Source organism: Marmota flaviventris, chromosome 16, assembly GCF_047511675.1.
Source record: "Marmota flaviventris isolate mMarFla1 chromosome 16, mMarFla1.hap1, whole genome shotgun sequence".
In the NCBI taxonomy this organism is placed as follows: domain Eukaryota; kingdom Metazoa; phylum Chordata; class Mammalia; order Rodentia; family Sciuridae; genus Marmota; species Marmota flaviventris.
Window position 1 is genome coordinate 68306398 of NC_092513.1, and position 102480 is coordinate 68408877.

Sequence of the window (102480 nt, forward strand, 5' to 3'; positions counted from 1 at the left end):
TGATCCTCAGCACCACATATAAATAAACAAACAAAATATTGTGTCCATCTACAACTAAAAAACATTTCAAAAATTTACAAAAAGATAAAATATAATAAAAACTCTCACAGAGCAGGGCAGGGCTCCTCTCTCCAGCCTGCCAGCAGTGGGAAGGTCGGCTTGCTGCGCTGCTTGGTGGGTAACACACTTCTCATGTGGTCCTTTTTTTAAAGTTGTAGATGGACACAATACCTTTATTTATCTTTATGTGGAGCTGAGAATGGACCCAGTGCCTCACGCGTGCCAGGCAAGTGTTCTGCCCCTGAGCGACAGCCTTTAGGAAAGGTTGAGCAGGGGTGAAGGGGCCCTACTCCTCAATAGTTTACCTACTCCTAAAATAGACACAGGAAATCTGGCATCTGAGGCAAAAAGGAACATAAGGTGAAGTCATTTAAATTTTTTAAAGATGAAATAGATCTAATAATATGAGAATATCACAGTTGGCAAAAAAAAAAAAAAAAAAAAAATCAGAGCTGCACTCTCCAGGAGTTCCCTGCCTCCAGCAGGGAAGTGCACACCAGGGAGCCCCGTAGACCCCAGGGATGGTCCTTGCCCCTGCTCTGCCTCCCAGACTGGGGGCCCCGTTGCCATTCCTAAGAACATTCAGTGCCCAAGTGCTCCTGAGCAACTGCGTCTGGGTTGTGAGTTCTGTGAACTCAGGTCCCCACAGCTGAGCAGTTATCTGTTCATCTTTGTCACAGCATTTGCTCACTGACCTGCCCATTGCTGAGGTCACACGTCATGTTTCCTCTCTGGGCACTGGATGTGGAGGACCTCGTAAGTGCCTAGCATTTACATGTTCAATAAATCTTCATTTGACAAGTGAATGAATAAGGACTATTCCACTAATTCAAAATGGATGGCACAGCTCCAACAGGTGCCTGTGAGGTCAGGTGGGTGACAGCTAGAGGCACACGGCTCCCTGAGGCCTCGGGATTTAAAATGAAGGTAGAACTGTCTAAGGCACTGTCTAAGTTTGAGGATGTTAATGATCGGGTCTGTAAAGATCATGTGGACATAGAGTGGACTGGTACAAACGGGTGGGCCACACTAGGAAGGAAAAGCCACCGCTCTCCCCACACACATAACGCAGCTTCCACCAAAGCGGGCCATGGAGTATGCAGGACCTCATGACTCAACTGGACGTGGAGCCCACGGGGAGGGGAGCTTCAGCTCTCTGGGCATGTTGTCATATAAAATGAAATATCTGGAGACAAGCTGAAGGAGATGGCATTCAATTTTAAAGACTGAAGAATCTATACACACCATGACACCAGTCTGGGAACCGGAGACATGGTTCCTCTGTGAAGTGAGATCTGGCCTGGGCTAAAGACGTTGCACAGAACCAGCTTAGAGAGGTATCAGAGACTTGCAGAGTTGAGACGACCAAGGTCACTGTGTTAAAATTAAAACCAAAGGCTCAGAGATGGAGTGTTGGAAACTCTCAGGTTTGAGAGTCAGGAAGAAGAAATGAAATAAGGAAAATCTGAGGTCTTAGGAAGTCTGTGGAAAAAGCTTCAAAGAAGTCCTTGATCTGCTGCCAAGAAGTCATATAAAGAGTGATGGCCTTGTTTGGTCACAGTAGAAACTAAAATGACCTTGTGGGCCATCTTGGGAGTGGTATAAGACAGACAAAGCCACAGTAAGGCAGAACACGGGAAGTGAGGAAGTGGAGGCAGGTAAAGGTGGTAACTCCAGGAGCTTCCTCTAACGGGGAGGAGCAGCTGGCTGCTGTGCCTGGCGAGAACAACTCCTCCTGCAGCTTTCAGGAGAGACCCGGCAGGGGCTCACTCCACCTGCCTCTATATAACAGACCCAGGAAATCTGGCGTAGGGCAAAGAGGAACACAGGATAAAGTCATTTGAATTTTTAAAAGCTGAAACAGCTGTATTTATAAAAATATTGTAAGAATTTCACAGCTGGCAAAATAAACAAATAAATAAATAAATGACAGGTTTTTATACCCTTAAGGCGCCGCTCACGTGACTGCAGGGGCTTAAGTGTCGCTGGACACCAAAACCATCACCAATAGACAAGTGACCACATACGTTGCCCCAATCCACCCCTTGGGCAGGAACTGAGATGGAAAAAGGGATCCCTGGCCTCCTGCTGAGGGAAACGTGGGGCAGAGTGCACCAGCCTGCAGGAGGACACTGGGTACGAACTGCAAGGGACTGCCGCACCTTTCTGAAACTACTTTTTGACCACTAGGCAATATTAGCTCACATCTCAAGTGACCTCAGGGATGTAACTTTCCTGTTTTTGCTTTTACCTAACCAATACTATCAGGACAGAAGACTATTGAGGGATAACTAAAAAAATCTGGAAAAGTAACCAATGTTTTGAATCAATTTTCATTTAAATATCAACTGCTAGTTATGGAAATCTGAGAAAAAACCCATAATATTCATATTTGAAGCAGAGCTGTCCTAAGACAATGCACACAAAGCAACATAGTCTATTTAATAAAAATATTTAATGCTGCCAAAAAGTATAAAAATACAGTAGGAATGGCAGTACAATACAAAGTAGTCTCTCCTAATTTATTTCTTTTACATCTTTCTACATTTCATACACGCATTAAAAACATGTAGTAATACATCAGATTAAAGGGTCTGCCAAGTCTTCTGCTGGTGGGTGCTCTTCATTCCCTGGGTGTAAAGTTTACTTTGTAAACAGACAACCGTGAGGCCGTCTACAGGCTTAGCAAGCCTCACTTAGTTTCCGGAGTGGGCTTCAGGTCTTGCTTTGCACATCAATGGTTCAAAATTTATAGCTGCAGAATATTCTCAAGTCATGAATATTTAGGTGTCTGTCAATCTTGGCCTAAAACATAAAATAAGAAGTCATCTATTCAATTCATATTTACCAAACACACAGACGTACATAGATACACACAAACACAACAGGACTAACGATGAACTAAAAGTAGGGCACCGAAAACCATTCCAACGTGTCACAGTCAACCACACCAAATGCTTCGCTATCATCTTGGTAAAACTGCAGTGCTTGATTTTCATGTACAATCAGTGGTGTAAGACAGACGCAGGTAAAGCACCATGACTCATCTTCTTCTTCAAGAATTACTAACTTCAAATTTTTCAGGTCATCCAGTTTTACACAAGAAATGACCTCTATGTAAGATACTGACAGACAGACAGATTTTTTTAAAAAAGTAGCCACAGGAATTTAGCAAGACTACATGGTATGTGCTGACTTACCAACACTTTGGAATTCAATGCCAAAGTCTAATCCAATTTGGACCTCCACTGTGTAAGACTGCTAAAAATACTATTGATACAATGTTTGGACACAAAGTTGCCATGTGTCTTTAAATCACCCATGTTAGCAGCTGCATTTTGTCCTGAGGGACAACACTAAGGATCTACACTACATGACTGAAGTGAGAGGAAACTGAGGTTACCATCAACATGAAAGAAAACAGACATAAAATAATTGTTAGGCTTACTGTACCTTAATGCCAAGGGGTGAAAATGAGTTTAAACAAGCAATGGAAGGAACGGCTATGGACAAGGGCAGCAGGATTTTTGAAGTTCCTGCACAATTATTTGCAAACAGACAAACTGACAGGTTTTTATACCCTTAAGGCGCCGCTCATGTGACTGCAGGGGCAGGGTCTCTGGACACCAAAACCATCACCAATAGACAAGTGACCACATACGTTGCACCAATCCATTGCCATTCTCCCCAGCTCCTCTTTACCACAGAGCCCCAAACCTAAATATGTCAGTCCTGTGGCTCCGCATGGGCAGGCAGGAAACACAAGCCAGGTCCACACCAGTTAGCCAGAACGTCTACTCAAAAGCCCCGAGTTCTGGGGACCAGACTTCTTCCAGCTCCCAGCCCCCCCTGCAGAACAGCACCCTGCACCGGGCACCAATGGAGCCGTCTTTTCATCGGAACTTCCCACCAACATGAACATCAAGTCATCAAGAAATCATTCTTAGTAGAATCTGAGTCACAAAAACTATGGGTGCTCGTTACAGGGGTCTCCAGCACCTGAACCAAGGGGGCTGACGGAAGGCAGAGAACCGTTTACAATTCTGATGCAAAATGTGCACCTTCCATGCACTCAGAAGACTGCTCGGAAAGGAACTTAATTCAATAACAGTGAATGAAAGAAGGGTTTGATTTAGAGAATATTCCAATGTTCCAAGAATACTTCTGATTTTCAGTGGTAGTACAAATTATTTCACAACTTTCTCCCTCCACTTAAAAAAAAAAAAAATCAGAGGAATATTTTGGCTTTTAACAGCTAAGAGTCTTTCATTTTCTCACTTAAATATTTGGTCCAAATACTCCACATAAACACAGTCGTGACTTAAGAGGAAAGGCCTGAGGCGTGGAGTCATCGGGCCTCCACGGTTGGAGACTGCACCTCAGTTCTATCAGGTACTGGCTGTGCAGTCTGGGGCAAGTTACTTACACTTTGATTCAATTTTCTTACCCAAAACCAGAGGTAATGCCATCTAGTTAGATGAAGGGTCATGGAGGTTAAATCCAGATTGTACATTTAAACTGGTTGGCAAAACTGTAGATGGTGAATGGCTACAATTTCAGATTAAAGACATATTTACCAAGGATAATTTTTTTTTTTTTTTTTTTGGTACTGGGGACTGAACTCAGGGGTACTCGATCACTGAGCCACATCCCCAGTGATTTTGTATTTTATTTAGAGACAGGGTCTCACTGAGTTGTTAGCACCCATCATTGCTGAGGCTGGCTTTGAACTCACGATCCTCCTGTCTCAGCCTCCCGAGCTGCTGGGATTACAGGTGTGTGCCACAGTGCCCAGCTGAATGATTTCTTATAACAACCTAAAAGATGGGATTTTTAAAAATTTAATTATTATTTCTAAATATTTTTCAAACAAGATGAAACCACTGACGAGGGTAACTGTTTTAAAGGACTATTTATACGTAAGACTGAAAAGACAAATAGGCTTCATTTTCAGAAATTCTGGTATGTTTGCTTGGACCAATTTTTGCTATTTTGTTTAATGAGGCGAAAGGTAAAACAGGTTCTGGCAAGCTGAGTGGTGTGGGTTGCGCTGGGTCTTCTCTGCAGAAGTAGCCTTGGCTGGCGTGGGCAACTCGGGGTGTGGGGCAGGACCTTCTGTCCTGACATGCTGAGGTATCAGGAGCCAAACTGCTCCAGGAGTCATTTCTGCCATTAGATATTCACACCAAGAGTCTACTGCCTTGAGTTAGTAGACTCAGTTGCTGATCACAACCTCTCAGGTGAGCCAGGGCTGCCTTAAAGGCCACTTACCCAAATTCCTCTCCTGAATGTGCCAGACATAGTGTTTATTAGTTATTTAAAGCATCAACGGCATCATGGTCTGAAAAGTCTATGTCAAGTCAGAGCAGCAACGAAAAATAACTTGATGCCTCTTAAAGAGTCTATACAGGAAAAACCACCACCACCATCACCACCACCTCCAACACCTCATGCAATTCTCCTCGCCGAAGGCCAAAACAAGCTAAGCAGCACACCAGCCAGGGTCAGAGCCGACTCTGCAGGCAACATCCTCACTCAACACTGTAATCCCCATATTCCATTTTTAACCAGAAAAACAGAAAGGGCTCAAAGACAGAACTTCTCATTTTCCCAATGGACTGCCCAGAGTCAGGGTTCTCTGAGTGTTTTCACTGCCAGCTCCCAAACTCTCAGACCACGCAGAAGCTTCCACATCAGCCCCTGCTGACACTGGCAAGGGCTCCGGGCCAGGAGCACAGCACGGGAGGAAAGGATCGGCACTGACAGTGGGTCTTTCCAGAGCGCAGGAGCCAAAGGAGACGGCCGCTTGTTTCTGTGGAGAGTGCAGACAGGAAAGCACCGTGCAGAGCAGCCTGCTGCTCTCCTGGGGCAACGTGAAGGTGCCAGACAGTCAGAAAACTCCTGCTGCAGGGGAGAGAGAACCACACTCATACCACTTTCTTGGATCTGGATGAACAATGAAATGGCAATGTTAGGACAGGCAGCAGAATAGAGCCCACATGAGCGCGCTGTTCGTGCACTTCCTGGGCAGAGCAGGAAGGAAGAGCCCCCCCCCAGCCCCCCCCCCCACCTCCACAGCAGGGACGGCTGGGACTGCGAGTGCCAACGCTGCTGGGAGGCTCGGGCACCACCGTCCCATGAACACCACTTGGAGAATAGGTACAAGGACAAACAGAATCCAAGCCAAATAACAGAACTGGAGGGAAGGATGAATGAACAGGTCAGCTACAGAGTAACCATCCAGACAGTGAGAAGGCCTTTATTTCACTTCATGAGATGATAACATTTGCCTCTATCACCTACATAAGTCACAGCCAAATAAGAGCTTCTTAAAAGTGAGAGAGCCTTTATTAGCTGCTGTGTATGAATGAGAGTGCAGAGTAGACATTTCTATTGACACCTGGTTCCAGAGTGTGGAAAGAGGCACCCAGTCCAGTCAATGAAGGATGACCTCAGCCGTCCTTCCTTCCCTACCAAGATGCCACAGACTGGGGGGGGCTACACCCAGTTACATAGTCCTCACTCACTCAGAACCCCCGTGGGGACCTGCTAGAAGAAAATATAAACCAGTGTTTAGCAAGGGCTTGAAATCTTGCCTGAACACAGACAGAATGAATTACATACTGAATGGTATTCAGATTAAAACATTTAAAATTATTTTTAAAGATATGTATCTGAAAGAAAAAATCAAAGCAGATTAGATTTTTTGAATCTGTACAATAATAAGGCAGGCAAATTTGGAAATGCAGGCACTCATTAAAAGGTCAGTAAAAGTATTTTTAATACCATCAGGTTCTGATCTCTATATCAAATCCAGTTAGTAACAGTTTTCTGAGCATTTTATTGTTCAGCTTGGAGACAGCATCTCTCTTAAGTCATTCCAACTTCAGATCCTCCTGTCCCTGCCTCCCAAGCTGCCGGGGTCACGGGCACCACATGATGAACATGTCCAGCTGGGCAGACACGTTAAGAAATGAGTTGCAGTCTAAGAATGATCTGATTCTAAAATATACCAGAGAGAGACTTTTCAATGATAGCACCGCAAAAGAAATGAAGAGATGTCAAGTCTCAGGCTTCTTGGGACCTAACACCACCACGACTGACTCCCAGCACTGTGTGAGCACCATCCCTGAAAGGCACAGTGCCAGGTGGGCACACAGAGGGACCGTGCATGCCATCAACTGAGCCCTACGTGTTTCCGAGTCACCATCAATTCCAGCTCATGCAAGTTGAAGGGACAGGCACATGTGCACCCAAGGCAACTCACTTGCCACCTTTCCTCTGGCAGCTGCTAGGCAGAGCTCTTTAACAGAAAATGACTAATAGTTTCTCGACATCCTTTCACTTTTATTGTTTATCTCTTGGCAGAAATATTAAAACACTGAGAAATGGACCCAAAAGATAAAGGACTTGGCAAATACATATCATCTCTGTTAAACATGAGAAATGGCTTCACTTTGTGCTGAAGCTCTGTATGCACTTTTGTTACTTTAAACTGCAAAAAGCGGGCATTATGTTTATCTTATATATAAATTAAACATGGAGAATGTTTAAGGAACAATGTAACACAACACGTGGCTACACCTGGAAAGGAGTGTGTAACCAGCTAGCACCGCCATGAAGCAAAGTCTGTACCAGCTCAGAGTAGACGTGGAGGTGAACTAAGTGCTCTTTCCTGAGAATAAGAGACCTTCTTTTTTTGTGTTTGTTTTTGATACTGGGGATTGAACTCAGGGGCACTTAAGCACTGAGCCACATCCTTATCCCTTTATTGTATTTTATTTAGAGACAGGGTCTCACTGAGTTGCTTAGGACCTCACTAAGTTGCTGAGGCTGGCTTTGAACTTGCAATCCTCCTGCCTCAGCATCCCGAGCTGCTGGGATTACAGGCATGTATCACTGTGCTCGGCTATAAGTGACTTAAAATCTGTTGAAGTCACAAATATTCTGGAGACCTATGCATACACAAAATCCTTTTCAAGATACAGAACCCATCAGGAACTGCTTTCTTCTGGTGCTAATGGAGAGGGCAGGAGCCACATCTTTGTCCATGTTTGACTTGCACAGCTCATTTAACAAAGGGCTGGGGTAATGACCATGGCACTGCCACCTACTGCCATATATTTTAGTAATTAGCATTTGGCACACACAAAATGTATCAGCACTGGTAAAACCACACCCCTGTTTAAAGACTCCACCATCCACCTCACCCTCAGGGATCTGCTGGGAGGGAAGAGCCTGGCCCTGAAGTTCACAAAGTGTTCACTACACTGAATTTGATTTTAAAACACACTGTACCATGTACCATTCAGAAGGACAAAAAGCAGACATAACGCTAGGCTGAAATGCTGAATCCACGAAGCACGTTCATCCTGAGTAAGGCTGGGTACAGCCTTATCAGTATTTCTTTCCTATAAGGAGTCTTTACCTTGTTGTTAAAATCAAGGAAACAAACTAACTGGAAATGGAATGATGCCTGCCCATGCTGGCTTGCAGACCAATGGACTGTACTTTAGCAAAGATAAAACAATGCAAATTAGAAAGAAGGATTTTAAACCAAAACCACCTAAAGCATTAGCGTCTTGATGCCTAAACACAGGTTTAGTTCAGACAGACAGACAGAGATGTCCCTCTTACTCCTCTCCGCTTCAGGGTCAAGGACACAGTGATACTGAGTCAGGACATGGGCACACGTTACATCAATCTTACTTAATATGTAGTACCACCTATGTCCTGCACAGTCAGCACACTCAGTAAGGCTACGCAAGTCAATCCCAAACATTACCTACACCCATGGTTTTCAAACTGCCTTTACATGACAACTGTCCCCCTTGAAATGATTAAGCCTTGTGCCAAAACCTTACATGGTATATAAAAGATAAAGCAGAGATGCTGAGGCTGACAGTCAACCTCTTGGTGACCCTCTTGAAAATCCAATGAGCAGAGTTTGGAAACCACTCAAATAATATGTACTATCTATGCTGCCTGGCAATTAATTTATATCAACTATTTAGAGTTTAAGTTAAACAAGTCAAACACTGATTGGTGTATTGGAACCTGAAGAAAACTAGCACTAGGGTGAGTACTGAAGTCTAAAAATATTCACTAAGAAGTTAAAGGACAAGGGAAGGTTTGTACATCACCTCACTATTTGCTGCAGTGGAAAGAACGTGAAAAAATTTTGCTTCAAAACTTCAGTCTGTGAACTGAAATCACAGATCACCAGTGTTGCTGCTTTTAGTTTCTAAATCATGATTTACCCCAATTATAAATTAGGATAATTACACTGAGTTTTTGTGGAAAATGTACAATGTTAGTCATGGGCTTTACAGAGACCGATTTCTGTACACAGTCTTGGCAGCTATTACCTAAGTGTCCCAGCAAGGATTTCAAAGATATTTTGCAGAAAAATTTTGTTTTTGTTTTTCTTTTTAAAATAGAGAAAACTGTAAAATATAAATGAAATGCAAATATGTAGTAAAAACTGCTTATCCTGATTTGTAACTACTCATATCAAACTTCTCTTTAGGAAAAGGGAAAATGTATCCAGTACAATTGAAGCAACATACAATTTATTATTATTATTTTTAATGGTAACAGATTTTCAAATTGAGTTTTTAAAAAGTACATTTAACTACAAAAGTAAGATTAAATAGGTACTTATAAAATATATTTACCCTGAAATGGTTAAGAATATAAAGTGTTGATGCCCATGTCAATAATACATTATACATTACACACATTAAAGGTCATTTTCTTTCCATTAATAATGTAATAAAACCACAATATTTATTGCTTGTATCAAGTGCAGGTTAAAATCCAGATAGCCTTCAAATTCAAATCCTTGTGATAAAGGATTTCTCAATGTTGGTCGGGTGAAATTACGTGTCACACTTGTGAATACAGGTGCAGAATGTATCGATTTTTAACACGCACGAACGTCTTTATTTTAGACAGCCGCTTACAGTTTAGGTTTCAGAGGCACCTGCAGTGAAGAGTCCTGAGATGCTGGGCTGGGGTTAAGTCTCACTGATCTGGCTGATGTCTATTCTACTGCACCGTTTTTGGGGTAGGAGGCGTTTGCTGCTAAAAGACAGACCCTTGTGATTAATGCAGCAACGTCAGTACTAGTGCAGAAGCTTGCTGGGCAAAACTGTTTATTTATAGGACATTTTGCTGAAAAAACAGAGTCCAGCCAACCAAAGCGCCAACCAAAATGACTGACACAAACCCCATCTTAGTGAGCACAGGCTGCCAACATAACCACCTTTTTCTTTTTCGTTCAGTCTCATTCAGCCTCTGTTTCATCTGCTGCACCTTCTGAGCAGTGGTGGCTTTTCTGTCCTCTCGAATACGTCTCCGTAGAATACTGTGGATTAGAAATAATAATGATAAAAAGAAGGTACACATGGCAGAACAAGATCACTCTGGTATAAAGGACCCGGACACTGACAAGACCACACACATCCACATGTTCTTCAAGTCCTTCAATCACTGCAATAAACAAGGGGAAGCCCCAGTACTCCAAATGGTCCAGAGATGTGCTCTGATAACTCAGCAATCGCTTCTGGTACAGTTTTATATTAATGTATACTTTTAACAGGACCTGAAAATAAGCAAGGCTCTTTTTCAAACTGTGAACTGGTGCCCATCAGTTTTCGTTCCCTCCTTTTTTTTTTTTGGCAGGGAGCGGGGGGAGGTTCTAGGGCGTTGAACTCAGGGGCACTCGACCACTGAGCCACATCCCCAGTCTTATTTTGTATCTGATTTAAAGACAGGGTCTCACTGAGTTGTTAGAGCCTCCCCGTTGCTAAGGCTGGCTTTGAACTTGTGATCTTCCTGTCTCAGCCTCCCGGCAGCTAGGATTACAGGTGTAGCCTCTACGTACAACTCCTTCTTTCTCTGCCAGCCAGTCTGCAGATGCAGGAATGGGAAAACAAGGAGGTGCTCCGGCACCTGGTCCTCTGTACTAGCATTTGATGTTTCAAGGCCCTTGATCAGTGCCATCTGTTAAAAATTTCCATGGATACTCTACTGTGACAGGGCCTACTTTTCTTTTCTTTTTATTTATTTTTGGTACTGGGGGTTAAGCTCAGGGGCACTGAGCCACAACCCCAGCCCTATTCTGTATTTTATTTAGAGACAGGGTCTCACTGAGTTGTTAGTGCCTTGCCATTGCTAAGGGTGGCTTTGAACTTGCTATCCTCCTGCCTCAGCCTCCCCAGTCACTGGGATTACAGGCGTGTGCCACCACGCCCAACAAGTGGGCCTACTTTTAAATTTATCCTTACACTTTTCTAGCTCCTGTTTTCCTATTCAGTACTGGTCAGCATAAGCTTCCTGACTCCCAAGATACTCAGACTCAGCACTACATAAAGAATGGCCAATGGCAAAACATCAATTACTACTTCTTCCCTTTAAAAATCTCTCACAAAACTCATCTGCTCTTTTTGCTTATTGTCTGTGATATGGCAAAAGCCTAACCAGTTTCCCAGTAATTTTTCTAAAGTAGTTCTGAGCATGCAGTTTAATTTTTAAAAAGTGACTTCCTCTTCAATGTCTACTACATGAAGACACAACTTTTCTTCCTGGCCAAAATGTTTAATCTGAATCAAATCATGAGCAACAATGAGAAACATAGACTGTGGAACATTTTAAAAGACAATTGGTCAAGAGAGGGGAAAAAGAAATGGAGAACAGTTCCAAATTAAAGGAGAAACTTTAAAAACCACATCAATCAAATATAATCAAATGCATGACCCTTGATTAGATCCTGAATTACTTTTTAGAATAGTTCTAGAAATTGGGATAATCATAAAAATGTTCTAAAATTATGTTATGGTCTTAGCCACAAAACTCTGTAAATATATTAACATCCACTGAATTCTATACTTTAAATAACAGGAATAGAGGGAAGGGAGGAAGATGGGAATGGGAAAGACAATGGAATGAATGGGACATCACTCTCCTATACATGACCAGTGTAACTCCACATCATGTACAATCACAAGAATGGAAGTTACACTCCATGCATATATGATATGTCAAAATACAATCTACTGTCATGTATATCTCTAAAAAAGAATAAATAAAGAGAAAAGGAAACCCAAAACACAAAAAAGAATCTTATTTTATCATGATACATTCTCTGATATGCTGGAACCTGCAGATGTTGCTGACCGACGTGTCCAGGCAAAATCAGCACAAACAGCCTTCAGCTCTGCACTACTTTTCATGCCCAAACACCGCCCCCCACCATCTTGTTCTTCAGATTTGTTTCCCACAAAGACAGAATCTTCCCTTTTATTTTGGTCCTCTCGTTTCTATTCTATTCTTCAACCCTTCCTCTTCTCATCCCCTGAAACCCTTGTGTATTTATGGTATTTAATTTATAGTAAATAATTGACAATTTGCTAATAATTTGCTAATTTGGGTACTTGCTTCTCATATTAGTAACTGAGGACTATATTTTGCTTACCTTTAATTCCTATAGTTCTTCTGCACATCTTTTTCATTTTCACTTATTAAGTAAACAGGCCCCCCTGGCTGTCTGAATTCCATCTGAATATTTACTTGCAAAAATTATTACTGAGAATACTCTCTGAATTGAAAACTCGTAGACAAATGCACATACTGCTAGTAAAAATATTCAAGTTGCGTTCAAATGCAGGAAATACATTTATAAAAGATGTAATGAACCCATTAAGTGATATGATTATATAATTAGTGCTTTACATCTGATATGAGTTTAAAAGGGCTGCCCAGAGGAGACCATGTGGAAAGCCTTGCAGTTGCACACAGTGGGCTTCTGCCAACACATGCCCTGGCAGGCACATTCCACACTACGCACACTCTCAGGAGAGGGTCCAAATGACTGAACTTTTCAAATACCCCAATTATTTATTCTCATTTGCAGAACACTGACTTTCAAATTTAAGACTGCGAGACATAGTAAGAAGCATCTTACTATCACAATGGAGTAACCACACATTTGTGTCTATATGTTATTATCATTACACATTATATTATTATAATATATATTATTACTATATCATTAGTATATTAATTATATAATTAAATATATAATATTAACATATAATTAAATTATAATATTATAATTATAGGTGTTTATATTTATATTCAATACATACATATATAAAAGTAGGTTAAAATAAACTATTTGTGATACTCAGATAATTTTTTTTTGGGTAGTTGTAGATAGATAGTATGCCTTTATTTTATTTGTGTATTTTTCTATGTGGTGCCAAGGATTGAACCTAGTGCCTCCCACGTGAAAGGCAAGCACTCTGCTGCTGAGCTATAGCCCCAGCCTGGATAATGTCTTTTTTACTCTTATATTTTCTTCTTTAAGAAATACTTTTTAGGGCTGTGGTTGTGGCTCAGTGGCACAGCGCTTGCCTAGCACATGTGAGGCACTAGACTCAATCCTCAGAACCACATAAAAATAAATAAATATAATAAAGGTATCATTTCCATCTAGAACTAAAAATATTTAAAACAAAAGAAAAAGAAATGCTTTTTAAACCAAGTAAACTAAACTTCCAATTTGAAAAGCACTGCTGTAGAGGATATTCAATAATGAAATGGAACAAAAATAGTATTATGGGCTGGGGATATGGCTCAAGCGGTAGCGCGCTCGTCTGGCATGCATGCGGCCCGGGTTCAATCCTCAGCACCACATACAAACAAAAGATGTTGTGTTCGCCGAGAACTAAAAAATAAATATTAAAAATAAATTCTCTCTCTCTCCCTCTCTCTTTCTCTCTCTCCTTAAAAAAAAATATTAAAATAGTATTATATTCTAGTCTTTCAGAAGCTCCAATTTATTTAATATGATTTTTACTTTTTTAAAAAAATATATATTTTTTAATTGTAGATGGATACAATATCTTTATTTCATTTTTATTTGGTCCTGAGGATTAAACCCAGTGCCTCATGTGTGCTAGGTGAGCGGTCTACCACTGAGCCACATCTCCAGCCCCTCATTTTTACTTTATTAGGATCTCTAATATAAAGCTATCAGTATTAATATCTATTGGGTCTGAGCAATAACTTACTAATCTCATCTACCTCAGAGGAAGGAAAAAATAAAGATGAAAACAACATGAACAAGTATACATATGCGCCCACAGCCCCCTTTAAAAGCACGTTTTGTAACAGCTCTGTAATTCCGGAGTGATTTTGCTAATCTCTGTGCCATGAGACTCAGACATGGGAAGGTTAACTCACTGGACAGGGACTATGGCTGGCCTGTGTCTTTAAAACCAAGACAACACTCCAAAATTACAAAGGATCCCAATCCAGTCACCAAGCTCATTTTTCCTAATTCTGCACATAATATTTAATCAAGGGGTGGGTGGCGGCAACAAGCATGCTTGTGACAATCTTATTATGAAAAAAATATTGAAAAAGATAACAGCAATTTAAAACAATATTACTTTGTGGTTTTGGGGATGCTGCTCAGTGGCAGAGTGTTTGCCTGACAAGTGAGGCACCCCAAGAACCTACACATGCACACACGCACACCGTACACTTCCTCATTAAAAGTTCTAAATTTAAGGTGAAAAAAATATACTTGTACAAATAACTTCATGCTTTCACTAGTCATCTTAAAACTACTAAAACCATTATAAGGAATAATATATCATAATTAACGATTCAAAAATAAACTATTCAAGTCCAAAAACCCATGACTATATAGTGAAATGTTAGTTTTTATAAATTTTAAGGCATGTAATCTTCTTTTCTGTTGCTGAGGATTGAGCCTAGGGCCATGCACACGCTAGGAAGAATGTTCTACCACTAAGCTATACCCCCAGGCCCATATCAGGAAAAGAGAAAAGTGAAGCTATAATGTGTAGTTGGCCTTGACTATTTTCATTGGTACATTCCAAAATCCTGATCTAACAAAATGACTGTAACATAAAAATTCTCAAAGTAAAAAGTGTATTTCACAAAAAAAAGAAAAGGAAAAAAATGTCATTTGGAGACAGAAGAAGAAAAAGAGTTCATTCACTTTGCTAGATGGCTCATAATCTTAGGATACCAGTTTCCTAATGTGGGTGCGAGCCTTGGACATGTAATTTGTTAATGTTAAACGTTCATATTAATTTAAAACCCAGAAAGTTTCAAATAATGTAATTTTTGGGAAAAAGACTTATCTTCCTCTAACAATGGAATTTTTAAAAAATATTTTAAGATCTTATTAAAGGCATATTGGGTATTTTTTCTTAAATATTATTTTGGTTGTAAGTAGACACAGTATCTTAATTTATTTATATGTGGTGCTGAGGATTGAACCCAGGGCCCCACATGTGTGAGACAGGCACTCACTCTGCCACTGAGCTACAGCCCCAGCCTGTTTTTTGTTTTTTTTCTTTTGGTACCAAGGATTGAATTCAGGAGCACTCCACTGAGCCATATCCCCAGCCCTATTCTATATTTATTTAGAGACAGAGTCTCACTGAGTTGCTTAATGCCTTGCTTTTTGCTGGGGCTGATTTTGAACTCATGATCCTCCTGTTTCAGTCTCCGGAGCTGTTGGGATCACAGGCATGCAACACCACGCCCGCCTTTTTGTATTTTTATTAGAGACAAGGTCTTGCTGAGTTGCTTAGGGTCTTGCTCAGCCTCCAGAGCTGCTGAGATTACAGGTATGCACCACCAAGTGTGGCTAAAGGCATATTGTTAATTGCATTATAACTAATACTAAAAGTGATTGCAAACAGCAGTTATTAATACCATTTATTTTCTGTACCATACTGTTCATTTTCCCACCTAATTATATTAACTTTTCTACTCAACTAGTGTTGTTTCTTCAACTGGTTTCTAAGTATAGACTTTTTGTAATGGGATTCCGAAAACCCCTTAGGTAACAAACAAATGAGCAACTACCCTCATTTAATAAATGAAGGCTTGCATGACTCTGAGCCCCCTGAGTTAACTGAAGCATACCTGCTGCTGTTTTCCTCTGCTGTGTCCTGCACTTTAGAGGAGAGCACTGTGCATCGGTCACTGGTTGGTTTCTCTTCTTCTGGACCTATTCTGCTCCCATTGTACTTTCCAGTCATTATTTTGTTTGGTGAATGGTCAAAAGCAGGAGATAAGTCTTCTTTAGAAAGTTCTTTCCACCGTTTCTATGTAGGGAAGAGAAATGAAAAACAAATGTGAACACTAAAAATGTAGTTTTCCTTAAATAAAAAGCATCTACAGATACACCGAGTGCAGTGGTGCACACCTGTGATCCCAGCAGCTGGGGAGGCTGAGGCAGGAGGATCCCAAGTTCTGAAACTCAGCAAGGCCCTAAGCAACTCAGTGAGACTCTGTCTCTAAATAAAATATAAAAAAAGCCGGGGAGATGGCTCAATGATTAAGCGCCTCTGGGTTCAATCATCAGTAGCAAAAATAAAAAAGAAAAATTTTACAAATTGAAATCAAGTTATGAAAACCCTGTGATGCTGACAGATGGCATTCTACCAAATCACAACTTTACGCTTGTGTTAAGTTTAAAAACTTCAGTCAATAAAAGCATTTAACACTTATTTTTATGTGCATTATATGAAGTTGAATACAATTATCTTCATAAAACCTAGTGAATTTTATCTACTGGAGACAAACTATACAAGGATCTCACTAAAGTATTAGTTATAGTAAGACAGTTTTAGCTAAAATTCAATATTGCTTGACTCTTCATCATTCCCAATCCGCAGATATTCAACAGTGGCATAGTGACCAAGATGACCTGTAAATGTGATCTGATTCCTTCTTGCTTCTTGCCACTGACCAGTCTAGGTGAGAAACAACAACGAGACTTCCAAACAGGTCCTCGTGATGCCAAAGGACTTTAATTTGGTTGTCCTTACCAGCTACACGGGCTGCTCCAAACAGCTAACCCATAACCCACCACTGGGCTAGCGAAACATCCTCTAGCACACCTGGACATCAGATTTGATGACAAAGAGCAGGATTCAGCCCAAGGCGAAGAGAGCTTTCAGTTTCTTCCTTTTTGAAAGACGATGTCCTCACCTACCTTAGGAGAATACTATGGTGATAAATGAGATGGTGGGCGAAGAGCCTAGTATCTCACCCCACAAAGGTTAAGTTTCCTGCACCCTCTCTGCCCCATTCCTAGGAACAAAGCTGGAGGTGGAAGCACAAGGCATATCTGGCTCCTGGAGTTGAAAGCAGTGGCAGATAGTACAGGCCAAAGAAGGAATGACCTCGGCACTGGGACCATGGTCTCTTGAGCCCTGCATGGGCTGCAAATATACCACCACCTGTCCACTGCCAACAGCAACAATGGCAGAAGCTAACACTAGTGGGAGCCAATGGTTCTCATTAAGACTGACTTTGACACTGGCCCCAAACAACTGATGTGGACAGGGAAAACCCCCTTTGAGACCTTTTCATAGAAGCACGGAGTCTTGAAACTAAACACTATTTACTGCCCAATGAATGTGATAATTTTAACACTGTAATGTACACTTGCCTGGAATTTGTGGAAAATTCATTCCCTGGAGTTACTTCTTTGTAAAACAGCACTATTTAAAGCAACCCTTCTATATTCAGATTTAAAAAAAAATTCCAGAAAATCTATTCATACACTGGATAAAGTAGTTTCTAATCTATCTTGCTTTTACCACACAACAGATAAATGAGGGAAAAAAAAAAAAAAAAAAGGCATTCAGCATCTCTACCTTTCCCAGAAACATCTATTCTACTTAGCTGTATGATTCACAGATCTCTTTTTGTCTTGTAATGGTAGATTTTCAGAAACCTTGGAGAATGTGACATTCTATAATCTCCTATGTCTGGAAGACACTGCAAAGCACACCTGTTACAACTGGGTGGAGATGGAGAGTCTGAGTGGACAGAACGACCCTGAGCCCCACTGGACTCAACCACATCCAGAAGAATACTGTGCCCACAGTTAAGGAACCACCAGGCAGTGGCATGGAAGAGTGAGATGCTTTCACTTTAGAGACTGCCGGGTTCCTTCTTCCCTGGTTCCAAAATTTTGTTACTTGCCCCAATAGCATTTTTTATAGTGCCAACGCAGGGGAAAGCTGAGGTGAACAAGATACTCATCAAGCACTTGCTGAACCCACACTGCTCCATGCTACAACCCCACAGCAACCTTAGGAGACAGGCACTGTCACCGCTTCCTTTTACAGAGGACATGGGGGTAACTGAGCTTGGGTAGCTTGCCCCAGGTGAGGCAGCCAATGAACAGCAGGCTAGAATTTAACTCAGACAGTGTGGGCTGATGATGCTGTCACTCTTCACAATGATGATCTGTGTTCATGAAAAGTTCAACAACTTCAGCCAAGGGATAGCTTTAAGAAATACCCAATAAAAGGTTATGCTGTCTTCAGAATTATGCTGGTCCATTTTTAAAGTTTCCATTCTTCACAGAGATCTAGTTACAGCAACTTGGACAGCACTCAATCATGTCAATAAATGAGACAATATCAAAAAAATCAAGTCTTACAATTTCCCAGAATATGCAACAAATCCAGACTGTCAATAAGAAAGACAAACAGCAGAGGCAGGGTGAGGGGCATTTAGTGCAGAAAAACACCAACTACGTCACTCTGCCATGTACCCAAGCAGCAAACCCACTTGTGGTTGCCTTCCTGTGACATCTGAGCCAGCAGGCACCCCCATGTCACCTGCCTCAGCTGGTCACTGCCAATGGGTGACATCAAGAAACAGCACTTCACACAGGCTCTCACGCTGAAGCCTGCCTCAGCTTCCCTTTCCAATATGGCACTTGAGCCACACTCCCAGCTCACATGCTGTTGGGGACAGTGCCCCACATGCTGCTCAAACCCCAATCCCAATGATTTCTCAATAAAGAAAGTACCTCCAAGAGCAAAGTGAAGCTATTAAACTTGAAACAACTATGATTTGTTAAAAAGTTCACGGGTTCATTTAAGCAGTGCCGAATTACTAGCTAGAGATCTTACAACATCTGGCCATCCTGGATGGCCAAACTACACTATTTACTCTGGAGGTTCACGGTCACCGTCACTACTGGGAAACTGCTAATGAGTATGTGGTAATACGAGCAACTACCTTACATGTTTATCTGACCATGTACCAGGAGGCAACCAGAAACTACATGCATCTAGGTAGGTCAAGGTCACTGGAAGGGTTTTATAAATGAATACATGCTATATAATTATACATGGATTTGATTTAAGGTACAATCACTCTAGATGGGTAAAAGTAACACCTCTCCTTTGTGCCCACACGTCCTAAATCACTGCACATATATTCACATATGCAGACACCATCACAAAAAAACTATCATGAAACTATATCCATTAATGAAAGTACCACTCACACCATATAAATCTAAAGTAAGGGAAAAAAACAAAAGACTGAAGGAGATGACAGATGCCAACTTTAGGAAAAAGGACCAGAGACAAAATTTCATGGGTCAAGTACTTTTGAACAAAAAGGTTCTCTAAAAAAGAAACTAAAATCATTTGACATGTTCAATTAAAAACAAAATGGGAAGAGACTGAAAGACAAAAATATAAAGAATAAAGACAACAAATAGAAAACAGTAACAAACACAACAGATACCAGATACTATTCCAACTTTATCAGTAATTATTGAATACTAAAGGTCTAAATATACCAGTTAAAAGACAAAGTTTCTCAGAGTTAATAAAAAACAAGACTCAACTATATACAATGTATCAGAAACCTACTTTAAAAATTAAGACATACATAGCTGGGCACAGAGATGCATGCCTGTAATCCCAGTGGCTCAGGAGGCTGAGGTAGGAGGATCTCAAGTTCAAAGCCAGCCTCAGCAACTTAGTGAGGCTTTAAGCTACTTACTGAGACTCTGTCTCAAAATGAAAAGGATGTGGCTCAGTGGTTAAGCATCCCTGGGTTCAACCCCTGGTACCAAAAAAAAAAAAAAAAAAAAAAAAAAAAAAGACACACATAGATTAAAAGTAAACGAATGGAGAAAAACGTAACATGCTAACACTCATCAAAGGAAAGGAGAAACCATATGATTTCAGACAAAAAGAGGGCCAGTGACAAAGGGGTCAATTCTCTAAGACATAAAAGTGTTTAACGTATGTGCACTTAACAGTAGAGCATCAAGTTCAAAATTCTATCAGAAATGGGCAGATTCAGCAGGAAGAAAATTAGTAAGCAGACAGCCCAACACAAAACCATCATCGATCATGTACCTGGCACCTAGGGAACACTTCATCCAACAAAAGTCACATGGAACATCCCCCAAGACATGCCACCGACTGGCCATAAATGCACCTTCACAAAGAGAAATCATACAATGTCTACTTTCAGACCACAGTGGAATTAAACTAAAAACCAGATAAATTTCCAAAAGTAGAGATAAAACAACATACTTCTAAAACAAAAATACAACATTGAAAATTGTAGGATGCGGGCTGGGGATGTGGCTCAAGCGGTAGCAAGCTCGCCTGGCATGTGTGCGGCCCGGGTTCGATCCTCAGCACCACATACAAACAAAGATGTTGTGTCTGCCGAAAACTAAATAAATAAATATTAAAAAAAAAAAAAAAAAAAAGAAAAAGAAAATTGTAGGATGCAGCAAAAGCAGGGCTCAGAAGAAGATTTTTAGAAAAGAAGAGCTAAAAGCATTATCTAAGTTTCTACCTTAGGAAATTAGGAAAAGAACAAATTAAAATCAAAGTAAGCAGAAGGAAAAAAAAAAAGAGAGTAGAAATCAATGAAATGGAAAACAGGAAACTCAAGGGGGTGGGGTGGGGATAAGACATAAAGAAAACCAAAAGCTGATTCTTTGAAAAGATCAATGAGGGGCTGGAGTTGTAGCTCAGTGGTAGAGCGCTTGCCTAGCACGTGCTAGGTCTTGGGTTTGATCCCCAGCACTGCATAAAAATAAATAAAATAAAGGCATTGTGTCCAACTACAACTAAAAATATAAATATTTAAAAAGAAAAGAAAAGATCAATGAAATAATGAACTTCTAACCTGGCTGAGAAAAAAGAGAGAAGACACAAATGACCAATATCAGAAATACAACACTGGACATCACTGCAGATCCCAGGGATGACAGAAGAATAATATAGGAATATTACAACTCTATGCTCCTGAACTTCATAACCTAGACAAAATGATCATTTTTTTTTTAGAAAGATACTATTTGCTAAAACTCACACAAGTAACAGACAATCTGAATAGGCCTGTATTTGTTTTTAAAAATTTAATCAATAGTTAATAACCTTCGAAACAGAAAGTACCAGTTCACTGAATTCTACCAAACATTTAAGAAAGACATGCCTGCCAATTCTCTACAATCTCTATCTATCAGATGCAGGGGGGGCCCAGCATCACCCTGATACCAAAACCAAAGACATCACTAGAAACATGGTTCCTATGTGATACATAGGCTCAAGGAGTGTCCCCCAGATGGCACCATATCTCAGCTAGACAGAAGCTAGTTTTTTCTTCCCAAATAATCAGACACAAAGAGGAGGAGATAGATGTAGAAAAGGTTTGTTTTTCTTTCTCCCTCCCATAAACTGGTATCACATCCTTCTGTGCCAAACAACATACTTTTGGGGGTTACAGCTAGTTGTATATGGTTTGGGTTCTCATTTTTAACAAAGTAACCTGAGATCTTTATAACGTGTATTAAAGTTTTATGATTCAGGATTTCAAAGAATTTTCCTTCTCTTAGATTTCTATTCTAAACTAACATTCAAGCACAACACTCTCCAATGAAATACAATATGTGCCATATACATATTTAAAATTTTAGCAGCCACATTGAAAAGACAAATTTAAGTAATGTTTTAACTCAAAATATTATCATTTGAACATGAAATCAATATTTCTAAAATTATTGAGATTATTTACACTTTTGTTGTTTATTTTACATTTTAAGCATATCTTGATTCAAACTAGCCACATTTCCAATATTTAATAGCACATGTGGTCTGTGGCTATCCTATCAAATGGTGGAGTCCTAAGAGGAGAAAGCCAAGAGAAAAGCATCTTCAGAGCGAGTGCATCATAGAACAGTGCATGGTATTATAAAAAAATATTACATTTAAGAAAAACACATTACATAAACACACATTCCAGGAAGGACATACACGCTATGATCTGAACTTTTGTGTCCTCCAAAACACACAACATCCAACCTCTCACTGTGGTGGTATTAAGCGATGGGACACTTAGGGGGGTCATTGGGTCATGAGAACTCCTCTCTCATTAATGGGATTAGTGCCCTTAAAAGACATCTGAGAAAACCTATGTGCCTGTTCCACCAGTGCGGACACAAAGCCCTCTCCAGACACCATCTATGGGGAACAAGCCCTCTCCAGACACCAAGTCTGCTGGTGCTTGCATCCTGGACTTCCTGGCCTCAAGAACAACGTGGAATAAGTTTCTTTTGTTTACTCAGGTATTTCGTCATTGCAGCAACTGACTGGGACACCGTATGTGCCCAGATGACTACAAACTTGGGGTGGGTGAGTTAATGAGGACTTAACTTTGTATGTAATTCAGTTTCACATTCTTTGAATTCTTTTACAGCCAATGTGTAGTATCCCTAGAGCCTGCTAAGACCACTTCTGAACAAATTTCTCCTTGAATAGGTAACAAGACTTTGCCAATTCTGAACTCCTAAAAGATACAGAGGCATTTTCAATGTCCTACCTGGAACAAGGGCAGAGAATACTTGAAAACTGAGTTTAATGACTACATACCAGATAAACTGATATAGAAAAAAACTCTTCATAGCTACAAACTGCACTGTCGAAGATGACACAAAAAATTATGTCCAAAACCCATATATATGTAGTGAAAAAGATCCTCAGGGTAAATATATATATTCCAAAACTAAACAAACAAAACTTCAAAGAAAAAAAAATTTTGAAAAGTGCAGAATGAAGGATACTACCCAAAGGACAGCTCACTTTCCCTGCAGTCACTTGTCCAATTACAACCAGGAAACCCACAAGGAAGGCATCAGCAAACCACAAAGGTGTGGGAAAAGCTTGATCTAACTTTCCTTTTCAAATTCCATATTTAAGCTGATTAAAGTTTACTAAGAAAGAATAGGAAACTTTCCTAACCTTCAACATTGAAGTTAATTTTACTCTATCTAAATTACCGTCTACAGCCAAAGCGATTCCAACAAACCCCATGTTCCCAAAGCCTGGTTTCTGAAGCAGGATCAATTATTTGGGTTAATTTCCTGCATATTGAGTATTCTTGCTCTAACCTAATGTTTCTCCATTAAATTTTTTCTTTAATGCCTTTTTTAAATTTTTTAAATATTTATTTCTTAATTTTAGGTGGACACAATATCTTCATTTTTTTTTTTTTAATGTGGTGCTGATGATCGAACCCAATGCCCCATGCATGCCAGGCAAGCGCGCTACCACTTGAGCCACATCCCCAGCCCTCTTTAATGCTTTTTAATGAACTAAAAAATAAAAAAGAAAATTCTAAATAAAATTTCAGAAATATTACTGATGCATGTGCCTTATCAAGAAGAATCCACTACTCTGTATAAGTATTGTGCACCAATAACAAATTACTAATATTTGACTTGAAATGTTAAAATAATATACATCACAACAAAAAAGTTAGTTACATAGGAAAGACAGTAGAATGAATCTGACATAACTTTCCCATGTTCTCATATGAATACATGACCAATGTAACTCCACATGTACAATCAGAAAAATTGGAAGTTATATTCCATATACGTATATCCAAGTATATCCTACTGTCATGCATAACTAAAAAAAATAAAAAGTTTTAAAACGCTACTAATAAATGAATAGTTTAAGAATATTTTACTGTCTTTGAAACCTACACAATACTCAATTCCTTTCATTTAGTCCTTTAGGACACAGATGGTTTAAGTTATAAAAGAAGCTTATTTCTGAATTGGCTATTAATTATAGAAACTAAAGACCTACAAGTATATTCACATATGAGAAATATTATGAAATGAAACTAGTCACTTTTGTATCTACTGACTTAAAGCACAGACTGTGTTTCCTTCATCCAGAATGCTAGGGACTAGAAATTCTGTTTCAGAATTCAGTTTTGGAACTAGGGAGCATTTTGATGAGCTTTCCTGGTTGAGCATCCCTCGTGTGCAAATATGAAATGCTCCAAATCCAAAACTTTTGAGAGGAAGGGAAATGCCCAAAAGTTTCAGATTTTAGATGTTTGGATGTCAATTGCCATCCTGTATCTACTTATGTTACTAGACAAGACAGGAAACAGGTGTCTTTTGTTACTGTTTCCTATTTTACATTGTGCCTCAATACATAACATAGATTTGATAGTCTTTGAATTTACCTTTTGTAAATGTGCAATAAAATATATTCATGGATAATAATGCCACTAACCAAAAAAATGTAATATTGTATTAGTACTTCACTGTGTCTGCAACAGGCACTCAAGCTGTTCACCGTCATAAATATGTTAAAGTATGCACAGGTGAAATATTCTACATTTCCACAACAAGTTTTTAATGGGGCAAACATACTTAAGGTTTCTGGTTTATTTCAATGACTAAATGCTTAAATCCTCCTTACATGAAAAAAGCTCAATTTCTTTAATGAAATCTTGTTTCCCACTAGGGTTTTTCAGTAACACAGAGGACTTAACCTAAAGCTGAATATCCATGAGGAAGTGAGCTTCAATTTTATAATTTTAAGGCAGCCAGCTGGATTTACCCCATTAACTGCAACATATTTTTTAGAAGGGACAAGGTAAGGGCTTAGTTGGAATGGTTACCGGATAGCAACTATATTTAACAAACGGGTATTATTCTTTCCCAAGAAAAGTTTACCTGTATATTTGAATCTCCCTTTATATACTTTGCTCCTTCTATTATGGCCATGTAAGAGAATCTGAGTTGATCTGGTGTCTGAATAAGTCCCATTCGATATTTTCTCATATTCAGTAACACTTGTTTAATGTTAATATCATCTCCTTTTTCCATCTGCAAGAAAGGTAAAAGTAAGTCAAGCCTTCTTTTGTTACCTTACAGGAAACAGAAGCAACACAAGGTCATTGTTCAGACTTATGCTATGCATTTGCTCGTAGTCATGGTTTGGAGGTGAGGTGTCCTCCCAAAGCTCCTAATGATTCAGGATTGTTCAGAGGTGAAATGAGCTGTAGCCTAATCAGTCCATTTTCATTTAAATGGAGTAACCTGGTGGTAACTGTAGGCAGGTGGGGCACGAAAGGTGGATCACTGGGGGAGTGTCTTGCAAGGGTACATCTTTTTCCCTATGGCCCCTTTCCCCTTGCCAGCCCCGCCCCCAGCTTTCCTGGCTACCATGAGCTGTGCAGCTTTCCTTTGCCTTGTCCTTCTCATAATGCTCTGCAGTCACTTGTCCAATTACAACAGGAAACCCACAAGGAAGGCTCCAAATATACTTTTCCTCTTCCAAGATGTCCTTGTTAAGTGTTTTGGTCACAGTGATGATCTTGTGTGCTGAGCACATTTTTCCTTTAGAACAAGGTTAATTTAACACTCTCCCAGTCCACCCCATCCCTCACAATTCACTTGTTCAAACAGTAGCTGCTGACTTTTGATTCTTCAGCTGATTGACAACTGATTTCAAAACAATCATTCTAATTTCATTTTGGTCAGTAATCAGTCAAAGGACTTAACATATACCACAGACTGGAAAGCTGTTAAGAGTCAGAATATTTTTTTTAATTATTATTTTTTTGTAGTTGTAGATGGACAGAATGCCTTTAATTTATTTGTTTATTTTTATGTGGTGCTGAGGATCAAACCCAGTGCCTCACACATGCTAGGCAAGTGCTCTGCCACTGAGTTACAGCCCCAACCTGAGTTAGAGTCAGAATATTTAAGCCAACAAGTAAATAAGAACTTGTGATGACACCTACCTTGGATAATAGTGACTGGCTATACAGTAAAGCCTAAATCAGTTTAGCATATGAAATTTAAAACATAGCAACTGATAACTGAAAAGGAGGTGTAACAATTTAGCACTTTAATTTTAAAGAATAATAATACTTTTGTGTGTGTGTGGTAGGGATTTAACCAGGGGCATTCTAACTCCAATTTACATCCTCAGCCCTGTTAAGTTTTGAGACAGGGTCTTGCTAAGTTGCCCAGGCTGGCCTTGAACTTGTAATCATCCTCCTGTCTCAGCCTCCCTGATATTACAGGGATGTGCCAAGGCACCTAGCTTAAGGAAGGACTTAGGATCAGTTGTGGTATTATTTATTTACAAAAGTCCCAGTGGCAGCAGGCCTCTGTGCCACTGCCCTTCTGCCTTCTTCATATCTAGACTACAGTGGCCACCTAAAAATGGTGGAAAGTTCAGAGAAAGCCTCAGTCCACAAACACACTGCAGAGCCACCATACCATCTGTAAACTACTGATTTAGTTTTAGAAAGACCTCCAAATTGAAAAAGAAAAAAAAAAAAATGGTTGCTGTCATTAACAGCAACCAAAATGTTTATATACGGCGAGGTTCACTGTAATGTAACAATCCAATTTTTGATGAATATAATAATCCGATAGGTTAAAACTGAACTGTAATTTCTAGCTTTCAGATGCAAGATTCAAAATGCTCCACCAAGAATGTTATCACATTGATCAAGATCCCCATTAAAGTACGTGTGTTTACCAGGAGTACATCTTGTGAATTCATGTGAGCACCTACTTGTGCTAGCAGTCATATTAGAAAGCCTGAGAATGCTAAGACCAGAGCAATGAAGCATAGCTACACTTTACAGGGAAAGCTAAGAGACTAATAAATAAAGTAAAGTGAGGCAACACAGGGCCGTAAACCCTAAGAATACCAGTCTACTAAATTGCTCACATTGTTGATAATACTAAAACAAGCTCAGGAAAGTATAAATTACACTAGGGGGAATATTGAAAGAGATGACACTGAAATCAAAGCAGAAGGTACTACTGATGGGTTTGATTGTATAATAAAAGGAGGGACAAATGACAGCAATAGGAAAGGGAATCAAGGGAAACCAGAGGCCCCCTACAACCAAAACAAAGAAAAAAACGAAGGTTCTACAAAGCCAGAAAAGGACCGGAATCCAGGTGGTGGCTGGGAATGGTGGGTGGAGACTTACAGCTCTGGGTGTGTACACAAGAATTCAGGGAAGGAAAGATAGCACCAGGTAACACTTGCACAGTCCTCACAGCGGCCCTGTAAGTACTGTCACTAGCCCCAGTGAAGGAAAAACAGACAAAGAGCTTGTCCGAGCAGGGAGAAATTCAATACCAAGGTGATTTTACTGGAGAGGGGGCCTCTTACTTCTGTAGTGTGAAACTACCAGAGAAAAGCTTCTTCTTGCGAGCTCAGTTGTCACCTTGACTCAAGTCCACAGGCATTAAGGAGGCAGTCCAAAGAGTGGAAATGACTGTTCTAGGTTTTGCCCAAAGAAAGATTAACCTTAAGAAACCTGGCTCTGGGATATGACATCAGAGCCTATTCCTGCCAGTAGGCAGAAAAAAAGAGGACTGAAATGAGACCATAAATGGCACTTACCAAAACAAGACAGGTGTCCACTAGAGAGAAGGTGCCAGAGCGCCCAATACCTGCACTACAGTGGATCACTGCAGGCCCATGGTCAGGATTCAAGGAGCCAGATTCTCTCACTTTAAATAAGAAATTGAGAAACGAAGCTGGTGACTCAGGGACTCCAAAGTCTGGCCAGGTAGTATAATGAAAGTGAGAGATTGTCCTGGTCTCCCCACTCTAGAAAGTAAGATTAAACAAGAGAAAGTTAGTGACCATTCTTGGCTTTTTTTTTTTTTTTAAGAAATATTTATTTTTTGATGCAGTTGGACACAACACAATGCCTTTATTTATTTTCTTTATGTGGTGCTGAGGATCGAACCCGGGTCCTGCCCGTGCTAGGCGAGCGCTTTACCGCTGAGCCACAATCCCAGCCCCATTCTTGGCTTTTTTAAAAAAGCAAAAAACGATGTCAGAAAGATCATGTGTTTTACTCAACGCTGTTAATCTTTTGGGCTGTTTATACTTCCATTTTCCCATTTGGGTTTTGATAAGCATGTATGCAAATCAGGGAAGTTTTTTTTCTTTTCTTTAGAGAGGTTTAGAATATATTAATAGCTAACACATATAACACATCACTTTGGAGGCTTGTTTTAAGCTCATTGTTTATTATCTCAATTCATACAAAATCATATCAGAAACCATTTTCCAGGTGAGGAAACTGAGGCAAAAATTAATTTGTCTAAGATCAAGGGCAATAAATAGGGCCTGGACTTGAAGCAGCAGTCTAGAATTTCAGTTCTTAACAATTAGCTTGTACCATACATGCTACCAATATTGTCTCTAATTCATGTATCACAATAAACACATTTTTTTTCTCTATTTAAAAAAATTACTATCATAATTTTCACTTTCTTTTTTTTAAGTTTAATTTTGTAAATATAATCTCCCTCTTAATATGATTTGTCTTGAAAAGCAGCTCCACATATAAAGAGGAGCAATACAAGAATTAATTTAGAGGAATAATCTTTACATTTTTAATTGAAATAGCTCCTCTAATTGCTGTCTTTCCCCAATGTAATAAACCCCAGTCCTGAAGCTGGGTATGTGCCCTGCTGATGTAAGATGGTGCACCAACATGCCCAATGCCTCTGTCTCTGAGGTCTGCCTGGCATCACTATCACTTCCTGGATGTTCCTGATGAGCCTTATTCTGACTAATTCATTATGAAAATGTTCCTTAGCATTCTGCCAACTGCCTTTTGCCCTAGGAAGCACTGCTCTAGTTTATAGTCTTCGTTTCTGTAAATGAAGCAGTGATTTTCTAATGTCTGCACAATTTTCTAGTTTTATTGCAGGACATTTCTAAAAGGAGGAGGCACAGAAAAAATTAACAGCTAAACATCACCATAATGTCCTGTTCCCAGTGAAAATTTTCAAAATTAGAAGGCAGCTTTCACATTTTGATAACTTTGCCTTTTTCAGTACGAATTAAGACTCCTAAGTCATAAAAGATACTGAAAAAATACAATGTAGAAATTAAAAAAAAAATTAACTACATATGTTTAGTCACTTTTTTTTTTGGAGGATGGCCTTAGGCCTGAGCCTAAGCAACTCCATTTTTTATTTTGTTTTACCTTTATTTTATTTATTTATTTTTATGTGGTGCTGAGGATTGAAGTCAGGGCCTCGCACGTGCTAGGCGAGTGCTCTACCGCTGAGCCACAACCCCAGCCCCTAGTCACTTTATTTTTAGTATCTGTTTTCATAATTCCAAATACACTGTGATCCATAGGGTGTCAATATACTGAAGGTACTAAAACATTTCTCTGTTACTATTTAAATGATTTCTAGATTTCAAAACATTTCCTTGTTGTTGTGTGTATGTGTGTGTAAGAGAGATTGAATCCAGGGCTTGCTTGCTGTATGGTAAGTGGGTATTCTACCACTTAGCATCTGAGTCGCTGGGATTAAAGGTGACTACTACTGCACCTACTCAGCCTTCCTTTTAAATTCTAAAATACGTAGTTGGCTTTGGTGGTGCACACCTATAATCCCAGTCACTGGAAAGGTGGAGGCAGGAGGATCCAAGTTCAAGACCAGCCTGGGTGGTCTTTCTCAAAATAAAAAAAATTAAAAGGGCTGGGGATGTAGCTCAGTGGTGGAGTACCCTGGGTTCAATTCCCAGCACCAAAAATGAATGAATAAATTAATAAAAACGACCTAAATTCAGTATGCTAAGTGAAAGAAGCCAGATTCTAAAGTCTCCATTTATATGACATTCTGGAAAATGCCATACACAGGAACAAAAACTAGATCTGTGGTTGGTGGGGGCTGGAGGTGAGGGATAGGAATGACTATATGCAGGTAGCACAAGAAAGTCTGAGAGGTAACAGAATTGACCCATGTTTTCTTTATGGATTCATTTAGACAATTGAACACACTCTGAAAAGTCATACGACTACACACCAGGAAGAGTCAATCCTACTGTAGGTAAACAGAAAAAAAAAATCTATACATTCTAAATCATGAAGGCTAACTATAGCTTCCTTTTACAAAATCATAAGTTCACAGTAAACATGGCAATATCCACACAGGAATGGGCCAAAGAGACTGACTCCTGATTAGCCAAGGGATATAGTTAACTGTCATGTTTTCCTTTAAATGAGGTGTAAAATGCCAGTGGGTGTTTTTGACCCCGCTTTTCCCCCTGTTAGCTGCTCTATTATGGTCATCAGCCACTATGCAGAACTAACAGGCACTGCAAGACTGGCCTTGGTTCACAAGAGCCTAAACCAGGTCTGGTGTGGACCACCCCAAGTTCCCAGGACTGTGCTCATGTGTGAGTGTATGGCTGTGCTCCCCAAGGAAGGGCCCGATGCTCCCATCCTGCTTATGCTCAACTACTGCATCACTTCCTGGCTCTAAATGCATCACAGTTACCCATGATCTTGAGCAACTGATTTTTTTTTTTTTTTAAACATCATTTTGGCTCAAGGCTTGTGATCTCTCTCTTTTTTCAAATTCTGGTCATGTTGTCTGGGATACTCAAAGTCAGTTCCCAGAAACACTCAACTATTCGTACAATACGGTCTCCCCCTCGCCAAGAGATTTTTAAAAACCAGCGCTTTTCACGCCTTGCAAAACCAGACTGAAGGACATTTTTAAGAGGTTAATTTTGATTAATTTATTCTTACTGAAACAAGATTCAAAGATGCAGTTCAAAAAAAGATATAATTCAGAGTCAATATAAGAGGAGAAAAAAGTTGCCCAAGAATAGAGAACTAAAACTAAATCCATCTTTACTCTAAATAAGCTCTATAACTTGGACTTCACGAATCTGACAAAGTCCTTATGTCAAACTCTGGTCCCCTTCTGGTCACCAAGGCACACCAGCTCTACCACTCTGACCTGTCGTTTCCCACCTTTCCCTGTGGCTCCAGCTCACACACCCCACCATACCCATATTACATCCATAGTTACATTTATGTGGCGGTCCTGGTGCAGCCATTCCTTGCAAACTACATCATGTATACTATACCCTTGAACCAAAAAAGTTGCCAGCTTATTGCTCTTTTAAATAAAAAACATTTACATTGTTTGAGGGAGAATTCTTGATGTAAGGTCTTTGAATGTGGATGTCAAACTTGCTACATTTGGAGACCAAAAAGTTAGGTAGGCATAAGACAATGGGGAGCTGTTGGCTTAGGACAATTTAAGTATATGTCCTTCCTAAAGCCATTCAAATAATAGCTAATATTTACAATAAATATGGAAGACTATAAAATTTTTAATTATTATAAATAATCTACACAGCTCCATGGCCCCAGCCCAATTATTTTCATATTTTATGTATATATTGAAGGTACCAAGATTATGTTTCTAAAAGATTTTCTTTAAGCCCTAGTTCTGTAATCTATAATGGAGTTCATGATATAGTACTTACCTTACAAGGCTGTTGTGAAGAATAAATGAAATGATGAATGTAAAGTTTACCTGCATGTGGTAAACTGGCTATTTCTAAAACAATTATACTAACTGCCTTTGTTGAAATCCATAAACAGCTCCAATAAATTATCAAATCTGCTAATCTTTAACCTCCTCACTGAACTGTTCTTCTAAAACTAAAGACTGACAAAGTGTGCCAGCCCTCTTCCCTAACCAGAGGTCAAATTTGTATTCTCCCTGTCACTGCCTTACCTACTTTTGCCAGAATCTCATCACCAGTGATCAGTACTGACTATAATTCACTGAGAAAGATGGACAGAACTCATCAGATCAAGAGTGGCAGTATAAGAAGGCACAGGGAAAAGCAATGTGCAGAAGCAGAGGCCCCTGGGAACTGACCTCTTTGTAATGTCTAAGTTTGTTAGAAGGAGCAACAGGTACTTGCAGGAAAAAGGCACAGAAGGAGTTGAGGACCAAGTTGGTCGGGTCATGGACTTCTGTACTAGACATGAACTTTCCTTGATAACTAATGGGAACCAGGGAAGGATCTCTAGAGCACAGAGGGGTCACACCTGTGTTCTAGGACAATCACTCAGGTGTAGTATGCTTAACAATACACTTGGTATGCTGACAGAGGAGAGTATAAAGGAAGCAAATATGGACTCTACCCCTGGGTGGGGGTGGCAGAAACCTTGTTACAGAGTCAGAATACACACACACACACACACACACACACACACACACGTATTGAAGAAGCCAGTAAAATTTAAAAATCAGGAAGAAGTGTAAGACTCATAGCTGCTAGGAATGAATGTGTCACAGTTACCTTAGGACAGACCTAAGTAAGAAATGGGCCACATGGAGATGCTGATGTGCAGAATACAAATAAACAGGCACAGAAAAAAGGAGGACATTCTAGGTGGGATCAACGGCTTAAACTATTTTGAATCAGATCCCAGTTGAGCATCATAATAATTAGACACTCATCCTGTTCTGGGTAAATCTACAGGGACAGGGAAATAGAAGAGTCAGCATTATAATAGTATTCCTGGAACCTGAGAAACATAAAAGCTGGCCAACAATCTTACGGAAAACAGTGCAGGGCAACTAAAAACAAAGATCTGAATGACCAATAAGTATTCCACATGACCTGATATTTTTAAAGCCCCTCAAAAATATCTCCAAAGCTTAAGTCCAGGAATCCTCTGAGAACACAGATGGAACCCCTTCTTTCAGGGGCACAAGTTGGGATTCGCTCAGCTGTAAGAAAGACACTGTAAAGGGCTTCTGATAAATGGTCTGGCTGCTCATTAGACTGGAGGTCTACAGCTTTTAAACAGTCCTACTCTTATGGAAGTGGGCCATGTCTCCATGGTTCAGGGAGCTAGAGAGAGGTGTGCAGGCAGCAGTGGGCTACCAAATGGGTGCCTCAAACTCCAAATCTAATAATAAAGAAATTATATACATATATATATTTTTTTTGTACTGGGGATTTATCCCAAGGGTGCTTGACCACTGAGCCATATCCCCAGACCTTTTTTGTTTGAACTCACAATCCTCCTACCTCAGCCTCCTGAGCCACTGGGATTACAGATGTGCCACTGTGCCTGGATAGAATAATTCTTAAAACCACTATAAAAAAGTCCAAACTTTTGAGTAAGAAAAGTCTTACATTGATATTTTCTAATTGTAGCAGATGTACTGTATAATAAGACTTCACATCTTCGGACAAAAGCTTCACACTAAATCCTGTTTCTTTAAACAGCATCTCTCGGTCATCTGTTGGCCAGTACTGTGCACATTTAACCTAAAATTGAAAACAGCAGTATATAAGCATTATAAAACCATAAAAAGTTGAAAAGTGAAAACAAACTGCACACATATACTATATGTTTTCAAGTATCAAATCCTAAGAAGAGTCATCACTATATTTTAATAAGATTGATATTTTATAAAGTAGCTTTGTAAAATGTTCCTATAACTTTTAAACTAAAAAAGCCACAAATAAATATCATGTACAAAAATAAAATTCTAAAATCTGATTTTAGAATTAAAAAACATTTAGTTATAAATGGACACAATATCTTCATTTTATCTTTTAATATGGTGCTGAGGATTGACCCCAGTGCCTCACACGTGAGGAAAGCACTCTACCACTGAGACACAACCACAGCCCTGAAATCTGTTATTTTTAAAGCACAATAATCTATACTACAACACCACATAGCATTCACTTTCTAGAAGTTATCAAACTATCCCCAAAATACCTTCAAATTGTATTGAAAAGGCTTTATTTTTGCAAGTATTTTCATAATTACCTATAAATTTGCAATTAATACTACACATCTAGAAATATTACATACATATTTCTACTTACTAAAGTTAATAATTTACTAAAATTAAACCAGGGGAAAGAATCAGAAGATAAGCCTCTTTTACCTAGAGTGGTTAATATAGGTTGAGCATCCTTTATTGTAAATGCTGGGATGTTAAGTCTTGTTTCAGATTTTAGAGTATTTGCACATACATAATGAGGTATCCTGGGAATGAAATAGAGTCTAAAGGCAAAATTCATTAATGTTTCACATACACCTTACATCTATAGCCTAAAGACAATTTTATGCACTATTTTTAGCTTGCGTGCATTGAAGCTGTGACCCATCACAATAAGTCAGTGTGAAATTAATGTTATTTCAAAAAAAGAAAAAAATATTTAAGTAATATAGGCAAAGAGAATAACAGACTTATTAAGGAACAAAATAAGATGTCTATTTGACAGCAATTTGTAATGTCAAAAGGAAATGAAACAATGAAGCTGAGAAATGAAGTAACATAATTTAAGTTGTTCAAAAGAAAAGCAAATGTGAGCCAAGAATTTGATACCTGGCCTAACTGACTTCTAAGGGTTTTTGTTTGTTTTGTTTTGTTTTATAAAGTAGATAAACTGTGACAGGTTAAAAAAAAAACAAAAAAACCCCAGAACCTATATAATATCCAGGAATCCTTCCTTAGCAACCCACTAGAGAAAAAGCATTAGTCAGAATTGGAGAGGCATCAACAAAACTGGTGATAAATGTTAAATACATACAGTTGGTCTTCCCTATTCATGGGTTGCCCACCTAAATTCCACTGACCTTGGATCAAAGATATTCAAGAAAAAAACAACTGTACTAAATATGTAAAGATTTTTTTTTTTTTTTGGGGGGGGGTATCTTTATTCCCTAAATAAAAAACAGTGTTAACTATTTACACAGCATTGTATTATATTGTTAACGAGTAATCTAGAGATTATTTAAAGTATAAGGAAGGGGCTAGGAAAATAGCTCAGTTGGTTGAGTCTTGCCTAGCATGCACAAAGCCCTGGGTTCAATCCCCAGAACCACGAGGAAAAAAAAAAAAAAAAAGTAAAGTATAAGGAAGAATGTGCACAATTTATAAGCAAATGCCACACAATTTTATGTAAGGGATTTAAGCATTGTAGATTTTGGTATCAGTGGAGGATTCTGATACTGATCTCCCCACAGAATGAGGGGAGAACTAAGATTTAAAAAGAGATGTAAGGGAGAGACTATAGTATATTACAGTCTCTGACAATGTAGGTTTGTACAATTAAAAAAAAAAAAATAACCTGGAAGAGAATGGGAAAACATTTTAAAAATGTTTAATTAAGCAGGTGTAATGGGGGATGGCTGTAATCCCAGTTATTCAGGTTGTTGAAGCAGAAATTACAGGCCAGTCTCAGCAATTTACCAAGACACTATCTCAAAACAAAAAATTTTAAAAAGGCACAGGCATGTAGCTCAGTGGGTGAGAACCTGTCTAGCAGGCAAGAGGCTCTGGATTCAATCCATAGTACTGCAATACCTACATGCGCGCACACATACACACAGCAAGCTCAACTATTTTCAGTAATTATTTTGGTGGTAGGGCTGATGTCATTATTGGGACTCTTATTTTCTGTGTAATATGGTATGAAGTAAATGAGTCTAAAATATTTGGCATCCCTGATATCTTTGAATACCAGGATTCTTGCTGTAAAAAAAAGTAGCAGGTTATGATAGAAGGGGTTAAGACAATCTCTGCAGTTCCAAATCTGAACTAGAAATCTGTGTGAATTCGTCAGACGTATTGTATCTTAACAAACATATCTGTACCTAGCTCTGTCCACTAAAAAGCCTTAAAAACAACCAGCAAGCCAGTAACAATAAACATCCTTATTTCTGTGGTGCTCTTGAAATAGCATTGCCTTTTAAGAGTAACACAGCTCCTTGGGGAAACGGCTAGCTCCAGATTCAGGATAGTAAAAGTTTAAAATGAGCCTGAAACTGGTAATCATTCCAGAGAGCAAGAAAGCTATAAAAGACCCTTAGTTTTGTGTTAAAATGACTCAGGGTTCAACCTAAAGAGATTTCTGCTAGTCGATGAAGGAATGATCTGATTACCAGTAAGTACAAAGGAGTGAGATGGATCAAATATGTTAAATACATAACAATTCATCCTCTCCTCACAACTGGTCCTCTTTTGAGGATCCTAGAGAATGAACTGTTCTGAAAACTGCTTTTTCTATACTGTAAAAAAGTGGTACTGGAATAGAAAGTGTTTTTTGTAGAATTCCAACAAAAACAGAACAGGAGAGAAAGAAAAATTACCATTTGTAAGCCATATGAATTAAGGAGGTAAGCACTGGTCAACAATGATTGCTAAGGTCATAAAAAGACAATCAGACACTACAAGTCTCTTGACAAGCAACACATTATATGAAGGAATCTACCCCCAAACAACTGCACCTGAATCATGAGCACTTGATTCGCCCACCATAAAAATGATGTCTAACTTCTGATGGTATTCTTATCCTATTAATATAGCAACTGTACTCCAAAATGAAAGGAATGGAACTTATAAATCATCTAGTTTGCAATGCTGTTCAAACTAACAATGTCACCATCACTTAATTTCTAAATGAGTTTGGAGACATGAAAGACCATTATAAAGGGTGATGCTGACACTACTGGAAATCCTGGTTTGTCAGTGCCACTTCAGAGTAGAAACAAATGAAAATCATACTATTACTGAAAACCAGTACCTATGAATTTAAGAAAAAGTAGGCATCAGGTATCTGAAGAAGTAGAACATTACAAAATCTTAAAACTGGGAGAGTCTTTAGTTGATAATAAGTCCCAATTTGCTTGTCTGATGGGAATGTAATCTAAAGCTACAGAAGTCAGAAGCCTTAAAGTCTACCACTCACTGGCACTATGCTTAAACCGTAATCTGAAATTTCAATAAGTTTATATTTGCCCACTTTCATTATGACCTAAGTCAATTATAAATTATAAAGATCAAAAGACCATCATTTTAATCTTTTTGAAAACTTCCAAGATTTTAATAATATCATGAAAATTCTAACAAAGCCTAGGGATTCCAAAGAGCTCCATTATCACCACCAGTTCAGTATTTGTTCCATTACATTTATATCTCAGAGATCAAAGGTCACCAATTGTTTTATAAATATTTAAGGTAAGAAAGGAAAAGGAAGGGCTGGGGCTGTGGCTCAATGGTAGAGTGCTCGCCTAGCAAGTGTGAGGCCCTGGGTTTGATCCTCAGCACTGTATAAACATAAATAAAATAAAGATATTGTGTTCAACTAAAACAAAACAAAACAAGACAAAGGTATTGTGTCCAACTACAACTAAAAAATAAATATTGGAAGGAAGGAAGGAAGGAAGGAAGGAAGGAAGGAAGGAAGGAAGGAAGGAAGGGGATACATTACTTCTGGTCAGAAACATCCTGACCACCAGCCTTTAGCAACTAAAGCCCAAACTAATGAATACCCTCCATGAAAACCTTTATAAGCTAAAGATCATATGCAGTATACTCAATTGTAAGACTCACTCACCGATTCTTTCTCCACAATTCGGTTCAGCATGACAACTGCTTTGGACTTCTGCTGCCAAACCATGAGCCAGAAGTGGCAACATGTGTTGGGAAGTGGACCCTGTAAGGACAGAGAGAGAGCAGATCAGGAAAGGGGACCAGAAAAGAACAAGGCTCCATCCAGGCCAAGCTCCCTCAAGGGTACTTCTGGTGTGCCATGAGTATAGCCAATGGGGTTGAGTCCTAGTAAATACATTTAAACTTTAAATGCACTTGAATTAAAAAACCAGTCTGTGCTAGTTACGATTTGGGGCACAAATGATCAAAATCTTTCATTTACCTAAGTAAAGCAGGAAAAAACTTTGTTTAGGATACCAAGTGGTTTTCAGAGTTGAGGGCTGGAGACTATGAGTTAAAGCACAATCATCTGTCCCAAGAGACCAAAGTTGAGATACTGCTCCTGATATAGGATTATCACCTGGCTTTTGCTGCCAAAGCTAAAAGAAGGTGGCTGTAGTATTCAAGCATAATCTATATGCGAACCAGAGACAAAATCATGACTGAGACCATCTGACTGCTCAGGTTCTAGCTGCAAAGGCTGGAGTCAAAGGAAATATCTGTCACCTTCAGCCTCTGAGAGCAAGAGGCTAGCCAATCAGCCCAAGTCAATTACAAAAGAATCCCCCCCCCCTACAAAGTGGAAATCATGTACATATGCAAATCACTCTGAAACTATCAATCTACAAAAGCACAATATGTTCAGCCTCAATGGCAAAGTATTTGGGAGAATTAAAAGGAGCAATAGTCCATACTGTAATAATGACACTGGGGGAGAAAAATCATATGTATTTCTAATTACCTTTCCCTTTTACTTAACGATGGTATAGGGCAAAAGGAAAGATAAGTAACAGATGAAAAGGCAATGCCCAAATCATAAATTGTTGATTTTTTTGTCAAGGCAGAGATGGATCCCAGGGCCAAGTTAACACTCCACCACTGTGCTGCAACACAGCCTAATTAATTTCAAATGGGTGAACATTCAAATAAGTGGATTTTATTGTACTCCACATAACTCAACGTGTAATCGATTCACAGGGTAGTGTAGTACAGTGGTGAGAGTTAGGGGTAGGAACAGAGGTAGAAGTAGGACACTGGGGGCCAAGGCTGCCCAGAGCTGCAGTCCCACATGTAGTAAAGGGATTCAAATGGCTCTACGCTGAAAGCATCATTAGAGTAGGAATATTCCTAGGCATGTAGCAGATGCTCAATAATTATTGCCTAAGTAAGGAAACTCTATTGTTAACTGTAAAAATGCTAAAAAAATCTATTAAGAATTATGAGAAACTATAATTAAAAAAAATTTTTTTAGTTGTAGATGGTCACAATACCTTTATTTTATTTATTTATTTTTATGTGGTGCTGAGGATTGAACTCAGTGCCTCACACATGTGAGGTGAGTGCTCTACCATTGAGCCACAACCCAGCCCAAGAAACTGTGATCTTATATTTAAGGGTACTCTTCTCACTCAAGTTATGTATCTGATGCTTTACTTCTAAAGCAAAACAAAACATACAGCCTAAAGGTAACAAAAAGCAATAAGAAAACCCCCAGTTTGAAGAAAAACACAAAGCAATTCACTAGTGAGGTCACCCCTTAGTGTGCACATACACCCCAACTCCATTAGTGCCTCTGAAGATTAAATAATAAACAGGGAAACAGTTGTGACTGAATTAAGACCAAGCTTTTTAAATTGCAGAGACAAATTTATCTCTCAGCTCTCCCATGTACTCAGAACGCTACCACTTTTTTAAATCTGAAAAGTAGACTTAACATACCAAGGGGCTGATTTCTAAAAAACTACTGCTAATAAAACTGAGAGAGAAATGATTCAATTAACAATCACAAAGAACAATCAGAACAGTGGAAGTAGTGAACATTTGATGTTCTCTACCCTGTCAATTGTTTTCTAAGTAGTACTTTGTTTCATATAATGTGCAGGGTACCAGGGCAAAAGCATAAGGAGGTGCAATCTCAGCCTTCCAGGAAGGAGTGTGCAGAGAGGACTAGCGTCAAGGGCCACAAGGGGAAAGGTAGACCATCAGGTCTGAGGGAAGAAGACGACTAGAAAGGAAACCACAGCGGGGCTGCAGGAAGAAGAGATACAGAATGTGCAGAATCTGCGGATTTAGCCAATCTCATCCAGCATAGCCTGGACAACGCCGGGAGGAATCCAAGAAAGAAGAAAAAGCTGGAGACAGGCTTCTAAGTTATCACACTCTAGATGAGTGGGCTCTATCTGGGGGGTCACAAAATCTATAACTAACCAATGGGGTAGTGGAATGGGCTTCCAAATGCTTACAGAAGGGTCACTATTACTACAGTTACTAAAACTGACAAGAAGCAACAACTTGACAAGTAACACCTGGAGCATCTACCAGTGCCAGGCACTGCAGAGTCTCACCACATCCTGTACAGACCACAGACTGCACAGACGAAGAGGCCTGGGGAGGGAAGGCACTTGTCCATGGTAACACTGCATTTTTTTTTTTTTTTAGAGTCAGGGCCTCAATAAACTGTTGAAGCTGGCTTTGAACTCGTGATCCTCCTACCTCAGCCTCTGGAGCCACTGGGATTACAGGCATGCGCTATCGCACCTGGCCTCGCACAGCAATCTTTTTTTATTTTTATTTTTTAATATTTTGTTGTCAATGGACCTTTATTTTATTTATTGCTAGGCAAGTGCTCTACCACTGAGCCACAACCCCAGCCCCTCACACAGCAATCTTAAGGCAGCAGGGTAGAATGACTAAGAGCAGGACCTACTGTGCTGTACAACCTTGGTAAACTTAATGTTCTTGAGTCTCTTTGGATTTCTGCTCTATAAGTATAAGGACTGGGCTGGGGGCTGTGGTTCAGTGATAGAGCACTTGCCTAGCATATGTGACGAACTGGGTTCGATCCTCAGCACTACATATAAATAAATAAATAAATAAAAGATCCATTAACAACTAAAAAAAAAAAAAAGACAACAGTATTTACCATAGAAAGTTGTCCTGTAAAATAAGGCATGTAAAATAAGGAACAATGTTACAAAATTATTTTAACTGGTATTATTTTCACTTTACTAGAATATAAAGTTCATAATGACAGAGTTTTCATTAAAGTCTCTTTTACTCAAACAAGGTCTGCCACAGAGTAGGTCTCACTAAATCTGCTGGATGAATGAACAATGAGGTGTTGGCACCAGGATCTCAGCAGATACTGGGGGACAGAGTACCCTGTCTTGGGTTTCAGAGGATGAAAACCATGGTCCCAAGAGCTGAAGTGAACTTGGAGGAGAAAAAGCTAAGTTAGAAACTGAAGAAAAGATCCATTTTTAAGGACTGAGAAAGAACCAATAAATGGTAGAGAGGAAGAAAGGGTTGTGATTAGGGTCATGGGTAACCATTCTTTTCTCTTTTTTCATGTTACTCTTGTCTTAAGTAGAAAGTACCTGGGATTGAACCCAGGGGTGGCACTGAGCCACATTCCCAACCCCTTTTATGTTTTATTTTGAGAAAGGGCCTCTCTAAGTTGCTGAGGCTGGCTTTGAAATTGTGATCATCCTGTCTAAGCCTCCTAAATCACTGGGATTACAGGTGTGTGCCACCACATCCAGCTAAAGTAAATATTTTAGCTAAAATACTGCTTTATTAAAGAATTTCATGGGGCTGGGATTGTGGCTCAGTGGTAGAGCACTCGCCTAGCATGTGTGAGACCCTGGGTTTGATTCTCAGCACCACATAAAAATAAGTAAATAAAATAAAGATATTGTGTCCAACTAAAAAAAAATTAAAAAAAAAAAAAAAACACTTCATGAAAGTACATAAGAAAAACTTCAACTATTACACAAAGGCTGAATGTGGCAAATGAATGTCTTATTCCCAGTACCCAGAAATATCCACCTCTATTGATGTGTATGTGATGAATCTATTTAACCCATTTAGCCCTATGCTCTGAAAATAAGTTTGCAATCAACACATGCAGCTGTATCTTCATGTCTTGTTGGTACTACTCAGGAGTCCTTCTCAATCAGGGTGTGCAGCCACTGAGTATTTTACACTGTGTAAATCTCTACTGTCCCAACAGGTAAAAAGTGGTAGCTGATTACTGGTTTAGATTTACATTCCATAAATACTTTCCAAATGAAGTATCTTCTCATAGATATGCTACCCTATTTTGTTTTTAGAACTGTGACTTCATGTTCTTTGACAGTTTTTTTCTCACAGATTATTTCTTTTTGATTTATAGGAGCTCCTTCATCTCAAGTAAACTGATTTTAGTTTCCTGTGAATTAGAAATAGTCTAATAGTTCACAGTTATATTAATCTGAAATACTTTTTTTTTTTTAACTACATCAAATGTTTTTCAAATGACAGGTCATTCTGATCCAGGTTAGGATTTTAAAATTCTGAAATATTATGGCTTATCTTCTGAATACTTAAAAATCTGTAACTGGGAGAATGATACGGTGGTTAATTTAGTCTCCATTATTTGATAAAGAGCAGCTGGTGTGGACAAACAAATCATGGGTGCATGGGTGTGGCCCAGGCCTCAAGCTGTGGGGCGGAATGCCATGGGGAGCCTGCAGGCACCCTGGCCTGGACTCTGGGGCACCTGGCCTCTCCACTGGAGAGCGCCAACACCACCCAAGGCACGAGTACATTCTGAAGGTGAGACCGAAAGAGAAGAGCTTGCAGGGGCCTCTGGCTACGCTTTCCAGGTCAGGTGAAGAGAACTGGAAACCCACAGTAAGCAGCAGCAGAAGCCTGGGTCAGAGAGAAGGCAGGGAAGACAGTGTGCCTGCAGAGGACTGGTCAGTCTAAGCCACTGCGTAGAAATTTTTTTTCATAGACATATTAACATTAAACACAACTTCACAAAAGAAGTCAAGCTACACTTTTGGCCAAGCTGAAGTAGAGCCACAAGCTCCAACTCTGCTTTTCCGCGAGCCACACGACTTGCCTGTGTCAGGACGTAACTCCTCCGTGCCTCTCCCATGTCAACCAAGCTGGCATTGATGTAATCATTTTCTGCATTCTGCAGTTTAACACGACTGTGATCATCTGAAAACAAAGTGATAAACCATAACTGTCATTTCAAATTCATCGATTCTTTTTTGGTCTTAATATTTATGCTCTAAGGTATTCATAAAGAATAAAACAAAGAAAAAATAAATTAGCTCCTAAATTATTCCCTATTTTTGTAAGGAAGTACAAAACATCTTGTTTGCTACTACAGCATTAGAAGAAAAGTGTGTGTTTGTAGTATGTGAACCTTTGTAACTTGACAAATTAACTGAAGTGTGAAACACAGTAGAACAAACAAAGAACTTACCTTCCTAGAAGTAAAGGTTTGTTTAGATTCTGGGGGCCTAAGGAGGGACTGGTCTACCTACAAAAAGGTAACTGGTCTCAAACAGATGATACCAGGTTTCATTTTCTTCATTTCTTAACAGATACATACTCAATTGTATTTAAGATTTTTAACACTTAACTATGTTTAAAGGAGTGCTAAAAACTGGAATACTTTAACTGTATTTTTAAAAGACCACTGAAAATGCTTTATTATTTAAGACTGTTAACCATTTGTATACATTTCAAGTTTTTTTTTTTTTTTTTTAAATTTTTAGTTGTCAATGGACCTTTATTTATTTATATGTGGTACTGAGAATCAAACCCGGTGCCTCACACATGCTAGGCAAGTGCTCTGCCACTGAGCCACAACCCCAGCCCATGTTTATAGTTTTTAAAAGTAAAAATCTCATAGATTTAAAATTCAAATATTTGAAATATAAAACTTGACCTTGTATCATTTAGAGAAAGGAAGAAAAGCATGAAATGAGAAGAAGCATGTCACACCAAGGTGAATGTGAGCTGAGAGCCCTAAATACAAATGTCAGAAGCACAGAACCAAGGTATGGACTAAAGGCACATTGCACATTTGACCCTGGAGCATAGTCTACAGTCTACATTTCCCCTCAAGGAAGTGTGCACTGAACATTGACTCTCTCTCCACATTTAAACTAAAACCTGTCTCTATCATCTCCATACGAAAGAAAATGTTAGATGGCTTCAGATTCACACATCAATTTATCTGAGATGTTTCTGCTGGAATGAACCCAAGACCTCTGTAAATATTACATGTCATTTGCCAACAGGAAAAACTAAGATCTTGTTATAGTAAATCACATATACTAGTGTTCTCGGAAAGATGATGTCAGCAAGCACTTCTTTTTTTTTTTTTTTTTTTTTAACGGTACAGTCTCTCTCTTTTTTTAACAGTTTCATCACCCTTTAACTGTTATGTTGTACAAGATAGTAAAAAGATCAGCTAATCAAAGAACAAAAAAAAGACCATAGATCTCCTAGATAACAGACATATCAACAAAATAATGCATTCTTTTAGAAAGCTACACAGTCCTAAAAATTCAAGTGTCCTAAGATACTATGCCAAAGGAATGTATTTCCTCATGTTGCAATCACAGAAAGAACACAAACCCCAAGGCTACTACTCATCCATTTCACAATGAAAAACGACCTTCTAGCCAACCTGCAACCGGGAAGGTCAGCTTCCCAGGGCACGAGGAATCTGGTTATCCAACATGGTACCCTTCTACACCTCACACAGCTGGGTAGAAGGCATGCTGTGTGGGCAGTAGAACACCCCTCCCTTGGGTCTATGTATTCAAATTCACTGTGATTTCCCCCCAATCTTTAACATCTATATAATATTTGTTACTCCCAAACTTTACCAACATAGTAATCACAAACCCGGCTAAAAGCACAGGTCCACTCTTTGGAGCCAGGAGGCACAGGGTGCTACCGGAAAGCCACTAGAGTTCTGCAGAGCCTAGGCACAGGCAAGGCCTGGCTTCCTGTCTAACATTAAAGCAAAGGACACGAACTTCTCTCAGGGGGAAATAAAATTAAATAATTTTTTTAAAATTTTGCTGGCAGGTGACAATAAAAAACGAAAGTAATACTTGGGAAAACTCTATAGCTATTTAGAATTGCCTACAAATTGTGGCTGAAACTATATTTTCTTCTCAGGATTGATTAAAACTAAACTCTCAAACACACACCCACACCATTAAGTATTTATTTTAGTTCTCCTATTAAAAAAGATTAATAAAAATAAAACATATAACTTTTGATTCAGAAGAGACTCCAAAAGGAAAAAGTATGAGTGTTTCTGGTGTTAATTAAAATACATCACCTTAAAATAGCTATATAAAAAGATACTAAATATACACATTTCAAGAAATGAAATTGTTAAAGCTATTTTATGAGAAACTGTGACTTTATATTCTTCAGCAAAGATAAAGAAGGAAACTGCTTCTTTGCCAACCAAGACTTGCTTAATATACTGGTTCAGTGCGAAGCATCTTGAGGGCAGACACAGGTCCTCCAGCCACCTGGATTTCAATGCCTCCTTTCCCTGTCCCATTACTATCCGTGAACTGTTCTTTCCAAACTAAACTTCTGACTTCTGAATTAGGAATAAAATCAGAAATTACATGTTTTCTCCTCTTCCATAATTTATTCTGCCCAGGAACCTCTGAAAATGAGATGATAAAAATGGGAGTCCTATAATCTTTGGGCTATATATAAGTCCCAAAGTCAATAGTACTTTAAATGGTTCCATTTCTTGCACCAGACCCAGGCAGGCCTATGCTCAGTTACAAATGTTAAGTACAACACATGAAGCATGTGAAATGCCCCAAATACCAAAAAACACTAACTTATCTCTGGCATACCATACTTTTTAAGGCAAAAGTACTTTCTATTATTGTTCTTCCCTATCTTTTAACGGATCCAAAAAAGGGAGATAAATGAAAACACACCAACTGTACTGCATGAAAAAAGCAACAAAACCACTCTTCCACAGGAACTTTTACTTCTCAACACCTAACGACACCACCATAGACAGTTTTCTCCAAGGCATTACCTGCTCTGAATCAGGTTTGTCACTGAGTTAATGAAGAAGCTCAAAACCCAACAGGGCTTTAGTTTATATGATGGTCAGATTTGAATGAAGCCCACTTCTGAGGAAGAGTGCTTTTGACTCCCCCCCTCCAACTATACATTTTCTGAGAAATGGTTTCATCTCTCAAGAAATGACTTGCTCTAGCTGTGGCCTGAACTGTCAGTACAGAGTAGCTTCCTCTTTCAACACTGTTATAACAAGCTTTTAAGAAACCCCCACAGGTTTCACCTAATTTATCATTATGGTAAAGGATCTCCTTTTGGAAAGTTTTCCAGGTCAAACAGGAAGGAGGATTCACATTCATCACAGCACAGATCAAAAGACCAAGAATAATGAACTTAAAAATAAAGCAAGGAGAAGACCAATTCTCAGTGCAGAATTAACAGCTGACTTTTCCCTTAGGTTTTAGAGGTAAAAAGTAAGTGTTTAGGTAATGATATCCACATTTATGTGGTACTTCCCTGCCAAGAACTCAAGGCATTTCAGAGACTCATCAATCCTATTCAGCTCCCAAAGTAAACAACTGAACAAATACTGTAAGTTTTCTTTCATAAATTAAGCAATGAGCCCAACGCACAGACACTACTAGATTAATGGAGAAGAACCACAAATCTTAGCACACAGAGTTCTAACATTTCAACTATTCATTCTGCAAAGAAAATTCTATTTGATAAATGGCTCCTCACTGACCATATAACCAACTAGAACTTCTGGTAGCAATAACGAGCCTGTGACATGCCAGATACTACAGGGCACAGCTTAGTGGTCCCCACCTTCCACTCTCACAACCTTCTGAAGTGGACAGTATGACGCCATGGTGCTGGCACCCAGGAAGCAGCATCTTCAGCTGAGGCACATGAGAGCAGCACAAACAGGGATACAAACCCAGGCCTGTGAGGGGGAAGGGAGTGACCTTTCCCATCTCACACGGCCTCTCTGTGCAGCCAGGCCGGTGCCTTCACCACCCTTTCCACACCTCCTAAATTTCTTCCTGCGTCAGTTTTCATAGTGTTTTTCCCCTCAGGTGTGACTTCCACCTCATTTCTCACACAAACCCCACTTCCTTGAAGACCAGCCTTGACTGAGCCCTCCATTATGGTCTGGCTCTGCTCTTTGTATCTGATACTGGTACTTCAGCAGTCATGTACAATTTTGAATTAGCAAGTGTATTTTAAGAGCCAGGCTACAGGGACATAAAGACATTATCTGTTTCAAGCTTTCTAAAAGTGTGTGTGGGGGAGTAGTAACTCCTAGTGCTGTACTACTCTGTACCTTGGGAAGAAGCCTCAGCTAATGCTGAGTGGCCTCAGCTGATCAGGCTTTGCTACACAGGGGAAGGAGGGGGTGGGGAAATTACAGCAGGTGGCGGAATTAAGGAGAAAGGCACACCAGGCAGGAGTGGCAAATTCAAGAAGATCGAAGGGCTAGGCAGGTGAGAGAGAGGTCCCGAAACACACAGAGGACAGACAGAAAGGCCTGGGTCACACCACAGGCCTGAGCAATGACCAGGACCCTGAGGAAGTTCTCTGAAGGCATGGAAGGAGCACATCTGATTTAAGATAGGAGCGACCAGAACAAGGAGGAAGGCAATCTCATAGAGAGACACACTAAGATTAGTCAAGGGTGACAAGCACTGAACCAAGCAGGGGCAGTGGGAATGGAAAGAATTACTGATCAGGTCACACAGAAAGGAGTAACCTATGACTTGAGAACATTATTGGTGTCCAAGTTCCTGAGATACAGAGCCCTGTGGTAACAGCCCAGTCACTTCAGGTCTATTTTCTTGTCTGTGAGATAGAATGGGTTGGGAGCCAAGAGAATCACACAGAGTAACTCTCTGTTACAGACTACAGGCCTTCAAGAGATTCCAACATTCCTTGTCCTGGCTAGATTATGTCTGTAAAGGGCTGGGGAAGGCTCCAGAAAAGAGACTCATTGTGATCACGTTCAACCACTGGCACCCTGATTCCACCTAATGATTATGGGGTAAGGAGATGGCTTTATTGTGGCAAGATAGCTCTGCTCCTCTAACCTTGAGTCCAGATGCTTGCAGATCCTGAGCTATATGAAGTATTTATTTTAAACAAAGGAATCACAACTCCCACTTGTACTCAAGGACTAGCTTCTCTTTGGCATGACATTTGCCACTGCCTTCTCTGTTGGGCAGTCGCTGCAAAACAACAAAACAGGGCACAAGGGGGAAAAGGATGGAATGGCTAGACGGGATCAGTCCTCCTTGATTATGTTCACTGACAGAACCTCCGTGATCATTCCTGTTTTAACTGAAGATTATATGGGAATTTCAAAATTCTACTTCATCAGATATCTGTATTTTAATACATAAACAACCACATCCTCCCCCTAACTCAGAGCACACTGATGGTCCTGGAAGAGGTGCCCTATTCTGCAGGTGTGACTTCAGCTCCACCCTCCAGGACACCTGCTCCACAGCCAGCACCCACACAATGAGCTGTGGCTGCCTGCTGGGGTTTAACTCTTAGCCAGTAGGGAGGGAGCAGCACCAGGCACCACCACTTGTTCACCATGGAGTTCTGCTCCCAGCCCAGTGTGCTGCCCAGGACCCAGTTCAAAAGGCCATCAAGTAAAGAAACATGGAGACATAGTACAACGCAGATCTTATTCCAATTTTCTGTTTTACAGGCACTCATTTTGTGAGTACACTTCTGAGTGGTTTAACACACGTGTAATTCATGTAACCACCACCACAAAAATCAAGATACAAAACTACTCCATCACCACAAAAGTCTTGTGTCCCATCCTTCATAGGCATCTCTTTCCTTATCGTTACTAACCCATTCATCTATTCTCATCACTATAATTTTATTTCAAGAATGCTATATAAATAAACTCAGTAAGGAATCTTTCAAGACCGGATTTTTTCCCACAGCATAAATGCTTGAGATCCACCCAAACTGTTGTGTGCATCAATGGTTCGTTCCTTTTTAATGCTGAATAGTACTCTGTGACATGAGTACACCACAGTTTGTTAATCACTTACCAACTGAAGGACATTTGTGTTGATTCCAATTTGGGGTTATAAAGCCGCTATGAACATTCATGTGCACATTTTTTTTTAATAGACCAAGTTTTCATTTTTCTGGGATTAATGTTCCAGAGTGCAACTGCTGGACCATAGAGTATCATTTAATTTTTAAAGGAACAGTCAAACTATTTTCCAGAGTGGCTAGATCATTTTCAATTCCCACCAGCCATGTATGAGATCCAGTTTCTGTTTTTTTTACTTTGGAACTGGTGATTGAACCCAGGAGTGTTTTACCTCTGAGTTACATCCCCAGTTCTTTAGAAATTTTTATTTTGAGACAGTGTCTTGTTAAATTGCCAAGGCTGGACTTGAAGTTGCAATCCTCTAGCCTCAGTCTCCCAAACTGCTGGGACTGCAGGCATGCACCACCATACCTAGTTAGGGTCTCCACATTCTTGGGGTATTGTGTAGCTTCTTTATTTTAGTTGTAATGATATCTGACCACCATGGTTTTTAACTTGTATTTCTAACAGCTAATGATGTTTTTCATATGCTCAGGTGCTTATCTGCCATTTGTGCATCTCTCTTTTTTTTTTTTTTCTGGCATATCAAGGATTGAACCCAGGCCTGGCATGTGCTAGGCAAGCACTCCACTACTATGTTACATTCCAAGGCCCTTTTATTCTGAGACAGGGTCTCACTAAGCAACCCACATTGGCTTAACATCCTCCTGCCTCCGCTTCCTACACATCTGGTATTTCAAGTGTGCACCACTGCACCTGGCTATTGTCTGTTTTCTGGCTGGGTCATTTCTATTTACTATTGAATTTTAAGAGTTCTATAAATAATTTCAGGTAAGAGTTTTTTTTTTTTTTCAGATATGTGATTTACAAATATTTTCTCCTAGTCTATATTCATCTTTTCATTCTCTTAATAATGTCTTTCACAAAGTAAAAGCTTTTAATTTTGATTTAGTTCATTTCATTCATTTAAAAGAATTTTATGGATCATTTCTGAGAACTCTTCATCTAGTCTAGATTCTGACTTTTCTCCTGTTCATTTCTCTTGTACCATTACTATCCTCTCCTTGTATTTAAATATTTTGTAGAGAAATACTTTAAGACTTTATAAATATTGTTTCTCATCAAATTTTCATCCACCAAGTTTACCATCCATTTCTACATTAGTTTTCATTCTATATATAAAGTTAGAACTTTCCCTATTTTCCACTTATTCATGTTTCTTAATCTCAGTATAGACTTGTAAACTCCTATTTTATTCAATAAGTTATAATCGTTATTTATTTTAATGCTAAAATCAGCCCAGACTTAGCCAATGAGCTTCAGGTTGGTTTCTGTGTCCTTCTGACAAACTCTCATCAGTTTTTGAGCATGTTCTTACTTTATGGCACTACAAGACATTCCAGGTTCTTCTTTATCCTTTAGCTACTAGGATCAGCCACTTCACTAAGGAGTCCTATTTCTTCTTAGAAGGGAATGAAATTTGGGTATCAAAAGCTAAGCATGTCCAATACTAAAGGGTGTTACTGCTACCCAGACTTCTCAGTGGCAGGGTAGGAAATGCATGCATATTTACATCTCCATGTGCACCTGTTGGTCTGTATTTACTGGAAACCATGCATTTACAGCATGCTGACCCAACATCACAGGGCTCATGCTAGTTCTTCCCTGCTCATCACTTAGGGGACCCCCTTCAAGGACACCACCACCCTTATTTATGTGCCTTTCACAAGTTGACCCAACCCCAAGGGCTTTTAGATTCAATTATTCTTGGAGAGAAAAAGGGAAGCTTATTAATATCCTCCTTACTACCCTACTGTTCAGGGACAGAAATCACACACAAATATTAAGTTCGGTAATCCCCTAACTGTAATATGAAAGAAAAATAAATGGAAAGTAATTTATAAAAATACTTTTTAAAATTTTTATGTAAATATTTGAGCTAAAATACACAAGAAAAAACCTCCCATAAGCTTCCAAAATGTCCCCTAGGGATAGATAAACAACCTTATTAAGATCCACCACTCTAGAAAGTAAATAAAATCAGAAGCAGAATCAAACTTGTACCTTCTAGAGGGCACACAGGGAAGTCTTCTCAGAAGACTGATACCTAACTCAGTCTTAAAGATGGAAAAAAAGATTTGAGACCCTGAGGGACAGGTACTAATAGGGGAAGAAATGAAGCACAGAGTGATGTTCAAAGTCACCTGATGACCTTCTGTGACTCATTCACAAGAGAGCTCTCTAGAGGACTCTGAAAGGAAACCCATACTCTGCACGAAGACCTGCAATGAGTACACGGGTTCAGAGTCTGCACTTTCATGCTTCAACAGTTCCCCCCCCCACCCCGTACCAGGGACCCAACCCAGAGACTCATACATGCATGTTCTACCACTGAGCCATTATGCCCTAGCCTTTAAATAGCTTAGTTTGGAGAGATCCTGCCTATGCTGATGTGAAATTGGACAACAGTGTTATTCATTTGTGAACCCTGGTTTTACATTTTGGACTTAACACAGGATAAATAATTTTTTTCCATATGAGAATTCAAGTATCTGTGAGCTATCACGCAAGCTGTTTAGGTTTTCTCCTTCCATAGCAAATCAATTCTACCTTCTTCACTGTGAGCTCTAGTTCTCATTCCTTAGACCCAACCCAGTGCATCAATGGTCTATAAAAATAAATTATTAAAAGCAGAAATAGCTTGATTAAAACTGAAGATTAAAAATAAAGGAAAAAAAAAAAAAACTGAGGACAGAACCAAAACCCAATAAGTCAAGCCCTACAAGTTAGGAGAAAACCTAAATAAAGAAGTTGTCAACATGATTTGGAGTCAGACATAGTGGTGCATGTCTGTAATCCCAGGGACTCAGGAGGCTCAGGCAGGAAGATCACAAGTTCTAGGCCAGCCTCAGCAATTTAGCAGTCCCTGTCTCAAAATAAAAAATAAGAAGTGTGGTGCCACTTCCCCACCCTGCTTCATCCTGGTATTCAATGAATTAAATACCTGGCTTCATCCTGGTATTTAATGAATTAAAGCCATTTTTTAAACCCTAAAAAAAATTTTTAAATAAATTAAAAAATAAAAAGGAATAGGGAGTTGGTTAAGCTGGGTTCAATCCCCAGCACCAAAATTAAGTAAATAAATAAACAAACCAATGATTTTTTGAGAATGTGAAGCATAAATTGATACCTGGTCTTATTTTTAAACTTTAGATGGGATAAGAAAAATGTTAGCAAATAGTTACCATAAAATTTACATTAAATCCATACTTATTTTGATTATTATTAAATAACTTGAGTTTAAGGAAGTCCTAGAGGAACAACACATTCTCTAAATTGTTGGATATAGGGTTCTATATATTTTTCTTATTATATTAAGCTTAATAATGTTGTCCAAATCTTCTATTTCTTTACAAATATTTTGTCTTATTAATAAGGCCATGAACCAGGTTCAGGGGCATACACTTATAGTCCCAGCAACTCAGGAGGTTCAGGCAAGAGGACTGAATTTGAGATCAACCTGGGCAACTCAGCAAGATCTGTCTCAAGTTAAATCCCAAGTACCCCCCTGCCATACCCAACCCCCCCCCAAGTTCATAACCACAGATTGTCAATTTCTCCCTGTAATCCTATTCAGTATGCTTAATGTATCTCGAGACTACTTTATTAGTTATGCACAAACCTCTGAGCTGATACAGCTATCTGCACTCAAAGTGCACTCACTGAGATCTCTGGGAGAAAAGAGGAAGATAGATAGGAAGCCTGTAAGTTTTTCTTCCCCACTCAGCAACTCATTAAGAAAGTATGTTTACTGAGAATCCTCTTTGGGGCAGCAATAAACTATGGATCATTATATGATCTGCCAGACTAACTGGAATCCTAAATCTGTCAATCTCCTTTAAACTTCAACTGCTCACGTGGATAAATGTGGAGGACGTTATGCCAAGTAAAATAAGCCAATCACTTGAAGATATTTAAAGATAAATATTGCATGACCCCACTTATGTATTTGGTATCTAAAATAACTGAGTTCACAGTAACAGCAAGGAGCTGAAGAAAATGGGGAGTAACTGCTCAATAGGTATAGTTTCAGTTATGCAAGATGGAAAGTTCTAGATACCTGTTGTACAACAGTGTGATACAGTTAACAATATTGTAATGCATAGAAAAAAATATTCGAGACCCTGAATTTTAATGAAAAATTATTAATTATTTCCCCACCCCCCTTTTTTCCCAAATATTTATTTTTAGTTGTAGTTGAACACAACATCTTTATCTTATTTATCTATGTCCATGCGGTACTGAGGATCAAACCCAGAGCTTTGCACGTTTGAGGTGAGTGCTCTATGATGAGCCACAACCTCAGCCCTCCCCTTTCTTTCTAAACTAGCTACCATCTATTCTCTTAAAAATCATTCCAGGGTGCGAGGGTGGGGGGGTGGGGGGTGAAGCAAGCCATTCCCAACTCCTGAGGCAGATCTGAGCACCTCCTCTCAGCTCCACCACATGGTGGTCTCTCTGCTATCTATACACACCTGTTCAACTTTCAGTTACTGGAAACAAAATACATATACTCATCACCATACTCCCAAGACACAACAGAGTCAGACATGTAGCTGGTTTCCAACAAATGTCAAATATCTGTCATGTATAAAAAGACCACAGCCACCTCTATGACCAACTCTTTTGGATGAGAGGACCACCCATGGGAAAGTGGTTGCTGAACTGATATTTGAAGGAAGAGGAATCTGATTGAAGTGAGTCAGAGAGAGGAGGGATAGGAAATTTTGAAAAGGGAAAGACATATTCAAAGGCACTGAGGTGTTTAAAAATAGTCACACTAAAAGAATGCCATACGATTCAGTTTTACTAAAATGAATAATTTATAGGAAAGTAGCTAGAAAAAAATGTGGCAAAAGTATAAAAAGTGTCAATCCCCAAAAGGTTTAGAGTGATAGTGCTACAGAACTTTAACTTTTTCCTAAAAGCTGTAGAACACTAATAGGAGAGGGGAGTAGAAAAACCAAACTGCATTACGTAAAGGTTACACTAGATCGATTGAGCATGGATTGAAGTAGAAAAAGGATGGAGATAAGGAATAATTTAGAGGCTACTATATAACCCAGGAAGAGGGCAGGAAGGACTGAACCAAGCCAGAATGCACAAAAACAGGACGGCTTTGGAATACAACACAGAAATGGCAATATAATTGCTTAGTTACTAACCAGATGTGGAAGTTGTAAGAGGAGTCTGTTTCTGGCTTCAGCAAAAGTGTAAATGGTGGTACCACTTGAAACACGGGAACAAGGCAGAACAAACAGGTATAGGGTGCACTGATGGGCTGTTGGGGAGGAAGGCTGACTCACTGTCCAAGCATCTTCACACTGAGTTTGAGGTGGAGGAAGGACGCTCAGCAGAGAGGGATGACTTGCACAAAGGTGTCTGCAGCTGGGAGAAGCAGACTATAGATGAGACTGGGAATCCTAGGTGCAGAGCCGGAAGCTGAAGCCATGGAAGATGAGATCATTGATAAAAGTGCTAGAGGGAGGAGACAGGAGAGAGAGAGCCTGAAGAAATCAAGGCAATCTGAGAAAGAGAAGCCCTAAAAAATGGGTGAACAGCCAGAGAAGAAGACAATACAAGAAAATATGGTATGAGGGAAGAAAGGCATGGTCAATAACGTCACAGGTCAAAGTAGAGTAAGAAGCCCCTCACTGCCTCTGTAAACTAGAAAGCTAACAGCACTCGAGAGCAGAAGTTTCAGTGGGGAGGCTAAGATAGAAGTATGGGCAAAAGGCAGCACATGTGGTAAGGAGAGAGAAACAAACAGCAGGGAGTGTTCTCTGAAGACCCTATGTGTACCTGTGCACACATGCAAGCATCCACATAGGGAATGAAGGGGATGCAGTGAGATGAAGGTTGACAAAACATGGACGGGAGCATGTCTAGATAATAAAGGAGAAAAATAACTAGAGGGGAGAATGAAGTACACAAAGAAGAGTGGTAATGACAGAGTAAGGTCCACAAGGAGGACCGAGGAATTGAGGCAGAGAACTAGCCTGGGGCGAGAGGAGGGAAGGCTCTTCACCAGGGATTTCTGCAATGGATGAGCACAGAGGGAAGGAAGTTTCCTGGTGGTAGAATATAAGTTGAAGAGTTGTTTCTTGACTTTTAAAATTGAAAACTTAAGGAAAGATGATAGTCTGCACACATGGGCCCAAAGGCTGGAAAAACCAAAGACTGATTATAGAATTAAAGGTCTGAAGAGATTTAAAAAAAAATAAAAACAGCAAGGCAGTTAAGTAATATGCTACAATAAATGAACTAAAACTCCTAGTGAAGTCAAAGAACTAGAATGAAAGAGCCAGAATGACAGAAAGTAGCACTCAAGGTAGCACAGTATAAGATTTCAGGGGTAGGCTGGGCACAGTGGTATACCCCTGTTTTTCCAGATACTCAGGAGACTGAAGCAGAGGATTACAAGTTTAAGGTCAGCGTGAGCAACTCAGGGAAACCATCTCATTAAAATGAAAAGGAATAGGGTACAACTCAGTTATACAGCACTTCACTAGCACTTCCCTAGTGTAAGATCTTGAGTTCAATCCCCCAATACGGGGGGAAAAAATTCAGGGGTGAAGATGACTGAAGGTCAAAGTCATGAAAGCTGCAGAGATGTAGGAACTCTAAGGCTGGGGAGTCTATGGTGCTTATACAGAGACATGAAGTCACCAGGATGAAGGTGGTACTGGTGAGGAGAAGAGGGTGACTGGCAAGACAGTAAGACACCAGAAGTAAGGAAAGCTGAATACCACAGCAGTACTGAGAGATGTTCAGATGGCACGAGTCTTTGAGGATATCCTTTTCATTTGCAGACCAAAGGGCAGTGGACTGGAGCTGGAGATCCTGGTGTGACAGGGGAAGCAAGAGTAAGCAGCCCTTACCTAAGAGAAATCATGAGATGTTTGCTCAGGGCACCAGGCTTCAACCATGGCAAAAAAGGAAAAAGCACTCACTGAGGGTTTGCTTCCAGAAGACTAGAAGTGTTGGCAGGAAGGGCAGCAAGGGATAGAGGGACAGAGATAGAGGGACAGAGGAGCACCTCCTCTGAGCAAGAAATGCCTTTTCCTAATACTAGGCCCTCACAAGGCTCCCTCCTCTTCATTGAAACAGCCTACAGGCATCAGAACCTGGTACAATGACCAGCGGATGGAAAGCTGATGTGCACTTCTTTTTTTCTTGCAGTGCTGGGTTGAACCTAGAGCCTTGCACAGGCCGTGCAAGCTCTCTACCACCAAGCTACACCTCAGCCCTTGACAAGCAATGTTTTTGGATTTAACCCAGGTGTTAACCACTAAGTCACACCCCCAGCCCTTTTTTATTTTTTGAGACAGTGTCTTCCTAAAATGCTTAGGATTTCACTAAGTTACTGAAGCTGAGTTCAAACTTGTAATCCTAATGATTCAGTCTCTCGAGTCCTGGGGTTACAGGCGCACACCACCAAATCTAGCACTGACTAGCATATTTTAAACAGAGGTCTCCTTGCAGCCTTCAATTGCAAGTATCCAACAGCCAGTTAGGAATATATGTGTAAAAGTTAGGTGATAAGTGAAGGAGTTTTACTTACTTGTATATTTGATAGTTAAATTACAATATCTTCCTTTTAAAAAGTGTCTCAATTCCAATTTTATAAATTTCTCCATTTAGATTAATTTGCAAAAGCTAATGAAAGGACTCAAATGTAGTTTAGCATACACAATGACTGCAATTATAACAAATACATAAAATTAAAGGCAATTCCAGGGTTCAGGGAGGAGAAGGAGAGCACAGTGGCTATGGACACAGGAGGGCGACACAAGTGATCTTATGATACAACTATTGCCCTGGACGGTGGCAACCACATGAATTTTCACATGATGAAACTGCACACTTACATACAAGTGCCTATAAAACTGGTTGAGAATCTGGATTGATGGTATTAAGGTCTCTTTCCTAGTTGTTATACTGTACTGTAGTTATACAAGACGTTACCATGGGGAAAACTGGGGAAGGGGAATACCAGATTTCTCTGTATTATTTCTTAAAATGGCATGCAAATTTACAATCATCAAAATAAAAAGGGTTTTAAAAATTAAAGGCAACAAGCAAAATGTACAACTGGAAAGTATCACCTTCAAAACTTCTCTCTCTGAAACTCTAACTAAAGAACTATTCTCTCTAGCTCAGATGATTCTTAACCAGAGACTCAGAGGGGTGAGGGAACACCTAGGGTGTTAGAATTACTGCCCAGATCCCCATTCCCTGAACATACACACACACCCACACCAGAACTGTCACCATGGTGAACCACAGATTTCAGAGGAAGTCTATCTATCATCAAGTGCACTACAACTAAGAAAGTGGAAAACCACATTTCTAGCTACTTATCTTCACAAACACTTCTAACTGGCAAGGAAAATGCATCTAAGAGTAACATGGCATTTTACAAGTAATTTATAATAAATTTCTCATTGATTTGCCCAAAATTAATCATTCCTCATGGAAATGTACTTAGTCGACATAAAGAAAAATATTCTGTTCATGTAAGAACTAAAGTATAAGTTTTTTCCATCCAATAACTGATGAATTTTCAGAGGTATATCTAGACGTTAAATATCTATCCTATAAATCAGGGAACACAATGTTTATGAAGCTGTACAGTGTGTGGCCCTGAATACAGTTTGGTTCAGCCTATACAAGAAGGCTTGGCACATCAGCAGCATATCCCAATCAACTAGGGGGAAGAACCAGAAACAAGCAGAAGCCAGAATGAGACCAATTCCAGATGTTTTTTAAAGTATTTGTTAACAATGAGCCCTAAGAAAAAAATCTATGGTTATACCATTAAAGTTAAACAAAAGTGAACCAGTTGAGTAGGAAGGCAACCTAATTTAGTATCTGAAATAGTTGTATCAATAGAACAAAAAAATAAAGTCATCTCATTACTGAAAAACTCCAGAATTGTAGTCGTTGACAAAATGGCGTGTGTGCGCCCCTGCATCACAATCTAAGGGTATGACAATGGAAAACAACTATGAAACAGAATGGTACAGCCAGACCACTGAACAACTGCTTGTAATGGGGATTGTCTACCACGTACTGCTAAGTAGGAAGAGGGATAAATCAGTATGCACAAGATTCTAATTTTTAATTTAAAATGATACACATAAGCTTATTCAGAAAAAAATACTAAAAAACTATAAACCCGCAAATTATTGTTTTTAAATTAGTTTTTTTCCTTTATACTTTTCTGTTTTGTAAGTTTTATTTGGTGAGTACACACTACTTTTGTAATTAGGAAAAAGGGGGAACAAAAATTATACCAATAAATATTTTAAGCAATATTTACAAAGGTGATAGAACAATATAAAAATGAAGCATATATATGAATACATCATACAGACATATGTATAATGATTATGACTATTTTAAAGAAAAAACAGTTGTAGAAATTACACCAAAATAATGGCAATTGTGTTTGAAGGATAAAATAATTATGGGTAATTATTTTTTCTTCCACTATACTATGCCTTCAAATATATATATTATGTAAATTAGTGGCTGGGCATGTGGCTCAGTGGTAGAGCACTTGCCTAGCATATGCAAAGGCCTGGGTTCTATCCTTAGTAGAGGGAGGAAGGAAGGAAGGAAGGAAAGAAGGCAAGCAAAGGAAGGAAGGAGGGAGAGGGGAAGGAAGGAGGGAGAGGGGAAGCAAGGGAGGGAAAATAAAAGAAAAATGTATTATTGTAAATTTTTAAAATTAATGAACTTATCATCCCTGACCCCAAATCCTCCTCTTCACTGTATCCTGCCTCCTAAAACAATCCAAAAAACATATACATGCACACAAACCCACGAGTACTTACATGGGCTTACATCTCTGTATCTGTTTCGATTTCTGTTTTCTGGAAACTTGGCCACTCTATGAGGATAGTCATGGGACTCATTTCGAATTTCCTTAAAATAACAAAAATATATTTTAATATCCCTCTTAAATTTTATACAGAAAAACATATTTTCCCAATCAGTGTGAGAATAACACTTATTAAGGACTATGTATGCCAAGCATTGTGCAAAGCACATGGTCTGTCATCTCTCTTAATCTTCACAACACTAAGAAATAATCCTCTTCCCCATTTCATAGGTGAGATCTAAACAATTTGCCAAAGGTCAAACAGCTAGCAAGTGGCAGCCCCCAGAACCAACCAAGATCCTCCAGAGGCCGCAGCCTGTGCTCTCTGTCTACTAACTGCTTAGTACAGGCTCTATTCAACGCAAAACACTTTATGTACAGAATTAATGCAATAGAGGTATCTGATATCTCACACTCGAATTCTTACTAAAACTATCTTATTACATCTAGCTAAATTCTTTGAGTGTTCATCTTTAAAATTCTTATATATTTCTTTATTTTAATGCTACATAATTAATTTGAGAGAAGAAACAGCTCCCAAATTTACTTCTAGAGCCATTAAGGTTAAGTGATGAGCAATAACCACTAGGCCTGAGGCCTAGATCTTTAAGGTTCTCTATATTCCATTGGGGAAGACAATCTATGAGGTGTGTCTGCACTAACCACTAAGCCACCTGGCAAAGCCAGCACTGCCAGCTTTTACCTTCCAGAAGGAAGGTTATTCCAGGAATCATCAGGTGAAAACAAACACAGCCCCCCACCCACACACACAAAAAAGTATGCTTCAACTATAAAAATTAAATTGGGGTTTTGCTCATACTAGTACATAGAAGAACAGGCATTTAAAAGTTAGGTTAGCTGACAGTTTCATACATTAAGCATAAATAAATAAATTATTCATTTTATGATGGACACTGTTATGGAGGGTTCCTTTCTCTCTCGTCTGCAACATCTACCCCATGAGCCCCAGGGCAGGTAAATTTCTAATTCATAGCTTTACCCTTTTGGCCTAGTACAGAAATTCGATGGTAAGAGTCAAAATATTCTCTGCATACATTTTGTTAAACTTCAACGTAACTTCAAGGAGCACTTAAACTCAATTTTGAGTTCCTGGTAACTCAAAATTTTTTTTACTGAGGAGAAAGAAGAGAAAAAATTTTATTTTTTTTCTTGAATATTTATTTATTTATTTTTTAAATTTTTATTGTTAGTTGTTCAAAACATAACATAGTTCTTGACATATCATATTTCACACAAAAAATTTTATGATTTATAATAATTCATGGGATTCATGGTGTAAACAGGATGCCTATAAACTGTAATCACACCATAAATCCAAGACAAACACAAATTGAGTAAAGTTTTATTTTTATTGCAAAAATTTTTCATTAGTTTTCCCATAAAATAGTTGCTGAACCTATTTTACCATTATTTTCTTTTCATTGTTTCTGTTCTTGACTTTGTTTCCCTCTACTTTCTTGGGGTTAATCTCATTGACATTTTATAACTCCTCTTCCAAGTTTTTATTGATGGAACACGACACACAAATTTTTAACCTGAACTTAATTTTTCTGTAAGTTAACAAATAATAAGAATACTCTTGTAAGATATACAACACTCTATTAGCCTGAAGTGTAACAATTGGAATTTAATTTTACTCTTTCAAAATGGAAAGTCAATTGTCTTAATATCACTCGATTTTGGTTTTATCAGTAATATTTGCTATCATAAACCAATTTCCACACATGCATGGGGTCTGTTTCTAGATTCTCATTCTATTTCACAGAATCATGTTTATCCTTGAGACAGAGTCAAACTTTAGTTACTACAAATTTGTAATTCGTGGAAAGGCAAGTTGCCCCTATTTATTCTTTCCATTGTGTTATAACTCATGATGTTTTAATTCATTTTATACTTTTCTTAGTAAAGATACGCTAAAGGTTTATTCTGACAAAACTTATAGCCTTTGTTGCTATTGCAAATGGAATTTTTAAAAAATCCACCGGTCATTGCTAGTGTATAGGGAAGATATTTTTTTTGCGGGGGCGGGGGTACCAGAGATTGAACTCAGCAGCACTCAACCACTGAGCCACATCCCCAGCCCTATTTTGTGTTTTATTTAGAGATAGGGTCTCACTGAGTTGCTTAGAGCCTTGCTTTTGCTAAGGCTGGCTTTGAACTCATGATCCTCCTGTCTCAGCCTCCCAAGTTCCAGTGTGCGCCACTGCATTCAGTCTAGGGAAGATAGTTTTTGAGGGGCTACAAAGCAATGGACAAGCAGGACAGGACACCAGCCCTTCTTCAATACTTCTTTTACACAAATACACCCATTTTCCACAGTGAATCCCAAATGTCAAGTTTCTGATTACTATACTTCGCCTAGAAAAGCACACTTAGCTGTGTTCCCTCTAACAAAAAGTTACCAATGTTGAAAAATAAATAAATAAAAGAGGAAGGGCTCCAAATATAGCAGTGGGGAAAAGATTTAAAATTTACAAAACAATGGAACAGCCAAATCCTGTTCTAAGTCCTTGGACTGAAGAAATAATCATAATATAAATATGTTTTATTTTCCCAGGTTAATAATTAAAAGAACTCGTACAGTGAGTCCACTGTTTAAACCTCCAGTGTTCCCACTTGTTCTCCATACCTTTCTTTAATTTCTGTGAACTTGGAAAGATAAGGAACCTCAATCAAAGCTTTAGAAGGCACACTAGCTGCCTATTCCACTATCCCTTCTTTCTCACTAAAGAAAGACTTCTGATTTTATTTTCTGATGAACAATGGACCCAACTAAAAACCTGTATTTCCCAGCCTTCCTTACAGGATAGTCTGTGACAAAGTCTGGCTAATGTGAATAAGCAAGATCACCAGGTTGGGCTGCAGAAGATGCTATTCTGTACCAGCTATTCAGGAAGCTGAGGTGGGAGGATCACTTGAGCCCATAAGTTTGAGACCAGCCTGGGCAACACAGAAGACCCTGTCTCAAAAACCAAAACAACATTAACAAAAAACTGGTTCAGCAGACCCTTGTTCCTCTCATCGAGGTCTGCCTGAAATTCGGGTTTTGATGTTCTAGAGTAAAGGGATGGGACGAGGCATCTTTGTGACCACAAGGTCAACAGCACATTCCAAGAAAAGCTAAACAGAAACAGGGCCAGATTTGGTGACATCAGGAAATCAGAGCAGCAGCCCTGAATTCCTATCTCCAAAAATCACATCTCATGAGAAATATAAACCCCTGCTAAGTCTGTTATTTTATTTCCCATACAGCTAAATCAGGTCTTCTAACTAATACACACAGCACAACCAAACTTCAATAGTAAATACATCTAATACGGATATGGTACTTCTCAAGGCAGAGAGCTGAGTTATTCACCAGGAATCACATACATTGCAAAACCAGCTCTACTGATGTTTTGATGCTAAAAATGTCATCTTCTACAGCAGAAAACCCACAAACACTGCTCCTAGACACATCAAGATTGCTTCCCGTCAGCAGTAAAACTGCTAGGCCAAGGTTTCTCAACCTCAGCACTACTGACATTCTGGGCTAGGTCCTTCTTTGTGGTGGGGGCTGTCTGGTGCATTCCATGGTGTTTAGCGGGCAGCATCCCTGTCCTCCCCAGTACTTGTCAGTGGCAACTCTCCAACTGTGAACCCCAAATCTCTCCAAACACTGTCAAATGTCCCTGGACAGCAAAATCTACCACAAACATACATACCCCCATCAACACCCAGATGAAAACCACTGATACCTTTATATTAAAATAGAACTTAAATGACAAGAATCTTTGTTTTAAAGTATAATTCAACCAAAAAATTTAAATCTAGTATTTTGAAAATATAATTTTTACTCAAAAAAGCAAGGAATAATTGAGTCACTAGTTATTTCTCGTTTAACAGCAATGATCCAAAACATAGGCAATAGACCCACAAAAATATCTTTCAGAGTTATTTACAATGTTGAAAAACTAGAAATAACCTAAATGCCTAATGACAGAGAAAAGACAGTTTGAATAAATCATGGTACATTTTTGCAAAATATTAAAAAAAACCACACACAAGTTCTCATGTCAGCAGTAGCATAAACTCAGTTCTTGGAATGATAGTATACAACATAAACAAGGGAATCACATCTGAAAATGGAACTGAACTATTAGTTGCTATTTGGTAGAAAAAAAAATTCACTTAGCTCCTTAGCTGTATTTAAATTTTACATACACACGGATTGCCTATTTTAACAATGTGCATCCACTTCTTTTCTTCAAAAGCCTAATTTTCAGGATACCATGAAGAAATCCACTCCAATCAGTGGTCCTATAGCTTACCTCTAGGACAAAGATTCTCAGTTCTTGTTATATCTAGTTCTTTTTTGAGGGGAGAGGGGTGTTTCCAGGGATTGAACCCAGGGTGCTCTACCACTGAGTTACATTCCCCAACCTTTTTTTTTTTTTTTTTTTTTGTATTTTGAGGGTGAGTCTCACTAAATTGCTAAGGCTGGCTTTGCAATCTTCCTACCTAAGCTTCCTGAGTTGCTGGAATTACAGGTGTGTGCCACTCAGCACATGCCTACTTTTAACAGATCTACTTTCTTCTATTACTTTGCTTCTTATTATTTTTATACACATAACATTCCCTCTTGAAATTTATTTTTATATCATTGGCTTGAAGTAAGGAGCTATACTGACTCAACTACAGAAACAATTCTGCTATGCTCCAGTAATTCTGGGCTGAAATGCAAGACTTGTTCTTAAGATATTTTCTTGTTATTCAGTTCAGCTAATCTTCATTAAATAAGCAATGACTGTGCCTAAAAGTACTACCTAAGAATTTAGGGATTCCCCAAAAACTCAGGATTTATGCATGAGAAATTTCAAAAGTGTAGTTCACATAAAAAGTCACCAGCATAATTTCAGTTTTCATGGCAAGAGACGAGACAAACAACTCTTTTCCATGAGGTTCACAGAATTGAGGTAGCCTACTTCAAGCAGTAACTTACAAAATCCTCAAAACAACTTGGTATTATAGAATGGTCTCCAGGAAAGTCTGTCTAGAGCGTTGCTTTTTTCTCCCTACAAGACTCAGCATTTAAAAAGCAATAATCAGTACTAAGGCTAAACACATCTACCATTGGATTGAGTAATCCCTCTCCTGGTATTTCCAAAGGAAAATAAGAACATGGAAGTCCGTCGAAAGAGACACAAGCCTAAAGATTTATTCTGAACACCAAAAAGCCTGATAGGGGGAAAAAAGAGGCCAAATGTGCATGAACACAAAGATACTGCAGAACACTGAACAAAAGAATATGACACAGCAATAAAAAAGAACAATCCTGCTACAGACTGCAAGAAGGGTGAGCTTCACATTACGCAACAAAGGAAGCCAGACACAAGAAGAACATACCTGAAATTTCCATTTATGAAAACATGCCACAAAATTATTCAATGGTAACAGAGATCAAAACAATGATTGTCTGTATGGAAGGGCAAGGGGGAGCCTTCTGTGGTGTGGGAAATGTTTATATATTGATTTAGGGGCTTATTACAGAGATGTATATATTGTAAAAATTTATTAAGCATTTGCTTATAATTTGTGTAATTATATTATGCTTCTAAATAAATAAGTAAATAAATGAAGGTTAAGTGGTGCAACCACTGTGAGAAAACAAGTGCTAACCAGAGTGACCATATGAACCAGCTGTTCTGCCCAGGACACATACCCATAGAAATGGACACTTATGTGCACATAATGCTTGTGCACAGTGCTCAGAACAACTTATGTCCATCAGCCGATGACAGATAAACAAAATGCAGTATAGCTCCACGTGATGGAACTTACTGATCCATAAGGAAGAATGGAATAGCACACGCAACAACACAAGCGAACCTTAGAGACATTACACTACGAGGAAGAATACATGTTGTTATGATTCTGTTTAATAAAATGTACAGAACAGGCAAATTCAGAGGCAGAAAATATTATTGGAGATAATCTGGGCTGGAGGTGGTGCTGTGGACAGGGACTCACAGTTGATGTATATATGATCTCTTTCTGGACTGTTGAAAATATTCTAAAATTAAGATTTAGTTGCACATCTGTAAATACATTAAAACCCACTAAATTGTACATTTTAATGGGAAAAGTTTACAGTGTGTGAAATATATCTCAATGAGGCTGAAAAAAAGTCAGGAGCTGAAATGCAGGCTTTGGTACAACATCCGGTATCTTTGCTTTTGAACTCTTTCTAGTCTATGTGGTTCAATAAAAAAAGTTAATAATAATAATATTTCAAAAAACAGGTCACAATCCTACTGACTGCAAAAAAAGGCAATCATCTTGTGCTCCCATCACACCAACATTGTCAAATTCCTTTGGTTCTTTGAGTGACACAAACTTTTTAAAAGTGTAATAAAATTTCCATGACTCGTTAATAGCTAGTACAATTTATCTATTCTTGATGTATAATAGCTTGAAAGTCCCACATAAAACCATCCAACTCAATAAAACAGTTTACTTTCCTAGATATAAAACAGTAACAAGTGTAAGACAAAAAAGGAAATGATGGTTTGAAAAGCAATGCATTTTATAGGGTTAAGAGAATAAGAAATCCTTAACTATAAAAACCAAGCAGTACTGTGTGGGTGAGTGTTACACATACACAAATCTCCTGGAGAATTTAAATTAAGTAAAGTCTGGTCTAAATTACAAACTCTTTGGGAAAAAAGAATGCAGTGTGCTTAGTTATTGGAACTGAAATACACAAATACTTTTTGCTAAATATCTTCATGAATGGTTTATTATCTATTTTGAAATTTTTTTGGTGTGTGTGGTATTGGGGATTGCATATACCCCCAGTTCTTTTTAGACACAAGGTTTCACTAAGTTGCCAGGTTGGCCTCATGATCCTCTTACCTCAGCCTACCAAGTCACTGGGATTATAAGCATGCAGCCACCACATGGCAAATCTTAATTTTAAATGGATATTTTTATAAAAATATTTGCCTCTTAAGTAACTGATTTGAATATTTCCTCTACCATTTTAACTTAAATGGGCTGACTTCATTAATGCAGTCTTATCAGGTACCACTTTTAAAGAAAAACTTTAGAAAAACCAAAACTTTTAAAGCGCAAAATATTTAGATTTTAATAGAAATATTTCTAAAATGCATGACTTCTAAAATAAGTAATACCCTGAACAACATTTAACTTTTCCATGAGGTCCCAAACGTTAATTTATGTGCTATGCCAGATGTGGTGTCACGTATCTATCTGTACACCCAGTTACTCAAGACATATAGGTGGGATTGGGGGAGGTCAGCCTATGATATTTAGTGAGGCCCTGTCTCAAAAAAAATTAATTACTGTGCTACAACACAATTAGAGCCTTCAGTAAATATAGCCCTTTATCTCTATACTAAGTGGCCTTTGAGTTTTTATGTGTTTTGCTTGGATAGAAGAAACTATTTTTACCTTTTAATAAATTAATATATACTCATTGGCAGAATGTAGGACTCTATAGATCAGCAGAAAGGGAAATTAAGAGTCTACCACCACACAATTCAAAAATAACCTAAAATTTGTGGGCTTTTCCTTCCCTGATGAGTTGCTATGTACAGTATGTACAGTTGATACCATACCCCTTATCTGTGGGCCACATCCCTAAACACTCAGTGGATGTCTGAAGCTGCGGATAGTACTGAAGCCTACAATTTAAAGCTTTTCCATCTTAACTAAGCACTTATGCACTGTGGCCATAACTTGACAGTTTAAGATACAATCACAAAACTAGTCCAAATTTCTTTTTTCCTGTCTCACAATTTCAGCTAGATTTGTACTTACCATAAATATCAGCAACCTCAGCATGACTGTTTTCTTGAGAATATACACCTTTTCTCTTAAAGGAAGAGCTTCCTGGCTTCTTTCTGGCATACCCAAGCTGTCAGCTTCACTACTTTTGTTCTTTGGAGCCATGAGATAACACAAGGGCTGCCTGAATGCAAGCAGTGCACTGCCTAAATGCTTCAAGGGCAGGGTGGCATATATAGTGTGTACATACAGTAGGCAAATGGATGCCTCATGTTTCAGGCAGGTCAGCAGAAGACTTTTTGTTATGCTACTCAAAACACTACTCAGAATAGCATGCAATTTAAAATTTACGAATTGTGTCTGGAATTTTCCACTTAATGCTTTTGGGCTATGGTTAACTGCAAGTAACTGAAACCATGGAAAGCAAAACCAGACACAGGGACTACTGTATTTCGATTTGTTTACAAACACAGGAGTATACAGGAATATTATATATTTACCTGCTTCAATCTCTTAAAATATCTTTTCCTGCCAACACATCCCTATCACCACCTTGGGTTATGTTACTCCAGATATGGCCTACAACTCCTAGGTACAAGTGTGATCCTTCTGCCTCAGCCTCATGAGTAGCTGGGGCCACAGACATGTGCTGCTGCACTATGCCTACTCCTTTTTTTTTTTCCTTTGTTTCTTTTTCTTGCAGTGCTGGGGATTGAATCCAGGGGCGTGCATGTACTAGGCTAGTACTTTACCACTGAGCCCCAATCTTATTATTTATTTATTTATAATTTGAATCAGGATCTCGCTCAGTTTCTGAGGCTGGTCTTGAACTTGTGGTCCTCCTGCCTCAGACTTAAACTTGATAATTTATAAACTATAGAAATGTATTGCTCACAGTTTTGGAGGCTGGGAAGTCTAGGGCAAAGGTACCAGGAGATTTGGAATCTGGCAAGGGCTTGCTCTCTTCCTCAACGGTGGCACCACCTTGTTGAGTCTACACATGGTAAAGGGGAATCAGGCTGCCTCAAGCCACTTTAAAAGGGTACTAACCCCATTCATAAGGCTCCGCCCCATGACCATATCATCTCCCAAAGGCTCTCTCTCTAACCACTACTGCTCTGGGAACAGGTTTCAATATCTGAGTTTTGGAGGGACACACATATTCAAATCACAGCAACTACAAAATGCAGTACATTTTGCAATACATACACAGTATTTTGCCCTATCCCTAGACAATTAGATTTCCAAAACTGCACAATTGTTAAAGCAATGTGATGAATATTCTTTAATAAAATTGTACATATTTTTCAAAGTACTTCTTGACAATCTCCTAAATTAAGGGCCTTTCTTGTCAAGAGATGCAATGAGATTTTTGTCTCACTTTCAACAACACCTAGCTTTTTTGGGGGAGAGGGGTGGTGAAACATTGTCTTATTCTTCTGTACTGCTTACTCTTTCTTAAGAGTAAGGAATCTTAAATTTGAACTTTCTTCATGCTGACATTTTAAAATTACATTATAAATATGTCAATATGGAAAGAACTGAAATATTTACAATACCTAATCTTTCATCAAGAATTAATTTGTTTCTCCATTTATTTAAGTCTTCCTTTTCACTCGATAGAGCTTTGTTTCTTAAAATAAATTCAACACATTTCTTGTTAAGCTTAAGTACTTAATTCTTAAGTATTTAAAATTTTCTGTGGCTATTTAACAGTTATCAATTTTGTTTTTTTCCTTCAGTTGCTTAAGCAAATTATATTCCATTCCCTTGTACTGGACACTCTATAGCCCCAGAAATAACTTGGGAATGATATTTTGTTTTATATTATATTCTTTTTTAATATTTATTTTTTAGTTATAGTTGGACACAATATCTTTAATTAATTACTTTATTTTTATGTGGTGCTAAGAATCGAACCCAGGCCCTCGCCCCTGCTAGGCGAGCATTCTACCACTGAGCCACAGCCCAAGCCCATTGTTTTATATTTCTCTATTACATCTGTTGATATTAGAATTTTTAGACTATCACAGGTCAAACTGACCTATTTATTGGGATGCTATCTCATTTATTTCTACTTTTTGTTTTTATTCATTCTTTCCTTACAAAGCTTTGATTCATTTGTTATTTTAAATGTTTGGTTCATTAATACTTTTTTTCTTGCTTTAATTTATAAACTGTGACCAAATCCATTGACTTTTTCCTTTACCCAATTTAAAGATGGTTATTTTCTATATTTCCTTATTTTCTTCCCCTTATCATTTGCTATATAAATAAAGTTTTCTTTGTTTCTCTATTTTAGAAGTAAAAATACCATTTCTAGTCTACTAAAGGATTGGTTTTAAATCAAAGCAAAAAACAAAAAAACATGTTTGAAGCCATGTGTGGTGCTGCACACCTGTAATCCCAGCAACCTGGGAAGCTGAGGCAGGAGGATCCCAATTTCAAAGCCAGCCTCAGCAACTTAGGGAGGCTCTAAGCAATTTAACAAGACTATGTCTCAAAATAAAAAATAAAAGGGCTGGGGATATGGCTCAGTGATTAATCACCCCTAGGTTCAATCCCAAGTACCAAAAGAAAAAAAAAATTTGAACTAGTATTTTTCTACTAATGTAAAAACATATTTTAATAAAGTCTTTTTAGTAAAACCTCTTCTTACAGCACAATGCCCCTTATTTTCTTCAAATAATCTAGAACTTTGGATCCATATTTTTTACATTTTTCAAATTATTTAAAAATATTTTTGCTTGCAATAAGTTTCACAACTATAACCATAATATGAGTTAAGTGTAGATTTTATCTGTTTCACTGTCCAAATCTACTTTCTACACCTGTTCCATTTCTCCCAACACTTTACTGACACTGCTCCACCATCTTCAGTGTCAAGGAAGGTAAATCTGATGCTAATCTGAATTTGTTCTTCCCTAAACACAACTGGTTTGTGTTCCTTGCAGTTTTTGTTGTTGTTGTTTAATATTTACTTTTTATTTGTTGTTGGACACAATACCTTTATTTTATTTATTTATATGTGGTGCTGAGGATCAAACCCAGGGCCTTGCATGTGCTAGGCGAGTGCTCTACCGCTGAGCCACAACCCCAGCCCATCCTGGCAGTATTTTTTATCTATGCTCTCTTCAGCTCAGAGTTCTCTCTTCACTATTTCACTGGTCTATGTCATTTCAGCACTGCTTATCACACAGATCTGAGATCTTTGTGTTCTAGGTAATCTCTAAAAAAACCTATTTTTTTTAACATCTTTTTCCAGACTTCTGAGAGATTTTTCTTAAGCTACCTTGGGGTTCTGTGATATCTGCTAGTCCTGAAATTTTTATTTCAACAATTGTGTCCTGAAATCTAAAGAATGCTTTACAATTCTGTGCATGCATTCATTCATTCATCTGTTCATTCACAGTGAAGCTGGGGGTTGAACCCAGGGCCCTGTGCATGCTAAGCAAGCACTCTACCAATGAGCTACACCCCCAGCCCTCTAAGTTTAACAACTTGCTCTTGCAATTTGGGAAACTAAATCAGAGTTTTCTTTACTTCTTACAGTATTTCACATGCCCTAAATAATCTCATCTCACTTTCTTGAGGTGAATTTTTCACATCTAACATTTATCTGGTTGTCTTTACAGAAAGAAAATGCATACATCAGCAACTTTCTTTCTTTTTTCTTTTTTTTTTTTTTGAGAGAGAGAGAGAGAATTCTAATATTTATTTATTTATTTTTTAGTTTTCGGCAGACACAACATCTTTGGTTGTATGTGGTGCTGAGGATCGAACCAGGGCCGCATGCATGCCAGGCGAGCACGCTACCGCTTGAGCCACATTCCCAGCCCCAGCAACTTTCTTATTGTTCATTTTTTTTTTTTAAAGAGACAGACAGAGAGAGAGAGAGAGAGAGAGAGAGAGAGAGAGAGAGAGAGAGTTTTATTAATATTTATTTTTCAGTTTTCGGCGGATACAACATCTTTGTTTTTGTATGTGGTGCTGAGGATAGAACCCGGGCCGCACACATGCCAGGTGAGCACGCTACCGCTCGAGCCACATCCCCAGCCCTTATTGTTCATTTTTGCTGCTATTTGTACAAATGTATTTAACAATCTTTTCTTTTTTAAAAAAAAATTTTTTTAATTTTTTAGTTATAGTTGGACACAATACCTTTATTTTATTTATTTATTTTTATGTGGTGCTGAGGATGGAACCCAGGGCCTCACCTGTGCTAGGCAAGCGCTCTACTGCTGAGCCACAACCCCAGCCCCTTAATAATCTTTTCTTTTTTTAAAAAATCAGGCCATATGATCATCTCTATAGATGCAGAAAAAGCATTCGACAAAGTACAGCATCCCTTTATGTTCAAAATACTAGAAAAACTAGGGATAACAGGAACATACCTCAATATTGTAAAAGCTATCTATGCTAAGCCTCAGGCTAGCATCATTCTGAACGGAGAAAAATTGAAGGCATTCCCTCTAAAATCTGGAACAAGACAGGGATGCCCTCTCTCACCACTTCTGTTCAACATAGTTCTTGAAACACTGGCCAGAGCAATTAGACAGACGAAAGAAATTAAAGGCATAAAGATAGGAAAAGAAGAACTTAAATTATCACTATTTGCGGATGACATGATCCTATACCTAGCAGACCCAAAAGGTTCTACTAAGAAACTTCTAGAGCTAGTAAATGAATTCAGCAAAGTGGCAGGATATAAAATCAATATGCATAAATCAAAGGCATTCCTGTATATCAGTGACAAATCCTCTGAAATGGTACTGAGAACAACCACCCCATTCACAATATCCTCAAAAACATAAAATACTTGGGAATCAACCTAACAAAAGAGGTAAAAGAACTATACAACGAAAACTACAGAACCCTAAAGAGAGAAATAGAAGACCTTAGAAGGTGGAAAGATATACCTTGTTCATGGATAGGCAAAACTAATATCATTAAAATGGTCATATTACCAAAAGTACTCTATAGGTTTAATGCAATGCCAATCAAAATCCCAATGGCATTCCTTGCAGAAATAGAAAAAGCAATCATGAAATTCATCTGGAAAAATAAAAGACCCAGAATAGCAAAAGCAATTCTAAACAGGAAGAGTGAAACTGGTGGTATAGCGATACCAGATTTTAAACTATACTACAGAGCAATAGTAACAAAAACAGCATGGTACTGGTACCAAAACAGGCAGGTAGACCAATGGTACAGAATAGAGGACACAGAGACCAATCCACAAAATTACAACTACCTTATATTAGACAAAGGTGCCAAAAGCATGCAATGGAGAAAGGATAGCATCTTCAACAAATGGTGCTGAGAGAACTGGAAATCCATATGCAACAAAATGAATCTGAATCCCTTTCTCTCGCCATGCACAAAAGTTAACTCAAAATGGATCAAGGAGCTTGATATCAAAACAGAGACTCTGCGTCTGATAGAAGAAAAAGTTGGCTCCAATCTACATACTGTGGGGTCAGGCTCCAAATTCCTTAATAGGACACCCATAGCACAAGAGTTAAAAACAAGAATCAACAAATGGGACTTACTCAAACTAAAAAGTTTTTTTCTCAGCAAGAGAAACAATAAGAGAGGTAAATAGGGAGCCTACATCCTGGGAACAAATTTTTACTCCTCACACTTAAGATAGAGCCCTAATATCCAGAGTATACAAAGAACTAAAAAAATTAAACAATAAGAAAACAAATAACCCAATCAATAAATGGGCCAAGGACCTGAACAGACACTTCTCAGAGGAGGACATACAATCAATCAACAAGTACATGAAAAAATGCTCACCATCTCTAGCAGTCAGAGAAATGCAAATCAAAACCACCCTAAGATACCATCTCACTCCAGTAAGATTGGCAGCCATTATGAAGTCAAACAACAACAAGTGCTGGCGAGGATGTGGGGAAAAGGGTACACTTGTACATTGCTGGTGGGACTGCAAATTGGTGCGGCCAATTTGGAAAGCAGTATGGAGATTCCTGGGAAAGCTGGGAATGGAACCACCATTTGACCCAGCTATTCCCCTTCTCGGACTATTCCTGAAGACCTTAAAAGAGCGTACTATAGGGATACTGCTACATCGATGTTCATAGCAGCACAATTCATAATAGCTAGACTGTGGAACCAACCTAGATGCTCTTCAATAGATGAATGGATAAAAAAAAATGTGGCATTTATACACAATGGAGTATTACTCAGCACTAAAAAATGACAAAATCATGGCATTTGCAGGGAAATGGATGGCATTAGAGCAGATTATGCTAAGTGAAGCTAGCCAATCCCTAAAAACCAAATGCCAAATGTCTTCTTTGATATAAGGAGAACAACTAAGAACAGAGCAGGGAGGAAGAGCATAAGAAGAAGATTAACATTAAACAGGGACAAGAGGTGGGAGGGAAAGGGAGAGAAAAGGGAAATTGCATGGAAATGGAAGGAAACCCGCATTGTTATACAAAATTACATATAAGAGGAAGTGAGGGGAAAGGGAAAAAAAAAAAAACAAGGGAGAGAAATGAATTACAGTAGATGGGGTAGAGTGAGAAGATGGGAAGGGAGGGGAGGAGTGGGGGGATAGTAGAGGATAGGAAAGGCAACAGAATACAACCGACACTAGTGTGGCAGTATGTAAAAACGTGGATGTGTAACCAATGTGATTCTGAAATCTGTATACGGGGTAAAAATGGGAGTTCATAACCCATTTGAATCAAATGTATGAAATATGATATGTCAAGACTATGTAATGTTTTGAACAACTAATAATAAAAATTTTTTAAAAATCAGGCCTCAGAATTTTCCTTAAATCTAATAAGTGCCATAAGTAAACTTGAGGAAGTGAGGCACACAGAATATTAGTAAGCCTGAAGACTGAGCAGAAGCATGCCTGTGAAGAACAAGGCAAGGCAGGACCAGGCAAACAGCCAGCCTATGGGAAGCAACAAGGAGGTGGAAGTACACTAAAAAATATTAATAAAAGGAGGAATAACTGGTATGTTGCAAGAACTATCAACAATACAAGATGTGCACAAGGGAGTAAAATGAAGGGAATGAGTATGAACGGGTGGAGAGTGAATAGATTATGTAAACTATTCACTCACTCAACACACGTTAAGTTTAATTGTATAAATTATGAAGATGGCATTGTAAATGCGGGTGTGGATTATTCAACAAATAGCATAATATAAGCAGGTACTTATTTAGAAAAAAATTAACTGGACAAGAACAAGACAAGGATGCCTGATTTAATCACCTCAATATGAAAAGCTCTAACCAGAGCAATTAAACAAGAAATAAATAATAGGCATCCACACCGGAAAGAAGAGGTTAAACTCCCTCTTCACAAATGACAGGATCTCATAAGCAGAAAAACCCTAAAAAGAATTCACAAAAAAACTGTTAAAACTAACAAATTCATCAAAGTTACAAGATAACATACAAACCAATCATACCCTAGAAATGAACAACTCAAAAAAAGACATTAATAAAACAACCCTATCTATAAGAGCACCAAAAAAAATAAAACATGGGAATAAATTTAGTCAAGGAGGCAAAGACTTATACACTGAAAACTACAAAACACCACTGAAAGATAATACAGACCTAAATAAAAAGATGTGTCATATTTATAGGAATCTGTATTAAGAAGGCAATACTATACAAACCACTAATTTAATGTGCTCTGTATCAAAATCCTAAGGATAATTTTTGAAAACCAGAAAAAAAATCCTAAACTTTCAATGTATTCTGAACAACCAAAACAATCTTGAAAATGAAGAGCAAACCCTAAGGACTCCAACATCCCAATTTCAAAGCCCATTACAAAGCTACAATAATCAAGTCAGTTCTGTAATAGCATAAAGACAGATATACAGATCCTCCATGGGATAGCAGGCAGAGAACCCCAAAATAAACTGTCACATCATTAGTTAATTGATTTCCAACAAGAATGCCAAGACCATTCAAATGGGAAAAGACAATCTTTTTAGCATATAGTACTGCAGAAACCAAATATCCTCATGCAAAAGAATGAAGTTGGAACATTATCCTAAAACATATAAAAATTAATTCAAATGGACAAAAGACTTAAATAAGAACTAAAACTGTAACACTCAGTAGAAAATATAGGAAATGAAAATACTCATAAACTTGGATTTGGCAATGATTTCTTAAATGTGATACAAAAAATGTAGCAAACAACAGAAAACTAGATAAATTGGCCTTCATCAAAATTTAAAACTTTAACATATCAAATAATACCACCAAAAGAATAAAAAGAAAATGTATGGGAGAATAGAACTACAAATCATGTAACTGACCAGGATTCTAATTTCTTCACATCCTCACTAACAGCTGATATCTTCCAATCTATAATCATAGTAGTAGATATGAAAATAATACACATGAAGTACATAGCCCTTGCCTGACATGCAGTAGGAGCTCAGTCAAGATTAGCTACTTTATTCTTAAAACTCTTTTCTTCAAAGAGATCTTCTCAAAGAGAACTGTGATTCAGAGAACTTAGTCCATCAGGGATTTTGTCTCCTCAACCAATGAGTGACAGGTACACAGACATAACTTGATTTATAATATATTATTGCGCTTTAAATATATTGCTTTTTTCTTTTTCTTTTTACAAATTGAAATTTGTGGCAACCCTGCATGGAGGAAGTCTATCATCATCAATTTTCCAAGAGCTAAAGGTCACTGGCACTTTTTGGCAATAAAACTTTTTCAACTAAGGTATGTGTATTCTTAAAAAATATTTTTTTAGATGTTGATGGACCTTTGTTTTATTCATTTATTTATATGTGATGCTGAGAATCGAACCCAGTGCCTCAGACATGCTAGGCAAGGGCTCTACCACTGAGCCTTTAGACAAAATGCTATTGCATACTTAATAGAGTACAATATCGGGTAAATGTAACTTTTATACAGAGAAACAAACAAAAAAACTCATGTGATTCACATTACTACAAGATCTGCCCTATTGCAGTGGTCTGGAACTTAACTGAGCATCTTAAAATTCAAAATTCAAATAAAATTCTTCAAAGAATGCAAGATACTTCATCATGTCCTTCCACAATATTTAATAGAGTATACACACATCTGACTAATAAAAATAAACACTTCACCAGATAATCTAGGATTTACCTCAGGCCTTTAAGTATAAACAAAGAAATTTAGGTATGTCCTACCACAAGTAAAAGCTCACTGTCCACTTGGGATTATCTTAAAGTCTTGATCTTTTCTTATAGAATCAGATTATTCTTTTCTGATTTCCTAAATTGTTATTTCCTGCTCTATCATAATAATTCAAGGGGGAATAAACTACACTGGGTGTAAATTTTTCTGTATGCTACATACAGAATGAAGTTATGTACTGAATACTAAAATATTGATATGATAAAATATTATATTTTACCCTGACCATGATGTGTAATGACCATAACAGAGATTTTAAAAAATGTTCTTTGTTTATAAAGTTTGAAATGGGTCTATGTTGTGTAGTTTTGCTTGTTAAAATAAAAAGCAGAGCAGAAGCAGGTGCCACTGGCATGGAGTACTGCACTTTTTTTTTTCCTGGTAACTACAATTTTCTAAAGTCATTCCAGGGTCCCAGGTGCTTCACTAGTCAGAGTAATACAAACTACAGGAGCCATATAACCTTAATTTAACCCACTCAGACTACGAATTCCTAGAAGCACTATCAACTAGAAAGAGGAATGAACAGCTCTCATAACATAAAACTGCTCAAATACAGTGAAAGAAGAAACAAAGTGATGTAGTATGAGATTTTTTCTCCAAACGAATGAAAGCAACTTGAGACAAGGGTATGAAGGATCAGCGACATGAATAAATGAAACTGGTAGAACAAAAGATGCATTAAATTAGAAATATTGAGATTTGGAAGAAATCCAGAGGCACGTAAATAAACACAAACTTCACATTGAAAATGATACCAGAAATCCATAATCAAAGCATCTCAAGCTTTAATCAATTTCTTGACCAGGACTTCCTACCCTGGGGATCATCAACATCAACAGTCTTTTGGGGGAGGGAGGGTTATGATTCTATCTGAAATCACATGCTACATTTTGGGGAATTTTAAATATGAAGACATTTCTGTCATACACAGGTTTTACCTTAAAAGTGTCTAAAGGCACCTATGAACTTTAAAAGCTAGAACCTCACTATTAAGTCAAAGTAACTTCCTGAACCTAGGGTATCACATAAATAACATTAAATTAGCACTATATCAATACATTTAAAATGGTATTACATTCATTTTAATAGCTATTTCAAACAACAGCCCTGCAATTAAGAATATAAAAGGTTAGAAGTCTACTCAGATTGATATTATTTAAGGGAGGAGGGGTGGACAAGGGAAGGACTTGGGAGTGAAATTGATCAAATTATGTTACATGCAAGCACCCTTTAACCACAATGAAGCCAACTATTCTGTGCAATTAATAAAAAATAAATAATAACAGGCAAAGAGGCCCATGCCTGTAATCCCAGCAATTTAGGAGGCAGCAGTAGGAGGAGCACAAATTCAAGGCCAGCCTCAGGAACTTAGAGACAATGCTTCAAAAATAAAAAGGGCTTGTGGGGTGGAGTTGGGGGCTCAGGCCTTAGCTCAGAGGTATGTCTCTGGGTTAAATCCCCAGAATCTGGGAAGGGTTTTTGTTTGGTTGGTTTTGGTACCAGAGATTAGACCCAGGGGAATTTAACACTGAGCCACATCCCCCAGCCCGTTTTATATATGTTATTTAGAGACAGGGTCACACTGAGTAGCTTAGTGCTTGATCAGTTACAGAGGCTGGCTTTGAATTCGTGATCCTCCTGCCTCAGCCTCCAAGCCACTGGAGGAATTTTTATTCTTTAAAATTGGCCTGCTGAACAGTATACCTCTTCCTCAGTTATATACTATGTTTTAAATTTTACTTGCAAAACTGAGTTGGGGGGGAGGCTGGGGTTGTGGCTCAGCGGTAGAGTGCTCACCTAGCTAGAGTGCTCGCCTAGCACATGCGAGGCTCTGGGTTCAATCCTCAGTACCACATAAAAATAAACAAATAAATAACTTTATTACTAAATAAATAAATAAAGGTATTGTGTCCAACTATGACTAAAAATACATATATTTTTAAGTTAGGCTTTAATATACAACCAAGTAAGGCAGATGTAACTACAAGTCCTATATACTTGTTGACACAAATGTTCTGACTCTCACAGCTGTCCAACAAGAGACAAGGACTGCACCAAAGCATTAAGCGGAACTACAAAATGCAGAGAAAAGTGAATCCAGATGACAATTTCCAGGGGAAACAAATCATACCTACATTTATCTGAGAAAGTAAGAGGACACCTATGTTAATTTAAATTTGCTTACTTAGAATTCACCTACCTCTGTTTTGCCCAGGCTATATTTTGAGAGCCAAAGAAAACAAAGCAGGAAGAAAAGAGTGAGCAGAATATCTGAATAAAAATGAGGCATGGCAACATCAGACTGAAAAAGCGATACAGGTTCTACAACCGAGGCTCAGGAATTCCCTGGATATTAAAAGACTCACTAGAACAGCTAGGGGATAAAGGCTCGGGCTTTCCATATTTACAGGTACCAGTAATCTACAGAATGTAGATCAAAGGCGAAACAGTATGATTTCAACATAAATATTCTCTCTTGGGCCACCATTCCCAAGGCTGATTTCCCTTCAAGTAGTGGTCCTTAATCATGAGCAGAGGCAGAGACAGATCCAGTTAAGAATCTGACAAAAGCAGCAAATTGGGAGGCTGAGGAAGGAGGATCATAAATTCAAGCATATCCTTGGCAACTTAGTGAGGTCCTCAGCAACTTAGTGAGACCTGTTTCAAAATAAAAAAATAAAAAGGGCCGGGATGTAGGTCAGTGGTAAGGTACTCCTTGAGTTCAATCCCTAGTGCCACCCCCCGCAAAACAAAAGATTGACAAAACCTATCCAATCACTTAAGAAACTAAATAGTCGGGAACATGCATGCACACGATTTAGTACACAATTTCAGGAGATCTGAAAATCCCTTCAAGTCTGATCCCAGACACTGTTTTAAAGGTTTCAAGTCCCCAAATGACCCTACCTATGACAACACATTTTACTTCCTCCTTGCCATCAAAAATTAAAACGATTCTCTCAGAGCCCTCAACCTCAAGTAGATCGTAAGAAGAGAGCAATGTAAGTAGTCATATTGGCAAATTAGGGCAGTGCTAAAACTAAAATCAGAAGGACTGGCTTTGGGTCCCCATCGTGACATCTAACTAACAGACACTGTAACATTACATAAATCACAAGCTTTCATCTGACCAGTGCTTCCTCTGTCATAAGTGAGGAATTTGGAATAAACCAGGTACTCTATTTTTAAAGAGGGGGGCGATATTCCTGTTTAGTGAACACTTACTGAGCATTTAACATGCTTCAGACTCTCTAGGTAGATGGTAGGAAACAGAAAAACAAGGCCATCCTCAAGGAGCTGGATGGGTAAGTAGATAGTTCTAAAACAATGAGGTCCACACTTGAAGAAGGAGCAGGTATGCCTAAGGAGACTATGGTCTTGTTTGGAACACATACCTTACCTTTCCCAGATAGGTAAAGTAGGCATAGAATACATTCCACATATGCTCCAAGGTGAGAAAGCAGCCAATTTTCCAAGAAATTCAATAAGTCTGTGCAACCATGTAAAATAACTGATCTTAAGATTAGACAACAGTCAGAAGAATGTGTAACTAATAGGCAAAGGAAGTTTTTTGGACTAAGACAGCTTTGACTCACCTGCCAAACTGCTACCCCACTCCAAATACAGGTTGAGTAACCCTTATTCAAAACACTTAGCAAAAGCATTTCCGATTTTGGACTTTTAGGATTTAGAAATATCTGCATATATAATGAGATGTGTTGGGACAGAACCAAAGTCCAAACATGAATCCATCTGTTTCATACACAGAACCTGAAGGTAATTTTATACAATAGTTTTACAGTGCCTGTGTTTTGAATGTGACCCATCACATTAGATCAAGTGTCAAATTTGCCACTTTTGATATGTCAGCACTCAACAAGTTTCAGATTTTGAAGCATTCTGGATTTGCAGATGAGGAAAGCTCAACACGTACTAGAACAGAGTGCACTTGTTATGTTATCTGACTTCTAAAAATTCGCTGACTAATAAATGGTAAAATCTACTCTCATTCTGACAATACTTGAATTACAAATTTCTAATAAGTAATCTGTTAAGAGTTCCTTGGTTCATAACCCTGATTAATCAACCAAATTATGAGCCATCACTTGGTAGAAACATTCAACAACTTAACTTTTAACCATTTCCCTATGGCTATACTCCATAGGTTTGCAAAACTCCATTTCTTTTCTCTGTCCTTCTTATGCCCCAGCTGAGTCAGACAGCAATTGCCAGTGATTAAAGGCAAAAAAGCAATCATGAACACTGACGAAAAAGCCGGAATTAACCTCAGGTTCCATTAATGTTATTAGTTTGTCAATAAGACCAAATTAACTTTTCCAGAAATCTCACTTCTACCAACTGCATGCTTTCCAGGCTAACTCTTGCACCTACGTCCTCTTGTTATCACTGGTTCCTGCCTTTTCTCTGCAACAACCATTTCTTCTATTTCTTCAAACTCCACTTCTTTGTTTAGGCTCAACCCTGCAGTACCATAAACATCAAGAGCCCTTTTCTCATAAGAAGTCATGTATTCAACAAATATTTATCAAGGGCTTACCAAGTGCCTGGTTCTGTGCAAAACACTGGTGCTGCCTTCCTGAAGCTCTATGAGTGAAGAAGGTTAACCTGGACTAACAAACCTGTTTTGATCCAACTCAAGGATTCATTTGTAAGAAAACTTCTACTACCAAAAGTCACGTTCTAAAGCAATTGTTCATAAAAGGTAAAAAGAGAAGTGGCCAGAGAGTTTCAGACTCAAAATATTAGATTCCTTTCTCCTGTAAGAATTTCTACAATAAAATTATAAAGGTTCTCTCACACCATCCAACCAGCTTTCAGTTACATCTGATGTTTGTTCAATGGCAAGGTCGGTCTTCTAGCCCCAGCAGCAATGCCAAGAAAGCACAACTCCTTATAAACATTATCATGAACATAACCCACTGCTGTGAAAAACAAGGCAGAAAGCCCACTTTGACACTTTTCTCTTGCTCAAAGTAGTGTTACTTTCAATAGTGGTTTGCTTAATGCAAACTGTATTCCCGAAATAACTCACCACTATGTAAGAGGAAGTCATGGGATGCTACAGAAGGTTGTAAGGACTCATACCCAGCACGGGTGGGTTGGGAAGGCTCCCCAGAGAAGTGAGACTTCAGCATGAGCAGGAGGTATTAGGCAAGAGGGGAAGAAAAGGGGGGGAAATTGTACCGCGGCAAAAGGGAACTACATTTATAAAGAGCCCTAAGGGGAGAATAGATACACACATTTCCAGGAACAGAATATAGTGGAAAATAATATGGAAAACGATACCACATAGGCAGGACATATGGTCTTATGAGTAGAAGAAAGAACTGAATTTTACATTGTGAGCAATGGGAAGCCATGCAAGGGTTTAAACAGAGGCTGAAATAATCATGCTTTATCTTAGGTTCCTCTCTCTACTCCATCTCTTCAAGCTGGACTTCTTAACAGAAGTCTGCACTTACTCATTTGTACTTCTCCCCACCTTCTCAACTCTGGGCATCTGTAAGACACTGAAACTGCTATTTTTAAATGAGGTATCTGTTTATCTTCTGGTTGCTTAACTCAGTGGGCCCTTGCAGCCTGGACCCTATTGGTGGCATCTGCAGCATGTGGCCCTGAGGACTACCAACACCCTACAGTCTTCTACCTCTTCTCCCCCACTTCCTTGCTGTTCCTCTCCAGTCTTTAATGCAAGCATCTTTTCTCCTACTTACTCCTTTTTTTTTTTTTTAAATATTTTTAGATGTTGATGGACCTTTATTTTATTAATTTATTTATATGCAGTGCTGAGAATCAAACCCAGTGCCTCACATATGCTAGGCAAGTGCTCTACCACAGAGTCACAATCCTCAGCCCCCCATTTACTCTTATACTGTACATGAAATAAGACATAAAACCAAAGCCTGAATGTTCTCTGATAGATGAATGCTAACACACAATGGGGGGAGGAGGGCAGAAGCTCACTGGATTAGACAAAGGGAAAGGGGGCTGGGGATGGGAAAGACAACAGAATGACTCAGACGTCACTTTCCTATATTCATAATATGAATACACCAGTATAACTCCACATCTTGTACAACCACAAGAATGGCAAGTTATACTCCATGTATATATAATATATCAACAATACACTCTACTGTCACATATAACTAAAAAGAACACATTAAAATAAATAAATTAAAAAATAAATATTCCATCCATGGCATCCAGCATATCCAAATCTTCTAAATCTTCCTTGGGTAACCTTGACATCTAGGACCTCAAACACCACTTGTATGCTCGGGATTTTCAAAATTACATTTACAACTCAGACCTCTCCTCTGAATTCCAGATTTATACCTTCCACTATTTCTATTCAATATCTCACAGGTACTTCAACTAAATCTGAACAGTTTCAAAACCAAACACATTTACTCTTTTTCAAATCTATTTCCCACTCATTCTGCCTGCCACAACCTAAGTTCAGGAGCTCAACACTTCTCTTCCGGTTACACCAAGACTAACCCAGTGTTACCTGTATACACTTAGCTCTGTCCAACCCACTAGCAGTCAGGATAATCTTGCTAAAAAATATGATCATGGCAATTCCAGGCTTAAATTCCTTAATGAGTCCCTATCAACTAGTTCAAATTCTGATCTACAAGGGCTTCTAGGCTCTACCTTATTCTCCAGCTCAACTTTACCAGACTCAACAAAGAATAACAGCCAGGGGCTGGGGTTGTGGCAAAATGGTAGAGTGCTCGCCTCACATGTGTGAGGCACTGGGTTCGATGCTCAGCATCACATATAAATAAATGAATAACAACTAAAAAATATTTTAAAAAGAATAACAGCAGGTAGTTCTCTCAGTTTTCCACTCTGTGCCTTGTGCACACGTGTTTCTTCTTGGAACCCTGATTCTCCCGATTCTTTGTCCTCTTCAACAGGCAATCTAATCTGTCCTTGAAGACTTAGATAAGGCCCTCCATTCTCCAAAAAGCATCACTGCAGCTCCCAGGTACTCCTTACTGGGGAACACTGGGCTCTTAGGTATTAAGTCACAGCACCCTGTGCTTAACACTGACTTTACACAGACCGCTTTTTTAAATTTATTCTAATTAGATCACTCTTACGTTTTTATCTGCTTCCCCATTCAGTGCTTCCCACTAGCTAGCTGTCTCCTGAAGAACAGGGACAGTTCTGAGGTAGGTAACCTCAGTGCCTAACAGTGGCACATAATAGGGATGTTATGAGAAAACAAAAGAAAATATGGTCTTGCAATGAGGCCCTTTACGAAAAAAGTCCCAGAATATGTATGTGTCAGGAGCAGAACCTTGTCAGTGGCGTTCCCTGCAGAATTTTCAAGTCCTAGAGCAAAAGCTGTCAGGCCATTGGTCAGTACCTATTTATAGAATACTTAAATGGATTTTCTAGAATCACAGGAAAATATTTAACCCAAACTCTTCCTGAGTTGCCTTTCATTATTAACTTTAACTGTTTGTGACCTACTTTTATTATAACACTAGTACATATAGCATGGTGTCTACTAACCAAACAAATGCTCTTGTTCTTACATTAGGAAAAATTAATGATACACGCATTGACCAATCAAGTAAATTACAAGATTCCTAGGAATTAGACTATGTAAGGGTTTGCTAAACCACCTTCAAACCAGATGTGAAATTTTAAGAAGTATGTGCATTTTTTTCCGACAAAAGGGGTCACAACTTTCATTGAATCCTCAAAAAATAATAATTAATCAAACTGCTTAACCAAAATGTTAAGCTGAATTAAGCTGCACAGGCCCGTAATCTGAGTCTTGGGAGACTGAGACAGGACAATCTCAGTTCAAGGCAAGCCTCAGCCAATTTAAACCTTCAGCAACTTGGCAAAACTCAGTCTCAAAATAAAAACAAATACATAACAAGGATGGGAGTTGTGGCTTAATAGTAAAGCACCCCTGGATTCAATTCCTAGTACAAAAAAAAAAAAAAAAAAAAAAAGCTGTAGCATTCACCTTTTTCCTCTTAAATATGATTTTGGTTTTATTACTGGTACCTTGAAAACAGCAGTCTAAGACAAATGTAACTGAGAAGATACAGCTGGGAAAAAATTCCTACTAGAATTTGCATTAATGATTCTCTATAATAGGAAGAGTCCTTACCAGTACATCTTTTAAAAAGCTAGGGCCTTGGGGCTGGGGTCATAGTTTCAATCTTCAGCACTGCATATAAATAAAATAAAGGCATTGTGTCCACCCTCAACTAAAAATAAAAAATATTTTTTAAAAGTTAGTGCCTTATTGTAACACACTCTCACCAATGTGATTCAGGGTACTTAAAATACTGCCTCTAATGTGTTCAAGAACCTTAACATTCCAAATAAAGGAAATATTTTTTATTGTCATCTAATTAAATGGAATGGAGAAAAACCCAGGATCACTCAGAATTACAGGAAGCCCCCTACACACACACACACACACACACACACACACACACACACGGTGAGGCAAACATCCCCTGGAGCAGCATATAACAAACACTCAACTAGTAAATTCAATCTTTGGAATAATATGTTAATGACTAGACACTACAGCATAAGCAATTAAATCACCTCTAAAAAAGGTAACGTTTTAACTAGCACAGTGGCTCAGGACCTGTAAGCCCAGCGACTGGGTAGCTGAGGCAGGACTACAAGAACTTAACCAAAAACCGAGCTCAATTTAAAGTAAAAAAGGCCCTGGGTGGGTGGGTGGGTGGGTAAGGAGGGAAGGAAGGAAGGAAGGGAGGGAAAGAAAGAAAGAGAGAGAGAGAGAGAGAGAGAGAGAGAGAGAGAGAGAGAGAGAGAGAGAGAGAAAGGAAGGAAGGAAGGAAGGAAGGAGAGAGAAAGAGAGGAAAATAAAAAAGATAGGTTAAAAAAAAAAAAAAAGCTAGTCACAAGTGTTCACATTATGGGTTGCATTTTTAAGAGCTGAATGGACAAAATTACCCTGTGGTTAGAGACAAGAGAACAGAGCTAGCCTGTGGGCATCAGGGCATCTTCTGGAAGGGCTGACTTTACACGGCTGCGTTTGCACAAGCACATGTAACTGTGGAACTTGTTCAAATGTCTGGGAGCTGTGAGGCTCACTGGTGCGAGGCATGCCTCGGTGAAGACACTGTCACACTGCACCACCACGGCCAGAGCCTTTTCCTCGGGGAGGTCGGGGAGGGCCACCAGCAAGAGACACCAGGCCCTCCGGGGCCGGAGAGTGGCGGTGCCTGTCAGAGCCCACAGGCCACCCGCAACCACCCCGGCTCCGCGAGGGGGCCGGGCGACCACGACCGCGCCCGGCCACAACACCTACCAGCAGATGTCCGCGAGCAACGCTTCGCACGGGGGTGTGGGCACAACTGGAGGATGCGGCCGGCGTCCCGGGCGCACACGCGGGGGCTCCAGAGCAACACGGGTCCCCCGGGACCCCGTGTCCCTCCGCGCGCGCACGCACGGGTCATGCCGGGTCCCCCTGAGCCCACACCGGTCCCCCGAGTCCACGCGCACACGCACAGATCACGCCGGTACCCCCGAGCCCACACCGGTTCCCCGATTCCACGAGCACACGCACATATCGCGCCGGGGCCCCCACAGGTGCCCCAGTTCCATGAGCACTCCCAGGCCCCCGCGCCCACCGGCCCCGGCCCCGCCGCGCCATCCACGCCGCCACCAGGCGCCGCTGTGGAGCCGTCCTCCAGAACAACGTCCGCGCTTGCGCTAACGAGGAGGCCTCGCACCACGTCTTTTCCTCAAAAGTGGACCGACAGCGGTCGGCGCAGGCGCGCCCCTGACGCGGCCCGCGCGCCGCCACTTCCGCTCTGAGCAGGAGCGGGGGAGGCGGGAGGGAGCCGGCGGGCGCGAGCCTGGGTCCCCGGAGGACGGCAGCCGCCGCGCGGGCCAGCGACTCACCAGGTACAGCGGTTGCCAGCGACACTGAGCATCCAGCTCCTCGAACTCCCGCTCGACGGTGGCGGACATGGCGGCGGGCGCGAGGTGGCGCGAGCAGAGCCTGCGCCGGCAGAGAGGCTCAGGCCCCGCACGATCCGGGGAGAGCGCTGGCGCTGCGGCGCATGCGCGCTCCGCGCCCCGCCCCGCCCCCGCGCCGGGCCGGCCGGCCTTGGGGAAAGTACCTGGAGCGTCGGACGTCAGCGCGCCGACTGGGCGCCGGAGCGCCGCGCGAGCCGGACGTCGGTGGGGCGGGGCGCTCCGGGAGGCGTGGCCCGAGAGCGCCCAGGTGGGAGAGGGCGGGGCCAGGGACCACCGGCTGCTGCAGCGGGAGGGCAGGCGGGAGGGAAGAGGTGGGGCAGCGCGCGACCAACTGGCGCGGCGCCCGCGGAGAAGGGCCGCCGCACACCCCGGCACGTTACGCCTTTCTGCCGGCTGGCCCGGGTCTCGTTAGTCTTCGTTCTTTAAAAGGCAGCATTCTTTAGCCGGCGACTGGGTCGGTGTCTAGCTGGAACGCGCCCCCATCTCACGTCAGTCGCTCTACGCCAGCCGGCTTACTATGCTCAGTACCCCTCTCCCGGAATTTGGGGGGAAAGTACCTTGTTAAGGGAAGTTCAGCAGGTAAAAGTTAGTGTCACCTGTACAGCGAATTCTCTGTCCCCAAATGCGCTAGCTAGGGAAGTCCCCTCGCTTCGGATTTGAGAGAGTTCATTGTTAGGAGCTTACCTGCTTTTATCTTACTATATCATGAAGAAATGTGCGGGGTAAGAAAATGCTAGCTGTGCAGTCTAGGGTTAAGATTTACATTTTAGCTATCTCTTAACAAAATTAACAATTCATTGGAGCTGGAGACGTAGCTCAGTGGTGGAGCGCTCATTCTAGCATGAGTGATGGCCTGGTACCACAGTACCACAGAAAAAGAAGAAGAAAAATTCAGTTCCTTAGTGGACTAACCACATTTCAGGTGCGCAGTAGTCCACAAGTGCCTAGTGGCTGATTATCACAGCGAGCTTAGGTAGGATATTTATATTATCAAAAAAAGTTCTTGGGATACAACTGAGAAGATTAAAATACTGGGAACAGAAAAGTGACTTTAATCACCTAAAGTAATGAAAACACTAACCAGGGGGGGACAAAAACATAGGCTGCAGAAGTTAGAAGAAATCTGTAATAGAAGCTGTCAACAGGTTCTTTTTACTTATATCTGTAACTTAGGACACATAGAAAATCACCTTCAAAAATCACAATCTTTAGGGGCTGGGGCTGTAGCTCAGTGGCAGAGCACTTGCCTGGCATGTGTGAGGAGGCACCGAGTTCAATCCTCAGCACCGCATATAAATAAATAAAGGTAAATCAACAACTAAAAAATGTTTTTTAAAAATTAAAACCTTTAATTTTCCTGGTTTCTGAAATTATGTCGTTGAAACTAAGTATCTAGATTAAATACTCAAGAATGCCCCGCATTTGTTGGCCTCAGTGGGATTGCTGAATTATAGTGTATATGTGTGTTCTACTTTATTATACATTGATAAACAGTTTTCTGAAATTGGTCACTGGACAACGATGCCCAGTCTTGTCATTTCTATTCAACAACATATAACTATAGGGACAAGTAAGGAAAATTGAAAATGGCATAATGATTGGAAAGAATGAAACAAAATTGCTATTACTATAGCCAATATATTGAATGCATAGACATCCAAAGTAATCTACAGGTAAACCTTATCTTAATAAATGACTTTAGCAATAATCCTAAATCAATATAAGAAAAATCAATTGTATTTTTACATTGCAGCACCAAATAGAACATTTTAAATTTTAATTACAAATCATTCAGAAAAATTTTTGACAAAACATCAAGACCTCTAAAATGAAACTACAAACTATTTCAAAGAGAAACAGCTGAACCAAGTAAATGGAAGACTATATGATGTTAATGGCTTGAAAATTTTAGTATTGTTAAAGTTGCCAATACTTCTCTAAGTAACCTATAAATTCAACGCAATCTTAATCAAAATCCCAAGAGATTTTTTTAGCGGAGATTAACAAACTGAATTAACATTTATATAAAAATGCAAAGGGCCTGGAATAGCCAAAATAATCTTGAAGAGGAAATAGGATTTTACCAGATATTAAGACTTCAAAGCTATAGTACTTAAAATAGTGTGTTATAGCACAAGCATAGACAAATAGAATAATGGGACAGAATAGGATCCAAAAACAAACCACCAAAAAATAGCCAACAAGAGCAGACATAGAGGACTTAAAATGCCAAAACCTGCAATGAAGGTGGTGTGGTATAAAGGAAGGAGAGCAAAGAATAGGCTCACATGTGAACAGCCACATAAGATGTGTGTTTCCCCAAGGTTGGTGCTGGTAAAAGGGGAGTGATGGCATCTTCCACAAATGGTGCTGGATCCAAAAGAGCACACGTTGCCTGTTTCCATCCATGTGAATTTCAACAACAGGCAACAGAACAGTGACTGACTGGGACAGCACAGGTGATGTGAGGTATTGACCGGGAAGGAGCATGAGGGACCATTCTGGGATCCTGGAAATCGGCTGTCTTAGCCTAGGTGATGGGCGCACTGTTTTACGTAATATATTCTGTGTGTCTATAATCATTGCGCTGAACATTTAAGATTTTTGAACTTTGTAAAGTTAGTGCTAACCTCAAAATTATAATAAAATTAAATAAGTGGTGCTATTTTGTTTAGAAATGGAAACTACACATAGTATCGCACATGGTATTTAATGAGCTAACACCACCTAGTAAATATAGTAAAACTATATATCCAAAGTTACATAATGCACCTAGATTCTCTGAAATCGCCAACCACTACAAAGTATAGATAAGAACCACACAGGATTAAGATAGCAATTTACTCATTCCATATTTTGGAGACATGAAGTGTATCTGCTGCTTAGATTATACCAAATGTAATTAATGTATCTAACAGAAATGCTAACACTTATTCAACTTTGTGCACAGCCTCCAAAATGGCTTTAGTAATAGACCAAATAAATTATAGTTTAAAAAAAACCAACTATAGCCAATATATTGAAGTCTTACCTTTTTTACTTCTCTATAAGAATGGATCTGGGCCCTGTCAACATTCTTTCTTTTGCCTATTGCTGTGATGTTAAGCTTTGTCAGTAGCAGGCTGGCCATGGACTGGAGAGTCAAACAAAAAGTAAACTAATTCTAGAGAAGAACGTGTGAGAATACTTCTACAGCTATTTTTTTTTTTTAAATGCTAGGCATTGAACTCAGACATTGTAGGATAAAAGGGCTTGCTTCCTGGTTGGTGTGTGCTTGCTCAGCATGATCCTTCAGCCCAGAAGGTTCCTGCAATAGCCACTTGGGGGGAGGGAGGCGGCACAGAAAAGGACCTCCAGTGAGATATCTCCACTTGCACAGTTTCCCATACCCCTGAGAAAGAGGGCAGGATAGTAGGTTGAATGGTGCCCAAAAATACGTGTGTCCAGAACTTGTGGTGGGTATTTGCAAATGTAATTAAACTAAGTAGTTTAAGTGAAGATCATCCTAAATTATCAGGGTGGGCCCTAAATTCAATAACAAGTGTCTTTCTAAGAGAAGGGCACAAAGAGATGCGAGTCAGAGGAAAAGGAAGATTCAGGCAGATTAGGCGATGTAGCCACAAGAACAACTGGAGCCCCAGTGCTGGGAGAGACAAGGAAGGGTGCCTCCTAAATCCTTCAGAGGGTACACAGTCCTGTGGACACCTTGAATTTGGACTTCTGGCCTGCAGATCTGTGGGAGAATAAACTACTGTTGTCTTAAGCCACCAAGTTTATTGTGATTTGTTACGGCAGTCAGTTGCATAAGATTTCTAAGTTCTAACCAGGGTGGCACCCCAGCAACTCATCTGGAGTTCAGTGAGCCAACAATGTTCTTCTCCAAGGGGGCCTGAGAAGGGTGACAGCTGTTCCTTTGCCCATTATTCCCACATCCTTTAGACCTCTCTAAAGTTTTTACTTGTAAATCCTTCATTAGTCCAACCTGCTGTAGTTAATAATTCTTATTATTAAATTTTCCCTGTCTGTATTGTGTGGTTTCTCTCTTTTAATTATATCCAGACTGATGCTCTGAAAAATATGAAAACTCAAAAATATGACAACTCTAAGTTTAACTTCATGCATGAAGAAAGGTCCATATTTTTTCTTGGTATTTTGATATAAATCTTTAATTACTGAATGAATGAAATCATGATATACACGTCCGTGGAATTCACCTCCCCTCAGCAGATTCCCTCCACCCTAATAACCCTTCCAGGTAGGACAGAGGGACAAGCGTAGGCCAGTGGTGCTGAGTACGTTGGCTATGCAAAGGGAAAGAACTCATCCTGACCACCGCCTACCTTAGGCCATTCCTAATAGACAATTCTCATGGACTGGAGATCCAAACAAAAAGTAAGCTAATAGTTTCTAGAGAAGAACATGTGAGAATATTTCTACAGCCATTTTTTTTTTTTTTTTTTTTTTGTGCTAGGCATTGAACTTAAGGACTTGCTTACAAGAGACAAGTGCTCTACTACTGAGCCATACCCCCAACCCAGTATGACTTTTATTAATGAGACACAAAAATAACTAAACCATGAAAAATGTAAATTGGGCTACTTTAAAATTAATGATTTCTATCAGTGCGGTGGCACCCACCTGTAATCCCAGCAACTCTAAGGCAGAGGCAGAAACACTACTAAATTAGAGGCCAGCCTCAGCAATTTAGTGAGACCTCGTCTCAAAAAATAAAAAAGACTAAAGATCTAACTTAGTGGTAGGGCTCCTCTGCGTTCAATCCCTGGTACCATAAATAAATAACAATTTCTGTTCAGCAAAAGATGCATAAAGAAGGGAAAGAAACAGCAGCCGCACTGGAAAGATATCAAAGCAAGGGCAAAGAAAGAAGATCCTTTGGGTCATCTAAAAAAAGAGGAAGGCTTACCAAGACCTCAGCCACCCAGGTGGAGCAGGCACTTTTGGCAAAGAAGCTGCAGATAGAAGAAAAAAGGCTCAGGTTTAAGCATCTAGAGTGATTCCCATGGGGTCTGGGTGACAACAGACCATGTGTTTGTGTCTCAGGAAACTAGAAGTGAAAGCCTATGTCTAGGAAGTGTCAGATAAACATTCCAGGCCTTGGAGCACATAAAGGGTCCATGGGGTAAGTTTGCTGGTGCAGAGGACCATTGCAAAACTGCACCTGAAGAAAATTTTCAGTGGTGTCTTTGTCAAAGTCACCAATTCCCCCAAGACTAAAAATGCTGCTTATAGTGGACTCTTCTGTGACCTGAGGATTTCCAAATCTGAAGTGTGTCTGTAAACTCATCCTGAAATGTGGATGAGGAAAGGTCATGAAGAAGCCCTTCCCTTTTGCAGACAACACAGTGAGTGAGTATCCCCTGGGGAGACTGGCTGTCGCTTGCTGGGAGACCTCATTCAGGAAATTCCTCTCAGGTGAAGCATGTCCTGGAGATCTCATGGTTCCTGGGCCCTTTCCACTTCTATAGTGGCCATGCCAACAAGAATACAGTGGGCTTCCTCAAGAAGGTGGGTCCAGGTGGCTGTTGGGTGAAGCACCAGTCAGGCCCCCCAGAGGCTGAGCTAGACCCAGAACATCTGAAAGCACAGTGACTGGGAGCATTTGTGGTTTTATTTTCTGGAACTATCATCAAAAATCTTGGATTTAGGAGAAGAAACAGCCAGAAAAGCTTCCTGGAATGGAGAGGTCAGGTTGGGCTGTGTCTTGGACCTCACATTTGGTTTTATCAGGTACCTGTGGCATTCCAAGGCAGAGGGCAAAGGTAGCAGGGTGAGTCGATTCACAGGGGTGCAGCATAAAACACCTTGGATTTTCTGCAGGTTGTTGAGTACATAGAATATTAAAGCCTCGGTCAAGGAGTTGGGGGATGGAGATTCTTTTCTGCCTTCTCTTCAGAAACCAGAAGGGAAGGGACAGGGACAAAACTGCTATCACACCACAGTTCCAAGGAAAAGTTCCACTGTTTCCCACATTGGCTTCCACCTCCTCTTAAACCAGAATATGCTCTGGAGAAAGGTGTCCTGCTTTGTTGCATTGTTTTTTATTTTGTTTTTCTTTTGGTACTGGAATTAAACTCAGGAGTGCTTTACCGCTGACTATATCCCCAGTATTTTTTATTTTTCATTCTGAGACACATCTCACTAAGTTGCTGAGGCTGGTCTCCAATGTGGGATTCTCCTGCCTTCATCTCCTGAGTAGCTTGTGAGGCATCACCACCCCCTTTGTTCCATCTATCCTGGGGTTTAATGTAGGTGAATAGATGACCCAACTATGTGCACAAGGCTCAGGGGCATAGTTGAACCTGGAAGTTCCTAGGGCTTGTTTGAAGAAGACCTAAATAAAATTAGGAAGAACACAAAAACAAAGGCTCAGTGGGTTTGCTCTGAATCCACAGCCCGATCTCTGATCTTTCCTAGGGGGCCCTGAAAGTGCTCAGACTCAGCCAGCTCTGAGTGTAACCATGGCTTTTGTAACCTAGCCTGTTACTGGCTTAGTCCTTTTTTTCTAGCTCAGAATTTTAGAATAGAAAGATCCCTTTGCCAGGAAGACGTTCATATACGCAAAATTTTGTGTATATGAAAAACTGTGTATATGAAGTTCATATGCCCTTCTCCTTAGGGACCCATGCACCTTGTGTGAGAAAGTCCTGTTATTGTCAGCAAAGTTTGCCAAGCTTTTCCCCTTCAGTCCAACTGGGTTTTACTATTAAGAATATGCAGCAGGGGCTGGGGATGTGGCTCAAGCAGTAGCGCGCTCGCCTGGCATGCTTGCGACCCGGGTTCGATCCTCAGCACCACATACAAACAAAGATGTTGTGTCCACCGAAAACTGAAAAATAAATATGAAAATTCTCTCTCTCTCTCTCTCTCTCTCAAAAAAAAAAAAAAAAGAATATGCAGCAGATTCCGGTACCATCTATAACTCCAGGAAGTGTCTGCAGTCCCTCTACCCTGCAGGTTTCAAGGTGGAATTTCCTGGTTTTTCTGATGATAGGTCCTTCTTTTACAATCCAGCCCAGGCTGGGGATGTGGATCAGTGGAAGAGCACCTGCTTAGCATGTGGGAGGCCCTGGGTTCAATTGCCAGTATCATGGTTTGGATATGAGGCATCCCCCAAAAGCTCCTGTGTTAATGAAAGATTGTTCCAAGGTGAAATGATTGGACTTCGAGAGCTGGAACCTAATCAGTCTATCCTAAGTTACATGGACTGACTGGATAGTAACTACAGGCAGGTGGTGCTTGGCTAGAGAAAGTGGGTCACTAGGAGCGCACCCTGGAGGGGTGAATATTCTCCAAGGCCGCTCCCTTTTCCTCTCTGCATCCTGAGGTAAGCAGCTTTCTTCTGCTATGCCCTCCCACCATGATGTTCTACCTCATCTTGGGCCCAGAGCAATGGTCTTGGCTTACCATAGGCTAAAATCTCTGAAACCTTGAATCAAAATAAGCTTTCCCTCCTCTAAGTTGTTTTTGTCAGGTATTTTATATTTCAGTCACAGCAATGAAAAGGAGAGTTACATACCCAGTATCCACACTTCCTGCCCACCCTCCCACCCCCAAATGAAAAAAGAAAAAAACACATCAGGAAGGAGTGAACCATTTAGCATGGATGAAATTGGCACTATATGGCCTTCGGGGCCCTAGGCCAGCAGTGTAGTTAGACCTTTTCCTTGTATAGTTTGGACTTCAAAAGTATTGCTCTTTGTTATGCAGTAATGATGTGGTAGACCAGAAATAAGGCTCCTGTTAATCCCAAAGAAAATGGAGGTGATATTGCTTGTGTTTTTCATCAGTGTCCACCCTTTAGGGGGTGTCCCTCTGCCCTCTTCACTCAGCAGCCTCAACCTCCACCTGAGCAATAGTGAAGTTGGCCAGACCAGGTTAGACTTGAAAATATGCTCAACAGTGTTACGCTTTATGTTTGAAATGTCCCCAGAAGCTCATGGATGAGACAGTGTAAGAAGGTTCAGAGGTAGTAACTGAAGGCAGGTAGGGAGTAGCTGGAGGAGGTGGGTCATGGGGAGAGTGACTTTTTAGTTTATATTTTGTCATGGCAGAAGAAGTCTCTCTTTTTCCCCACCCCCTCTGCTTCCTGGTGCCATGTTCCCAGCTGTTTTCCTTCACCTCATCCTTCTTCCATGATGTTCAGCCTCACCTCGAGCACAGAGTGACAGAGCTGGCTGTCCATGGACTGAGACCTCTGAAACCGTAAGACTCCAAATAAACTTTTCCTCCTCAGATTGCTCTTGTCTTTTGTTCGGGTCTTTTGTTCACAGCAGCGAAAACTAACCGTCGTGTTCCTGGGCCTTTCACATCAGCCTTGCTGCAATTTTGGCTTGTCAGATTCTTAAACATAGCTGTGAAATTGAGTTAGAGTACACAATGCCTTCAATGTGCCAGATTGTGAGGTAATTAATTAGGCTGCTTGGCTCCGCGAAGACTAGATGTTATGGATGCTTCTCTTGTACTGTAAAGCATTATGAAATCAGATTACTTTAAAATGATGTATCATGAAGTCATGGAAAAGCAGTTGTGGGTCTGACGCCCAGAGTTTATCTCTCAGATCTGTCAGATATTAAATATGGGGACAGGGGCTGGGGTTGTGGCTCAACAATAGAGCATTCACCTAGCACTTGCGGGGCTCTGGGTTCTATCCTCAGCACCAAATAAAAAATAAAATAAAGGTACTGGGTCCAACTACAACTAAAAAACAAAATATTAAGAAAATATACATGGGAACAGTGTTTCTGCTCTTGCCTGTAAGATAGAGCTCATATCCTCTGGCCTGTCTGCCTCACTTGGTGGTGAAAAGAATTAAGCAAAATAATAGTTCTTAGCTTATAATTCTATATGAAGAAAAGAAGTTCTCCTTTTAAAAATTGTGATAGTTATCATAACAAAGAGAAAGAAAGAAATGGCAAGCCAAAAAGTAGAAGTTTTGCAGGGGACAATCCAAAAAAGGAACCAGGCCCCAAAGCTATAAGGGATGCTGTGGAGACAGCTCCATAGGAAAGTTGAGGAGCCATTCAAATAGGGATTTCACGAAGAAGTACAAATGGCCAGCAGACACACCAACCTTGTCCTCAGTCACAGGAAATGCAAATTAAAACCACCTCACCCCAGCAGGAGGGTATGAATGGGAAGCAACTGCAGATACCACCCATTTTATAATAACAAACACCCAAGATGGTCAACTCAGTCAAAGGTTTATTTTGGCTCACAGTTTTGGAGGTTCTGATCCAGGATTGGTTAATTCCTTGCTCTGGGCCCATGGCAGCACATCATGGTGGGAGCAGGCATTAAAATCGCTCACCTGATGCTAAGAGGAGAAAGAGAGAAAGAGACTGACCTCCCACAGTCCCCTTCACGAGCAAACCCACAGTGACCTGAAGACCTCCTGGGGGTCCCCTCTTAAAGGTTCTGTCACCTACCAGTGGCACCAAACCAGGGGCCAAGCCTTTAGCACATGTACCTGCTGGAGAGGTATATTTTGACTAGAATGAGGTAAGATTCTAGCAAATTGAGCCGTGCTGAATCATTCCAGAGAACAGAGGGTGGCATAAAGTCTGCTGGGACAGAAGTTGCCAAGGAGACATGAATATGTAATTTGCCTCTTTGTTACAATAACTATCACAATTTTGCCTTGGTCAGTGTTGGAAGGAAGAAAAAATAATGGGTAAAGGGAGATGAAAGCTAGGTGACTAGGCAAAGTGACACCTGCCTATGATCCCAAGTACTTGGGAGGCTGAGGCAGGAAGATTGCTTGAGTCCAGGAATTCAAGACCAACCTGAACAACAAAGAGAAGGAAATGAAAAGGAAAGAGGGAAGGAATGAAAGAAGGGAAGAAAGAAGAGTAAGAGAAAGGAAAATCCAGTGAGCAATCCAGCTGGGTCACTTTGATCGGGAGTCTAAAAGATGAGTTCTCAAGATACTTTATTACAGTCGTGTCCTATTGGATGTGTTAGGTGGTTCTCAGTTCTTCTTAATCATTGAAATCTGGGGCTTCCAATTTATTTTGATACTATAGCTCTGCAGCTATCAATGTCCCACTAGGATATAATTGTAAACTTAAAAAGGATCATCCAAGAGAATTTAAAGACAGAACAATTTATGAAGTTGCAGGCAAGATTTTTTTTTTAATCAATAAAACTGAGTGAAAACCCTGAGTTAGCCTCACTGGGAAAATCCTACAATCCAAAGTTCTGAAGTGGAGGGAAGGGAGCAGTCACTGAGACCCAGAGAACAGGCAGGAGAGGGTGAAGGATGGGGCTGGCTTTCTTTAGAGCAGGAATATATCATGTATTAATTTCCTATTGTTGCTGTAACAACTCACTACAAACTTAAAGATTTAAAACAACACAAATTTATTATTTTAGCAATCTCGAGGTCAGAAGCCTGAGAACAGGTATTATGGGTTAAAATCAAAGTGGTGGCAGTGCTGAATTTCTTCTGGAGGCTCCAGAATCTGTTCTTGCCTTTCCCAGCTTCTAGAGACTGCCTGTATTAGCCCTGCACAGTGGTGCACACCTGTAATCCCAGCAACTCAAGAGGCTGAGCCTCATTAACTTATCAAGAGCCCATCTCAAAATAAAAAGGGCTGGAGATGTAGCTCAGTGGTAAAGCACCCCTGGGTTAAATCCCTTATGGCATGGGAGGTCTGTATTCCTTAGCTTAGGACCCTTATTGTTTGGATCTTAAATGTTCCCTGAAGTTCTGCCTGCTGAAGGCTTGGTTCCCAGCCTGTGCCACTATTTGGTGATGGTGGGCGGGGGGACTTTTAGGATGTGGGGACTTAGGGAAGGAAGTTAGGTCAGTGGGGACGTGCCCTCGAAGAAGATATTGGAACCCAACCCCTTCCTCTCTCTTTCTCTCTGCTTCTCAGCCACCATGAGATGAATAGCTGGTGGCCCATGGATGGGGACAAGTGGCAGAGGGAAAACGAACAGAAAGAGTGGCATCATGGTGAGAGAAGTATATCTTGAGCAAACACAGAAATTCCGTGACCATGGAAATTTGAGGGGAAGGAGCCATGTCTACAGAGGACTCCTGGGAAGGGTTCTGTTGTGCATATTGCGTAAACTCCTGGATGAGTCTTTAAGAAGCCCCGAGGTCTGGCACGCAATCCAGTGGTAGAGGGCATTTGTGTTATACTCGAGCCTTGGTTTCGATTCCCACCACCTCAAAAAAAAAAAAAAAAACCTATGATAAAGACCTTCTTCAGGGTTTCTGTAGTTAGGTTTTTGCTGTTTGGGGGTAAATTTTCATACTGACAGAGGTCTTGGAGCCTTGGCTTATCTTCAAGTCATATGAGGGTCTGTAGAAGTGAAACGATGTTGATGCAATCTGTAGAAGTTCAAATTTGGTGTATCCTAATCTGAATTCAATACTTTAACATCTGCTTCTCCTGAATCCTCTATTCCAGTTAGTGACATCACTCATTTTCCCAAGCAAAAACTGGAAAGTTCTCTTTAACACCTATCCTTTATCCTCTGTATCTAATGGGAGCATTTGGTTCTTTTGATTCTTGCCTTCAAAGAATCCCTCCCACCTGAGCTCTTCTGTCTCCCCTGCTGCTGTCCTACTTCAGGTATCCTAGTTGGTCCTGTTCCTGTGTCCTTTCTGCCCCATTTCATAACATTCTATTTGGTACCTCAAGTGCCAGCAGTGCCCAGAATAACGTAGATGGAAAAATCAATGCCATTGAAAGAACAGCTGAATGGATCTTTGTTGGATTATTTCAATTGTTTCCAATTCTCCTATTACAGGAAAATGTTGTAATGTCTTTTATGGCTATAACTCCTCCCCTCCTTTTAAAAACTTGTTTCCTTTGGATAAATACCCAGGAGTAGAATCACTGGACAGAAAGGTATCGCTGTTATCTCTGGGTTTTCTCAGAAACAAACCCTGCAATGGAGATTGGAACACAAGTATTCTATGTGGGAGGTGAGGCCAGGAACGCTGGGAAGGGATTAGGGAAGGGAGAGAAGGGGAAAAAGGAAGCCAGTGGAGGGCTCATTGGCAACCAGATACCATGTGGCAATTGGACCATCCTCCTGGGGAAACCCAGGAGGCCATTCAGAACATGCTGTCAAACCAAAGAGCAAGGAAGTGGGGTATCATCCACCAACTCCCCAACAGTTGTGGTTCAAAGGATGTTTCTAGCTTATTAGCTCTAGCTTACCCTGTGTATACGCTGAGTTTGTTTTCATGGCCATGGGAAAAGAAAGGTTTAAGCAGAAAATAATCTCAAAGTATGTAGGTGAATACAGAGGGTATATGGGAAAGGCCCTGCTGAAGATGCTCAGTGGCTTTTGAAATATACCACTAAATTGCTTTATGGAAGAATATAATCAATGCATACTATAAGAAGCAATTCAAAACTGAGGGAGTTTGTCCACACTCCTACAACCTGGGTAATTATAATTATTCTTAACAAATACAATTTTGGAATGCACATCATTGTTTTTCTTTTGCTTTTAATAAATTAATTTTTTATTTATATATGACAGTGGAATGCATTACAATTCTTATTACACATATAGAGCACAATTTTTCATATCTCTGGTTGTATACAAGTATATTCACACCAATTTGTGTCTTCATACGTTTACTTTGGATAATAATGTCCATCACATTCCACCATCATTTTCTTTTGCTTTTTTTTTTTTTTTGCAGAAGGAGTTACTAAGGATTGAATCCAAAGGACCTCTACCACTGAGCTACACCCCCAACCCCTTCTATTTTATTTTGAGACAAGGTGTCTCTAAGCTGTTGAGACTAGATTTGAACTTGCCATCCTCCTGCCTCAGCATCCCAAATAACTGAGAATAACAAGTATGAGTCATAGCACTCGACTAAAGGAAGGCTTTATGATCAATTTTGGCTAATTAAAGGGTGATTCCACTTTTAAATAAAATATTAATATGGTTTAGATATGAGGTGTCCTCCAAAAGCTTATATGTGAGGCAATGCAGGATCGTTCAGACATGAAATGATTATAAGAGCTGTAACTGAGATAGAGTCTTAAAGGAAGGGTCCATGAGCCACTGAGATGCGGAAAGCTCAGTTGTAACAGTTTTTGAGCAACAGGCCCTTGGCCCATTCCCTTGTAAAATGAGGGAAATACTCAAGTGCAGGGAAAACTGGCATGAAATTGTGTAGCTTCACCTTGGCTCCACCAGGAGTCTGGCCCCTGATACAGCCCTTATATAAATGTCCAGACCCCAGCCCAAGGCAAGGCTTCTCACTCTCAAGGAGCCCACATTCTTCCTAAATAAGCCTCTGTCTAGTGCATGCTGAAATTCTTTTTTCCAACATGTATGCCAGAAACCCTGCTGGTTCTGGATCCATTTTTCCCTTCTCTCTCGGAACTCCTTGGACCCTTTTCCAGCGACATCTCCTCTCCTAAGACAGTAACCTAATTAGTGGATTAATAATCCACTTGATGAATTGATAATTTGAATGGAATAATTGACGGTAACTGTAGGCATGTAGGGCGTGGCTAGAGGAAGTAGGTCACCAGGAGTGTGCCTTTAGGGTTTATAATTTGTTTCTGGGGAAAAGAGATTTCTCTGCTTCCTGATTGTCATGAACTGAGCATCTTCTTCCACCTTCTACCACCATCGGGCCTCACCTCAGGCTCAGAGCTACGAAGTCAGTGGTCCATGAACTGAACCTCTGAAATCAGGAGCCCAAGTGAAGTTTTCCTCCCCTGAGTTGTTCTTGTCATGTCTTTTGGTCATAGTGATGAAAAGATGGCTGAAACAAGCACCAGCACGTAAGCCTTTGTCTCAGACCCTGCTTTCAGGGAACTCAGGCTGAGTTGTTTAGTCTCAGATGTGGTCCTAGAAAGAAGTCTTTCAGGTTAGGGTTTTGGAGCTGAGTCACCCAGCAATATGGAATGCACTGCTGGAGTAAGTGGCATGTTGTCACAGCACCATTGCTAAGGACCCATTTGGAGCTTGGGATGAGGTACAGGTGGGAGGTAGAGTACTGGGCTTGGTGGCAGCCCCAGCACTAAAGTGGTGTTGGTCGATGGTAATTATGAAGATTTTGGAGGTTGCTGGTCTTTGTCAAATGCTTTAGAAGTTTTGCAGATGAAAAGCAAAACACAGAATTTTGTCTGCCAGCTGTCAATAAAAGGCAGGTTAAGGAAGCAAAGGAGCCTCCATGACACAGAATGTGCTAGATAGTAATCAGGCACAGAGATGCACATCAGGAAAATGGACGTAAAGGAGAATGATTGCATGAAAATCATTGACCTGAGAAATCATTGTGCACTTGGACTGGCCTGAGACCTGGCAACTCCGGATGCTTTGGGGCCCTGAAGGCCAACTGATGTATCAATTCTGTTAGATTTGACACCTAAGAAGGTGTCTCCTGATACTGACTTCTCAGGATTAACCCCAGCCATCACTCATTACCTCTAGATTGAGAATCAGGGTCAATGTTCAGCACAGCTTGAATGGGGAAAAATAGTCCATACTCCAGGAAGAAAGATCATACATCGAAAGAATTGTAAGACCTGAGTGATATGAACTAACAGAAAAGGAGCGGGAAATGGACAATTGTAAATATTCAAACACAGGATCAAGGAAGAGGCAAGTGCAGGTATGAGTAGAGGAGAATTTACTGATGTAGGAACACACCCCACTGGCTTGTGAGTTCCAGTGAAGACGTCTGAATCTGCTTCTCATTCACTGCTGAGGTAGCCTTTGGATGACGACTTACAGTTAATGAAGAAGAGATGCTTGAATTTCCTTGACAGAATCCTGGAAAGGCTCAGGGAGGTTAGAAGTTAGATTGGACTTACTATGTGGGATTGATCATAGAACCCACCACCTGGCTATGTTCCTTGAGAGAATTCAGGAGGACTCTCTTTTTAAAGCATAAAGACTATACTGGCATGGGAGTTGTGGCCATCTTTGAGAAGCCTGGTAAGAACTGTCCTTTACAGGCTAGAGCTGATCAGTGTGCGATGTTCCCACAGGATGCCACATATCAGTGGGAATGGGAGAATTCTGAAATAGCTGAGGGCAGGTAGCAGCAAAAAGGGAATGGAATTACTATAATGGGCAGCAAGGCCAGAATGGCAATTAGACTCTCTTGACCTGCAGGGATCTGTGGTGGTGCTCTGTTCTAGAGGGTGAGGTAGATGGATAGCTAATTAGGATGTGACTTGACTTGGATAATTTATTCTTAAAAACCAAAAGATGGAAAGCTGAAGTTTGAAAGTAGTCACTGTAATGGAAAATCATCATTCAATCTCCAAAGCTAAATCTGACTTGAAGCAGATTGATGGGAAGCCGGCCAGTTCTTAGAGATGAAGGACTCTGTGACACACTAAAGGTAAAAATGATAAATATTACCCAATTCTTCTTTATGGAACCAATTACCATTTAGCAGGCATAATGATACCTACAGAAATGGATAGAAAACTTGAGTTGACAGTTACCACTGGACTTGGAAATGCCATTATGTTCCTCCAGTTAGAGTCAGGACTTATGAAGGGAAGATAGTAAATGGAGTTCTGACCGAAGCTACTTTACAAGCGTCCCCTGAGTCCAAGGACCTGCCCTGGGGTTATTTTCTCAGTTCCCATAGGTACAATTGGAATGGATATATTCTTAGATGGCTTAAAACTTACAATGATTTCCTGACATGTAGAATGGGAAACATAGGGGACAAGTCCTTGAAATTGTCCCCAACCCAACCAAGATAAAAATCAGAAGTGTTACTAGGAGGAATTGCAGAATTGAGCACCACCATAGGAGACTTCAAAGTTGGAAGTTAGTGGTCCCCATCAACTTACCCGATGGCCCTTATAAAAATCAGATGGATCATGGTATATTCTGGCATACTACTGTAAACCTAACTAATCTGTAGCCCAACCATGGGTGTCTTGCTTGATGCAGTATGGACTGACCAACCAACATAGTTGGTTCCAGAACTCATGGAATGGCTATGGGGCCATTAACATCATTCTTCCTAAAACTCATCAATAAAGAGAATCAAAAGCAGTTCTTTTTCACTTGGAGAGAGCAGCAAAGTGCATTCACTGTCTTGCCCTAGGACTTTGACTTTCAGACACAATGCAGTTCTCAGGGATCTTGGTCTTCTCAGCATCTGCAGAGTAGGACATTGACCCATTATTTGAGGACCTACCATGAACTGGACCTGGTGAGCAGGGAGTAGCAATTCTCTGAAAGCCTTGGTAAGACACATGTTTCAGCGTGTAGGAGGTAAACTATAAATGTTAAGAAATGAAATATTAAGAAATTCACCACATATTAAAAATTTTTAAAGATGCAATGGTCTGGACATAATGGAACATTCTAGAGTAAAGGACTAATTATTATACCTTGCATCTACCTATCATTAAGAAGCAGGCACAGCATTTGGTGGTCACCTTTGAATTTTGGCATCATCATATACTCTACTTAGAAATTCTGCTTCAAACCATTTCTCAGATAACTTCCAGTTTTGAGTGGAACCCAGAGCAGAATGAAAGTCATTGTGCAATCTGGGCTGGAAGATCTGGAAGATCCATTTATGCTAGCAGTATCTGTGATTTCAAAAGATGCAGTTTGTGGCTCAGTGGTGGCGTGCTCACCTAGCACACGTGAGGCACTGGGTTCGATCCTCAGCACCACATTAAAAAAAAATGAAATAAAGATTGTGTGTCCACCTACAACTAAAAAATAAAATTTAAAAAAAGATGCAGTTTGGAGTCTCTGACAGACCCCAACAGCAGAGTCATAGTGCAGACACCTAGGATTCTGTGACAGAGAATTACTTGTCACTTGAAAATAGATCCCAGGATGCTACCGGGCTCTAATAGACTGAGCATATGAACGTGGGATCCAGAGTGGCCGTGCAAACAGAACTGCCCTTCAGTAGCTGAATATTATCAGATCTGTTGAGTCAGAAGGTCAAGAGCTGCAAAAAGAACATTTAAATATTAGGCTCAAGGGGTCCAAGAGGAA

General features: G+C 39.7%; 1 protein-coding gene across 4 annotated transcripts; it reads right to left on the minus strand.

The window, feature by feature from the left end:
* Positions 1–2496: 2496 nt before the first annotated feature.
* Positions 2497–85574, minus strand: Ptpn2 (protein tyrosine phosphatase non-receptor type 2). 4 transcript variants are annotated; one of them, XM_027920686.2, is made up of 10 exons: positions 85402–85572; positions 58388–58478; positions 42435–42535; positions 37452–37550; positions 33228–33362; positions 27639–27848; positions 24935–25087; positions 16036–16217; positions 10328–10429; positions 2497–2865 (listed from the first exon to the last, which is right to left on the minus strand). In XM_027920686.2, the coding sequence occupies exons 1-10, from the start codon at positions 85468–85470 to the stop codon at positions 2844–2846; spliced, it is 1164 nt and encodes a 387-aa protein (XP_027776487.1). In that variant the 5' UTR covers positions 85471–85572; the 3' UTR covers positions 2497–2843. The 4 variants fall into 4 exon arrangements, with proteins under 4 accessions (XP_027776487.1, XP_071458591.1, XP_071458592.1 ...); XM_071602490.1 differs by lacking the exon at positions 24935–25087 and having other exon boundaries at positions 10292–10429; positions 85402–85574; XM_071602491.1 differs by lacking the exon at positions 24935–25087 and having other exon boundaries at positions 85402–85571.
* Between the last annotated feature and the right edge of the window lie 16906 nt (positions 85575–102480).

What these genes read in the sequence shown, in the direction of transcription:
- Ptpn2 (XM_027920684.2), bottom strand. Translation starts at nt 85,470, where the DNA reads ATGTCCGCCACCGTCGAGCGGGAGTTCGAGGAGCTGGATGCTCAGTGT. An exon ending in GAATTGTGGAGAAAGAATCG is followed by an intron (nt 33,363 to 37,451) that starts GTGAGTGAGTCT and finishes TTTCAATTTTAG; the next exon opens with GTTAAATGTGCACAGTACTG. An exon ending in GCAGAGGAAAACAGCAGCAG is followed by an intron (nt 10,430 to 16,035) that starts GTATGCTTCAGT and finishes TCTAATCCACAG; the next exon opens with TATTCTACGGAGACGTATTC.